This window comes from Labrus mixtus, chromosome 8 (genome assembly GCF_963584025.1).
Source record: "Labrus mixtus chromosome 8, fLabMix1.1, whole genome shotgun sequence".
Classification (NCBI taxonomy): Eukaryota; Metazoa; Chordata; class Actinopteri; order Labriformes; family Labridae; genus Labrus; species Labrus mixtus.
In genome coordinates, this window is record NC_083619.1 from 17988238 (window position 1) to 18103027 (window position 114790).

Genomic DNA, 114790 nt, shown 5'->3' on the forward strand with positions numbered 1-114790 from the left:
CAGTTCACTGTACTTTGCTAAACTGACTACTTAAATCCAAGGTGGACAGATGCTCCATCAGCCCAGTGTCATGAAGACCACTAGTAAGTTCAGAAATAATTGGATAACCAAGCATAAGCCTCAGTGTTCAGAAGACACAGTGCAGGTTACTGTAGCTGTAGTGGTTTGGTTTGCAGATCTCACTGCTCAGCCCTGTGCAGATATCTTACATCTAATTATCATCAGCATGTGGATGGGAGGTCCCCCCCTTCACTGCGCCAGCTGTCATATTTGGATAAGGTATCTGATGATTGATGTTTCCTATTTGAATACATAATAACTGTGTAGCCTTGCCTTCCACTTAAGTAAGTTAGAACAGTCTTCTCCCAGTAACAACACAGTGAAAGACAACTGTTAATACACCATATGGATACATTTTGTAGGCTGCTCCTTACCAATCATTTTATAATTGATCTCTTAATTATTAACTAGTGTATGGTCTGTCTGGCCTGTATTGGTCTGTATTGGAAAAATCCCATCAAAATCCAAAGGCAACCAAAGCATCTAAATATATTAGATTTTAAATTATATAAAACAGAGAAAGCAATAGAGAGTGTTCGGTATATTTGCTGAAAAATTTTAATACTATTAACAAGATGGGATCAATAAATTGGCCTGGCAAGCAATGGCACATTTGTAAAGCCACAATAATTTTTTTGTAATTATAATCACATGAACTATTATGCAATTAATAAGCTAGTAAGTACGTTCATTGACTCAAGAGCTGTACTAATAAACAAAACTACCAGAACTTGGGCTTTAACTGAGTAATTACATTTTATGTAACTTTACTGGACTACAATCAAAAGGGAATTATGTCTCTCCATTACACCGATCCTGATTGTTTTCAGATTTTGATTTAGTACACTCACAAAAATAACGAGCTCTCTACAGATTTTATAAATGTAATGTAAAATCTTAATATTAGCTCCAATTCAACCATCTAGAATGGTACATTTGTATTAATACATTAACACAATAATGTAAGAAATGCAATGCTATTCATTTGAATACTTTTGTTTTTTTTAAGTTCATCTTGCTTGTAATAATTATTTTTGGTGAAGTTGTTTTTTTTTGGTGCAGTAGTAAAACTCTTGAAGTAAATGATCTGAATACTTCCTTCACATACAGTTGCAAGAAAAAGTATGTGAACCCTTTGGAATTTCTTTGTTTTCTGCACAAGTTGGCCATAAAATGTGTTCTGCTCTTCATCTAAGTCTCAACAATAGACAAACACAGTCTGCTTAAACTAATACCACACAAACAATTGTATGTTTTCATGTTTTTATTGAACACAACATGTAAACATTCACAGTGCAAGGAGGAAAAAGTATGTGAACCCTTGGATTTAATAACTGGTTGACCCTCCTTTTGCAGCAACAACCTCAACCAAACTGTAGTTGCAGATCAGACCTGCACAACGGTCAGGAGGAGTTTTGGACCATTCCTCTTTACAAAACTTTTTCAGTTCAACAATATTCTTGGGATGTCTGGTGTGAATCACTCTCTTGAGGTCATGCCACAGCATGTCTATCGGGTTGAGGTCAGGACTCCGACTGGGCCACTCCAGAAGGCGTATTTTCTTCTGTTGAAGCCATTCTGTTGTTGATTTACTTCTGTGCTTTGGGTTCATTGTCCTGTTGCATCACCCATCTTCTGTTGAGCTTCAATTGGTGGACAGATGGCCTTAACTTTTCCTGCAAAATGTCTTGATAAACTTCGGAATTAATTTTTCCGTCGATGATAGCAATCTGTCCAGGCCCTGATGCAGCAAAGCAGCCCCAAACCATGATGCCCCCTCCACCATACTTCACATTTGGGATGAGGTTTTGACGTTGGTGTGCGGTGCCTTTTTTTTCTCCACACATAGTGTTGTGTGTTCCTTCCAAACAACTCAACTTTGGTTTCATCTGTCCACAGGATGTTTTGCCGGTAGTGCTGTGGAACATCCAGGTGCTCTTTTGCAAACTTCAAACATGCAGCAATGTTTTTTTAGACAGCAGTGGCTTTCTCCGTGGTGTCCTCCCATGAACTCCATTCTTGTTTAGCGTTTTACATATCGTAGATTCGCCAACAGAGATGTTAGCATGTGCCAGAGATTTGTGTAAGTCTTTAGCTGACACTCTAGGATTCTTCTTCACCTCATTGAGCATTCTGCGCTGTGCTCTTGCAGTCATCTTTACAGGACGGCCACTTCTAGGGAGAGTAGCAACAGTGCTGAACTTTCTCCATTTATAGACAACTTGTCTTACCGTGGACTGATGAACATCGAGGCTTCTAGAGATTCTCTTGTAACTCTTTCCAGCTTTATGCAAGTCAACAATTCTTAATCGTAGGTCTTCTGAGCGCTCTTCTGTGCAAGGCATGGTTCACATCAGGCAATGCTTCTTGAGAGTAGCAAACTCAAAACTGAAGTGTGTTTTTTATAGGGCAGGGCAGCTTTAACCAACACCTCCAATCTCGTCTCATTGATTGGACTCCAGGTTGGCTGACTCCTGACTCTCTTGGAGAAGTCAAGCCTAGTGTTTGTCTATTGCTGTGACTTAGATGAAGATCAGAACACATTTTATGGCCAATTTATGCAGAAAACTAGGAAATTCCAAAGGGTTCACATACTTTTTCTTGCAACTGTATGTTTGATCTGCAAGATGTCAAGCGTGACGTTGTGATGTAGTGACGTTTCTCTACACAAGAGGGCAGCATATCTCTGTTATATAATGTGAAACCTGTTCCACTTCTGTGTGCTGTCATGTTTGTGCCCTGACCGCAGTCAGAGCGACTTGATTTAATTTCTTGATTTAATTGTGGTCAGTTTTTCCTTTCGGTTCAGTGTTATATTGCATTTGGCTGCTGCAGGTCTGTTGTTTGTCTACTTTGTGAATTTTCCAAACAAGGCTTATTCTTGTAAACAAACTTTTTGTAACAAACATGTGAAAGTGCAGCAAGCCCTGTTAGAGCTGTGGTATGTCTGATGGTAAAAACAAGAAGTATTTTGTGAATTCATTGATAGCCAAGATTTTTTTCCTCTCCCATCAAAGAATAGTGCCACATGTTGTGTTTCAGAGAAAATGCATGCTATCCTTCCCTTGAAGAGATATTTTCATTATTGGATGTGACGCTCATCTGTTTTTACTCTTTTATCTCCTTATTTCTCTTTTCTTTGTATTTTCACCCCAACAAACAGCATGTCATGTTCTTCCCAGCTGACCAGCTGTTCTCCATATTGGCTTTCTTATGTTTGCCGCGAACAGGCCCGGCTGTGCTTCAAAGGGAATGATTTATGCGCTTACAAAAAATGAATGAAAAACCATAACTTTCCTGTTTTCTGATTTGGTCTGTTAAGAGCTCTAACTATAGACTGTGCTGCATAATTTCACACTCTCATCAAAAGATTAAACAACAAAAATAAGGATAATAATGCTTGTATCCCCCCCTGTAACCAAGACACACCATGTTCACTTGTTTACAAGACTAATCAGAGTAAAATATGTAGCAATTTCAATTTTAAGCCTTTATTTATCCAGGCTATTGAAATATTGTGTAAAGTGGCTGTATATCAGACACACCCTGCTGCACATTCACACAGGAGCTGCCGAGTACAACCACAGATTTCCTCTGTTGGCTACTGACCAACTCCACTCCAGTGGTTGGGGCTTGAGTGCTTTCCTCCACAGCACATCAACTGGATTTATAGGGAGTGGGGTGTGCGATATTTGCAGTTCTCCAGCTTCTGGTTGTCACTGGATCCCTAAATTTCCCTACTCTTGTACGGACTCAAACTAAAAACATTGCAATTGCCAGCAGGCTTTTATCATTTAAGGATAACTGAGACCTGAAGTGTAATAACTAGATTCATTCTGCTTAAAAATGATTTTTTTGTTGGTGTGGTAATGGAAATACTTGTGTTAAGAAATGTTCTGTTAAACATGATTTGTTGCACTTAATTGTTTAAAAAAGCCATCAACTGAACCATATGTGTTCAAATCAGAGTTATCTCAAGGATATGTGCTGTTAAATGGAGAAACAAAAGGTTACAGGTCATAAGCAGACAGAGATGATCTGGTTATCTCCTTCTTATCAGCCACCAGCTCCTATTAGGATGTTACCATGTGGTTCCAGGACATTACCCATTTCCTCCTCTGTATATCAAAGCCTCAAGGTCCACCTCCCTCCCGCAGCCTAATTCATTCCAGATGAGCACAATGGGACATTTGATTTAGTGTGCAAGACACATGTATACAGCTGTGTCAGCCTGCCTCAAACAGCTGGCGGAGAGCTGCAGTACAACTTTTAATCATGCATTTGTTTATGTAATTAAGCTTTAAAAAAACAGCACGGACGGCTGTGTTGCATTGTCCTCAGCTGTGGACCGATCAGATCTTTCAGCATGATGTAGGTCCTGTCTTTGTTGTAGATCACACTGCTAGCAAATACTCGTGGTTTTAATGATATGCAGGTGATACAAATCATGTGCAAACTGCACAAGGTCTTCCAAGTGTGTGTCAACACACATGACAGCTCTCCCACTGAATATATTCCAGTTCAATATGTACTTTGGATCAGGGACAAGAGGCTCAAATAACATGTTGCAAAAGCCTAAAGACTGATTTTGTTACCAAGATATAGTGAGATTTTGTACTTTTTAACAGTGTTTAAACATTAAGCTAGGAACAGAAAATGAGGGACTAAAAGTAGGCAGAACATGCCTTATCTTCACTTCCTGTGTGTGCTTTGTAGTATTGGTGCTTGTACATGAAGCTCAGTGCCCTTTTGCAGCTCCGAGCAGGGTAAGCTCCAGGCATCAAGAGGTATCACATATATACAGAAAGTCTGTCTGGGAATGTTGATCTAAAAACCATGAGGGCTTGTCTTTATTCAGTCTCTATTCATTGAACCAGGTCTCCTTTGTGGCCTCATGCAAGGGGAATAACCACACTTTTTTTTTTTTTTTGTCCTTTTGGCAGGCTTAGTGGTGCACTACAACGTAAACGCCTGTAATTTCACAAGCACAAGATAATGTATTCTTCCTAACAGAGGATGGTCTCAAAGTGCTAAGACAGTTGCAAAGGCAGCTAATTTGGGATATATGCACACAATATCCCTTTGAAGTTGTGTTTTAGTGTTGGTGCTCTGAAAATCTCCCTGTTAGAAAACAGCACATAGCTGCTTTCTGTTTTACACTGTGTCCATTGCTGAAGGGAAGGTAATGTTGCGTTTGATTAAGAGGAGGATTAATTCATTAACAAAGCAGGGCATGCATGAGGAAGTTTAAAGTATTGCAAGGAAAGTGGTCCAGGTCACCTTGGCAGCGTCACACTCGTGTATTCCTTTTTCAAAGAATGCCTCTGTAGATTTTTCTCCACTTTTTACTCGCAGATAAGGTGATTCATGCTTACTCTGCCAGGGGTGAAAATATTGACCAGACAGAGAGCAACACAGTCAGTGTCTTTTTTTTTTTTTTCAACTGCAGTGTTTCAGAGATGGCAGAGATTATGGAAGGATAACACTGCACAACATGGCCGCCCCAAACCAGATCAAAGCAAAGACAATCAAAGCCAGAGTGAAAGCTACAGCAGTAAGCTCTTTTAAATGTCTGCCTCCCGCCTGTCCGCCCCAACCCGAGCTAGAGAGTGTTACCCTCAACTCAACTGTTTCCATCCCAAGTCTTTCCACTTCTGGGACCGACATAAGCCCCCTTGTGCATGGACACTGGACAGTGAGTCGGCCGGACATAAATCCTTCAAAGCAATGCAAACAGAGCAGTCAATGACCTATGATAATATTAAACCTGAGCCGGCGTGCTGTAAAGCCTATATAATGCCAGCGCTGATAAGACATGACACTGGTCATAATCATTTACGGTTCTGGTTCAGGCTATAGAAGATCATCATGACAAACGACATGTCATGACGCATGTATGGTTTTTACATGAAAGGGTGGAACCACAGGGGCGCTCACACTACACGGTCATATCAGACTTGCAGTTTTGACCCACTTTCTCACGAAGGTTGAAACGCAGCCTGTGGAAACAAGTGACACCTCACCGTACATCTGAGAAGTCAAGCCTCCTTGACTTTTCGACCCTTCCGACCCTCTGACCCCTTTAACATGCACCCATATGTTTTTAGATTGATGAATGCATTTTTTCTACCTCCCAGACAGCCGCTCGTTTCAGTTCATTGCAGTATGGTATGAAAATCAACATCAGAGAGGTGCTTGAAAAGGGTAATCCATCATAACGGACATTTAGTCATCATTATTCTAACTGGAGGTTATGTTGATGGTTGCATGGTGATGCACATGAAAGGCTTGGATCGTTTTTAAAAAGTGTTTTTTTGAGTGCTGATAGGATAATCCAACATCTGGTAAACTGCAAATACACAAAGCTTAATCCATATTTTCATCAAGTGACAGGAATTAAAACAACTATTAACAGAGAATATTAAATCTTTAGAGGATCTAACTCTCAAAAGATTTAATTTCATTATGTTGGTTCTCCTGAAAACAAATGTGTTGATTGGTTGAGTCTTAATGCTCCAATCAACCCCTCTTAATGAACTAATAGGACTTGCATAACCACAGACAAAATAACTGCACCATTACCAGATTTTATTAAAAAGTGCTGAAATCAGTGCTGGAGGAGAAATTGAGCAGATTTTAGCATATTTTTTTTCAAAGCACAGCTTGAGGATGATGGACTATTGAACCCCTGCTCAACAGGTTATGCCCATGTTGCTCTTTGTCTACTCTTTCCTGTTAGCAAAAAATCAATAAAATACACTATTTCAGCTGGATTGGTTTTGGAGTCCAAAATTTGTGCTCTAGTGGTCATAAATCACTCCATGAGGCTTTTACACTTTAACGGTGAGCGAAGTTTTCACTTCCTTTATTGACACACTTCTAACAGAGTCTTTTTATTAGTAGGCAAGCATAATATTGCTACTCTGAGGAAACATTGATCCCTTAAAAATGCCTTGATGCCTATGACTTGGATAAAACATACTGCACTTTTTATTTGAAAAAAAATAATAACAAATATTATTTAAACATAACAGTAAGTTGCACTCAAATCTGTCAAAGTCATTTTCGTATGTCTGAATTCCTTTCACTAAAAAGGTGCAGGTCCACAAGTTTTACAATCAGAACTACCTGTCAGCAGCACTCAAATGCACCACCTTGAATACTTCTTCAAGGCAATCAATAGTTTCATTTGTATTGTCATGTTTGGTTAGTGTTAACTCAATGATTCATAAATCTATTAACTATGAACTATATTGATTATCTTTCTGAGGCAGGTGTCCAACTCCTGTAAGTTAATTTTAAAGCTGAACTGACATTAAACAGAGGCTAACCATAAGGCTAGAGATACACATCAATATAAAATGCTGCTGTGGGAAATGTTGAGCAGAAACAGAGAAAATACACAATTTCAAGTAATTGGGCAATGTGGCAAAAACATAGGTACAGGTCTGTGGAGATATCCAAAGCCTCTGCCTGTGACTCTGCCGCCTCTCATATACTTGATTTCGCCTCAGGGACAGAGGTGATGGCTTGACAGCAGCACCTCCCGGGGACAGGTTTACTTGAGGGAGTATGGATCAAATGTTTCACCTGGACCTGCAGCAGGAAGGGGACAAACCAGCATCAATTAAGAGCAGCAATGATTACGACTGAGATCAAACACCCGACCTGGCACTGCTTGTCAATTCCACAGACAGCAGCTTTCAGAGTGCCTGTAAAGTGTGTGTGAGAGCAGGAACGAGCAGGCTGAAGGGGGGAAACTCTCATTCTGATGATGTTTCATCAATCTGTTTGAAGTTCTTTTTTTGTCCTTTTTTTTTTTCCCTTCTTGGCTGCACTCTTGCTTGGTTTGCAAAAGCCTTTCAGTCTTGGTGACTCATAGGCATGTTTTGATGCCCTGACTATCCCTGAACCAGGATAAAAGTTAGCTGACAGCTCTTTATGGTGTTACTAGAAGTTTTTATGGTATAAATGTACAATGAAATTAAACAAAGCTGCAGGTTAAGTGGTTTGTTGGCTGGTTTGTGAAGAAATGTCCAGAGATAGGTCACATTGAAAATGACCATATGGATGTCTTTTTCTTGTGAAGCTCTTTGACTTTAACTATGTTTTATCTCAGACGTGCATGGTCCTGTCAGCCATTTGCTGTTAGTTTTAGCAGTGCCTTTGTATCGTTTTTATTATTAGTCGCATCAAAACAGTTTCTGTGTTTATGACAGCTCAGTTTATAACTTCTTGAACAGTTCCGTTTTCCCACTCCGTAAGAAGCCTTTTTGGCATCAGCACAGCAGACTGTGGTGGTGTGTTTCAAGCAAATAAAACAACTTCTGCATCTGCTCTAAATATTTAGCCACTGCAAACCTGCAGTTCATGCACCGTCTCAGATTTAATACCACATGACTGTGTCTGGACTTAAACTCCTTTCACGTTAATACAATTTTAAATTTTTGCCTTGGACTTTGGAGACACGTTTGGCCTTAGGTATCAGTGTTCAGCAGGGGAATGGGGTTGTTAAATTACTTCAAATAAGAGCAGAGAAATCTCACACATACTGCTTAAAACATTGACGATTCAAGGTGTTCTTCCTGATCTTTTAGTATTCATCTTGACTCCAACTTTCCTTTTATAAAGCTGGAATGTTTGAATGGTAATTTTCACTCATCTCAGTTTTTTTCTCTTTTTAAAACCTCCCATGATAGCTCTGCTTCCTATGTTCTTCATCGCTCAGCTCGGCCTGCTACGGCTGCAATTAAGAGCAAGAAAGATCAGACCTGAAAGGCTCATAAAGCATGGCTGTATTCAGAATTCAGCTGTATTCAGAGTGCCAGCGGCCAGCTCTGTTACGGACTTAATTCATATTCCCTTTGTTCATCCCCAATCACACAGAGGACTTGAGGCAGGTGAAGGACTGGTAGGCCTAGTGGCAATATAACAGGTATTAAAGAGACCATTGCCAGTGCCACCATGTGTTAACTGGAGGCTTCAAAGAGCCAACAATTTGCTATGAAATTAAACCAGGGATCAGTCTGGCCCACATGATACCGAATCTCCAGCACTGCAATATGAAGGGTTATGATGCAGACATTAAGCAAACCCACAACAGAGACCCCTGAACAACATTATTTTCTTGAAGATATCAGCCCACTGTGGAAATCATGTGAGAGACTTATGTTCCCTTGTACTGTGTATAAATCATGATGTGTTTCCTGAGCATGTGGTGCCGACTGGAGTGTGCTACATCATCTGTTTTGCTTCTTCTTCTTTTTTTTTCTTCTTTTTTTTGGGGAGGGGAGGGGGGGGGGGGGGATGTTGCAACTCTATTTCTGTAAACATGGCAGAAATTATGCCTCCTAACCTCACAAATAAACTGATTTTGTTTGTGAAGCCTGTTTGGTATTCCAGTCATTCCCAGCTGAGCCATCTGGTGGCGGTCTTTGCTCTCTCCCTGTGGAACATTACTCTTAGTGATCTTGTTGTCCTATCACTTGCTACCTCATTAAAATGAGTGATGATAATAAATCCCACAGGCCACGTGCAATGAAATCATATTGATCTGCAGGCACACATGCATATATGCATACTCATCAATCGACAAACAAGCCCCCGAAGAGACAGAAAAAACACTGGTTAAATATATTTCATTTCACATTCTTTTTCTCGGCCCGACGCCTTTGTGGGTGCTCAGTACACTGCAGACACATATCGAAGGTTTTCAGAACAAGGAATGTTTAATCAGCCAAGGTCACTGTGTGCATCCACTGTTGTTGAAGGGGCTTGTGGGAGAACGGAGGGAACATCTCTCATCTGTATTCTCTTCACATGGCTTGGGTTAGGATCATGCAGATATGGGATTTTTCTCCCAGAATTAAAACACAGATGTCATGCTAACAGACACACATCCACCAAAACACAGCTAAACATTATTTATGGCTCTAGAGTCAGCGTATCCTAATGCCACACAAGCAGCAATCACTCAGTTGGAACAATGCAAAAAAAAATAGTCCTCAATTTGAACTCTTTGGCGATAATCCATTCCCACCCAGCCAGAATTTATCTGCCTCTCCACTTCTGCTCACACACACTTCAAACATTAAATTGTTTCACTGAGAGCCACCAAAAAGTGCTGTTCACTTGATTTTAATCTCACAGAGGCCTCTGTTATTTCTGGATGATAGCATGACTGTCAAAAGCATTGCGTGAAGAGACCCTTGCTTTTAATGAATCCTTCTCATTTACGCTCGGAATACTAACTCTATAATGTTGAATGCACAGAGAACACACAGTCTATTGCATCTGAATATTTCATGTGGTGTTATATTTGAAAAGTGTGAATCTTAAATGTAGTTGATCAATAATTTCATAGTGAGGTGAAAATTTAAATCCAGCATTTACATTCTATATGCAATATCAACCTTTTCACGATATAGAACTACACACACACACACACATGCAGAGATAAGATGACAGGTTGAATATCAGAGGCTTCCCTCACACAGAGACTTTTTAATGCATTTCTACTTCATTTAATGTAGTTATGATGAATTCATGTTTGCAGAGCATCACTGTTTCTGCAGATAAATTTGACAGTGTGACATGTTCATACATTTTGTTGTGTGGCGGAAATCCCAGTTCCATCCTGAAGTGGCAATTGACTACAGATACAAAGCTGCTGAGAGCCTTTCTGCTGTTTTACATACAGAACAGAGGCTTTGATGTCCCCCAATGAATTGTGCTGCAATAACTGTGTCTCCACAGAGGAAATAACATCGACACATCGCAGGTACAAGCCAATATTACAAATGTGTTTCATGCAGTATTTGATTATGCTAATTTACCAAACAAATATGGACAAGGAATGAACAGAGACCAAAGAGACGTTTTATATGTACGTTCTATATCCATTCAGCTCATAGAAGCAACAATATAATCCTCGTTTTTTTTGCTTTTACAAAGAAAACAAATATCTTGACTATTTAAAAGCAAATACCCCCAACTTCTTTTAAAACTGATGGGAGAGCACACAGCCTTACAAACGCAGTTGAATACTAGGGTATAATGTTTTAAGACTGGCTGGCAAAGTCGTAAGATACAGAAAGATTATCCCCTTGATGTAATTTAATCACTTTATCTTTAAATGATAAGAACCTTCATAATAATTACAAAATGCAGATACTGTATTGTACCCTTGGTTAACTATCACAGATGGCAGAGAAAAAAACACTTCACATGACTTAAAACAAATGTGTAATTTAGCTTTCTTTCAATTCAAACTACGTTGTTGAACAAATTAGACTGTATGGTTCTGAAGTACAGATCATATTTCTCTTTAATTTTAGAACATGTAAGTGTTTTTCATCAATTTATGGTCGCCTAAATAAACAACAGCTCTTCTTTGGCTATGCAGCAAGACCTTAGCTGTTATTCTTTCTCTGTAATCACTCCCCTTTGTTACGAGATCCTATATTAATGCAGAATAACTAACTGAATCATCAAGTTCTTTTAAATTGGATATCTTTATATTACAAGCAAGGGAAACGTAGTCGTTTTGTGTTTTGAGGTTCTGAAACGTTTTGGGTGAGCAAAGTGAAGAAAATCATTTAATGATCTGTTCATTTCTCTGTTCACTGCAATTACACAAAATGAGCCTCTTGGGCTAAAAAAAATGATGCCAAAGCTCACCTGTTTAAAAATATATTAAGGCTTTAAGTTGTGCATATTTAGGGGTGTACTCCCTTTGAGTGACAGGTGGGTGCTGCTCGCTGTCTGCACATAAGCTAATTCAGTCACTAAACTTGACATCTTGGCTCTATTTGTGAATTTTTGAGAACTTTTCATTCAAATAGCGAACAAAGTAGCAGGCTTACTTTGCAGTTAATTGGACTAACAGATGGTGCAAGAAGACTCCAGCTTTTTTTCAGTGGGTGGATTCTATGGAATTAACACGTTATCACTATTAAGCAGGTTTTTTTGGTGACTCACCTTACCTGGCTTGTTGGGTTGTCAAGTGTTTGTCATACATAGATTTATTCATGGACTTTCCAAAAAAAATACCATCAAAGATAGAATGTTATTCTCTTGGATAAACCTTAGGCTATTTAACTATTTAGCTAGCTAAAGAAATTTGCCTTGATCATATTGACAACAGCAGAACAGTTTGTAACTAGCCTACATTAGCTAGGAAAAAAGAGAAGACACTAAAAGCTCCAGTTGCACCTCAATCATTTAACAAATAGTGAACAAATGTTTTAAACAAATGATTCAGTAGACTAAAAAGAACAGTTTTAAGCTAGGTATTGCTAGCTTATCAGTTAGCTCTCACTTTGCTTTAGTTTTTCTCTGTCGCTATTTCATGGCTGGATTCTGAAATAACATGTTTGAATGCTTGATTATTTTCATTGAAAGGACCAATATGTAAGCTATCTACTGAATTAAATCATAAAATTACCTAACTATCTCATCAGACATTAAGGAAACATGAAATGTTCAAGTGCTGGCTTCTCTGACAACATTGGAGCAGCCAGTTTTGATTTGGTCAGGAATGGTCTGTATTTGTTTTGACCAGAGAGGGTGGGCAGTTTTAATGACCTCACACGGCTGTTTTAGACGCACATCGGTTTGCCAGATATGAGACTAGTTATCACGGCAAACCAACAGGTGTTGCAGTGATGGGAGCAGGCAAATTAACTGGTTCAGATAGAACGGATTCTACCCGACCTAAAAAGCCTCTGCATTTTTCTAATAAGCTCCTTTGTAAGACTAGGATAAATATTGGAGATGCTATTGAAAAATGGAGAGCGGTTAGAACGCAGAAACTTTTCAAGACCGATGCAGAGCTGGTTAAACACTGAAGCTTCAGTGTCCATGACATGGCAACTTGGGTGCACATCGGCTCTAGGGAGGAGGGAGCGGGGAGAGACTGCTCTGTGTTTGTTTTGAATTTGGACTGCAGTTAAAACAATTGTCCTTTTAAAATATTGTGAAACAATGTCAGAAAGTCAATTTCAGGGCAGAACTAAATTTTGACCAATATACACATGAAGCACATTATCTTTGTAGCGCAGTATCCTGTAGAGTTAAATGCTAGCCGGGGAGATGAGGGTCTTTATCATTTTTTTGGCATGTCCTGACATTCCTTGGCAAAACACACCGTTCATGGTTACCTGTGAGTAAAACCTTTTTGTGCCTCTCACATATCATTCCTCGTCCTGTCATTATAATTCCACACAAAGGAAAAGCAGTCTGAGCCTGTGCCAGCCACCTATACTTAGAGCGGAAGACATTAAACGGAGACATACCTGAAGTGACACAAACTTGGCAGGGCCCAAATAGTTTCCAGATAGTTAATTAACCTTAGTGACTGGTACAGCAGTCATGCGTGGCTGGTCAGTCCCAACCTGTGCCGGGATAAATACAACCAGTCATGTTGACATGTCACAGTCTATACATTTCATGTGTGTACTGCCAGCCTTATACTTTGTTTAGAGCTGAGCTCACAGGGTATTTTTATCAAGGAGGGGAAAAGGCTGCATAGCTTTCTGAACATAATTAAAGTAGTTTAAAAAGTGTTGTTTATGTAGCCTGATGGTACACACTTTCTATTTTTTTAAATATATATTCATAATAAAGTCATATATTTCTTTAAAGCGTAAACTTGTTTTTTCACCTTCTTTTGTCATATTTGGCGGAGAATGATTTTTCTCCCTCCAACTATCTCACTTAATTAACTATGTATCTCAACTATCTAACTTAACTATCATACCAAAATAAGTGTTAAAAGTTAATATTTAGGTTTTTTGTGTACAATTAACAGTGACAAAACCAATTCTGTTATTTCCATTTTGAGTGTATATCTGAACCTCTATCTTCAAAACAGGGCTAACAGGTAAATGGTGTAATCGGTAAGAAAACTGGATTTGAAAGAAAAATAAATTTTTCAATATTATTCAATATTAATGTAATAGAAAAGCAAATCCTCAAAATGTTGTCTGGTTCCAGGTCCTCATATGTGATCATTCAGGTTCTCCTTAACAACCAGGAACTGAATTTAATTTAATTAAACACATTTAAATTTCACTTGATACATTTCACTTAATTAAAGTATTTTTATGCGCTTTAGAACCGTTTAAGTGCAGATAGTAGGCAAAAGCCATCCTGACGTTCGAAGAATTGTTGCAGCAGTGTGCTGCATGAAGTCCAGATGTCACTCTGCTGTGATTTTATGGGGAGAAAATGTCAAGCTAAGAGGTGGCAGACCAAAGTAACCATTAAGTCTACAGTGTGACATAAAAATTCATGTGAAATACTCTCCTGGTTTTTGAACATGTTTCTCACAACCAACGCACACATTTCAACAAGATCTTTAAAAGCATATGTCTCCAAATCAAAACGTCTCCATGAGTGGAGTGAGAATGAAACATCTGGTGGGTAACACCTCACAGCTCCCGCTGAAAGAGATTGCATGTGTCAGAAATATGGATATAAAGTTGGTGGAGTGAACCCCAAACTGAAATGAGTGTATGATGACACTTGCATGGCTGCAATTGCCCAAATGAATAGAAAACAGGTGGAATTGGTATGCAGTCACCAGAGACATTCAATTTTACTAGTGTTCATTTTTTACAGGCTGTCTTTCAACCATCGTCTTGTGAGAAGAATCCTTCTCTTTTAGCATGCCTACGAAGAATTCATACACGCTTTCTTAGCCGCAGAGCCTCCATGTAGCTTCTCCCAGTTACAGTTTCTCATGCCAGGCTCATCCTCTTAGTTCAATCACTGAGGAATGAGATCTTTCTGCCTCTACCTGGAACAAAGCCAGTTATATCAGTGCAAGTTCAGCACACAACTCTACTCAATTCCTTTAAATAGAGGCCGAAAGACTTTTGATCCAGACAAACGAAATGACAGCAATATTTGGTAGCAATTTGTTGGGCAGACCCAGTCAGTTTGAGAAGTTATATTAGCATGATATTGATGCCAAAAACAATCATGGCTGACACCTTGGATATTCCAACTTCTTTCCTATATAAGCTCTATGAACGTCATACCCCCACAGCCATTGACTGACGTGTCCCTGTCAAAATGAGCCCTGATATTTTGCATTAACAGAGCCGAGGTGATTTAAGAAACCCTAACAGAAGAAGACATGCGGTTTGTATTCTCATGGCTGTCTCAGCTTAAATGTCTCCAGATTTTTCATGGAAGGGATTGTAGGGGGTTGATTTGCTGACGTTATTTACATGGAGGAGGTTTTTTAGCCTCCCAGTATGCCAGAACATCAGGATTTTGGAATTTTTTGGCAGTGACCTACATCTGGATTTCTGCACCAGAGGGTGCCCCACCCCCTGTCAGCCTCTCACAGAGCCGCAAGCCTGACTATTCTCCCTTTTTCTGAGTCACACTGCAAGCCACACCGCTGTGAATGCAACCCTTGGATGTTCGCTGTCACACCTATCAGAGCACAGTCCGGTTAAGCCCTAAATCAACACTTCCTCACTGTGTCTCTGTTACAAATGTGAGGCGAAGAGGAAAGAGACAGAAAGCGGCGTCCTTTGGGCCTTATTCTTTATGCTGCATGTGGAACAGAATGTGGAGCACCCAATCTGGTTTTCATCCTTGGTGCCCCACCCTGGCTGAAATACAATGGATTGAGAGAGGGCCTGCGACTTCTAACTCACTCTGCAGATTCTATGCTCTGCCGCCAGTCTGGTCAATCTGCAGCCCAGAAAATTCCCTTGATGTGTCGGCCAAAGCAGCTTTGAATCCAATCATAAGGCCATAGGTTTCCTTGTAATAGTTCATCCATGTTCTTTCACTTAGACACAGGGGAATTGCGTTTATGGTCAGCAATGTGGAAAAAGATTGATTTTAACCTTGAATCTCTGCTCCCAAAGATGTATTGTAAGACACATAGTTTGGAAAACCTTCTCAATAGTTAATCAGTGAACTCCTGGGCATTCCGAGGCTGGAAAATAGTTAAAATCTAATTTTTCCCTCCAGTTGTTGAAAGTTTATCGTAACCTTAACTTACAGTCAAATATACCAATTGGCATACCGCCCAGGGTGTGTAATCAAATCTAAATTTGTCTTTGTTACTTCTGGTCTGTTATTGAGGCACAGTTTTCCATAATAGATCCAGAATGGACGCTTTAATTAAAGAAAGCTGTGACGGGTGAGTGAATGACTATGTCAGTCTTTGAAAGCCCAGTTGTTCATCAGTCAAACTTTAAACCGCTGTTCTGCAGACTGAAGTGTCACCACAGTGGGTTTTGAATGATTTTCTTGTTGTAGCCACCGTACAAACAAAGGCACCCCTGTAGATTTATGTCTCATCCCTCTCTCTCATATTGGACTCTGAGGGCTTTAAGGCTGTAATTAAATTCCAATCCCCACTCTCACTTCTCCACCGACTGTCCCCGTCTCTGTGGGAGGCTGAGAAGCCGGGTTTTACCGCCTGTTGTGGTTTGTTTGAAAGATCCAGAGTTCTCTGGAAACCCAAGCCCATTACGTTAGAATTCACACATGTGGTGCAGCGAGAGACAAAGAAAAAGGCCTTTGCTCATGCACAGAGGCAAGTCTGGTGGGACATCCGGTCTGGCCAATCAGTTGAGACATGTGTGCGTGTTTCACCCACGTCGCCATCTCTGCCTGTGAACTGCAAGATTTGAGTATTCTCACGTCAGAGCCAGTGATTGCCATTCCAACACGCTGCTATTTCATGCATATGATACAGCTTGTGGGGCGTTCAGATGCCCATACCAATAACTCCATCTCTGTACCTATCAAAGCTTTTCCTTACCAGACGGCCACCCACTGCCAAAGCACAGATTGCTTGCATCGGGCCATAGCAGGGCCAGCAAACTGGAATCAGCTGCAGCAGCAGGCTGTCAGTTGGGACTCCTGACAGCGATATGAGGGGCTAGACTGAGCGAGTCCAGTCCGGAGGGGACCAGCGGGAGAGGAAGGATGAGTTCTGCACCACTGATCCAGAGTGACAGTGATGGACAGGTTCAGAGAGGAGAGCTGATGGCCAAGGTTTTTCTCCTGTCTGGACAGTGTTTGAAAAGATGGACATGACGGTCGCAAGGCTTCAAAGTCCAGCAGGGCATTTGTGCCAGAGTCTGAGTGTGTATGCGTGTTTGTGTGTGTGAGTGCAAGCGTGTTGATGTGGGCGTGCATGCATGTCAAACGGTCAAGCAGAGCAATAAATGTGAAGAGTGACACTGAAATCTGAGATAAAAAACTTGTTTTGCTCATTTTAAGTTCAGTTTAAGACAGAGTGATGTGTTAAATACACAACATGCAATGTACCAGAAGTGAAGTTCTGCATTTCTATTCATCAAATATTTGGGGGTCAATTGATTATTTATTTTAGCATATACAATGTCATAAAATTATTAAAACTTACGATCAAAAAGAAGCAAATTCAACACTAACATTGTCAGTTAGTCCTTATTATAAAAAATGTTAAGTTTGGTTAATTGAAGACAGAAAAGCAGCAAATTGTCAAAAATTAAAATCAGCAATAAATTTTTTTATTTTTTTTTGCATTATAGCTTAAAAAACACTCAATAAGTGAATGAATGAATTGTAAAGAAGTAACACATTTTTTTGTTTTGAAAAAATGTAAGAAAAAATATGTTTACCAATAAAATCAGTTATTATATAAACCAAATGAGATAAATATTTTTTTCTGGCTCGGCCTAATCGTGAACTGCAATTACTTTACAAAAACCAATAACAGAAAGACTCGCTTGTACTTTATAGTTTTGGGAATCAGCTCTCTCTTGTTAAACTTGAATTATTTGTCACAAACATGTTTCTCTGCCGCTCATGCTTCATAGAAAGTCAGGGTTCCCTCTGACAAGTAATTACGTCAAGAGCAAACGTTCCCAAAGGCGGCAATTAATGCTGAACTCATAACACACAATGACGCCCCAAGGCCCAGGATCTAATATGAAAGCTGGCGCCCCTTGTTGTGCAGTTTACCCAGTTGTCTGCTTTGATGACTCACATTCTTACACAGTTTTTCTTATTAAGTTGCGTGCATCTGTGTGTGCATACACATCTTTCTCTGTGTCTTGTATTCTAGTCTAATTTCCTAGAGGCAAATTATACATGCTATCATATCCAAGGACAGTATTAGAACAAATTTTTCCCCAAGAGGAGAGATTTTTTTTAGACACATACATTATCCAATGGTAAGACTTCCAGATGGAGTCAGGCTGTATATCCTCTTGATGTTGAAATGAATCTTTTTTGACTATGACTTCACCTACAAGATTTGCTGTTCCTCTAGGAAATATATGCCCAGTACATCCAGGACAGATTCCTCTTTCCCCCCTCTGGAAATAAGCTATAACACAAACCCTGTCCTCCTCATTTCTCCTGGATGCCTTCAAGGTCTCCACTATATCTCACACTCCCTATGTCCGAATTTGAACTATGTTTATCACAATTCAACTGTAGTCAGGAGATTCTGTCAAAATCAATACTCAATAGGGTTCAGTCAGAAAAATGAAAGTGAAATGACCATCGTGTTCTGGCCCGTGTGGAAGATTGACGTGCAGCATTTGGAGTCTTCAGTATGAGGGACTGCTTCCCTTTTTTTAGCGTGAGGTTGTCAGAGGCAGCTCCGGGTTTAAGCTTCAGGGCTTTGTGAGGTTGTTAAAATGTTCCTGTTCACTTTTCCAGCTGCAGCCTTTTAACGGTGCATTAAACGATGGCTTCTCCCCCCCCCCCCCCCCCCTGAAAAGTCACTAGGGAAAACAAGAAATGCTGTTTGAAAATCAAGGGAGGGTCAAGAACAATCCTTATGCACTATTAAATCTTTTTTTTTGGATGATGTTGAGATGTGTAAAGAGGAAATCCAGATGCATTGTTTAGGATATATTAGATAGGAAACGATTATCGGCTTAGGATATTTTAGGTATAAATTTATGTGCAGTACTTTATCGATCATAACATCTCCTATTAAATATATAAAACGTCACATCTCGTGTTTTATAGTATTGCAACTGTGTCTCACTGAATTCATTATCTGTGTATACACAAGCCTTAAAGGTGCAAAAAGGAGGAGTCATAGTTTATAACAAAAACCTTCAAACACTTTATTTATTTTCTATTAATCATGTTTATGCATTTAACACAGAGTGATAATTATTGCTACATTTCATGCTAAATAGAACGTCTAAAAGTTTAAGTGCAAAGTGTTGTCTAGTTATATTTAATCTATCATGTTTTTTTTTCTTCTTAGCAAAACTGCCATATTTTCATTTTGAACTTTACAAACAAAAACTTCAAATAATAAAAACAAATAGTTAGCAGACATGTTTTGAAAATAGTGGATTTACAGGATTGATTGTCTGTAGTTTAGCCAAAGCTGTTGTTTGAGTCTGTATTTTAGTTAGCATACACCAGTGCTAAATGTTAATGTCAGCATGTTAATATATGCCAATTTAAATTAAACAAATTGTTATTCATTTACAGAATTCATCAATATAAGCATGACAAAATGTGCCAATAAATACTACATGTTAAGTTAAACTGAAAATGTTAGCATGCTAACATGAGCTGATGAACACTCACCTCAAGTACAGTTAAGAGCATTTCTTAAATCCAGCTAGTTTAAACAATATTACAATATTTTCTCATAAACCCTCCCAACAAGTTAGGAGCTGATATTAGTTTTACAGATGTAGCCTATCAAAGCAAATTAAATGTAACTAAATGAAATGTAACTAAAACTACAGGTGGCAGCAATTCATTAAAAAAACTATCAAGTCCTATCAACTCAAGCAATGCTAGCAGCAAAACTCTGCTATTTAATGTATACATTTCTTACTACACCACATATCATGTAATTATCTTCGTTTTCATTTGTATAAACCAAAGAGAACTACTGCTGCATAAACCGTGTAGTACTCTTTATATTCTCCACAAGGTTGCATTCAGCCAGGGTCACAGTAGAGCGTTCACATTCTCAGCACTCTTAATGCAGTGTTGAGTCAAGACCCTTTCTCAGTGTAGAAAAATCAAAGTGATAAGTAGACTAACAGAGGGCACACAGCTCAGGCCCTTAGTGCAGTCAGGAATTCTCCTTTATATATTTACTGGAAAGACCTCCCAAGCCCTATTGTTCTTTGTTGAAGCCAGAGGTGTGAGTTCACCAAATGTACGTCCTCATGAGGTTAGAGAAAATTTTGATCTGATTAAGCCCCCCATGCCTCGTGTTGCGCTTGTTTATTATGTCACTTGTCTGTTTATTTTTACTTATTATTGTGGTGCATTACTTTCAATTTTAAAAGCTTGTACATGACAAAATAAATATTGTACTTATAAATAAATATTGTACTTAACTTTTGGCAGGTTGGCACCCGACCCGCACCCCCCTAATGTCTGAAAGAAGATTTCGCCCCTGGCTGGGTCCAGGCGGGCAGGAACAAGTGTTTGACTCTGCTCTCCTCAGACTGAAAATGTAAGATGTATGGAGGTGCGGGGTGAAAACTTGGAAATTCCTCTGACTGCCTCGAGATTTCCTCGGTCTGATCTCTCAGAACAGAGAACACAAAGCTGCAGCTCAAGATATCATGGATTCACTACTGTTGCTTTGTGAATGCTTTTTCTTTGCACAAATGGAACGAGAAGAAAGGGAATTTCTTCTGAACAACACAGAGGAAATTTCCCTTGTGTTTATTATTTATTTTGTATTAAATCTTTAAAATGTTCAAATCTTTTCTTTCCAGGAAGTCTAGCAAATCTGAGCTGATTTTTCACCAGCACTCTGACTCACATTCATACAGTCGCTCACAATTGGAAAAAAATCTTTTGAGCAGTTGGAGGAAACACAGTCCAGCTGTGAACCTCATGTCTGTGAGCCTCTGAGAGAGCAGCGTCGGGTCCCCAGAAAGTTAGATGTGACACTCCCATTAGCAGTCTGTTTATTTAGTTTTCTTTTACAAGGCTTTACATAGTCAAATTTCTCTGTTCAAGACTTTAAGTAACATTAACAAAATTGCTTTTGTGAGGGGAAAAAAATACTGGCACTCGTTCTAGTATAGGGTGATATCATATGCTTAATTACCCCAAAATACACCCTGGTTGTAACATCGTGAGAAGGTAATTAGCTTGGTAATTAGCTGCTTGAGACGCTAGCATTTATGTCACTTCTGGCATAAAACTGGAAACACAAACAACTTGTATTAATGGAGTTTCTCAATGCCTTTATAACCGCTTCTTGCTGAGGATGAAAAAGAGGCTAACCATGAACAAACGAAAAATTCATAAAAATCAACAAAGCTAAGGCCAAACAGCAAATTAGCTAACTAACAGCATTTCACATCTTCATCAAGAAGGTTGGGTTCTTTTTAATCCCTCCATACTGATGTGAAAAAATATCAAACAGAATAGACGTGACTGTAGCCTACAAATTTAACTACAAGCATAGCTAGGGAGGACAATTTATATCAAAACTATTTTCTGATATTTTGGAAATTGTTTTACTGCCCAACAACGATCAATTAACAAAATGGCAGAAAAAAGGTATATTTGGCTGGCAAAAGTAGCCTACATTTACATTTCTGTCCATCATTTCATTCCTATGAACTAATGGATTGTTACCAGCCTGTATACCTTCATGCTTACCCAGACTCTGCTTCTGCAATCATTGCATATGAGCAAAGTCTTCTTCAAGCTAAAGCTAGCAAGCTGGTGCTCAAACATATAGAGAAAGATTGTTGGATGAAGTTAGCGTTGACCAAGATAGACTCCTTTTCGGAGCTCTCCTTCACCAGTTAAGAAGCAGTTCACTTCATCCAAACTTCATCTGCATTTAAGCTAGCTAGCAGGGTCTGGTGCATTAGCATTCTGTTGGTACTGCTCTTTTTAGCGTACCCTGTTTAGTAAGTTAAATGCTAAAGTAAGTTTCAAATGTTTTTTTAATGACTGAAGTTAAGTCAATATCTTAACTCTTTTTGTGACTGTATCTAATGTATCAGATAACAGACCATAGGCTATTTATCATCTAGAGGAGTTGTAATTTCTGTAAAAACACTAACATAAAGCCTACTGCTTTTAAACTTTTATGACAGAAATGTAATTGCTGCTCTCACTTTTTGGATATTCTACACTTGTGTTTTCTGCTGATGATTTGAAAAGATGTCTTTCCCATGGCAGTCAGAAGATGTTGAATCAGCTGTGGAGCCTCTTTAAAAGTGTGATGAATCTTTCCAGACCGATGAAGTAAAACAATTTTTTACACAGTTATGAATATTTAGAAAGTTATAAAGTATTTTTTAAACATTGTTTACAGAGAAAGACTTTTCCTAAACAAATGTCATGATGAAACATTTTGGGGATTTTGTTGCAGCTCTTCGTTTGTTTCCGTGTGTTTGTGGGTGTCTTAGAGCTTGTGTGTCTGTCTCAATTCTTAAAACAAATATTATGAAGAAACTTGAAACTTTGTTGATTTAGTACTGTAGTAAAGGTCATTTAGTGACTACAGAAAAGTAATAATAAAACATGTCACCATGTGTACAATCTCATTTCATCACAGCCCAACGTTTTCAAAAGCTGAACCTTTATTCAACTTTCTTTTCATGAACACATCACTTTGATTTTCAAAACCAACGGCCCCAAAAAACATTGCTTTGAGAATCTTTTGAATGCAACCTCAAGCATGACATTGATTATGTTAGCTTCATAATTATCTCCACATGCGACTGTACCACTGTATTTCACAGTGCGATGAGGCTCTGTACATCCTGGGTGAGTGATTATAACAACTGTAAGTAAATTAGCTGTGAATAAAGGCCTTTTAAATACAGCATCAGTCAAAGACACCCTGCAGTTTAATGCTGTAAATGTTCTCAGCCATCCAACAGTGAAGTTGTGGCAACAGAAAAAAGTACACACAGCCACAGAGCGAGTCTGAAAATGACTTACGGGTCACTCCTCCAAAAAAAAAAGCTATTATCGTTCATTTTCACAGTTGCACGTTGAATATGAAGCAGTGCCTCTATTTTGTGTGTTGTCTCTTTTTCTGTTCATATATAATTTTGGCACTAAATAGGAAATGCAACAGAGGTCAAATGTGTTTCGAGTGGTTCAGTTTAAATGTAAATAATGGCTATAAAGTTTCAGAACTGATACAATAAAAGTCAGCAAGAATACTAATTAGCACTCTGGAAAACCACAAAACAAAACACAAATGAAGTATTGTATTGCAACATTTATTTATGTGCTGCACATGTTTGAGCAGGAAAAATAGATCTTCCTCTTGTTTTATTCAAGGTTTTTCTGTCAGAGCTAATTTTATCTGACGCTACTTTATATCTGATTTGACATATGAAAACTCACATCATTTTGAAATGGTACATACAGTGAAAACGGTTATATTCGACGCCAAAGTGTTTTTTGTGTGTCTTTTTTTACATGTGAAGCCGTGCCAGAGAGAATTGACTTGAACTGTTTCACTTTTTTTTTTCCTTCCAGTCTTGCATCTTGAAAATTGCAACTATTACATTTAGTCCCAAATGGCCAAAAATCTGTGGGACCAATCGCTTAAAGTTGGGAAAAAATTCCTCTCTTGAGCTTTTGCTAATACCAGTCATATGTTATGTTTGCGCCCCGGAGGAATGCATCGCTATTATTTTAACAGAGACAGCCCAACAAAAACACAGGCCCCTGTTGAGTGTTTACTGTATAATGGGCGTGACAGTATACCTTAGCCCAATTCCGAGGTCTCTGCTGGTGTTTCCTATGAGGTATGACACTTTTACAACAGCCGGGCTCGGACTCGGATTGTTTTTGACATTTTTTTGACTGCTACTGCTCTCCATCCGTCTCACAATCTCTCTCCCTTTTTTCTCCCACTTTCTCCTCTGTGGTTTCTCTGACGCTCCGTCTCAAACACTCGCTTTTTTCTCTCTTTCATTTCCTCACACGCACACAGGCCAGACATTTTATCACGCTTTTCTTAGCCGGACTCAAAGAGCATATTTTAAGCCTAGAGTCTTAATCTCTCATAATGGGATCCTTTGTGGAAGTCAAGCAGGAAACCCATAATTCTCTTTGAACAGCTCTTTTTTAAGATTGGTGATAGTTGTGGTGATATCCCAACAAGCCGTAAAACAACAATCTATGAATGCTATTAAGTTAAAATGATACATTTTGCAGTACATTTCAATTGCAATGATTACATTGCATGCAAAAAAGCACAAAAGCTAATTTTAACAGTACAGCCAGATTTTTTTAAGCCAACATTTTGTGGTTTACATTATAGTCCGTGGAGCTTTGTCTTCACACACACACACACACAGACACACACATTGTAACACAGTAACACAGTCTAGAAATGCTACATTTCTAGAGTTGCTTGCAGAGACTAGGACGCGTATATTCTGGCTTGTTTTTATACTGTTTTTGCATTTAGGAATTCTCTGTCTTCACTGGAACTTTAAATGCACATGGGGACGCTGAGTCAGCCAAGGCGATGCAGTGTTGTTCGGTGGGACAGTGGCAGCAGAGCCCGAGCGATTTCAGATGTTCTTTATCTTCCTGTTGCAGTGAAATGTAGAGGGAATGTAAGCTGTACATTTACAGAGGCCCTGAGGAAATATAATACTCCTTCTGCATTGTGGCTGCTCTAATGTAATTATGCATAGTTCCTGCACAAGCTTAAGAAAAGATTTCTATCCAAGAATATAAGAACAGTTGTTTGCAAGAACACCTTTTAATTTCAGTAATAATCATGTTAGAATATGAGATGAACAAAATACTCATTTAATGTTTGAGATAAGCGGAGGATCATTCATGAGTAAAACCATGTATATGTCAGTGTACACACATTTACAAGTATATATATATATATATATATATATACATATATATACATTATATATATGCTATATGGAGCCTGGACACACTCACCACATTTTTGCCGAAGCTCTGTGATCTGATTTTGAATTTAGCATCTTGTTTGATGTCTTTTTGATGATGGACATGAAATAATGTCCAAATCACCAGAGGCTGGAACATCAAACAGATTCAAATGAAAACACGGTAATGTCTTCTCAGACCGAGCCTTATTGCGCCTTCATTTGCCACTGCCCCATGGAAGCCGGGCTTCTAAAAGATGAGTCGATAAATGAAGCACTTTCATCTCCCACAAACTTCGACAATTTTTTCTTTTTTTTTTATTGGCAACACAAACACTGCATAGCTAATAATATGCTGCATCCCAACACAATCAGATAAGATCTGAGGGTCATGTTGAGGACTGGCTGAGAAGTCAAAGGTGGAGAGATTACCTTTGAAGAGGATGAATGACCAGAAATCATCACAGGAGGATGAGGGGAGCACGAGATATGCTGCTCATCGTATCAAGAACTAACCCCATTATTCTACGAATGTATTTTACAATTTCAGAATCCAGTATTTTACAATTTCAGAATCCAATGTTCTTTAAGATAATAGGGTGAGAGAGCTAATACAGAGCACAGGTGACTTAGTGATAATGAACCAATATATATGCATCATGCATAAAGTGATCCTTATGCTGGGCAAAAAAGAGCTCAGCACATTCATTCATCACTGTTTGGTATGTTATGAAACTGCAGATGAGGAGACTTCCTTTCCTCGTAGTGACATCACACGAGGCCTGAGGGCTTTGACTCATGATGTGAGGCAGCTTCTTTAGTGTTTATAATAAAGACGCTTTCTCAGACGACGCTGGCCAAGGCGTGAGCAGGTCATCAACTTTTGCATGTCATTTTGAATTCATAACGTGCGAAGAAGCCAAGTGTGTGTTAAATTCACACACCCGTTCTGGAGTCTCTCTGGGCTTCTGGACTGCTCTGTGTAAACTGAGAGGCTGATGTTCAAACAACAAGGCAGACAGCCATGGTGGACTCACAGCTTTGCTTTGGCCTCCGTGTCAGTCTCCTGACAGCAAACTGGCACCCAGCTACAGCTAATAAAGTGCACCACCCACCCACATCATGTACTTTATTGTACGTGTATGTGTGTGTGTGTGTGTGTGTGTGTGTGTGTGTGTGTGTGGTCAGCTGGAAAGCAGCAGGAAGTTCCTGGAAAGCTACGGATGAAAGACATATTGAATGCTAAATCTGCTAAATCCATGATGTGTTAAATCTCCAATCTTTCTCCTCCTTGGATGACGGGGTACGTTTCAACACATGTAATGATTTAGACAGACACAGATTATTAATAATTATTGAACATCTTGTCAGACTTGCATAATGACTTTCACGGTGTATTCATACAGTTACTGTCATAGCTTAAAGCAGGTGATATTCTATACTTCCATCAAAATGAATGAACAGAACAACCCAATCATACAATGATCTTACAAAGAAGTGAAGGGAAAGCCGGAAAGAAAATAGCAAGTGTGTGTTGTCAACTTTTTTGCCATTTTCAAATACTGTTAAGTTTCTCTCAGACTCTTTGACAATCAGATAATTCATTTCTTGTTGCTTTCATACAAAATTCCTCACGTATGAAAATAGTTTAGAGAATAATTCTCCTTTGCTTTTCTATTGATTCATGTTATTCACAGATGTGTCCATGAAAATATTCTGTCTTGTTATATAACCTATATTAGAGACAATTGTCATTAACTTCCAAGAAAAATATATTTTAAAAATGTGCATAAATTGCATAATTATTACAATTTAAAACATTTTTTGTAATATCTACATTCAGTATATCTTCAGGGTAATTTTTCACAAAGTGTCAAAGTCTACATTTGTGTTTCCTCTGCTGAAACAGCCCCGGGGTTGAAGCTTAGATAAGCCTGTAAGCATAAATATCATAGAGAATAACTCAACTGTCACATAGAAGAGATGGAACTATAGACTGAGTGCATTGTATTTTTGCGGTAGTGATGAAGTAGTGAATGTAGTTTAAAATCACATTTAATATGTTTGAATGAGCACACTGAAGGGTTGGACATGATAGAACTATAAAACATATCATACTGTTTCTGGTAACACACGACCAACGTTGCATCTCGTTGTAAGCTGGAGCGAGGACCGTTTCTCTGTTGATTATAATGTAAACCCTTCAGAGATCTAGAGATCACCGTCATTACAGTACCTCCAATAATTATGCGTACAGTATGTAGTGCAAACTTAAAGCAACACCAGCTGCAGACAACATAGTCCCTTACATTTCCACCTCTGGATAGCATACTGCAGCTGGTTTGATAATGGCACTTTCAAACTAGTTGTTTTTGTTTTCTCAAAATAATCTCATCCCTCCGCTCCTGACATAGTGGTTCATTGTTCCAGACGACTAAAAAATTGTTGCTTTCCCTGTGGAATAAGCTGAACAGAGCCACACATTTATTTTAAGTCAATTCCACAGACATCATCCTGCTGCTGTTAATCCTCACTAGCACACTAAATGTGTGTAATCTGCAGTTGAAAATAGTCCCCCCCCCAAAAAAAAAACATGATTTGTTCCCGTCTGAGACACTCTGAACATTTGCTAAAAGAACACCAGGGCTTTGCTGTTTAAGTAAATGATTCTGTTTTTTAAGCCTGACTTTATTGATAAGATCCATGTCTTCATCAGCAAGGAAGAGTTTTGAATCTAATGTACCAGGCAGGCTTTTGACAATCAGGACTAAAAATAACACCGTCGTTACTTTCAGTCTTCTAATGAGAATTTTAGACGGTAGTGAAAATTGTTTAATAACCTCCAGCCTTATCATACTTTCTTCAGAGTTTATGCACAAAATGAAAAAGCAGCCAGACATCTGCGAACAAGAAAAAAATTCACATTTATTTGATATCAAACAGGAGTTGAATTAAATATCAGCTGATGATGGGCTCTTACAAAAGAAATCAAATGAACCTAATCAGTGTTGCAACAACTTGTTCACACTTTTCCAACCATGTTCTTTTTTTTTTTTTTTTCTCTGAATAGTCCAGTTAATAAATTAATTAGTGTCAAAGGATGAAACAAGTCGGCAAAGACTGTCCTATCGCGTTGACACGAACATAAGTCTTTAAAACCTGACAATTTCTTTCAAGTAAAATAAATTACACAAGTTTCCAATTCACTCCAAATCTGTGCATGGCCTGGTGTTAACAAAGACTACTGGCGAGAAAACTCATCATTCATGAAAGCAAAAAGCACTTCACAAGCAGAGACGTGAGCATGATTTCATATGGTTGTAATCTCTCAAACTTTTTTTTTTTTTTATATTCAAACATACTACAAGAGTCAAGTGTGAGAAGGAAAAAGCACATTTCCACCGTTTGATTGAACTTATCTGAAGATTGGTTTTACCATTGAAAGGGCATTACTACAGAGTGGATGCCTTCTCCGTTTTTTTTTTCTGCCTTTTTTTGTCAACTTTTTACACTAAGGTACAGCAAAATATATTTTCTTTAGCTGTAACTGGTACAACAGTTAAATGTGCAACAGAGAAAATATAAGGCCTGAGTCTGAATTAGTGGTTTCTTAACTTTACAGTCCTTTCTGTGTAGTGGAGCCACACTAGTTCTAGTTACTTCATGACTAAAAAGACCCTGGTCCTGCAAAGACTCCCATGAGTATGTCAGGAGTTTCATAGTTCTTTGCTTTGCAAGTTTTTTGTTTTTTTTATCCCTTATTCTTCAACAGCACAGAACAACAGCCAGACTCTTCTCTGACACAGCCGCCTGTGTGTTATCCTCTGCACCTCTTGAGTCCAACAGCAGAGCGTTCACAGTCCACATTTGTCCGGCCTCGGATTGGACGTGTTATGTGTGTTAATGAGATCTGTGTGCAAAAAAAAGTCAGTTCTTAATTTCTTTTCCCACTCAACAACATTTCACTTCCCCTCCCAACAGGAAGGGCATGTGGAGTGCAAGGCAAGACTGGTCCGCTCTCTGGACCTCAACCCGAAAGCGCCCATCTATTAAACCCTGTGCAAAACAAAAACTGGCGCTCAGAGGCTGGTTATGAGCTGCATCTGTCCATCGCTGGGCGCCTCTCCCTCCTGTGCACACTCTTCATTATTGGGCGGTATGATGCACCCTTCGCTGGTGCCTCGGTTTATGTGGTAATAGGACATGGGCTGGGGGGTGTCACCCAGCTCGGGCATGCTTTTATGATACGCATCCTCACTCTCACTTCGAGGTGAGGGGGAGAGCTCCTCCTCCTCCTCCTCAGGGGGGTACGAGGAAGCTGAGGGTGAGGGGGAGTCTCTTAGATTTGGCATGCTGGTGTACAGGGAGTCTCTGTTATTGTTGGGTGAGTTTGAGCCCGTGTCCTCCATGGCAGTTACAGTCTCAGAGCCATGGCCGCCCTGCCCCTCCAGACGCCGGGGGGCCTTCTGGGCACTGTAGAGCAGGGAGTGAGTCCTCTGAGGCAGGAGGGGGGCTTCAAGCGCCTCCTTGTGATGGGGATGCAGGAGCAGCTCCAGGGTTACGTGGCCTCCTCGTCCACTTCCTCTCTGGGGGGATGAGGCCTCGGTGTGATCGGCCACAATGGCGTCATCCTCACTGCCGCTCCCGCCCCCACCTCGGTCCACTGTCACTCTGGTCTGGGGAGGCGGGGCTCTCTCCCGCTCCCTCTGGGCGTCACGACCTTTAGGGGCCCCGCGGGGCCTCAAGTTGTTGTGGACAATCTCAGATATGATCATCTTCTCAAAGGCAGCGTCGTCCAGGTTGAGGCCCCCCAGGTCAGCTGGGGCCCTGACGCCCACAGCCTCATAGTCGTCGTCTCGCAGAGAGTAGCTGTTGTTGAAGTTGCCGTTGAGGGGGAGGGTGTCCATGGCGCTGATGTCCCTGCTGTTGCTCAGAGAGTGCTGTCCTGCAAGGAAAGGCAGAAAGAGTCGATGAGCTGTAATCTTTTGCATTCTCTTCAAACAAAACAGAGCCCACTACACCATCAACACACAACTGATACTGCTCAGGACACTGCACCCTCGTGCTCTTTGATCTCCAGGTTAATTTCAATTTTATGCAAATACAAGAAACTTTCAAATTCAAAGGAGAACCCAATTAGCTCCCCATCATGTCCATTCTCATCAGGGCTGAATATCATTAAAGCCAATCTAAGATATTATCCTGAACAATATTGGAGAAATGAGAACAAAAGATGACTTCAAACTGAAAAACTACAGCACAGCAACACGCTATATAAAGTAGCTGATGACCAGGTAACAACACAGCAGCACACAGGAAGCAGCAGGATAGGATAAGCATCCAAAAAATAAAAACAAGCTGATGAGGAAGTGGTATGACATTAACAACGGATTGAAAAAAAAACAAAAAACAAACAAAAAAAACATTCCACCTGTTAAAAGAAGGCAAGACAAAAGAGTAATGTTGAACACAGATGGCCGGCCCCCTCTCAGCACCGGGGCCCCACAAGCACAGCAACAACCCCCACACACTACAACACAGAGGCACGGTGCAATGACTCACTTTGCCACCACTCACATCAAGTGTGTCTGCTCAGGCTATCTGGCCTAAGAACAGCTGATGTGCAAAAAAAGTAAAACAGATGCTTTTTTTCAATTGCAGCAGAAACAATAAAATCACTGAAATAAGACAAAAGTGGAAGCTTGTAACATCCAGCCCGGATTCAGTCCATCCTAATCGGATCATGTCCTTGTAATTAACTATAATTGATCTAGTGTGATGCTTTTCTCAAATTGTTGTTGCAGGTTTAAAGGAGAGTGACAGTGAAGTGATGAGTAATACTTTGAGAGAGCTAAAGGACAAACCAAGGACAACTGAATCCTGGACTCAGCAGGTGAAAGGGTTCAGCAGCAAGCAAAGTCTGTTCTCAAATAGTCTTCAGTAAAAAGAAGGAACATTATTTTTCTTTGAGTGACTTTTAGAAGTGTACATCTATCACTTTTATGTGAAGAAAATGCACACACTCCCTCACACACACACATACACAGACACAACAGCCAAGCACTCTAATTTTGTGCAGCCCTGTGACTAAGCTCGAGTAGAATGATGAAAGTGAAGGGGGCTTGTTTGATTTGATATGAGGATTTTATTTACTGGGTACACCAGGAGCCTGCAAGTGAAAGGCTTGACATTTTGTCGGGTGAGAATGTCGTCACAGGCAGTCATTGCGCACAGAATTATATATATATAAAAAAATAACGGGGAAATTGTAGTATTAGCTTTCAAATGAGCGTGTCAGAAAGTGGATGATAGCAACTGAGAAAAAAAAGTCTAAAAACAACATCAAAGACTTTCTCCCCAAAAAAAAAAAAAAAAAGTGAACAGAGCGCAGAGAGCAAAAGGGCAAAATACGGGAAGGGAGGGGGGAGATTATTATACTTTCCTCTGAATAGACTCTACTTCCAAATTTGCATTTGTTTATGCACAGGCAGTGATTTTCATTGCAGACAGGTATTGTCTACTGGGAGCAGGGGAAATGATGTGAACAGAATTCAACTGGACACGGCGACAGCTGCACTCTGGGAACTGTTCCAGCAGAGATTCATCCAAGATGTTCTCTGTACAGATTTTTTACTGCATCAGAACATCTGCAGAGCATTACTTAGTATTAATACACTCACAATAGAGGACACGCTCATCCTCTTCCAGGAGCTAAATGTAATGACTATAGCAGGAGAATTTTTTTTTTTTTGTGCAAGAGCTCATGTTAAACTTCACAGTCTCTCCGTGCAGATTTCTACTGGGTCGGGGATCTTCACACCCCTTTTTGACATTTGTGTGTCATACTGTTGCCTGCCATACACAGACAAGTTTCCATTTGTTAAATCTGTGAGATTTTGTCACTTCTTCCAGATCTGCTTTTTGCTACTGTTGTTTGAAAATGGGTTAGTACAGCGGCTCGCCTCGGGGAGAGAAGAAGTCTTCTGCAGGTAAAGGAAGATGTTTATGTCGTCGTTAAAATGATCTGCTAATTAAAGCTATCTCCACTTTTAAATCTGTCTCCAGTGCTCCGCTGTTAAAATGCAATTATCACGCGGGATTAAGCAGGTAAACATTTTAGGGCAAATAATGCACAAGCTCTATGTACACACACACACACTGACTGAGCTCACAAAACAGAAGAATTATATTCACAAAATGTCTTGTTTTTCTGACAGTGTTTGGTCCCCAGCTTCATTACCACTGGATGTAAGCATTAAACAAGACAGTGATGACTGCATAGGGTCAAAGCTATATGTTACTTCAAATCCTCTCCTCACCCATTTTGGCCATACTGCTGTTTTTCTATATTCTCTTTTATCATCAAATGCCTGTGAATATCTGAGAGCTATGACTCTGTCCGCATTGCGTCATGAGCTTCTGTTTTTTTCCCCCGCCTTTGATTGGGTTTCTTTTGCTCTGCCAGAGAGGGAACTAGGTCACCATAAACACTGAAATGTTTTAAATCAAACTTGCGTCTAATTTAAAGTAAGAAAGTACCGAAAATGTAAAGAAATCATCCAGGGATAGAGGTTAACAACATAAATGATCAACCAGCATGTGAAGCCCTTTGAACATAGAAGAATTCCCAGATGACATGCTCGGAAGATGAGATAAGGTAGCACTGACAACTCTGAGTTTAGCTCTGTCTGTGTTTACAAAGGAGAAACCCTGCACAGATAGTTACTAAAAATACAAAGAAGGTGTGAAGAACAAACTGTTAATCTACATTAATTATTCTCAACATGTTTGCATGCATGCAGTGTGCCTCAAGTCTTCTCATGTTGTTAATAAATCTGCCACACTTAAAGGAGAGAGTAAAATGAGAGGGTTAATATCACACTCGTATCTCTTCTGTTTGTTTAATATGAAGCTACAGCTCGGCGCTGGTAGTAAGCTTAGATTTGCTCAAAGACTGGAGAAATCCGCCTACAAGCGACTCCACATTTTTCTCATCTTTTTTAATGCAAACACAAACTGAAGTGTTAGAAAAAAGAATGCAGATTTACACGGGGTTATTTGCCGGACTTTTTCTCGGTTATGACCTGTAACTTTTTAGATCACAGTTTGTTGCCTAGCAACTACTCAGAGCTATGAAAGTAACCCTAAAAAACCTCTTATATAAAGACAAAATCATTCAAATAATAATAATACTAATAATAAAATAATGTGGAGTCTAGTCTTGGTATTAACGTGAAAATAATCAGGTGCTTTTTAAAAATAGGGATAGAAACAAAATTAGAAACAAAATTTCTTGTCATGAAGACAATAATATTTGTTGTCTCATATGACTCAAAAGCATGCTGATTAATACATAGGCTGTATAGCAACATCTTCATTACATCATAGTTGTGCTATATCAAAAAAATATACCAGAAAGACATTTTTACTAGTAAGTGAGTTTGCAGGCAACTGAAGCAGCAGTTGCTAAGCTAGTTGTTTTAGCTAGCTTGAACAAAAACCAAAGCCTGTTGTTTTAAGTGCTTGTTTTTCATTCAATTTCAATGAATTTTTTAGGATATATTGTTAAATAAAAGTGAGCTGTTTTTTTATTTTATTTTTTGTTATATGTAAGCTTTAAAGGTTGTTGAAGGCAGATTTAGTGACTGAGAGAGCTAGCATGAATCAAGGCTAAGGCTTCCAGGCTAATTATTAAAGCTAGCTGCTTCCATTTAAACCACAGCAGGTTCATATTCTTGTTTGTTGTGGCCCATAGACTAGCGGTTAGTTTGTGTCCTGTGGCTTAATATAAGTCCTCAAGAGCAGGTGGCCAGAATTCAAATCTGACCTGTGGTTCCTTTCCCACACGTCGTTTCAATCTCTCTCTCTCTCTCCTCGGTTTCTGACTCTATCCCCTGTCCTATATCATAAATACATTTCAAGTCATGTCCTGTGGAAAAAATTAGCTTTAGAGGTGTTTGACTCAGGCTGCCAGAGTCGTTTTTTTAAGCTATAGCTGTTACCCGTTTGCTTTCTATAAAACCAAAGGCTGTTGTTTTCATCAAAAAATGTTTTGGGAGGAATTCACTACATGTCAAGATACTTAGTAGGCATTATTGGTACTGAGCTTTTAAATTTTGTTCCCGTTTTGTCAGGCTAGCTGTTAGTTTCTACTTATTTTCGGTTGTTGTGCTAAGCTAAACTATGTGGATAATTTGCTACCTAGGCTAAAATAACAGAAGGACACAAGAGTGATATCTCATTTTTCTCTCCACAGAAGTGTGTTTTACAAATCTATGTAAAAACAAACAAACACAAATCTATATAAAAATAAAAGTGGAGGGTGGATGTGCACCTGGGGAGTGAAAGGCCGGTGGAGAGGGGGTGTTGCACACCACAGTTTCTGCCAGCAGGTTGTTATAGGGGTTAGTGTCGTGGGTTCGGAGGAGAGGGTTAGTTAGGAGGTAGTTGCCAGTCATCCCTGAAATAACAGGAAGAGAAAGAGAGAGAGACAAAAGAGAAAGAGAGGGGGGGGGGGAAATCAGGAGGGAAAAAACAGTTGAGGAAAAAGAGCTCGAGGTTCTGAAGTTCATGGTCTGCGGTGGTACGCTGGGTCGCTGTCGACATAAACAAACCCTGACATCCGCTGTACAAAATCTGACACCGCAAAAGATTTATGACCTGCAATCCGTCTGCCTTCTATTATGGAGCAGCCATAGAAACGACAGTCAAAGCCAGACATTATCCAAACAGTCGGCTGATGTTACTGACAAACAATATTATCACGACAAGTGTTGACCAAAGCATAGCAACACAATCAACGTCCAGTGTTTACGTAAAAAAAATCAACTAAACAAACTCATCCAGTCGAGACACAAGACGAAACATGCCTAAGTGGCCTGCCATGAATAATACAGTATCCTCATCGCCAACATGCTTGTGTAAATCCTCAAGAATGTAATAAGTATCTTCAGTTGTTTTGGATGGATCGTGGAGGAACTCTGTGCTGGCATGTGTGTCTTTTAAAATAATCTAAACTAATTCAGAACTACAGCTTAAATCTGCGCTGGCACATTCTGGAGACACAGCTTCCAGATGCCGGGATCCCACCCAAAAACCTGCTCTGACCTCAGCCTGACTTTGCTCATCTCCCCTCACCCTCCAAACTTCATCCTGATGATCACTCCGGGGTGAAGATGAGTTAGGTGGATGTTGCACAGGCAGCCTCTCCTGTCAGGGTTGTTTAAATTTGAACTCAAGTCCTCATCAGTATCACTAAAATATCCCAAACACTATTTTCTGTCTTCATTTCTTCCTCTCACATGGACCTAGTGAAGCAGGAAAGTGCTGAAATAACACTTCACAGGCTGCTGTTTTTGTTTTGATACAAACACTAAGAGAAATGCAACATTAAATCAGGCCTCCCTCTTTTCCCGAGCTGGACCCATTGAAGTGTTTATCGTGAATTCAGAGCTCCATCACAAAGAGAATGGCGTATGTGTCTCGTCTGGTAGCGGTGGAAGAAGAAGAAGAAGAAGGAGGAAAAGCTTGCTCACCCTGGTTTAGTGTGGAGGTGCTGTTTATGTCTCCGGAGATGAAGGAGGACTCCGACTGCTTCCTCACAGTGTCGTTCCACATCCTCCTGATGCGGCTCTGGGTAGAGAGCAAAGCAGCCATTGATCAGGACTCAACGTGATACCACTGTCTTTAAAGGCTTCTGGCCTTCAGGATCGAGTGGCTACAAAAGTTTGTGATATGAAGCTGCATTTTTTATAAACGATTCAGTGCACCCACAGCTTGACGACACGATCATGCTATGTGAAGCAGGAATTATTGATCCCATTGATGCAGAAAATGGATACTCCAAGAGTCTTACAACCTGTAATGTGAGACATGAGCTTCTTTTTTTTCTTGGCAGTATGCTGGCAGATTCTCAGAAGTGCTCTTAAGATAGATCTCACAGTCAGAGAGTCATCTGTCAGATACCATCTTTTTTTCCCCTCTTTATCCGATTTATTTTTTTTACTCGCTAACCTTTTTCTAATAGACTCTCCTCTGACCATGAGAACAGATCTATTTATGATGACTCTCAGTGAGCTACATTGCACTGTGACATCTTCTAAAGTATCTTCAATTTATGAGAAAAAATCACAACGTTTCACTTGCTCTGATCCTTTGTCAGGTGTCAAGCACACAGGTTCAGAGGGACAGAAATGTTGTGATTTTTTTCTAATAAATATGTGATGCTTAGAGAAAGTAGTATGTCAGTCTTTTCAATGTGACAGTTTGTCCAACGCACCTACTTCATGAGATAGTTGGATGTGCGGTGACCTCCTTAAGACATTTTCTCAAGTAAAAATCAAGTACTGCGCTCAAAATGCCTATTTCATTCATTTAGTTAAAGGAACATTGAGGCTCCACTTGACAGTGTTACATTTAAAGTCAAAGGTTAGAGATTACAAAAAACCTTTACCAAAGGACATGTATGTTCCTGAAAAATGTCTTAAACAAATAATGAGTAAGCTCTTCCTCAATACGTTCTCTCTTCCTCCGCCTCTCCTGGCTTTAACATGAAGTTTGTCCATGATGAATTCAATCTTTATTTCACAAATAAATACTTTAATTTCTTTAAAAAAAAAAAACACTCAATAAGCAATAAATCTTCTCTGCAATACTACTGTTACGCAAAAATATTTAAAGCAGAAGTAAATAGGGGACAATTAACAGTTGGGGAATAATACACACTTGGTGCTCAACTTTGTATGTTCTCCACCAAGATGGTGTGTGTGTGATCGACTTTTGGGAAAAAATACAGTTCCCACGCTTATCACAATGAGTACATGCCAACCGGTGCAACAGTGGTGCTCATTTATGGGTTTTGAAAAATATTGCAGCTCTATTGTGTTGAATTCTGAGTATATCAGATTTTGGTTTCAAAAACAAAACAACTTGTCAGTAAAATCAAGTCATGTTGGTTTTGCTTTTTTAATGATATTTTTTTTACATTTAAAATAAAGACTGTCAGACTTGCACTGAAAAGATGTACATAAGTGAATACAAAAATTATCTATTGTTAAAAATCAACATAACATAAAACAGAATCCACTGACTTTTCACACAGAGTTCTTTAAATCCTGTACCTGGATATAACTGGTACCTGGTGGTCTACACATACCTGTGTTGCAGATGAGTAGCGAGCCGTAGATCGAGACGTGGCCGTCTTTGCTGAAATGTGCGGGCCCTCGGGCGGCAGCGCGCCGCAGCACTGAGACTGGCGGAAACATTTGCTGTACTCTTTGCGGACCTGCAGACGAACAAGAGATCAGGACAGAGTGAGCACAGATGGCAGCACAATCCCTCGATACAGAGATCCATCTATCAATCCATCTTTTAGCTCTACCCCGGAGCTGGAGCCAATCACAGCTGTCATCTGGAGAGAGGCGGGGTACAACCTGGACACATCTCCAGGGCCGACACATGGAGACAGTCAATCATTAATGCCCACAATCACACTGACGGGCAATTTGGAGTCACCAATTAACCTGCATATCTTTGGATTGTAGGAGACTGCCCCACCTTGCCGCTCGCCCCATGAAAGATGCTTGTCTCAAATCTTTATCAAATGCCATCCAGGTGACAGCAGTTAACATGCAGAATATAGAGGAGGGGGGATATACCAAACACAATGTTGAACTACTGGTGAAGCTCTTTGATATGGGTGTATCTAGGTGAGAATGTCTTAAATTTCAAAAAAAGCCTCAGGCTAAATCACAGTGTCATGATATAAATATTTTTAGATTGATATCTATGGTACAAGGATTGCCTTTATTTAGAAAGAAAAGTTTTATATTTGCCATGTGTGACAGTAAGGCAGAAACTAATGATCATTATCGATAGACCTGCAGAATATTTTCTCATTTTTTGTCTTTTAAAAAGTCCTGAGCCAAAGGGAAAATGTTTTATAAGAAAATGTGACAACAACAACAATCTAAAACTCCAAAGCTACAATTTACTCAAATATAAGGTACAATAAAACTACAATGTAGCATTACTGGTTGTTAAGTCTGCATGAAAAATGGGATTAAAGTGTGGCTGTTCGGCACTGGTGGAGAGTAAAAAGATGTTCTTGTAGAAGAATTGCTCAGGATGCAGAAATGTGTGCAAAATAACATGTTGGATTTATTAACCAAAAATGCACAAAAGAGCAAAAAAAAACAAAAAAAAAACAGTCCCAGATAAATAAATTAAAAGCAACTAGACTGAATAAACTGAAAGAACAAACACAGCCTCACAGCAAGCTGCAACAAACAACAGTTCCCCCCCCCCCAGACTTTGGCTCAGTCTACTTTTATTCCTCTCTTGGCTCCGCCCTAATTGTAGCAAACCATTACAGGAGTAAAGGGAAGCCAAAGAACAAAACACCCCCTGAAACAACAGTAAATCATTTAACAGCATCTTATCATGAAAATATTTCAAACTACCAATGATGAAACATGAAACCTGTTTTATTCGGCTTTTTAGGTCAAACAAAAACCACTACTCAAACTGAAGGCTCTGCTCTGTGTCTGGTTAGGCACAAGTGGACTCCTTCAGCCTAATGACTCTGCTGGCTGCAGTAAGTGTAGGGAACATGGGGGCAGGTGAAAAGGTATGGAGGAACCTTTCCACAAACAACTTATCCTATGAGAGATTTTCACAAATGTACTGGTTTGAAGTTGTACTGGTAATACTGGTTTTAAGACGATTTGAAATCATTAAGGAAATACTCGCTAACTTACTTTCTCAATGAACAAAATTTGAACCTATTGTTTCAGCTCAATCACATAGTAGATTTTTCGGTCCATTTTTACAAAGGATTGGATCATTTTTATTCAGGTCTGTTAATTTGAAGCTGAAGCATAGGGGAGACCGGGCCTTGTTGTAGCCCCGAAACTGTGGAACAAGTTGCCCCCCTAGGTTAGGCTGGCAGCCACGTTTTGTCTAAAAGCTCATCTGTATGCTTTGGTGTTCCTAGACCCAGTATCAGAGTTTGTTTGTTTCTACGGTTTTATTCTTTTTTGTTTATTTAATTTAGCTTTGTCTATTGTTAGTTTTTCTTTTCTCTTTGTATGCTTGTTATTTATTTGATGTAAAGCACTTTGGTTAATTCTGTTGTTTTTAAATGTGCTCTATAAATAAAGTTGGATCGGATTGGAATTTGTCAGAAAATAGAAACAGCCACTTGATGAATCTATTAAAACAGATACAAAATGAGAATCCTCACACTGAAGAAGCTGGAAGGAGCAATTGTGTTGCATATTTCTACCTTCATGACTCACTTTGTTGATTCATTCCATTTTCCAGATTTAAATTCTTGTGTTTATTTGACAAATCAATAGCACAAGCAGTGTTCAAAGGCGATGTTACCTTTTTCTGGAGGAGGCAATGGAAGATGAAGATGAACATCCCCTGCAGTGTGTTGAAGATGGTGAAGAGGTATGCCATCACAATGGACGATTCATTGAGGAAGAACAAGCCGAAGGACCACGTGAGCCCCAACAAACAAAGCAGAGCGAACGCTCCCATCACCCACGACCTGCAGAGGAGAAAGAAGACATAAGTAACCTTGTGAAAACGGAACAACTCAAAGAGATTTCATCACCATTGATAGTCTGCAGTTTCTCCTGGGCGGCAGCTTGTTGAAAAATAAAAACCAGAATGTGCTTCTTTCCTTTTGCACTGGCGGCTTTAAATACATATATACTGATTCAAAGTTATGTCCAGAAAATAAAAAGTTATTTGGTTTTCCCTTTGGGTTTTTAGCTAAATAGACTGCAAATACAGCTTTTATTTCCATGGCAGCTTCCTGGAAAGCTTGGAGGAAATAAGATAACTTCACAGTCACTTTCAATGATGCTGGCTGTTATTGATACACAAGAGAGAAGTGAGCCACCCTGAGAGAGAGAGCGAGAGACAGACAAGAGAGAGAGAGATACAGCGAGCGTGGAGAGGAGAGAAGGGACGACTACATGTCATCAACAAAAGATCCACTAAGGCATAGCTGCTGAGAGTGAGAGCTGATTGGACTAACTGAACAGTTTTTGTTGCTTTTTATACAAAAACAGCATTTCTTGCATAAAAATGAACCAATTATTTCTCTTGATTACAGTTTCCCCCGTTTGACAGAGAAACTAAATACATGGCAGATTTAGGTAGACCCTTATGAAGGACAGTTAATGAGTTTCTTTCTTTGCAGCTTTCTATGCAAAAATGTTTGCATTTTTTTTTTGGACTAAAATCAGAGTGTCTGCTGAAAAATCCAGCACCCACATACATATGTTGGCCTGCCCTTCAAACATATTGTTAAACAAGCATTGAGGCACACAAGCGTGCAGGGGAATCATCTTTAAATCGAGAATATTCAGCCCACTGGAAGCGGAAATACTGGGTGGCGGTCCCTGTTTTTGTTTTTACCAATCTCTGAATCTGGGAGAATGTGGGCAAATCCGTTTTTCAGAGGAAGCGTGTAAACTACGCAAAGGTCAAAAATGCAGTTATGAAGGAATAAAAAAGGCAATATAATGCAGGACAGTGCAAATACTGAAATCATAAGATGAACTAATGCACTACGGCACCTATACGGGCAGAAATAATATCGGAAAGGGAAAAATATTGGTCCTGTTTTAGAGAAGAGAAAGTCAAATAAACGTGTTGGCAAAATGCAGCTTTTCAAATTTCAAGAGGGAGGAAATAGAAATAATGGGGCTTATTCATTTTCTTTTCACATATAAGTGAAATTCATCCACACGCACAACTCACCTCAACACACACACACACACACACACACACACACACACACACACACACACACACACACACACACACACACACACACACACACACACACACACACACACTCGTTCTCAGAGTAGGCAGGCAGCGTAGTGCAGCCACACAATCTCCCAGAGTGACATGCTCACCTGATCCCCCCCAGCCGGGACGAGTCGGGTTTCATGGAGGTGGAGTGCTTCACCATCTTGAACATGGTCACCACCAGGAAGATGACATTGACCTGTCAAAACAGACGCAGGTCAAGGTGAACACACTGCACTTTCCTGTAATATCTGACGCTCACAGTGGTAGAAGAGGTATTCCGATCCTTTGCTGGAGAAAAGTACTAATACAAGTCAGATTGACTACTAAAGAAATGTAAAGAATAATAGTAACAGAATTTAAAAAAATGCAAGTTGTAACAGGAAACTTTAAAGTGTAAGGAGTCAATGTAGGAAAAAAGGCCATGGGAGTGTTTTCTTACATTTTGTTATAATGAAATCATTGTTTTTCTTTGATCGATATGAGAGCAACATGTTTTACTTTTGAACTCGGATGAGGTCGAGGTCATTTTAAATATTTATACAGGACTGTCACTGAAGGAAGCATACTTTTCTTGTTTTGTAGAATTCAGAAAGTAAAAATGAAAATCACAATAAACCATTACTCAAAGTAAAACTCTCAATAAGGTTTGTTAGTCACTGAAATAGTTCACCCCCCCCCCACCCCAATTTAATAAATAATAACTGATAAAGTAAATAAAACGAAATTAAGCAAATTCTTACATTTGATAAGCCCATAGATGTTTTAGCATGAAAAGGGACTAATTATCAAAACAGCTGTGGATTCATTTTCATTGAATCATGTGTAATCGTTTCTGCTCTGATTATGTATCACGCTCGGTAGTTCATTCAGTAAAAAGGATCATGTTTTGTTCATTCTTGATGTGTTTGAATGCAAAAATCTTCTGTTGTGAGCTGTCAAATAACCTTAGCAGCTTCATTTAAAACATATATATATATATATTTCCCTCTAAGCTGTATATTAGTAGAATTAAATGGTGGCTTGAAAATAAAACATTATAAAGTACATGTTACTCTAGATGCTACCATCTGTAGTTCTGTTACACTCTGGCTTGAAATATTGCTTCTCCTACGCTGGTTTGACTGTACAGTGAGAGCCAACACCAGCGTACCTTTACCAGGACGAACAAGAAGCCTCAGTGTGGATCATAAAGTACACTGACTTCCACAGATAAAAAAACACAGTGAGAGGTTGATGCTACGCTCTACTTCACACAGCTTTGGCCTTCAACATAAAAGCTGCACAGAAAACGTTTCTCCTCCCTCTCGTGTTTGACATTACAGTAAATCCCAGAGTGCCAATCCTCATCATCAGTATCACAACGTATATCTGATTGAGTCCAAACAGATCTGATGGACTGCGGACAAAAGCTCCACGAGAGTAGAGAGAGAGGAAAGAACGGAGCTGAGTGCCATATTTTTGAAACATTTTTTTTTTTTTAAGTGAAGCCAGGAAAAACATTTAAGTGATTCAAGCCATACATCCAGAACTGTTTCCATTTTCTCAGGCTGTGTCTCTGTAAGCACTGCAGGGCCTTGTGGCCACCGAGGGAGAGGGAGGAGATGTGCTTCAATTTGGCAAGAAACCACATGAAACCCTCTGAAATGCATTATTGTAAATAATCAATGAAAAACATTTGGAGTTTAATGTTATTAAAAACTTATATCCTTTATCTGCTCTGAGCCTGCGTGACCAATTAATTGCACATAAAGGAAAGAATGACTTGAAAAAAGGCTTGGCAAGAACACAAAGCATAATCATCCCTGTATACTGTTCTCTGACACTTCATTCACAAAATAAGCAGCAAGATCATCATTATTATCCCATATATGGACGCACTCTAAAACTAGAAAAAAAAGGGGGTTCATGAAATGGAAACAACAAGAATGTGAGTGGAAAAACAGATGGACACCAACAAAGAAAAAGATGGAGGAGAGAAAAAAAAAAAGGAGTGGCTAAGAAGACAGAAAGAGGCTTTCAGATCACAGCTTAGAGTAATGCTGAGTTTTGTCTCTCAGCCACTGGGGCCGATTTTACGTCCGCCTGAGTCGAGTGGCTGGAGATGCATTTAACACAGCCGCGAGAGATGACACAGATCCGATGAGACGGACACACACACACACACATACAGACGGACAGACTGACAGACAGACAGCCAGCGAGGCACTCTGCAGAAAGCTGAAGCAAACTACCTATGCCCCCCCCCCACTCCTCAGCCTGGTCTCCAAGGGACCAAGCTCTACAATATGCAGGTCTCTAACTCCTCTACCAAACACAGTGCTAAAAAAAAATCAGCCATGCCGACACAGCACTTTCTGTTTTTTTTTCTTTCCTTTCTTTCCTTTTTTACTTGTATTTACAGCCTAAAGACAGATTTACATGTGTGTTAAGCATATGAGCCTGTATGGATACACTGTGTGTTTGTTTTGGGCCGGCTGCATGCATTCCTGCCTGCATGCATTCTGTGTGCAAGTGTGTGTGTCTTTGTGTACTTTGAACAACCAAGAGCAGCACATGAAATATTAAAAGGTGAAGATGGAGATGTCCGTGTGCTGGGATTGGCTGGGGACGTGTCATGATCCTCAGCAGGGCTATGAGCTGTGGTAATGGTTGTCTGGCCCACCCACTCATTACTTCCATGTTCACCCCGCCAGCATCACCCTTGTTTTCCCACTGAGCAAATGACCTTCATGCCTGAGACGATTTCTACTCCTGATAGCGGGAGGGGAGGGGAAGGGGGGGGTGGAGTATTCTCTAGATGTACGGCGAAGAACCAAACAGCTTTAAGTCGTTGCCGCTCACCAATTCTGATTTCAGAGGATTTCATAGCTGAGTGGACACTGATGTCCTTGTGTCAGCCATAATGGGACCACTTTCCTTTCATGCAAATTGATCTGAGAAAGCAGAGCTCGATGAGGCTGCCAGTACACAACGAAAGAAAATCTATAACTTGTTTCCAAAGCTGTTCTTTGAAGGAAAAGAAGAAGTTACAACACGCTTGCAGAAAAAAAAGAATTAAAACTTACCACGATTATGAAGGTTACAGGTCCGATGAAGCTCCAGATAAAATGGTTATCAACTCTCAGCCAGCATCTACAGGGAGAAGAAAGGTGATGTGAGGTTCATTAAATCACCCCATTGCCAAAACAGAGTTTGTGTCTCATCGATCAGGGCTGAGCAGAACCGGGTTTGGATGAGAGGCGAGAGAAACAGAGGAGAGACTGCTCCGACCACAGAGAAGAAAACCGACCTTGGGGGAGTGTTGGCCTCGAGCCATGAGAAGCTGCTGTCTCAAAGGCAGTGGTTATTGGACTCATGACTTCAGAGTCTGCAAATGTCTACAAATGTGGGATGTCTGACTGCGTACCTAAGACTCGGAGTGGTAAACAGTGTATTGAAGAAGTCAAAATGAATTGTACTTTGCTCTGTGTTTATCACAAGGAAACAGAAATGAAGTGAAGACTGCAGTGACAAAATGAAGTTTACTTAAATCCCATATATTAGAGGACTGCAGTCTTTACAAATCATAAAGCTTGCTGCTTGGATGAAGACCAGCAGCAGCCGAAGAAGCGCATAAACTTCTAACTGACAAGAGCGGCAATTACCCACATGCAAAGAATAAAAAGCCAGCAGGCCGGTGCAGCTATCCAGCACATTCATTAGTGTTGCAGCTTTATTCACAGTCTCTTCTTTTAGCAGTGACAGGGTGTAAATTTGCCTGGGGTTAGAGGTTGACTACACTTTGTGATATCACTATCATTAGTGCCGTACATGCAACTGTGTGTGTGTGTGTGTGTGTGTGTGTGTGTGTGTGTGTGTGTCTTGACAAAAGAAGAAAGGATGACTAATGCGCTCACTAAAGAAGACGAATCCCTGCTACACTCACGCTCGATGTGTGCCGTAGCTCCTGTAGTCAATGGCTGCTGAGATTCCCACCACCACAGCGGGGATGAGGTACCCCGAGATGTAGTAGTACTTCCTGCGCGAGAACTCGCTCTCGAACACCTCCACCAGCATCAGGTACAGCTGCACACCCTCCAGACACATCCAGGCGAACGCAGCCAGGAAGCAGAAGTGGAGGAGACCGGCGATGATGGAGCACACCAGCTGACAGGGAGACACATGTAGAGAGGTTACACACAGATGTAGACAAGTAGTTGGAGGAGGATTCAGGGGAAGCTGAATGGGACTTTCCCTTGCTACTCAAAGAAACACTTCTACTTGTTCAAAATATTTGAAGGTTTTGTTTCGAGTGTTTTTACCGCTGACTTTAGCACGGCTTAACTAGATTACAATGTTGTCAGGATCAATAGCATCTCTGCTGAAAGCTGCTCCAATTACATTTTCAGATTGGATCAAATGACTTCATTTCAGAATGAGAATCAGATTTATTGGTCAGGTATGCTTACACACACAAGGAATTAAACTTCGGTGGACTGTGCTCTCTTACGTACAGGTACAACATTAAATATCAACAATAAACATAATAAGCAAAGAAAATATTTAATATAAGACTAAATATGAAACAGTGCAGTGGTGAATAGTGCAAAAGATGCTGAAGTAACATGATAATAAAGAATAAAAAAAATGCAGTTATGTGACAGATGGGTCAATTAACATGAGGAAGTTTTTTTTTTTACAGTATTTACATCAATAAGTGTGCGTAGGTTTATCATAGATTTAGTGTCCAAAGAGATTGTAAAGAGATTTTAAGACTCTTTTAGCTCAATGTGCCCGGGTAGGCGACTTACTAAACAGTGCTTACAATAAAATATTGATCTGCTTCAATGCTAAATACTCCTTTTTTTTACAAGCTAAGTTAAGAACACCTCGAGAGCGGAGAGAAATAGCTTACAATATTATTCACACAAAAACACTCCAATAAGCTTTTCTCATTGTGCTTTAGTGGAAGAGTAGTAAAATGACATAAATAAAAACACACTTTCTGGCATATTGTTGGATCATCGCTCTCGTTCTTTATTTTTAGTGAAGCTTTATTCCTTTAGAGAATCTTGCAAAATGTCCATGGTTAGTAATTGCGTAGTTGTACTTCTTCAGAAAATCATGCTTGGTATATTCTATTTGATAAAATTGAGCAGACATCGAGAGAAAATATCTCTCTGAGATTGAATATCTCCCTGTGTAGTAGATGTAGAACAGATGGTAATTGATGTATTGTGAATTTCTTCCTAACTGTAAGGACACTTGACAAAGTGTTAAAGGCGTTTAAAAGCAAGGGAGCCCATGCATCAGTAGTTGGTCAGTTAAAACACGCTGCTGGGTCATTTGCTCGCTACCTTTGGTTCGGTCATGTTGATGCCCACGAGGTAGACAAGCTCCCCGATGAAGAGGTTGAGGCAGAGGTTTTTGTGGATGGTGTTGCGGTCACTCTGCAGACCTCTGAAGAAGCAGAAGGTGAAGAGGCTGATGGCGAGGCAGACGAGAGACACAGCGATACCCATCCGTGTGATGACGGTGAGAAGGAGCTCGTGGACGCCGCCCTCCCCCTGCGGAGAAACAGACATAGCACGGACTGACCTTTAACTCCACCCTTTTTTTTTTTATAATGACTGGTGGCATTTAAGCACATAATGGTTGAAGCTATATTTGTTGAAGTGCAAGAGCTGACCTGTGGGAAACCTTGATGTACCGTATATGTGGATGTTAAAATGAAAATGGGAAAAGGGCTCCAGCTCTTCAGGGATAAATTCACAGTTCTTCGTTAAGCCTCTTTTGGTGAACAATATTCACCCGCCAACACGAGCATTAAGAGAGGATCGGTTTGCATAAATCACAACTGGCTATGCTCACACATTCCCTACCATTTATGATGTATTGTGGGTGAAAGTCATTCCACCCATGAGGCAGTGTTTCCCATGGAGGTACTGTTTTGTCAAAAGTAAGCCTATGCAAATAATCAGCCTAAAAAATAATGTTTGTTTTTTGTCTTTAAGAGGTTATTTTAGGATACAAACCAGGTACGGTCATACAATACCTGGGTCAGTTGAAGCAGGTTTGATAGGAGGAAACACATATCGAAGGGGAAGCTAAATGTAGCATTTATTCATGGGTAAAGGACTTTTAGATTTACTTAGGGGTAGTATAATTGAGCCTGAGGGACTATATTTTCGCCTAAATGTCCCATACTCCAGGGGTAGTGCCCTCTTAAAGTACAGGGACTTTGGGTTAGACCTTGCAGTACCAAACATTTGTGATTGGTCTGGTACTCTCAACTGGAAGAACGGCAACGCAGCAAGTATTTTGACCGACTAGATGTGTTGCTTAAACATTTAGAACACTCTGAGGTAGTAGCTGCCATCACTTTCATGATCACACACACCATGAGGTACAGCATTGCACTGAATAAAAAAGAGAAACATTGATTCACTGAAGGACATTTAGTAGTAACCGAAACAGAATTACGCAGCTGCGACAAACTTAATCAAAAATGGCATGGCCTCTATCAACTTTTCTGAAAGAGACGCGTTTACTCACATTCTCACATGGCAGCAGACTAATCTGCCAAATCTTCAAAGTTCTTAAGACCCCACTGATGACGCAGAGAACAATGTGCAGGAGGAACCTTTGAGATGAAAACAAGAGCCACTGGGACTAAAATACCCTGATACTTTCTATGGCAATGCAGTTTAGGCCACAACAGCAATCCGTCTTTACATAGTTATACATTAGGATGCGCTGCTAAGGATCTTGTAAAACAGTACAAGAACTTCAGATCCTAAGACAAGCTAAAATGAAAAATACTGAAAAAGGATGGCGTTTTTAATCAAGCAGCAACTGGCTGAGAACTTTACCAAAGCTAAGAAATGTTTTTTTAAAGTCATTTTCTGAAGCCTTTGGATGACATCATCCACAGCTCTTGTTCTGTACCAAAAATCTATTCTGAATTTATCTGAAGCTAATGTGAGGTTATTATGAAACGTGTATCTTTCAAAAGGACAGACTTTCCCTTAAATCAAATCCCTGTTTGTGTCACTACAAGTCAGGCTGCAATTGAAGGAAACTAACAAAGCGATGGGGAAATAGTCCTAAAAAGACTGCAACTCTGGAAGAGATACACTTGACCTGACTTCAAAGAAGCATCAGATAAACTTAAATGATCATTATTGCATTAGAAAAGGGCAGGATTGTGTTCCTTCACATTTATCAAAAGCACATTAGAAATTGTTGATGGCCAGTGTGTAAGACATATAATTGAAAGGATATATGCTTCAAACCTGAGGATTTAGAGCTCTCAAATTGAACATGCTTTGATCACATTATGGGGCCCACACTGCAGAAATTGACAGCAAAAATAAAAATGCCACAACCACTTGATATGATGTCCACATGTGAGTTCTGTTTCTGAGGTCAAATCACACTGCTCCTTTTTTTTTTTTTGAAAATCCAAAGTGAGCGTGCCTCAATCAAATGTGAAAATAGCAGACTTGACCATACAAAAGTATCACTCAAGGACATGGCGGTCTAAAAGTGAGGCAATTCCTCCAGTGATATTTGTAATTTTATTGCGGGCAGGAGTTGCAGTTGAGGTGACGTGGGGGGAATTGGTGTGAGGCTAAGCCCAGCCTCGGGGCTCTGTTTTCAAGCTGTGGTTAAGGTTGAGGTTAAGACAGATGACAGGGGACAGAGTTCACGAGTGGGGACGTATTATTAAGCGAACCACAAACTTATCCTCCACATTTATTACTGGCTAGGCCCTTGCTCCACATGCTATTTTTCATGTAATAGAATTGTAATTGCATTTCGCGACCAAATGGATCCTTCACCACTTCAAGAGGGTTGGAAGCATAAGTTAAAGCAGAGGTTGTACTGTTTCCCATGATTGTCAGAGACATATGCATGGAGGAATATTAGACACGGACCACAGGTAAAATATAATTACTTCTTATAATGGTACGGCACTTCCTCTCCTGATCCACTATCTCGCTCTTTTAAAGTGACAGCCCGCTTCCTTTTTCCACCTCTCCCACAACTCCACCCCCACCCCCGCCTTTTTACCTTCCCCTCCAGCAATAATCTAATTATCTCCACTGAAATGCCGTTCTTGTTCATGCCGTGAGTGCACAAATCTGTCAGCGAGACGGAAGAACAACTAACTGAGACAGAAATGTAGCTCGTGACAACCACTTACCACGTTTCCCCGGTGAGCCATGAGGATGGCGAAGTTGGTCAAGTGACTGCAGGAGCAAGTGGTGTGGCTCTTGTTGGTGTCAAGCAGTTTGCAGCCCTGAGTGGACCAGTATCCCAGCATGCTTCGCTCTGAGTAATTCCAGAAGGAACAGTTGGGATTGTAGTAGTGCTCCTTCTGCAAAAGAAAAAGGAAGAAATAAAAAAACACAGAGAGAAAGGATGATGAAACATAAATGAACAAGTGCTGCAATATGTATGATTGTACACCAACGCACGTTTTATTTTTCATATGTCTCACTGTTTAACAGCGATGTACGTGATGTGTGGACTGGATGTGTTTGTGTGTGCTTGTTTTACTTATAAGACATTGGGCTACTAAAACAAATCTTTAAATGTAATGTTTTCTTTTGAAGAAAGGGGATTAAGGTGCCCTTAAAAGAAAATAATCTCATATGTTTGGATGACAGAATGCCAAGCAAAAGGCTCAACACTGACGCTTCTCTAACTCTATGAACTGAAACTGTTTTTCTATAACAAAATAGCATCAAAGTGCTGTAAAAGGCCATGCAGCTGCACCAGTACAGTAAAAGCCAGGCTCCACAGTGTGGTCCAGGAGTTGTCTCTGGGGGGGGGTCTTACATCCAGGTGCTCCAGTGTGAAGATCACGGGGTCTGCGACAAACACGCGGCTGGACTCCTTGGTTATCGAGGCTGACAGGATGTGGGAGTTCACGGTGAGGGAGAGGTTACGTTTGTTAAGGTCCCCCATTCCCCTCAGCGTGGCATTCTCAGTGCTGAGGAACTGACCCAGGTGTTTGTACAGCACAAACACCAGCTTTGCAACACCTGCGGCCAGAAATAATAAGATCATCAGACATACAGAGAGAGCAAAAACCAGCAAAGCACACATTAGCTTTACTGTGAGAAGAGACATATATACTGGATACAAGTTGTTGTCTGAATGGTCCCAACCTTAAAGGAATAGTCTAATGTTCATTTCTTTCAAATGTTTATTCCGAATCAAAGAGACGGTTTTAAAAAACACCTAATACATACCCTCCTGTTTGTACGCAAACTACAAAGCTTGAGCAAGCAGGTAATTAACTTAGTTTTGGCAAGAAGCTTCTGTGTTATTCGGTAAAGGTTGAAGATGTCATGGATGCTTCCGGCCTTAATGCTAAGCTAAGCTAAGCTAATCACCCCACGCAATTAACTGTATAGTTAAAATTTCAGATATGAGAGCAGAAGTTCTTCTCATCTTAGTCGTGATAAGAAAGCAGAACGCTGCTCTACTACTTCAAAAATATCTGATCTTAATTTCCCTTGTAATTATTATATGGAACAAACTACCATGCATATCCAGAGTGAGATTTTACATCACATGAAGACTGCTGACACACAACCCCATACAGGTCAAGAAAATGTCCGGCTTAAAAGGGTTTAGAAGATGTCTGAAGGTATTTTTGTTCGTACCATTCTTACTGTTGACTTTGACTGTGTTAGAAGAAAGCTGAAGAGTCGCTCCTCCTTTGCTCGTCTGAGGAAACCTGAAGTCTTGCACCTGACCGTCTGTGCTCAACACGTACACATCCAGCACTGAGGAGGAGGTGGGGGGTGAGGAGGGGAAATAAATGAATGGATTACCAACAGGAAGCATGTTTAGAAACAAAGCATGATGCTGAATAGAGCTCTACCAAGCAGTGAGTGTGTACAGATTCAAGGTTCATCGTAGCGGTGACAGGCTCCTATCTTATTGGCAGTGAGAGCATTGAGTGTCATTTGCTTGGTTGGCATTGTCAAACCATCCCAGGCAAGAGCAAAAGACAAAATAACAACAAGGGCAACGATAGAGGATGAGCAAACGCAGGCACACAGCCTACTGCAGCATGAATGTCAAATATTCATAGGATCAAAAATATCATTGAGCTTTTTACTTTTACTTTTTCTCTCCCCTGTGGGTTCAGATAACTCCGGGCTCGACGAGCAAATCTCTGAAAATCCTCCAAATTCCTGCAGCCCCTCTCTCTCTCTGGTATGCCAGCTGCCGGGTGGTGCTCCCTTTGATGTGTGAAATTACTGAGGGGTCAGGAGGACACACGTATCAGCGCACTCCCTCCCATCAGAAATGGCCTCACTTCCTCAGATAGATGGCTTCTGACAGACGGAGATGAGGAATTGTTCTCTTGTTGCTCTCCCGCTCTGTCTAGTTTTTTAGCTCTCTCGTTCTCGTCGCTCTCCCTCCCTCACCCCTCCTCTCCTCCCCGTCTTGCCCTTGATGCTCGCCTGGAGGTGCCATTCAGGCTTCGGCAAACTGATAATTAGGAGCAACAATCATTTTCACATTTTTCAACTCTTCGAAGGGAGGTCAGGTAAGCTTTTCTCTCTGTGTGTTCAGTCGTGTGTCCGTGTTTATGTTTACTGCGATATAAGTGCTGTTGCACCGATAAGTGAGAGCTAGAGAAACTGGCTGAATGGCAGTGATTAAGAAGCCAATATATAGCATATTACACACTGTATTAATCAGTGCTTTTGGAACATCAGCTCAGCTAACTACCACTTAATGGGAAAGGCTTGGAGAGAACAGATAGAGTGCTGTATGAATAGAACAAAGCCATTCAATTGGTTTTCTTTGTTTCCCCCCCAGAGGTCTGGACAGTTCATCTTACATCACATACTCAATGAGGTGACTTTACTATGCACGGAAAAGATTAAAAATCAGCCAAGTATAAGACAAAAGGGGTGAGATGGAGACCATAACCATAGCAACAACCAAAGAGCTATTGGGAGAAATATGACAGTTCACTGCACAAGGGGGACTTCAATGAATGAGATCATGGGGCTAATAAACTGCCTGTGAGGACACATATTTCTTCAGTCAAATCTTTTGCAGTGACGTCAACAGTGGGTGGCCATATTTAAAATGAGTTTCTCCTTGAGAAATAGCTGTCCATGCACACAAAAAAAAATCATCATCAATTTGATCACTCACTTTGAAGCACTTGTACTGATGTACAGCCCCAAAAAATAAAAATAACCATCAGTACCATAAATTGTGACTGACAGATATGCATGTGGTTTGTATCTGTTTTATAGTTACTGGAGAGGAACTTACTTATATTCTCTGCAGGCACTTTGACGATCGCTGGCTCGATCAGGTTTTCGGCAAGGACAAACGCGCCCTCCTCCAGGGTATCCAGTAGCATTGTGGCGGCGTGGCTTTGTTCTGTGGAATTCATGTCTTTCCAGGATTTCAGAGCTTCCGGCCTCAGGAGGTTGTCAACAGTGTCCACAATCGCCTATATCCATGGAGACAAGTGAAATGTCAGCTGGCTGTTTTTCTCCTATCATAACTTCAGTTTAAAAAAACAACAAGAGGGGACTGGGCAGCATATGATACAAAAAAAATACAAAAAATATATAATACAACAAAAAGAACAGGGGCATGCATGGCCAACAGTGACAGCAGAATATGAATAAAAAAGTATAGGGATCATTTTGACTCGAGACACAGGGAAGTAAAAGGGTAAATAAAATAAACATGACGATAAAAAATGCAGTACGCACAGTATGATTAATATTCTGTGCGGGTAAAATAGACCTAATCTAAGGAAGCCTTTTTGGACCAATTTCTTTATTGAATAATGTAAAAATGCTTGAGGGGGAAAAATAAACCAAATGTTTTTCCCTTCATGGGATGAAGCCGTCTACAAAGCTGCATTCTCAATTCCTGGTTTAAGGCAGCTTTTTTAAACAAAAAAACAATTATCGTGAACAATACTCTTATTTCCCGCACAGAATCTCGACCCCTATGGCCTTGAATGCTAGACTCAAGGAGGAACGGGGGGCTTTACCATGAAATCCATGTCCAGAGTGGGAATCTAAATCCAGATTGGGGGAAGTTTCTGCTTGTTTTCAATAGAAATCCTTTAATTTCCTGCTTTCTGATAAGCAGTAAGTAAGCAAAACATTCCACAAAACCCACACACGTATCATATGTTGATAAAACAAGAGTTTCCTTTGACCCCGGTAGGGTGAGTTCATGACTCCTGCGTGACACAATCAACAACCAACATCGCTTGCAATCTGAAATCACAGCTAGAGCTGACAGTCTGTTCAAAGATCCAATAATCTAGAACAAGCACTGGTGTAATAATTCAGAGTGACAATTTAACCAAAGGTGCCATTAACCACAGCAAGACCCACCACAATAACGGTAATTAACCACAACAAGCCCTTGCTCACTGTACCAATTAGTCACAGCTGTGATTATCCAAAACACTAATTGACCACGGACAGGATTATCCGTTTGCCTGGAATAACGAAAAAGGGGATAAAATCAAAGTCTGCACCAATATATGATTAACCGCAACATTTAACCACTGAGCTCACATTAACCACAGCAATGATGACTATATCCAGACACAGGGCTCTCAGCGTGTCTTCATATCGCAGGCTAGAGCACAGAAATCAATCTCTGTGGCCCTGACCTTGCAGGCTACTAGAAGCTTGCGAGCTGTGACTATGATGGGAGCTATAAGTGTGTGTGTGTGTGTGTGTGTGTGTGTGTGAGCAGGAGAGACAGTAGTGGCTATTTCAGGGTCGGAGCCATTACAACCAGACAGACACTAAATGGTCTCTCCCCCCCTGCAGAGCCATCCTCAAAGGACTTCAAAAAGGGGGGGGGGGGGGGGGGGGGAAAGAAGCGTTGGCTGTCTCTAATTTGTCTAGCATAGGAAGGATCTGTGTTCTGATTAAATCCCTTTTAATTCTCGTCTGGGTAGAGGTCATTTTCCCCAATCACAAGAGTGCAACCAGAGGAGGCCCCCTCCCCGTGGAATGATAAACAACTCACATGGTGTGAGGGGAAAAAGGCCAGCGAACACTCGACTTTTTAAGAGAAACAGCAGAGGATTAGCGATGACACAAACACAAGCAAATAGCTTTCAGTTGTAATTTCTATAGAACCCTCAGTGTTTTGAGCTAAATGCTAACGTCAGCTCACACTTGTAATGCTTACATGTTGATATGAAGGAGGTGTAATGTTTACCATGTTCAACTTCAATACAGCTTTGATACAGTTTGAAAACAAACAAAAAAGAATTAATTTGTAGCCCGCTAATCAGACCTTTGTACGTCTTTCAGCTTGAGGAAGGAGGTTGGATGCTACATTAGCTGCTAGCATGACATACCAATACTACTCCAAAACTGATCTTTTTCGCAACGGTGTTGCATTGTGGGTAAAATAGACACTTGGTTTTCACAAGAAAGACGTATGTGGGGAATAAAAAGACAATATCTGTGGTTCTGCTGCATTGATTTTAATCCTTTTTAAAAACTGTCCACTGTGGATAAAACAATGTTATCGGAGTGAAAGTCTAAACAGAGATGGAGGAGGCAGAGACAGAGCACTATTTTCAAACCACAGATGTCGGCCTCATGGTAAAACAAGAAAGTTTTGGGATAAACAAAGTCATTAGGATTCATCCTCTGGGCACCATGCATGCCTATATAAATGTCATGGCAATCCATCCAACATAATTCAGTCTAAACCCTAGTGGTATACAGACAGAGCGGCTTATATTGACTCTATGACAATGTCATCCATAGTACCATGCCACTAGCATGGCTAAAATGACATTTCTAAATCTTCTTTCTCTCTCTGTAATACAAAAACTGAAGTAAAACCAATCCAAAGTTGTAGGGAGCCAACAAGAACTACAAAATCAGATCATTTGTATTATGCCATCCAAGGCGTTTCGTCCCGAGTGTTTACACCATGCCCTTGTCTTTCAGCAGAAACCCAAAAACAAACTCAGAGGAAAAACAAAATGTCTGGGGAAAGACAGAAAAATCCGAATAGAACACAAACATATTAATGTGCTGAGAAATTAATCTCACAGACAAAACACAACTGAGATGTGAAAGGAGATTTTTTTTTTCTGCAGGGACAAAGGAGACTAGAAATTGTACAATGTAAGCAAGTGAAAATTGAGCACGCTGCCACTTTGATCACACTTCTGGCTGACAGGGAGGTGCAATTACGACCGTGGGAAGGCAATTATTCACACAACGTATGAAAAACCGACAAGAGAGACAGAGAGAGAGAGAGAGAGAGAGAGAGAGAGAGAGAAAGAGAAAAGAGTGGGGGAGGAAGAGGAGGAGGAGAGAGCGAAAAATGAAAGATGTACAAGTGATAGCACACCGAGGAGGGGAAAACAGGACAAAGACAGAGTGATATTGACGTTGGCATCTTTAGATGGACAGAATGACAGCAGAAAAGACAGGCGAGCCGGATGAGGAAGCAGCTATATCTTGTACAAGCGGGTCACCAGGCACACATACTGTAACGAGACAGCCAAGGACATGGAGACAGACAGCGCTGCATGCCGCTGGTCAGGCATCAGGGATGGGGGGGGGGGGGGGGGGGGGTAAAAAAAGCAACATGAAAAGCCTACAGTAGTAGTTATACCTTCATATACGCCCTGCAAGTCTTCTCTCTTTTTTGAAGCTTTTCAACACAACAAGAAGATCAAGCACAAAGACAGATCATAAGAAAAGAGGAAGCATTTAATCATGCCACTTACCATAAATTACAGAATTAGTGCAAAGAAGAAAAGGCACAGGTCTATAAAACACGACGACAGAGCAACAGCTCTAAATGGTTTTCAGGGGAGCGTTTTTGGAATGCTTAATATGAATATGGATCACTTAATAGTGAGGGGAAGAGATGAAAAATGCACAGCAGTGAGGAGGAGAAAATGCTGAGACTAGACTCCGATGCTCCCCATTAGTGATGCTTTAAAATACTCTGAGAAGATAAACAATGTGGAATGGGGTCATTTGTATTTCATGCTATGGAGATAATGTAGCACTAGCTCTTGTTATAAAAAACCTTCCTCGTGTGTGTTGGCATTAAATAAGTCGCCTTGTCTTCCTAATTGAGTCAAACCGGAGAAAATCACATCCTGTAGCTCTCACACAGAATTGGAAAACAATGAGACAAAATGTTCTTTGCATTCAGATTATAACCTCCACATCATAATTTATTACAAACACGGACAACATAATTTGCTTGTTTATTTGTTGGGAAGGGTGTCATAAAAGTAAAGGACAACACCAGTGATTTTCATGCTTGCTGTTTTGTATTACAGTTTCATGTATTATTCCCTCTTATTGCAACCAACTGTTCCATAATGAACCCAGGGGAATAGGAAAAACCTGATTTCCTGCTTTGAAAAAAGATGATAATTTCTTGTCTTAAGTGTTTTGGCGACTTGGATTCAAATCACCTTTTTACAAGTACAGAAGAACAAAGAAAACAGAAGAAACATCAAGGAAATGTTTCATTTTTCATCTTGTAAGGTCGGAGGTCAGGGGAAAAAAATCTTACATTCATTTTTATAGTAAGCAGGTTACTACAGAGTATGCGTAGACATAACCTAGTCTTTGTTTGACTTTTTTTCTACAAGTGACAAGTCTACATTCTTTTTGTCAGGGATTGTATTTTTGATCCCAAAAAATAGTCATGCAAAATGTTCAAGTCAAATTGAACGACACATACATTCAGCGAAAAATACAATTTTGACAGAAATAAATGCAGACTTTATGTTCACTAGTGTGGGCTGTGCTAACACAAGCAATTCCTCTTATAAATCTTAATATCATAGAGAAATTAAGTCATTAACCCTCACGGCATGGTTTAAATATGTGTAAGCTGATATGATTTCTAGTTAAGACAGTATAACTTGCTGCAACTCCCCCCAGTTATGTCCCTTAACTTCAGTTATTGTGTCGTGTAATCAGCTAATCGCATTTTGTTGTTGTGATGTTCAAGTTTCTGTATCAGCATTTACGCTGCAGAGAGAAACTTGTTCGCACTTATCTTTAAATGTTTGATAGTAATATATCTCTGTGAACATTGGGGCACAAACAACGGGCGTCATTTTGGTGGAAATCACCTTGTTTACGGAGCAACTGCTGTGTGCAAAGTCTGAATAACAATGTAATTTTTCAAACTGCCACTCATCTCTCCGTGGGCCTGCCAGCAGCAGAGAGATGTAGGCACATTTTAGGCCTACTTTTCTTTTTTTTTTGCACAGTGCTAGCAGGAGCTCTAGGGGAGCGCAGCTTCACACTTGTCAGCAATGAGGAGTTATTCTTTGTGTTGGTAGGGGGCTCATGGCCATTAGCTTCTTTAAGGTAGAACTGCCAGGTAAGCCTGTGTGTTTCCAAAGCCGGTAATTACCAGGGAGCCGAAGAGGAATGAGCTTCCCCTCAGGGCGAGACCTGCCTCCCTAGCCCCCTCACCTGACACTGTGTGTGTCCATGAATGTGGGTGTGTGTGGATATAAGCGGGGGAATGTATGTGAAGGGGTTGTGTTTTGGTAGGTGTACTGCTGAAGAATGTTCCGAGTCCTGCCTGCACAGACTCTGGACAAAAGGGTAAAAAAAAAGTTAAAGCCAGACAGGAATGTCCACAGTACCTTGTTGAAGCTGCGTCCAGCTGAGTCCTTCTCGCTGGGCCGGAGTTCCTGCAGCTGAGCATCCAGGATGTCCACGAGCTGCTCCATCAGGCGCACGGAGGAGCTCACGTCTCCGGCAAACACCGGGCCCTGTGTGTGCCGTGCCAGTTCATTGGCCAAATTAGCAGCGTTCTCGCCGCTTCGGATCTAAAAACAGCAACAGGGAAATCACAGTTGTTTTTCGGTGAAGCGTCAGTGAAGCAGACCTTGAGATGGTTCTGTGACGTGAGGCTGAAAGAATGCATGACATATACACCTCAGAGAAACAATCTATGGCAACAGTGCTTGTTCAGAAGGGGAAAAAAGTAACTGTGTAAACACAAAGATATATCAGTATTACTGCGCAGGCTTTTTTCATTCATGTACGAGAAAAAGGAATAAACAGTGTAATCTGCAGTATTGATTAAGTGTTCAACTTTTGGCCCAATTTGTTGCCCCATTTTAAACTACATGCTAATTTTAATAATATAGTAACCTTAATGGTGTAGTGCTTTGGCACCTCATAAACAAGAAATCAATGTACTTTTCCATTATGTACTAAGAGGAAATGAGGCAATACACAGAGACATAAATCCAAAATGGGACAATGAAATTCCACTGCCAATTAAATTCCCAAAGAAATAGCTACAGCAGCTAATGTCTTATCATAGAGACCCTAATTAGTAGTGGCAGAGTGGGAAAAACATTCCTACTATGCAGCCTCCAAGGTGTAATTCAGAGTCAGAGATACCAGAAATTTCTGTCAGCCGCGATATCTCACACTGTGTTAAAAGAACTACAGGAGTGTCAACTAACGGCTGGAATAAAGGCTGCAGAACCACTATGGTAGGCAATTACCTCTAATTAAAATTCAATACCAATGCAAATAGAATCAGTACAGACTATATTTACTTTTTGTATCTGTTTTTACTCGTCAATGGGTAAATATGTAAATGTAGAACAGCTATCTGAAGTTTATTTTTCTCCTGTGTTGAACATTCCTCCCTTGGAAGAAAATTGGTGATTTCCCTTTCTGCAAACAAAGCCTGGAAATGTATTTTTCTGGCAAATTTCAGAGATGACTCACCACAAATGTTTTGCATCTGTGAGTAGCGTCTATATGTTCTCTGTGCGTTGCATTTTAAGGGGGAAAAAAAGTGTCAGCCATGCACTCAAGCACAGAGCTGATTAACACGAAATACTGTCTTCAGTGTTATTCTTAGATTTTTCTGTAAGCTGATTATAACAGCAGTCTCAGATGAAATTAGGACAGAGTTCGTCATAAAGTCATGTCACCATTTCCCTAACCCTCCCCCCCCCCTCCCCGCCCCCACACACTTCAAACACCCAGAAACCCTGACTTGAACTTGCTGGGGAAAGTATATTTTTCAGGTCAGAAGAAAGAGGCAGCTTCATCCTTAGAATATAAGATGCAGTGCGTTTTGTGTTGCATTATGGTCGGTCGAGGCTACTCAAAGTGAAACTGTGTGTGTGTGTGTCTGCATTTGATTTCAACCTGCATGGATGTTGAACATCAAAGCAGACGAGCCTGTGGTGAAAGAAGCTCTGGCTCTTTTGATTCTCAGTGACTGACTGCAGAACTTGGCATTTACTCCTGATGTTTTGTGATGCTTGATAGCTCATTTCTTTCTGCTGCAACACAACATTTTAGCTCCAAATCTGTCAGTATTTTCCTGATGCATAACCTCTGACCAGCTGGTGCAAGAAAAATAAACCAAGCAAGCAAAAAGGGTTAAGAGTTGCCACTGAACACTCGACTTTCACCTTGTAATATATTTGTTCGCTGCTGTTTTTTGTGAATGACACATCCCCCTGTTTTACCTTTTGTGCCACTTGAGTCACCCAGTGGGAGGTGCAGTTGCTGAGGTCCGGGCCTTTGGAGCACCAGGTCCCTGCCACAGTGCAGAGGAAGGAGGCGATGCCTGCAGAAACCACAGAACAAACACAACAGTTGGAGAGAAGCCAAAACTTTGCTCCGAGTACAGTTCCTCCTGCTGATCCCTCATTCATGCAGACTCTCTGGTGCAGGAAACTTTAGCTGTTAGGCAGGAACAGCCATTTCCAAAATAATTTGAAAGCCTGCAAGCTGCAAGTTGAACAAAGATAAACTGTTCGGGGGGAAACACTATCAGGTTTCTGCATAGCTCTGACAAAACAGTTTGTTTTTTGCCTGTAAACATTTCAGAATGGTAAACAGTTATATAATATCATATACTCGACGATGCATGTCTAAATGAAACGCAGGATTATTCCTAATGAATGCCTCGCAACTGACAACAGCGACAACACAGACTAATTCCCTTTCACCCCCTCAGTCAAAACGTTGTCTCTTTTTTGCTTTCATCCTCCAATAGCCCTGCTTCATATTTTGACAGATCTGTCAGTCTCTGTGACGAGGTGCTAAGGTAACTTGTGAGAGATTCCTGCGTGAGAATCACTGTCAACTGAACTGGTGTAACGACCAATCAGCACATAGTTCCCTCAACTGATGACTTGTTACAGTAATGATCACCCTGAAACAACTGTGAAAGCAGGGTTTGAAAGTAATGAAGACAGTCAGCAGACATTGAACTTTTGTAGAGCTTTCATTGTTGTAACTTTCTTAATACTGTCTTTGATCTTCATTTGTTTCAGATCTTTTATAGAGAGGGGAAACGGCATGAACAATTACGTTTTTTTTTTACAATATAAATGATGACTCCATGTTTAAAAGGAGTCTTATTACTTATTTTTGGGAAATCAATCATGCTAGATTATAGTTTCAAATTTGACATGCCCCCCTGGCTAAAATGTCACACATTGTTACATCGTGCCAAAGATGGAAATAGCATTAACCCCTCAGGCGTACATATAGTAACAGGGGCAATTTTATATTTTTTAAGTAACTTTTGAAGATTCAGTTCTTTAAATGCTGAAAGTCTGATTCTAAAAGGTTGGAAAAGGTTGATTGAAAAGTTTCAAGTTTAGTAGTAGATAATCATTTATGTGTTTATATGTATGTTCATGTTTTGCAAACTCAGATCACGCTATGATGTTAGAAAACCTGAAGTGAAACACAGAGCCTACTCCAAGCTATAATCACACAGCTGCCGTGAGAAGAACAATCACCAAGTGTTTTAATATGACTTAATTATCACATAAGTGCACAATATAGATCTAAATATATAACTCCTGTGTCTTCCATTAATTGTTTTTCTCATAAGTGGAGTGTTCAAGACATCCTTTATCAGCTGCAGTCCTGACAGTATATGGAGTATGTGCCTTTTAAAAACCAAAACATGAAAACATAACTGAAAGGGAAGTACGCTTATCTTGATATCTTGTGAGAAAAAAAAAGAAAAAAAGAAAAAAAGGTGTCAGTGCTTTGTTTGAGAACTGCAACGCATCAGGCTGTTGATATATTTTCTCTATTTTTTTCTGCTCTATAAAATTCTGCTCTCTCACTCCTCCCAACCAATCAAATTAAGAGATCTCATTGGTCAGTGGCCGGAGTTTCACACAGGTTAAACTCCTATCAAAAAAACATAACCTGCTCAAGCTTAAGTTACCATGGCGATCTAGCCAGGAAAAGAAGTGAACCCCTTTGAAGTACTTAAATCCCACAGTTAACCCTGAAGTTACCTCGATAACTGAACATCCTGCTTTGTACTACAGGCCCCGGGTCTGGTGTCAAAAGATTTCCTAACAGAAAGTCAAATGTTGACTTGTCAGATCTCAGGGCAGTTTTAAACTTTGCCTCTGTCCATTTTAAAGGAGCCTGGACCCAGAGAAGATGGCTACATTTCTGGATCTGGTTTTCATGTGGTTTCCTCTTTGCATGGTAGAGTTTCAGCTAGCAGTTTAGAATGCAGGAATGAACTGTGTTCACAGACAATGGGGTTTTGGAAGTGTTCCTGAGCCCATGCAGTGATGTCCAATACAGAATCATGTTTGTTTTTAACACAGGGCTGTCTGAGGGCCTGAAGAGCGCGGAAACTCAATACTGTTTTATGTATTTTGATTTCTGTCTCTTACATACAGAGAGTTCTTCAGATACTGTACTGTAGACCACAAAATCCTCAGATCCTTTGCAATGTTATGTTATGCAATGTTATCGAAAGTGTTGCACTATTGCCGTACAGTCTTTCACAGAGTGGTGAACCCCTCCCCATCTTTACTCTAGAAAGACTCAGACCGCCTGGGATGTCTTTTTATAGGCAATCTTAATGTTTCAGCAGGTGTTTTCAGGTCCAGTGTGTCTTTTCTTGCCATTGTCACAACTTCTTTGTTGACGGCATCAAATGGCATATCATTTTCTCCAAACAATGACATTTCTCAGCCTCAAAATTTGATATGTTGCCTTTTCCATTAAATATGTGGTTTCAATTACAAAATTATAAAATTCTGTTTTAATTGACGCAACATCCCAAATTTAAGGAAACTAGGTTGTAAATTTAAATCTGAAACCCTTTATCAATACCATGTAAGTTTAAAGAAAATAATAGTGAACATCAAGTGTGGTGAGCTTACCTCTGGTCCCCTTGGGGCAGGGCCTCTCCACAGTGTTCCCCGTGTGGGTCTGGGGCCAGTCGATGGCTCTCCTCCTGGTCGCTTCACAGAAGCGTCTGGGTGTAGGAGGCATCTCGGGGACGGTGGGCTCTGCTGTACTTAAGCCGCGGTTGTCCTCAAAGGGGTCCCTCCCATCTCTCGGGTCTGCTCCTGCAGCAGTCGTTTCACCCTTCAAAGTGGACACGGCAGTGGTGGTGATGACAGAGGAGGTCTTGGGTACGAACGATGAGACGGAGAAATCTTCAATGGTTGGCACTAGAAAAAAAACAGTGAGGTTGTTAGCGCCTGAGTCATAAACATCCTTGCTTTGAACTCCCATCCTTTTCCAGCAGTGGGGAAAGGAAAGTGTCTGCAAGACTCCTGTGTCTTGTTGGTATTGACGGAGAGACTGCTGCCCATAATTCTTTGAAAACAAAAATCCCTGTCTTGCTATCGGTCGTAACTCCACCTATTTTCTGCTCCTCCACTAAACAAAAACAGAGGGGAACCTGACAACGCATCTTTCTGTTGCTATATTTAGTTTACTTAAGCCCCATAAATAAGACAAGCAGGGGTGGTGGGGCATCGTTTGACATATCTGTGATTTCTTCCCAAACACAGTCAGTACCTTGGGCTGATTAAATGTCAACAATGAAGACAAAGCCTGTCTGCATTTGATTTTTTTTCCCCCTGCCTACTTCGTCTCCCTCTTTTTGATAAAGCTGCTGAGCGGAAGGAGAACTGCACTGCTCCGAGCAAAAACCATACATCAGCAATAATGCGATTCCTCTGTATTCAATCCACGCCTACCCTGAAAAGCAAATCTGTGTGTGGATGCCCACGTGCACGTGTGCAAGTGCGCTTGTGCCTGCTCAACTGCTCAGGTGTGTTTCTGTTTGAGACCAGAGCGTGCACACAGATGAATATTTGCTGCAAAGAGCCTGGAGATAACAAGGAAATGAGAGAAGAAATAGGAAATCTATACATTTTATACAGTATGAATTGCCATTGTGGCTAAAGAAGAAAAAAGGACTGTGTGTATGTGCGTGTGTCTTCACGGATGCACAACTCCTACCGCATGAATGATCATACATTTTTACTCACAACCACCTGATTGTATTTGGAGATAAAAGCAGCTTCCCACAGTGAGGTCTGCTGTTGTGAAAGGTGCTACATTATTGTGTTAAGGTTCCCTGGGTGCTTCTAGGAAAATGCAATATCATGCTATCTCACACACCATCATCAGACACATATCTCCATTTCTTGAGAGGGAATGGTGACAAAGTCCTCATATTTCACTTTCGCACTGATCAGCCAGTCAGGAGAGAGCTTTACCTTTTCATTCCAGTGAAATATCTGACTTTATTACAGAGCTGATATATCTAGTGATGCGGTCAGAATCCCACAGCGGAGGGGGTGGGGGTTCCTGTGATGCTCAGCGTATCAATAATATAAAACTCAGACCATCCAACAGTGAGGCTGAATAGTGACATTTTACTTAGTGACCTTTTCCACAGGCAGGCGCCCCAGCTAATTACTTTACACTCTTTCAGTCATTGTGTGTCTGTCACACACACATTCACAGGTCGCGCAGGCCAGCAGGGCTGCAGGAGTAACAGCTGATGCGTGTGGTTTGCACCCACAGCTAAATTTACTCAATGGTAAAGATAACAAAAAATGGGAAATATGACCCAGAATGGTGGAGAACACACCTGTTATGGACCTAAATAAAGGGAAATGTCTTCTAACATTTCTTATTACAGAAAGGAATTGCTGATCCTCTTTTAATGTTTTGCAAGATATATCAAGTATATATATATATATATATATATATATATATATATATGAGAACCCTGAGGTGAATTTTAGCAAAAGCAAAACCAACTTAAAAAAAAAAAAACTATAAGAATGACACTCTTAATATTTTTTATGAAAGCCTGTGAAGTTTTTTATTGACTCAGGTAAAGTGTGATGATTCATATTCTGACTTGGCTGATTCAATATTCACACATAATGTAATAGTAGGGCAAGTGTAATTGGGTTTTTTGAGATTAAACCTCTCCATACCTGAGCAAACGTCTGCTTTCCCACAGGCTTATATAATCTCTAATATACATCCGCCTGTTACAGCATGCAGCCATCATCTGATTACCACGAGACTGTATCACTCCAGCATTTCTTGTGAATTGGTGAAATGCAAATACTTGTGATTATCATGTATAATCATTTGTGATTAACTCCATGTAGAGTTACTACAAACAATTGGGAATCTCTACAAGGGCCCTTTAAAATACAAATTTTTACAAGTTTTTAAATGTAATAATAAGGTCATAAAAAGTAAATCTGAGAACATCAATGTAGGTTCTGAGGCATTGTACACCCATATTACCCTAATATCTAATCGTTTAAGATGAGAAAAGATACATTTAAAATTCACCAATGAAGGTAAAATGTTGATGGATTTTTCTAGCAAGAGAACAGATACCATCTTTGTGGGTGTTTTCAGTTAGTAAATGTTGATTAATCAAAGTGTGATTGTGAAGATCATCAAACAACAACATATCTATTTAGCACTACATCACGCAGTTTGCTTGTCAGCCATCAGTGCTTTTTTTTTATTACTTATTTTGATGTCTCTGCACCAGCCGCGCAGCTATTTTCCTTTGATTATGGGGAGCAAATTCCCGTCCAGAGCTGTGTCCTCTGATAGCACTCAACCAAGAGAGGGCTGCACCAATTAGCTCGCATTTCTCTCGAGAGGCAATGAAGTCACTCTTTATGGGCAATCTGACACCAAAGGCATACCGTTGCCATATGCTGAATAATACCTCTTGTAAATAATGGACTAGTCTGAGATTGAACACTTGAAACATAGCTGTCACCACAGTCGGAACAGACTGCGTAAATTAAAACAGAGCTAAAAAAAGAAGGAAAACCATTACACACGATCATCCATCAAGTTAGCAGAGATGAAGCAGAATTAGTTTATCACGTTACGGCCCCCCAGAGTCATTTATGTTTCTGGAAAGAAGATGAAAAAAATATTAAACCGTAATCAGATGATCAGAGGACTCCATATTCTGTTTGTCATTGCTTTTGCAGCTTTCACCACTGCACTTAGAAGCATGTTTATCTCAAATTACACTACAACAGCCAAAGGATTTCAAGCTTCTGATCTACCTTTCCATACAAACGCCACCATGAATGGATCATAAGCCGACTAATACCTGCTATTAAGGAAGAGCAATGACAACTTGCCGCTAAATCAAGCTGTTATAAGTGGTTTCATTTTTTAAGATGAATCACTTACAAGGCTAATCATCCCAGCACAATATCAAATAGACACATACAGTTGAAAGGAAATATGGAAAAGGCAGGAAAAATGAACCCTGTTAAATGCTTCAAAATGAATCAGTGTGCTCCAGTTCCCTATTTTTTTTTTTTAGGAAACATCTCACACAGCTGCATCCTGCTGGAAAACTCGGTTTCAATTAGCAGTGACTCTTTCCAAAATGAAATGGTAAATGAGAACATGAGCAAACACAAGCAGAAGAAATTAATATATTATTAATATACTAAAGGAGGAAAGTAAGTCAACATCCTTTTAGCATAGCTTAGCATTAGATTGGAATCAGATGGAAACAGCAGGCTAGCTCACTGACTGCTGTATCAAGTTAGTTTAAATTCAACAAAGCGTCACAGTAAAATGCTGTATATTATTGAAAATGAAAACATGTTTATTATTTGTTTCCCAGAATGCATTGTTACTAGTACAGTTGAAATGGAAAACAGTATGTTTCCTTATTCCTTCAGGCCATATTTTTGGACTAGCAACAGCTAGCTTAGCATTAGTCCTGTTTACTGCACACAATGAGGTTGTTGGCTTCACACACCCTCCAATACAAAGCCAGTTGATTCTTGAACAACAGATTACCAGATACAGCGTTCCTTTTTTTTTTTAGAAATTCATCTCAAGCACAATAAATGCAAATAGGACAACAGGAGCAAAAAATAATATAATCTCAATCTTTTAATTTTAGGAAAAAACAGCGCACTATCTTTGTCCTGACTGTCAAAGTAAATTCATGTGATTAACGGATTTACCTTTTTTAAATTTCTTTAACTATATATTACTGAAAAAGTATCTACTTCACAATAACTATATTGTCTCCCAGTCTTGACTGTTTGTGCTAAGCTAGGCTAACTGACTAATAGTGGTAGCCATATTTTATTTAAATTTGAGTCAGGGCTGAAACGTGGTCTGCGGTTAACACGAGCTAAATAGATTTTGATGCCTGTTGTACATCATAAAATACATTCATGCCTAAAGCTTTTACATGTCTTTACAGAGGCAGTTATTAAAGATGACAAGAGAAGTTACGAGGGACATACATCATTATGCCGAACACTGAAAAGTTGGATGGTGGTGAAGTTGGTGGTGTATTTCTTTTATAACCTAATGTTAAAATTGTACTTCTGGCAATTGCATTATACACTTGAAAAATCAGTTAAGAGATGTTATTTTGTGAGGAGTATTATGCTTACAAAACATGTAAGACTTGGGTGATGCTAGCATAGACAGTCAACCTTTTTTTTACAGACATGAGGTTGGTTTTGAAATGTTATCTCAATCCCCTCCTTAGAAATCCAATAAATGTATTTCCTGGAATGTATAACTTCAACTTAAGCAATGTTTCCATGCTAATGATGCCCAATAATACACTGAGTAAGACAAGGTGTGAACTTGTGAGTGTGAGAGGGGCGGGTCTTCATCTCTGTGTCCTTTTTGTTGTGCATTCAAGCTTGACTCAATAACAAGCCTGTCTCGGAGGGTACGAACTGTGTAGGAGCTACAGTTGGTCTTTTTGCCTCTTTACCTAGAGCCAGTGCAGGTAATTAATGACAGAGCGATGAATCCCACATGACATGAATTTTACATTAGGCTGTTTATATGCACTCATGCCGTTCTGCTTCATTCAAGCTTACATGATGGGAGCACACAGCTTGGTGTGTAAAGGTAAAGGGCCACAAGACAAATCATGTTTAATCCTATCCGAGGCTGTGAAGAACATGTCATTATTTCAACTAAATGAAAGGAAACTCAAGCTGTCGGGAAATTGTTCTGGGGCTCACTGCTTTATTGTCACTTGTTCTGTGAAGGGCAGTGGACAGAAAAAGCTCTGCCGGACATTTCCTGTGTCCATGTGGGGTAATTTATGAACCCTGAAGCAGGGCATTGTGGAGCAGCAGACATAGTGTAGTCAAAACTAGACCGTCTGAGTCAGCTCACAATACAGACACAGGCAGACAGGATGATATAGGTTCAGACAAAAATACACTGAGAGCAGAAGCGCTCTCGTCGTCTGTGTCTATAATATGCGTTTTTTTTTTCCTGCTATAATTCTGCCCGTGTTGATCCGCGGCAAGACGCAGAACAATTAGAGCTCTTGCAAATCTCCTGACTCCTTCACTTTAGCCTCTATTTCTGTTGCTTCAAAGGGTGGAACACAGGCTTAGCGCATGATACATCTAAAAATGTCCTCCGTCTTTAAGGCTCACCTGGAGGCGCCTTTCAGGGATTTAAAAAGCAAACTAAAGTGCACTGAGGTGCAGAGCTGGGTTTAGCCACAAAATGGCTGAGTGAAAAAAAATAAAAGCAGCTTCGAGATGATATATAACCATCATGTAGCATACGGAATAGAATATAGTCGGTTTCCTTGACATTTCAATCCAACCCAGAGCCCACTTGTGCTCACTGCTAGCAGATTACGCCGAGCGGCAAAGCCTTTCGGACAAAGCCATTTGTTTTATGCCCCTCGTCTTTAAGGCATCATTAGATCAATGCAACCTCAAAGACAAATTAATTTTCTCCTTTCTCTCCCTGCTAAGTCTGAAATGCTCTTGGCAATTACGGGCTCCTCTGATTAGTTTTTTGAATTCACTGGACTTAAATCAGTTAATTCCTTTGCACATCACAGAGAATGCATTACAGTTGTCCCTCTTCGTTTTGTTACAATGGGCACTTAGGTGTGCTTTTTATTGGCATGCACCTCCTTGAGGGAGACCTCTGAGGGGGCTGGACTCTCTAAGTATTGATCACTGCTGTTTTGTGATCACAATGAATTAGCTGAACACAGACATTTTCTTTAAATGCGTGTGAATTGTTTGGAACAATAACTTGAACGATCAATACTGGGGGAATGATCACAGCTAATCACTTCAACCGGGGCCTGACTTAAGAAACCTGCGATGTCGCAACACATCTACACAAAAGTTAAGGAAATACCGGCAAGTTGCTAACGTCAATTATTGCCTGCTTTGATCACTTTGTTCAAACTCCCTTAATATAAACCCCTTAATCCTGCCAGCACTTCAGCACCTTCCTGGGATGAGCTTCACAGCCCAAGGTTGACGCGTCTGACAGAAAAGGACGCAGACGCTCATTGTGTTACACGAGTTCTACAAAGCAGAGAAAATACACTGCGTTTGGTGGTGGAGTTAACTTCACTCTGTGGTCGATGAATCTTAATGGGCACAATTAATTTCCTTTACGCCTCAAGTGCCCCTCAGTTTCAGAGAGAGAGACATTATTTCAGGACCATTAGATTACCCTGCAGAATAGGTTGTTTAATTCAACGCCATATCATGGGCAGCAATAAATCCTAATAGCTACACAGTAAAGAAGTTAAAGGTGTAGATCCCGAAAAAAACCTAATAAACAAGAACCAATTATTTTCGAGTGCCATTCTCGGAGCCCAACGTGCGGCTGCTGGCTCTGGAATCTCGAGATGCCTCTCGAGCGCACACTATTTCGGAATGTTCGCATAAAACACACTTAATGATCCAAAGTGACAAGTTCTGCTGTGAGGATGCATTTCTGATTGGATCCCAATATGGGTACGTGGAATAATGAGGGAAATCAACAACTATGTTCTGTCCGGGGTTCCTTGATTATATGCAATGTTCCTGCAGCAAGTAGCAACACTAAGCCTATGTGGCATTTATGTTTACCGAGGCATTACAGTAGCTGAGAAGAGAACATTAAACCCTTCATTGAAAATGCTCTGTGAAGGCCACTTTCCTCCTCTCCCTCAGCCTCTTTCGACACAAGGAGGGTAATTATGATAATTCAGCTGTTAATTACATTTACATACATCGGGACGTGAACAGTCGAGCAGGCGGTTTGCATGCATGGAGAACTCATTAAAGTTGGAGTATTTTTTCATATCCCTTCTAACATAGTCCTAATTGAGGCTTTGGTTGTTCAGCAAAACAGACAAACTCCTAGCACCCCCCCCCGCCCCCACCCAAACACACACACACACACACTCACACTCTGACTAACACACACACACACACACACCTCACCCTTGGGTGTTGAGTTATCATGCAAGGCAGATTCCAGGAGAACGGCAGGAAAACAAACAGACACGTTGACAAGAGGCCAGAGTTCAGGAGCACACAGCCGCCATTGAGACATCAGCGTTGAGCTCCCTTTAACAGCTCAGGTCAAGAATCAGATTTCCCCCCTGGCAAACCCCCTCCCCGAATATCCAGAAGTTAAAAATCATAACCTAATCCAGACCAGCGCTCGAGGGCAACCCGAGTCTCTAATATGACATGAAGTAAGGTCAAGCTCCTTATTTCCCCCGCTTCTAACAGGAGACTTACCGAGGATCTATGGTGGCACGGCAGCTGAAGTCAGGTAATTAAGCCCATCATCAGTATAATGGAAGGTCCCTGCCTGATGACACATATGTCACCTCTCTACACTTCACAGATTAATTTAAGCCCCCTAACAGCCTGACAAGATCCTTCACTGTAATTGATCTTTTCTAGCAGCTATTCCACTACTCTGATTCGCCATGTGGCACATAACTCACACACACTTCAGCCCGGTGGCTTGAGAAATATTATGCCACAATAGAGAGGCGATTATCTCCTGATCTGAAGAGAAAAATGAAAAATAATAAAAGCTTCTGTGAAGTTGATGAGGTAGCCATGGCAACCCAACTTGGAATCCTGGCGCAGGGAGGCGATGGGTAACCATTGTCATCCTGTGCACAATACTTCTCATACACATTCACAGATATAAGAAATATATATAAATTATCATAATGGTTTCAGATGCGGCCTTAGATTCAATAATTTGATAGGGTCCAGGCTTCAGCTGGAGTGAGTGCCTCAGCTCGCCTCATGGCAATAAAGAAACAGGATTTTTAAAGCAGCACAGTCCCAACGGGGGCTATCCCTCATTCCAAGGTGAATCTGTAATTTGTGTCTGCAAATGAGCCCTCTCCCCAAGACTAACCCCTTTTTTCTCTTATCGCACCTGAACTGCATCCAAAATGAAAAAGGTAGCCATCTGTGACCCGCCACGCTTCCGCCAAACAATACATGAATTACACAATGATAATGAGGTGCAGCAGCTCTCACCTTCAGCGGGATCCGGTGGGCCGAAGTCCAGGTCATATCGCAGGATGTAAAAGTTATTCCACACGTAAAGCTGGTTGTCCCTGGGGTTGTAATCCACAGCGGTGATGTACTGGTACTGGTTGGGGAAGAGGATGTCTGTGTACTCGCCCTGGCTCAGCTTGGTGTTGTAGATGTAATCAATTTGGCTCCTGCTGGCCTCGCTCTCATTCTCCTCGTAGGTCGATCGCACCACATGCAGCACGCCGCACACCATAAAGGCGTTGGAGGCAGAGCGCTTGTCGTACGCCGTCTCCCATGTGGCCTCGAAGCGGAGAGTGTACGGGTTGAGCTGGCTCACCACAATGCGCCCATTGTTCTGCTCTGTGGCGTATATCACCCATAAGCCCCTTTCGTCCACCGCCAGGTCGATGTCCGTCTTGCCCCCCCAGCGGTAAGGTGAGGTGTCGTGATAGTTGGCATTATTAACAATCGCCTCGCCGCTTTTGATGCGAGTGCGCAGGTCAAACTTCACAATGTTTCGCGTGCGTTCTTTGTTGAAGAAGATGGCACCATCGTAAGCGACGAAGCCCGTCCCGTCAACACGGTGCGGCAGCTTATAGGTGGTCGTCTGGCGGCCGTTTTTGAAGTCTTCCAGCGAGGCGTACTCAATGAGAGTGTCAGTGCGGTATGGCGTCCAGGGCATGAAGAAGACTTTGTCACCTGCCTGCAGCGGGTCTTTGCACCACGACCCCGCTTGCTGCTCTGCCTCAAACAGGAAAGTGGCTGCTCCTACACCCTTCAGAGTCCCGGGACAAATGAAAACTAGTGACAGAGAAGGGAGTGAAAGAAGATACATTAACCGTAAATATTCTGAACACAAGTGACTCATTTGACACGCTTCATTCTTGCTGCTGTACAACTCAAGAGCAGGACAAAAAAAGATCAGGGACTGTGAATTTGGAGGTGTTTTTTTTAAACTAGAGCTTTTGTACTATTGCTTGTGAAAAGGGAAAAGGAGAGTAAATGAATGTGTCAAATGGATTATTCAGAATGAAAAATGTGAGAGGACTTTCATCTCAAGGGTCTGCTGCTACATCCTAACAGGGACAAAACAAACCAAAATGTGAAAGAAAAAAGGTAGAAAACCTGCAAATGAAAGACGGGGGGGGGGGGGGAATGGAGGAAGAAGAGGTCACATCTTCTTTTTGATTCTTTTTTTTTTTTTTTTTATATATACCAGCCTGTCTTTGACGTCAAATGCCACATGAACAGGTGGGTATACTGACACACACTGCACATGCATACCGAGCTCGTAAAACCAAAATGAAAGGGAACAGACTTCACATCTTGAGATAAGAGTGAACAACAGGTCGTCAATGATGGTGGCGGCAGCAAAGCAGAGGTAAAATGAAAGTGGAGGTTGGAGGATTTGATCGAAACAACAGTGGTAAAGGGGTTTTATACTACTTCTGTGGCGAAAGACAAAAGTAACCACTGATGGATGAGGGAGGTAGGCCATGGCAAGGTTCCCATTTGAACGCTTCAAATTAATTGGTTTCGGATTAAAAGGGACACACTGAATTCTTGTTTTCCTTTCAAACTTCTTCTTTTTTTTTTTGTTCAGTCGGTGCCAATCTCACTCAGCCATCACTGCTATTTTACATCACGTGCAGCAAAGTTGGGCCAAGCAAACTAAGACTGTGCCAAATAAGAATATACTGTTTAGATATTACTCAAGGGTTAACACAGTGCTAGGCAAGAGTCCCTGGAACAAATCAACACCCAACAGTTGGTGTTTTCTTTCACATTGGGAGAAAAAAAAAAAATCTACATTCGATGATCGAGGATGTCATTTGCAATTCTGTTTTGGAAATTCATTTGGACTCCATGGGTGCAAACAATCCTCCTATGGGGGTTTAGCATTTGACAGGAGAGGCAATCAGGAGGGGGGGGGGGGGGGGGAGGAGGTGGAGGAGGAGACGTGAGGGGAGCTCTACTCAACACCACAGAAACAAGGAGCCAGAAGGGGGGAAGGGGGAGGACCAGACCACTCATTTACCTTTTTGCTCCACTTCTATTTCAGGCATTGGAAAAGAAAGCAAAAAAAGAGTGCAAAAGGGAGAGAAAGGTTATCATGAGTCAACTACCAGGTACAAAGAGAAGAATTAGTCGGAGGATATGACCATGAGATGAACCGCTGAGCTGCTTTGGAAAGAAGAGCGAGGGGGAAAAACAGAGTGTTTGTTAGTGAAATGGCCTCTCATCCTAGGATATAAAAACAGACGAGTTATGGCTGGAGACGAGCTATGTGCCATGCTTTCCAGGACATTAAACTTTTCATTTCTACCTTGTTTAACTGCCAACAAAATAATGCACCGGCCACTGTGAAATCTGAATAAATCCCTCGAAAAAATGCTTCTCCTAAGTGGCAGAAGAAATCAAAACCTCCTGCTCATATTTAGATGGATAACATTCTTAGAGAAACAGCACATGAGTTATTTTTGGCATGTATTGGCGGAGGGTGGAATTTGTTGAAACTTTATAAACACAAATCAAATCTCCATCCCAAACTTGCTCGCCCACACACGAAAAACATGACACGGTGCTAATGTTACAGACCAAACTCTTAAATGAGCCAAGGAGAGCAACAGCACATGGAATGACTGATGAACAGTCGGCCTAATATGGAGTTTCTGTCGAGGACTGTCCAAGCTGCTTTCACTTGGGTGTTGGGGGAGACGCTGGAGACAATACGTGAAAGATTGGGGTTTTAAAAAATGAGAGTAAAGAGGTTAGTCAAGGGGCAGAGGAGGGGGGGGGGAGCAGGAGGTGAAAAGGAGGTCTGTTTGAAAGGAGAAAAAAAAGAGGTGAATATTTCTGAAAGTGTTTACAATTCATCAATTTAAATACTAAGTAGTTTCACAGGCTGGGATAAAGCCTTAAGGTGCTCTTATAAACGTCTCTGAGACATCCTTTTAAGGTGGATTACCTCAAATCAGACAGAGTTTAAAAAAAACTGGGTTTAAAAAATCCACTACACTACTACAGTCAATGAAATCATTTTCACATAGAACTACTAAAACAGATCCATGATAAAATTCACCTAAGACAGTATGGGACTTGTATCATTGTATCCCTGTTTTAATCCAGCATGTGTCCACATGACATAAGTGAAGGTCATTTGCTTTTTATCCCACTGCAGTAACACACACAATATCCACAGTCTGATATTACAGGTGTTTAATGGGTCAGTTGAACCAAATTGTAAGAACATATATTTTCTCAGTTACCCCCAAATGGAGTTCAATCATGCAGATAGTTTTGGTTTAATTGCCCAGGTTTGGAAATGTTCCCGGAGATGCCGTCCATTGCATAAATACAAGCGAGCGAGATGAATGGAAATCTGTCTGTGTGAGCACAACTGTGAAAAATAACTTTAACAAGGACTTTTTCTTGGTAAAACGCCCGAACAATCAAAACAGTAAGTAAAAGCTGCAGATGCTGTTACTGATATTATTTTTTTTACTGTTGATATTTGTTTAAGAAATTTTCATTTTGTGAACAACACAAACATCAAAATAAAAATTCCATTCACTGGAGGCAGAATTCCTTCACCATCTGTGATCAGGTAAGGAAAAATTATATCAAAATTCAAATGTGCTTATCTACATGAATCCTCATTTATCCCTTTTCTAATAGAATCAAGCCCTTTCAGACAGCCAATTCAAGCCGTGATAGATATATATATATATATATATATATATATATATATATATGTATACACATATATGTGAGCCCTTGTGACGTTTTGCCTTCAATCTAAATGTCGTGTAGACGTAATGGGGGAAGAAGTGATCTTTCCTTTGTACTGTAGTCGGAGGCAGTAAATGAGGAGGCGTTACAGTGGCGAGACAATATCAGCAGGGGAGCACAGTGCTGTGTGTGTGTGTGTGTGTGTGTGTGTGTGTGTGTGTCCAGGTGACTGTGTGTTTGTATGAATCTCCCTTTGGGCCGTGCTTCTGCAACGCCGGAACCAAATGTGAATTCAAAGACTGGGACAAGAATATTATGTTGTCACTGAAGAATCAATCTGAATGTACAAAGACGTGATGACAGCTGAGCTTAGTTAAGGCACCTTCGAAAAAGGAGCCTGAAAAGGGCTTAAGATTGGTTTTCAACATTTTTAGCTAACTTGGTTTACTTGTAGTTATGTTTAACTACAACAATGAAATGAATCAAAACCAGTTGAATACTTTCACTCATTTTCCAAGAAAATAAAAAAAAGTTTGCAACAGCTTCTTAAATGTAAATATTTACTGCTTTTTAACATAATTATAATACTTCATGAAGAGTCTTTAAATGCTTTCAATGGGGCACATGTGAAGACAGCTTTTGCGTGAGGACTGTTGGTTGGACAAGAGAAGGAATTTGAAGATCTCAACTCGAGCTCTGAAAAATTACGATGAGCAGTTTTTACAACTCTTTGACATTTATTAGATATTTTGTTTAAATATGAAATGAAGTTTTGTTACAGCCCAAGAACGTACTTTTACACCTTTTTCATATATGGCACTTGGCCTTAAAACGAGAAATCCTGTCACATAACTAGGACATTGATAGGCTTAGCATATTGACAAAATGTGAATACTATTTGGTCTGTTGAATGACAAAAGCAGCTGGACTACTCATGGTCATCGGGAGGGGGGATTTACAGTGTGATATATTTTTTCCCCTCACATGCAACCTACGGATGAGTGCCGCCACTGGCTTGACAGAAAAGACCTCAGAAGTTTAACATTACAGAATTGTCTTGAATTCACATGTCCAATAAGAGATTCATCGGCCACTGAGCGTAACACTTACTGGTATTTGTCCAACTTAGAACAAGATGTAAAGCGAAGGCAGCTATCAAATCCTTACCCTAAAGACGGCTTTCTAAAAGTAAAACTATCTGCATGACTGTACTACACTGGAAGTAATCGAGAAGATTTATTTATTTTTTTTCCGTAATTTTGGTGAACTGACCCTTTAAATGCCTGCCAAAACTTAATGCTTCTACTTAGTAGATCATCATTAACGCTAATCTCCTTCTTAGTACTTCCAGTTTCCAGCTGAAGCATCGTTTGTATCATCTGAAAACAAACAGGGTTACGGCACATCTGTCTATTCTACAGACACTTTTAAAAACACATTACAGTGGATGGGTGTGAGATTTAGATGGCGATACTTACTATAGGGAACACACTCATACTGGACCTCTAAGTACTTGTAGGTGCCAGGGCATGGATCGGGAAAGACATCAGAGCCAGTGACAACCACACACTGCGTACGGTTGTTGCACCTAGAAAAAAGAGATTGACCAGAGATTTCATCATGACTACCCACAGCAAGAGTACTCGGCAAAGACAACATTAATAACACAGAGGAGGAAGAGTGAGCTTTACAGCTACAGCTAGAAATTGACGAAATCCCAGCCTGGACTGTCACATGTGCATTTTAATTTAAACCTTTGGCAAACAAGAGGGAGGAATTAGAGCATTAAGGAAGAGTTAAATGAATGTGACAATGAACAACAGTGAGAGAGAGAGAGAGCTGCTAAAGGCATGTTAAGAATTAGGGATGGCATTTCCTTTAACAGCGTCTTCATACTGCTATTGAGAGGGAAGACATTCATTAAAACATACACGACAGGTGGCTGTGACATGCAGTGGACTGGAATGGTGGCCTCTGGTGAAACTGATCCGCTCCTCTGCATGTGCGCAACAAACACGACGTGAATGTGCGTTTTTTTTTTCTCCTATCAGCGGCTCTATGCCTTCCAGTATGAAATAGCGTCCCTCAGCGAATTAGCAGCCTGATGTGTGAATTGCAAAGATAGCTTGCTGTTTGCAAAAATGTTTTTGGGGAGCTAAAAAAAAAGTTCAAGTAAAGTGGGAGAAGGGAAGAAACGGACAGCAAAGCAGAGGACGGCGTCTGTGTAAATACTGTGTAGGGTGAAATTGGCTCCACTTCAATCAAGCTCTCTTGAGGTTGAGGGATTGAGAATAATGTCAGCAGTAACAGAGGCAAACAAGAGAAGATTGGCACCAAAATAGGACGTTCAACAATTTGCAAGCCTTAGATAAATATTTCAGAAGGTCAACGGCAGTCATGCAAGTCGGACATACATTTCAACATCGGACTTGACTTTCAGAAAAGCATTAGTAATTAAAGAGGCTCTCTGTAGCTGCAAAATGGGATCGTGCTGCCCAACAAGCACACAAAACCTTGACTCTGTAGCATTCAATACACAGGGTGTTAAAGCAATGAATGAAGAGGCAAATGCATGTACATTTACTAAAAAGGGACTTTACCTTTCAAGCTGCACTCAAAATCCCCCATAATAAAAAACCCTTCCTTTCAAACTAATGGCTTATTTAACATCATATATGAATAAAGAAAAAAGGTGGAAAGTCCATTATGAAAGGTAACGAGAAGCATACGCATTATCAGTGGTGGCTTCAACATCAGTGATGATAAGGTGCTAGCTGCACTTTAGAGATGTGTGGTGAGTGTGGTGTCTGTGCAGAAAGAGCTGCTGTGATGGAGAAGGGTCAGTGAACCAGCTAACAGCAGATTCACTTCAATCACACACTGTTTACACTTGATGAGTCTGACTGACACTTCTTACAAACTAGAGGAAGGTACAAGTCTTTAACTCTGTGCTCATTGACAGCCTTTCAAACCCACTGCATGCAAGTGACAGCTCGAGTTAAAGTGAAGGTCGATAAACTTAAGAAAGTTCAGGCAGGCTCAGTGATCATAACGCATTGTTTTATCTTAAAATGTGTATAGAACTATTTGCTCTGCTTCCAGCAGCTACATTAAAAGGCTGCTTACTAATTGATGCATCACTAGTTATAGATTGAAATACTATAACAAGATTGAAATACTTATAATAATATATATATATAATATATAATATACTCTTTGTAAGAAGCTATAACCGTTTACAATTTTACTTGAGTATTTTCACTGAGGTGGAACTTGAAATAAATGTTTTTAGGTGTAATACATTTGTTTTCATTTTAAATTGTTTTGCTTCAATCACGGTTATTTTTGGTTAGTATAACAAGCTCTGAATACAACACTAACATGATATCACCATTTTAATTCGGCATTGATTGTAATTCTATTTTTGATTCTCCTGCTCCTTTGGAAAAGGCCGGTGCTGTTGCTAAGCATTTAACACTCTTCTGTTAGTGTCTTCTTAAAGTGCCGCTGAACTCACTGCATGTGATCTCGAACGTACTGAGCACAATTCTCTGGTAGCAATGTGTTTGAATTCTGCTCACTTTATCCGAAAGAGCTGCTCCTCTGACCAAGCGAAAGATTGGATCTGTTAGTTTGAACAGGTCAAAGAATATATTGCCATTGAAAAAAAATAAAATAATAATACATTTCAGAAAGAGCAATAAGTAAAAACGTCGTTTATTTTGTATGTGCACATGTAGAAACCAGAGAGGTGGAGAGAACAGAGCAAAGAGAGAGAGAGAGGTCAGACATACCGTCCATTTACGCTACATCTCTGAAGAAATGATCCCCTGAATATTAAAAAGCCCCAGTAACCTAAGATTCCATCAGTTCCTTCATACATTTTTCATTCAGACCCTTTTTTTGGTCGACAACCAAACATTTCTGCATGACAAAACACTTGAAAAAAAGGAAGCCGTTTTGATTCCTGTCTTGTTGTTTTTGTTGTGAACAACAGGGCTACTGATGAATACTCTTTGTCACAATTTTCTTACCAACAAAACTGCCACTCTGCGCTGCAGACTTCCCACTGTTTCTATCTCCTCAATCTTTGTTTATCTATCTGCCTTGCTATTGCCTCTTGTTAATGTCCCTGTTATTGGAAGTGCACGTTGTGTCTTGATGTGAAGCAGTTCCTACTTTCTTAACTTTGCTGCAGACTGAAGGAGGAACGATCAGAGCCTCCCAAAGCTTTGTGACTGCTTTAACATCCCTGGTTAGCACATCAGCCTTAATTACGGTCAGGAGCCCATTTCCTCTGATCTGATTCATTAGAATTATTCTGGTTAAGGGCTTGTGGTGCAGAGAGTCTTCTCAAAGCTTTTCGCTCGCACGCTGCCTCCAGGGAATCTCGGATGGAGATAAGTTTGAAGTGCGGCTCCAGCGAGTGAGGGTCTGACTTGTCAACAGATGTGGCGCATGATGTAGCAAGTTGCAGTCGAACCAAAGGGCATGGGTACTGTCAGCGGCTGTGTTACTGTATGAGTGTGCAGGGAGTTGGCTGTAAATTTAGACAGACGGAGTAAGACGGGAGGACTGATCTATTCCTGAGATATTCTTGAGTGCTGCGTCTCAAGAGAGTAAATAAAGAAGCAGTTAAGCGAGGGGGGGAAAACCCAGAGGTGTAAAAATCGTGGGCGATGGTGTTCATAATCTAGCTAAAGGGGGGCCGGGTTAGGACAGCACTGTGCATTAGAAGATGAACTGTGCTGGTTACTATTTATGAATAGTTCATCCAGTGCCCTTTAAAAATACACACACCTCTAGGGGTAGGCAGCAGTCATGCTGAAGTGTTGCTGTGCTGTCGTTTGACAGCAGAGCAGCCTCCTGTGAGAGAGGGGAACCAGGATAAAAGGCAAGATGACGGGCATTGCTCACTACCTGAGGCAAAGCCACTTCAAAACAGTACAAGTGTTTGAACAAAAGCAAGCCCACTGTTCCAGATAGGAAATTAAGAGGGTGTTCATGTGACTCGCAGTCTCTCGGAGCTACGCTGATTATGACTCAAAAACAGCAGCAACAACGCGCAGCTGGTGTGAAGAGCTCTGCCGCACGGATGTCAATTCCTGCCTGTCACGAATTAATCTGCGCCCCAGTTTCCTGAATTTTCAAAATGCCACATTCATAATGCAGTCAATGATGGGATAAGAAAGAAAGAAATAAAAAGGTGTGAAATGTTGATTAATTGTCCAGGTTGTAGGTTGCTACACAAACAGGAAGAGCACTTAATCTTTTATGTGCAGGAAGGTTAGCTCTATGGGGGGAAAAAAAAGAGGCCCATATTTTCCTTCCCCAGCTCCTGGTCATGTTTGTGAAATAAGATCCCTCCTTTCCCCGGAGTTTTTACCTTTGTGATATAATCTTGTAGGCATCGGGGAGGTAGCAGTTGACGTTCTCCATCTGGAATGGGTCAGCGTCACAGATCTTGTCGTCTGTGCGGCCGTAGTTGGCCGTCTCGATCATAATGACATCACTCCCCGGGCAGCGGAGATCAATTGCATATCCCTCGCATGAGAGCTCTCTCCTGACCAGCCCGAAAGGCAAGGCTGCCCGGCTGAACCCTGCGACACAAAGACAGAGAAGACACTTCAGACAAATAATAGATTTAATGGGAGCAAAGGATGGTTGCTTCAATACAATAGGACCACACATTTTGCGGTGAAACTCCACTGGTGCAAAATAAATAGGCAACAGCAGTCGAATGTTTACCGCAGTTTTAAACAGACGGGCTGTTACACGCACGCGATACAGGAATGGGGGGAAACGAAACAATTCATCTCTCCATCGCTCTGTGGTCTTGGATGTTGGCTAAGGCTTCTAATCTAAGTCATTGGAGACCAATGGTAACCTCATAAATTCTTGAGCAAACACAAAAGGCTACAGAGCATCAAGAAGGCCTCCACCTAGAGAGAGACGGTCCACCTCTGAGCCAAACCTGCCTGGACTGAGAGTAGTTTGTTTTACAGTCATACAGAGCCCCCTCGTTTGTTTCTTTTGCTTTACTTGCACTGTAAAGCCAGATAGAGAAAAAGGCAGAATCCCGGCAGAATGGAGTGTAATATAATCCATTTTACAGTGTCGGCGATCGAAGAGTCTGGAGTCCACACAGGAGGAAAAATCTATACATGGAGCGGAGCAGATGGGAGCGCAGCCAAATAGCTCTACTTTTGGGGAAAATTAACTGTTTCACCCAAATCTGCCCCCTCCTCTCTTTTCAGCAAATTGCAATGACATAGGTTACGCCTTTGCATTTCCTTCCTCTATTCAACAAAATGTCATGTGTGAAAATTGTGTGGAACAGTACAGATATGGAGATTTGCGACGAGAGAAAAAAGCCATAAAAACAAAATAAAGAGAGAAAAATCCGTTATCTGAGGATAGAAAGATCCAAAGTGGGGGGAAAAAAAACGTATCTGCCTGCAATTCTGAGAAAACAATTAGGCAAAATCCAAGGAGCACATGCAAATGTGTTCCATTTAAGAAGTGCAAGCTGAGCGCTGCATGAACTGTCAATAATCGCCGTTGTTTTCAGCAATAGTGGGTCCCTGAGGGGGCAGCTACCATTTGTATTTTCTGCACCGCTCTGGTCTAATTAGCCCTCTTTGCAGCCTGTTACCTTTTTCCCCCGCTCCCATTGGCTCACGAGCATTGTCATGTACTAACTCTTACCACCCCGGGTTCACATTGCCCCCTCACTCTAATTATCCGCACACGTTTGACAGTCAGGGCCTGATGCAATTAGCATTGTTTGAACTGCTCGGAGTTGAAGTGATTCCGGCTTGAAATTCCAACCCCGAAAGAGAGAAAAAAAAAAAAAAACCCCGACCCACATGTCTGCTAGTCATTGCAGCCTGCTGCGTCTGGCTCACTCATAATGATATTCTATGTCACTCGGCACATGTCACACTAGCAAACAGAAAAAGAAAACACACGCAGACATCTGTGAAACGTACACTGTTAAAAGTATAATGTTCAGTTCATGGGGTATTAGGAGGAACCTCTGCAGGCACTAGCAGTGGTAGCAGTGTAACAAAATATGAAACTAATGGTATAAATTCGCTGGCATTCGGCCACTAGACATTTCATTATAATACCATGATCTATCTAATGGCCAGTAGATTCTGCTTAGCTGGACTGTTTATCACCTCATTAGGGGACGTCAGTGTAGCTGAACCATAAGTGGAGGGCTGTGGGGTCACTCCATCCATTCCAATAACCACTACAATTATCCGAGCCTTTCAGAAATCCTGTCCAGAATGGTGGATGATAAAACCCAGAGTGAAGTCGCCGGCTTTACGGCGGAGACTAATGGCCATCCCGCCTGCCATTGCTCATGGAAGGAGTGACGGGTTTATCACGTCAGCTACAGAGAGCAGAGAGGGAGAGAGAATGCGTTTCAAGGGCTTTTTTAAAAAATTCTGAGCGGAGACACCATCTTTGGACTAAAACAGACCCTTGCAGACTTACGCCACACGCCATCTCCAGCCTCCTTTTCCCTGGCTGTCTGCTGGCGACTCTGCCCATCTATCACAGCACTATGGCATGAAGGCATGCTGCTGTCAACACGGGCCTCGCGATTGATTAGGCCTGGGCCTTGCCGGCCTCCTTCCTCCTCGCTCGCCCATATAGATCTCTCTGGTCATAGGCTAACAGTACATCAATTAGGGGGAGTATCAAGACTGTACTGGCGGGCTTATGAACAAATGGCTTGTTCACCAAACTGCGGCTAGTCTCTGTCTCATTAATGACTGTCTTGTCAACTTGTAATAGGGCATATAATGACAAATCTATCTAACACTTTAAAGCATAAAGGAATTTTTTTTTTTTGCTCTGTAGGAGGGGAGTTGAATTCAAGAGAAAATATTTTTAGTTGCTTTAACTGAATGTTGCTTAAGATCTTTGGATTTAAGCACAGCTAAGAAAGAAAAAACCCTGTGACAACAAAGCTCCCTGGCTGTAGGTATTCGTCTCTGTTGATTTTTCTCGGTTTAAACAAGTTTTGCAAGATTTTGGAAAGAGAGGAGGTTTGTTTGTGTGCACAAATGTCAGTGTCTTAGGGAGGTATGAAAAGCTTTTCATCTCACGTTCTGTGCTTTGTTTGACTGCTCAACTTGCAGAAGTTGAAGACTGCGACAGAAGGGCACCAGCTGCAGGGAAAACGGTGTCAAGAAGACTGCAGGAAGAAATCCATAACACAATCCCTGAGTGTGGGCAAAAGAAAGAAAAGAGAACCGGCTACTCTCTTGTTGTCTGTACCTCAGAGTAACATTAAATTACACAATTAGTGATGGAATTGAATAATGCTTTATATAGAACTTGTAGTCAAATTGCCATGGTAACCACTTCGACTTTGCTATAATTGGCTGTGATCCCTTTCGCTGGCCTTGTTGACACGCAGCCTGCTTATCAAGCATTCTGGTCAGTGAGTGACTGTGAGGAAAGTAGCTTTTCAGATTCCTCCCCCTGACCTGCCTGCTAAGCCGTCTATTGAGCTCCACAGAGCAAAGCATGGGCAGAGACCGCTCCTCAATATGTTGTATTCTGGGAGTTTTTTTTCTTCTTCTTCTCCAGTTGACAGCCTATAATTCACTGGCGACAATCCCCCCCCCCCCCCCCCCCACCTCATATAATACATATTTTGTTTTCTATCAACACCCTTGAAATTGGAAGTGGCACTGTGGCTCCGATGGGTGCGTCTGAAACCATCCGCAGAGTTTTGCTAACTGGCTTTTAAAATCCCTGGAGATGAAACTAAAAGATAATGGAGGTTTGGCGGCTGCTAGTGCCAGATCAAAACACAAGTGTTGAGGTTTATCTTTCCTGCTCTGTTTGTTGGCTCTTAAGAGCACAGTTGAGAGCAACCTTTAACCCTAAAAGCTCCTCTGCGTCAGGACATCAGACGGTGGGAGAAAGAACTGGGGGAGTGTTTGATCAGTCAGGGGAAAAAAAAAACGAAAAAAGTGGGCCATTTTTGGGGGTAGACAGAGTGGCGATGGCTGGCACAGACAGAGAGCAAAGGCGTCGGTTGACGCTTGTCATACTACATTAAGGTTCCTTTGATTGGCCTTTGTGGTCCTGGAAACGGCAAACAGCTGCATGCAAATGGCCCTGTTTCCCCGAGGCTGGCCCCCATTGTTCTGGGCTTGGATTTGACGGGGACGCTTTCTCTGCTGCATAAAGGAGAGTGTAGCCTTTAGTCAAATAAGAGTGCCCCCACCGTGGACACAGCAGGAGTACTTCAAGATTGTTTGTCTTTTTAGGTTGTTTCATTCCTGATATTGCTGGTAGCCAACATCTTTGGAAGAATGAGCAGATCTTAGAGTCAAGCTTTTCCTCCAAACAGCAGGGGATGCCTCTGTAATCCAATATCCGGAGTGACAGAGTGGTCATACAGCATGTTTTGCTCTGGTGGACTAAAGATTTTCAATGGAAAATCATAAACTAGGACAAAAACATATTTGAATTGTTAATTTGAGGGTACAAAGAACCATCAATAGTTTGCCTCCCTTTTTCCTGCTTCATTGTTCTTTACTGCAGTATTTCTAATCTGTTCAGGAGAACATTTTGAGCTCTGGCCAAGGAATGAAATTAGCCCAGAAACAAAAAAAAAAAATGCAAGAGACCACTGGGGGTAAGCCTTTTATGCATTCAATAAAACAGAAGCACCCTTCACTGTCCATGCACATGCCTCTGAAGCCACAAACTAAATACTTCAGCAAACTCAATCCGCTTACACAGCACGAGGACAGCTTTTTAAATTTTCCATTTTCACGTGCCTCAATTTGTCAGGCATCTAGTGTTATTGCCAAAAAGGTGCGACACAAGTTCACAAATTCTTCACATGGCCGCCCATCAGAAGTGAGAGACACATGGGAGCAAGACGGGTGATGAGAAAGGAGATTTGGGATTTGCAAAATAACACCTGCTTTTTCAAATACAGACCAACACCCCGAAAACGCCACACCACCCGACTACGGCTCGTATTTCATTTCAACTGTCGAAATGCGGTGAAACACTGAAGATCTAGTTGGACATATGGCACCGTTTCCCATGACACTTTAGTCCCCGCTCGAGTCCACTTTGCTGGGAATTGTTTCTGAAGACAATGTCAGACAAGACCACAAACCCTGGGGCTACACCCGCATTTCCCAGACAACTGCTATCAGACACTCTTGATTCCGATATTTGTATTCTGAAATAGAAACTGGCAATAAAGAACGGGGTCCATTTGTGGTTTCACAAAGCGCTCTAAGTCATATCTCTTTTCCCTTTCTCGTGATACATGAATTCCGTGTTGCCACCTCAAATTCCAAAGCAACCATTTGTATTCATGGCTATGGTCTTTCCTTTAATGCCTCCCATGAATTTCTCCTTGACTTAGAAAAAAAAAATCAGTCGGAAGGAGGAGAGAATCACACGCTCCGTGTCGATGCATGTCTCGTTGAAGGGGTTTAGGAGTAAGGATTTGTCATATTGCTGTGGCTAAGCGTGACAGACCCTGCTGCTGCTGCTTAACTCCTCAGGTGGGTCCATTGAGAGACCGCTAGATCCCATCACTCCAGATGCAGGCGTGCAATCTTTTTTTCCCCCTTTAGGCAGACTGTTAAGGGAAATCCCTTTTTTGTTCAAACTTGGGTCTAAAAAATGTGGCCATTCCTCAACTGGGTTTATCTCAACACAAAAAAAAAACATCAATGAAAACATCAGGGGGGAAAAAATAGGAAAATGGCTAAATAAACTTCAGGTTTACAAATCACTTGACTCATCTCACCATTCATCATATATCAAAAAACACAATTTGCCTCCTTGTTGAGCTACATGATGAAATTGATACAACCCTTATGTTTGTACTGTAGCTAAAGATGAAGCTAGCAGCTAGTTAGCTTTAGCAGAGATGCTAGTTAGCCTACCACTAGGGGGGGAAGAGCTAACGTATAGCTCCGTCCAAAGGTATCAATATCTACCGTTCATAGTTTTAGTGTATCTCATCAATAACAACAGTTTATCTCACTTATGTAATCTTTCACTGAGGTGTTAAAAAAAAGCCCAAAAAGACCCCAAGGTGGGTCGCCAGCCACCAAGAGGGGGGTCGCAAGATGCCTTCCATAAAAAATTAAAAGTGCATAAATATATCTTTTTACCATTTTTGTAAATATACAAAAAGTAGTCCAATGTCATATAAGACAGTATCATTAAGTGAAATGACATTTTTAATTATTTTAGGCTGTTGTGTTATTTTGTGTTACTAGTTTTTGGATAGGTTTATTAGTGTGTGCGTGGCTGTCGCTACGTTATATACCTAACTAACCACCTTAAAGAACAGTGGGGGGGTCCCCAGTTTCTGTCACCCTTATTTTGGGGGTCACGACCTGAAAAGTTTGGGAACCCCTGTACTAGACTATTTCCTGGACTGTTGATGTCAATGTGAGGCAGCAGGGCAACAAACAACAGTTTAATAAATGCCAGCATCTTACCAATAAATAGCGCTGACGTTTTGTGATTTCCTTTGCCCTCTGTTATAAATTCAAAAGAACAGGTAAATTGCTAATTTGCTAAACCAAACAGTTATCTTGAATGACTGGCTGGGAAGCTAGACGTCTAAAACCCGTAGCTACTCTGTTTAGCTGGACTGAAGGACAAGCATGTCAAATTATAACCATTTAGAAAATTGATTTAATTTGAAGCTGCGTAAACCCCCCAAAATATGTTGTGACCGAGGTAAGATTTAATGAAACTTTTCAAAAGAGTTTGTGAGTGCAAACTACAGATTACCACGAGGTAAAGCAGCCACTGTTGTGAGAATAAGACAGATGTTTAGAAATTCAAGATTTTCCTGTAAACATTTAGAGAATTATCAAACAACCCTTACACAAAATATTTGAAATGCAAAAACTGTCCTATTTAGATGTTTTGCATTCACAGTGAGGAATTATACAGCGCACAGAAAATGTTTAAGTTTGAGGTGAGACTGACGCACAGCTGACACGGTGGATTATTTTGCTTCAACAGAACAGCCGGCTCAGCTGCAGAAGGCTGCAGAAGACTGCAGATGAAGAATTTCTCCCAAGGGAACGAGTACTTAGGAAAAAAAAGCCAGAAAGTAGAGGTTATAAAGGCTGTGTCTTAATTTGGCTGCGAGAAACAAGGTTTTCTCCTCTGTCGATTGGTGGGATGATCCTTGACCCTGTGGGTGTACATCAAAAGAAAACCAGCAAGAAAAGAGGGAAGCATCATTACATTACTAATACATGTAATCCCTTTAATGCAAAGAGGGTCACTGCTTGATATAGGTCACATACAGAAGTGACAAGAATAATTCAGTTGAAGACACATTACCAGATTTAATGTGTTATTTTTGTTTGGTCCATGGACACATGACTCGGATTAAAGCAGGGTATAATTCGACACCTTGTACAGTCCGCCGAGGAAACAACCTTTTCATGAAGATACAAATAACTGTCACAGAGGCTAAACAAGTGAATGAAAAAAGAAAGGCTTCACTTGGAAGATGAATTATTCCGTTAAGCTCTCAGGAGAGCGCCATTTGACAGAATTAGTTCACTGCATGTTCAATATCCAACATATTGTTGCATCTCTTTTTGCAGGGGAGTTGATGAAACAAGCAGAAAGAGGTGAGTTAAAGAAGCTCTCCCAAGTGCAGCAGAGGTATAGTTTCACAGGGTTTGATCTACTCTGAGTGATGCTTAACTCCTCTCAAAGCCCATATTTTACCACTGCACTTAAACCCCGGCTGGATTTTCCGCTCAAGAAAAAGTCTCAGAATAAGTCAGGTGCCCTCCTCAGGGTGGGATGGAAGTCGGGGGGAAAACAGAGGGTGAAGCAGGAAAGAGGAGAAGGATGTGGCGTTGTGTCCATCACATGTTAGCGTCTCTGTTCTTGTTTGCTGGGGTAGAGTCTCCAAATTTCACCCTCTTAATCAACCCTTCCTTTTCTACAGACAGGAGCCCAGGAGGCTTACTCAGTACGTCACATAGACAGGGTGTCAGGAGAAGCTGAAACTGGAACACGGATTACATGAATAATGAGCCGGAGCCTACAAGGATGACTAGGAACCGAGATCAGGGACCTGAGACGATAATGAACAGACGATTCTGATAGGAGAGGCAGGCTTTATCTTTTAGCTGAGGCTGCAGTAGCCCTAAACACAGCGGTGCTATCACTGGCTTTGGGCATGAGTCCGTTTTGGTTTCTTCTGTGCCTCTAAACAAAACCACTTGTGCTGAAGTGGAGGGAGCTTAGTTATGCAGATGAGGTGGTGCAGAGTAACTTTGGTACTCGTTTTGGCATGAAATTAAGTTTTTATGTTTCATCATGACCCAAGACATTTTTGTGGCTTTGGTTGGTGCACAAACAAAAATGAGAAAAAAAACCTTTCATGCATGTATTGCTTTTCTTCTTTCATTTTGACATATGTTTCTCATTGAGTGTACATTTTTAATGTAATTAAAAGCAGACTGTGCTGATTTAGATTAATGGATAATTTTTTTTTTTATCGGATATGTCTTCAGGACAGAGAATATGCTCTGCCTAACAACATTTGTCCTGCTCTAGCCTTTTTTTCCCCCCACATTGCATACACTGCATCAGGACTCCAAAAAGAATATTTAAAAATGTATTGTGGGAATCATTTTAGCTCACACTCCATGTTTGGACTTCAGAAAATAGAGTGGATAAATTCAAACTGGATAGTGTCTTGAATTCTATACAAACTACAATATGCTTGGCAAGCATCACAACAAACAAGCCTATACTTGTTAGAATACTTTCTGCCTTATGTTGGATAATACACCTAAATACATGTAAGTTTCTGTTACATGCGTAGATATTTTGGGGGGAAATCATGCTAACTAAAGTTCTGGCCACAGTACTGTACTTTAAGGGTACGGGCCGATTTGCATCAGTACGAACGAGGACCATTTCATGTTGAATAAATCTGTATCAAATTTTAGAATCCACGAGTGCATCAGGTACAGAGAGAGAGAGAGAGAGAGAGAGAGAGAGAGAGAGAGAAAGACTGAGGCAGTCCTGCAGCTTGTTCAAGTCACAGTGCTTTGGCTTTCTGCGTGAGACACAGGACCACATTCTCACGCTATGCCCTGGTGACAGACAGTGACAGGCTGGAGATTGTTGGGATAAGTTTGGGTTGGACGAAGGGGGGAGGGGGGGGGGGGGGGTGTGTGACTGGGGAGGGAGTATGTTTTGTGTGGTATGTTGATGATTCTAAATAAATGATAATGTTTGCTAAATAAATAAAGTCAAGGTTAAGACTTCACATATTTGCCTTTTTAAAAAGTACTGCTGGATACCTGTGCTGAACCCCAGGTATCATCATGAGTATATATGAACCAATCCCAAGTTTAAAAAGCAGAAACTGATTATAGAATGAGGCTTGTTGTCTTTTTACAACAAAGGCCTTAAACTATGAGCTCTTCTTCATTGACTCTTTCTTTAGAAAGGTATGCTGAATGATGATGACGATGATGCTAGTGAGCTTGGCTGTCTCCTTGAAGCATGTGATCCTTGCTTTGCAGGTCAAAGAGGCCCGTCAAGTCTCCCATGCATACAAACGTATTGCTAGCCCACTGCGTATGCATGCTACACATGGGAATGAACATAGCTAAGTGCAACAGGGAAAACCTTTGTTGGGTATTATACAGCTCTGTTTGAAATCTCTCGGAGATTTACCAGGAAAGTCAGCAACAAAAAAAAACACACACATTCAGACGCATTCCCTGCCAATAACCCCCCACTATCTTGGGAACACTGTCCACTTTGATTGGCTTGAGCGCAATGACCTTGCCCCCCCCCCCCCCCCCCCATTCCCATCCACCAGCATTCCGGTCAATGCAAGCAGAAAGCAGGAGCACTGATAAGAAACTCACAGATGGGGAGATCTTGATGACAGACAGTTTCCTGCCCCTCATCTTGGATGGGGCCATTGTGCCTTGAGAACTCAATGGGAATATTCGCTACAAGAGTGGGTCAACACCGATAGCGTACAGCAAACAAAAACGTCCTTTGTGCTTTGCTGTCTGACTTTTTCGTGCTGCGTTCTTATTCAATTTCCTGCGCGCCAGGAGAGGGCTTTCCTTATCATAGACTGTTTATACCTGCAAATCGGCTGGTGGCCTTTTGTTTGCAGGTGACCCACCCTGAGGTGACATTTAATTCCTGGACAAAAAAAAAAAAAACGTGTGGTCATGCTCTATGGCACAGCCTCTCAGCCTGAGGAGATTACTAATACAGTGAACGCAACAGAGCTGCATTCATGGCCTGTCGTGAGAGCTGGCAGACAGAGACAGTGAGAGAGATCCAACACACATTAATACACTGATTTAAATCATACTTGACCCCAAGCCATGCAAAAGGAAGGGAAATGGGCAAGAAACCATCAGTAAGCGAATCAAAGTGGAACCAGTTTTGTTCATATTTACACATGAATCCCTCTCTGTATTTCCTTCTTCTGAAGTCTAAGAACAAACACAGCAAAATCTGTGAGCACACTACAACACACACACTCGGGTCAAAGACAGCACATTTACAGAATCCATCATAATTTCTTATATTGATTGAAGCAAATCTATTCCCTACTGTCACCCATTTACTTTTAACACAGGCATTTCCTGTGAAAATCATAACCAAAATGAGAAACATGAGCTGTAATGGCATTTCTGAGACAAATGCACCATTCTGTGACACTTTTCACACCTAGAAACTATAATTGTAGCCTCACACTTTTGTTCTTTTTCTAACTGCTAGCGGCTTTTTGTTCAAATGGCCTTTCTGTTGTCTTATGAACACGCTGTGTTTTCAAAAAAAAAAAAAAAAAAGCTCTCTTTTACAAATTAATATTTAAAATGTATGTTTCTTAAGAACAGCTAGATCGCCTGTGATGAGAAAAGAAAACGTACTGCCGCAGGTATTTCATCAGAGCAACAACCTGCTTTGATTACCTTAGCACAATGTCCCTTTGGTGTTAAATGTTACATGCTTGCTTTTGTTTTTGCACCTTTGTTTAGCTCGCAGGCTTTTTGTTCATCTGAGATTACTAATGATATGCCTGCCAGCTATTAGAGGTATTGGGGGAACTCTGAACTCCAATAATACTCAGACAGGTTCTTGTTGCCACGGTAAAGACTTTTGACTCTGTTCCAGACCTGATTTATGTTGTTGGCAAACACTTCCACACACACACACACACACACAAAAACAAACTCAAAGAAAGGTAAAACTTCACAGCTTACTATAGTGTAGACTGGACTTTATTCAAAACCCGCCTGCTTCCTTTCAAGATTAGGTGAATTACTGTGTTATGACAGCTGAACCCTCCTGTTATGCAGTGACTAACACCGAGCAAATCCAAAAGTTTAGATTTTGAAGCAAACTGCTTTGTAGTTGTATGCCAGACTCATCTATTATTTGAATTAGGCAGCCCGGAGAAAAAAAAGAAAACAAGTGTGGACAGCAATTAAGAAAGGGAAAGAGTGAGCTAGGCATCTGGTCCAATGTTTATACAACTTGTTACCATAAGGGGTGTGAATTGAGCAGCTCCAAAATGCAGCGAGCAAAGTGTGATTTAAGACTTGCTTAACAAATGAAATCAAACTGTCGGAGAACTGCAGCTCCTTGCCCTATGAATTAACGTCTTTTCATCAGCTGGCCGTATAACAGGAACTTTTTACAATCACGTCTAAACACACAGTAAAGCACAGGCGTCTCTCCTAAAGGGAAAAGAGGTTTGCTCTCACATTCCCAGACTGGACGGTAACATTTCTTGCTGCTGTTTGCTTCATTCAAAATGCTCTCAGGAAATCACTGTTGCAATAAATCTAGGATGACCCTATCAGGGGTGATATTGCATTTCATTTCCTCTGAGTGAAATACTGATCCTGGAGACACATGTGACTTGTTCATTTTCGATTTTCATATTCTCTTATGGTTTCCAAACTTTCCAGGTCCCCAGTTATTATTAAAACAGCATATTGTTACGCAATGTTATGCAGAAATATATCTGGTGTGCTGTGTGCAGAAACTGTGTTTTTTTTTTGTTGCAAAATAATGACAAAACTGTTTTAGAGATAAAGAAAAAACAATACGTTTATTCGTCTCTGTATGGCTTCTTATCTACAGGAAAGTCCATTAAATCCTCACGGTGAACCCCTGATTTATTCCTTGAAATACTTCCAGTTTGGCAGCGTTTCCATGCAAGACAGAAATATCAGATTTTTTTTCTCTTCCTGTGTGCTTGTTCTCACCACACAGATTGACCAGTCATCTGTGAATCTCCCATGGTTTGGCTGATAATTCATGATCGCCCCGCCACGGACCCGCAGCATTCAATATGAATTATAAAATGGCAAGCCAAGCATATCAATGGATGACAGACTGGATGTGTATGGCCCGGGGCCAGAGAGGAGTTAAGAGCACAATGGCTTCCCCCATTCAGTCGACCCCAGAACTGGAAATACCAGTGTGGCACGAGGGAGGGTCTTCCATCAGCACAATGTATGGCACTGCTTGAGTCAAATGTTGTGCGGAGACGTATTGTTAACCTTTACGACCTTTAAGGGAGAAACACAAGTATGCCTGTATGTTCAACTGGGAAATATTTCCCAATAAAAAAAAAAATCCCCCATAGAGAGAAATGTTCAGTGTGTGTTCACCAGAGCAAGTCCAGACTTCCAGAAAAAAATAGCAGAAAGACAAAAAAATAAATTTCAACAATCTCATTTCCACAAATCTGTCATGAGTGATTCTCATGCCTTCTGACTTGATTGCTAAGAAATCTGCATGTTATTATCTCGCATTATGCCCATGCTGGAGCTCTAGGACCTAACCAAATAACTGCCTCTTTACTCTGATCCCCTCGCTGTCGCTGCAGATATCACACTGCTATCAAACACAAACCTCTTGATCTTTTACATTTCTCCTTTGTGCAGTATTCAGATAGAAAGGCCGAGGTTCCTGCCCCTCCTTTTAGCATTTAAGCACAACAGCCAACGTAGAGTGTTTACACTGCGACTGCACAACATAATCCCTCCCTAAATCTGTCTTTCTTCACTTTAAAGAGTCAGATAACAGCTCTCATTCACTCACAGCAGGTATGTGCATGTGCACTTGCTCCACCTTTGTGGCTGCCTCCTTTGAATCTGGTCGTCCTCTATATGTGCAGACTGGGCGGTCTGAAACATCTAAAACTAATCTGATACCTGCATGACCTAGTTTTTCTCAAGCACGAGTGTTACTTTATAGATCTGTTATATAAAGATACAAGGATGAACCCAAAACTTGGAAATCATTATTTTAATGGCGATAGTGATGTCAGCAAACAATTGCATTTTTACACATCTGGCGGTTACAGAGGAACGTTATCATTCATTTAGAGTTTCTGGCTAAAGTAACCAGCTATTACAAGTCATACTGTATATTCATGTTATTTTAGCTCCGTTTTGGGTCTCCACCAACTTCTTTAAAAATATTCTGCTTAACCACCAATGCTCTGCTGTTTTCATTCAGCTGGTTGCTAACTTCTTATGGTTTCCCTCATTGTGATCTGTTGCATCCTATAAGTGTGATGTTAGAGTGCTGAGATTGAGCCGAACAGTATAGAGTCACATGCTAGGCTGAATTTCAAAGTAAAGCTCTTTGAAGCTGAGAGGATGCCTGTGGATTCAGGAGGTAATTATCTGTAGGCGCTGTAGTGTCTTCATGTGAGTGTCAGAATGTCATTTGATACACTTTTATTGAAAAAAAAAAAAAATACTAGTGTTCATTCATTCAAACAGGGTGAGAAAGTCAATACCAGGAGAGAGAGAAATCACTTTCTTTTCAGCTGTGTCAATGAGCATTTCAAAGCACGAGGAATGTTTTGGATGAAAACGATAACCTGATTATACTTTCTCCTGGTGAGGGACAGGAGGTAATTATGAAGTGGAGTTTTTTTTGTAGCTGAACTCTGATGGAAACGTAGATCATGAGCACTGGGATGCCGGCCCTCAGGGCTGGACAGGCTGAAGGTGAGGAGTGGCATGTGGATAGAATCAGATATTGTTTTCAGTGGGAGCCACACACACACACACACACACACACACACACACACACACACACACACACACACACACACACACACACACACACACACTCACTCACTCCTTTATTGATGGATGGGCAAATATGCATTCTTAGGGCCTGAGAGCACTCACATCCAGTGAAACCCAAAACCTGAACTTTCTGCATACCAAAGCAGTATTCCTCTTTAAGAAATTCAACAGGACCATTCAACTCGATTCCAAAGTGGGGCCAAATCACAGGGGCTATTCTTTGAATGCTGCAATAAGACACTTCCATATTATCAAAAAATGCTACTCTACAAAAAGAAGAATGCATCGCTGCTTAGCAAAGCCTGCTCTTTATCAATCTGCACATCTGAAAAATAGAGAGGAATATATCATAGAACAAACCAGAAAGAGAGAAACCAGAGAAAAAGTAAAGTGCAAATTGAAGAGGAAGCCCCCCAAAATAATGTGCTTCAACGTCTATCTGTTATCAATTCTTGGCACACAAGAGTATGATTTTGGGTTGCTTTCTTCCCGATACAATAGGACTGAAAGGAGGGAAAAAGTAATGATGATCATTACGCAGACATACCAGCATCATTGGTTTTGATGAGTATGTAAAAGACAGGAGTGTTTTGTGACAATACTTTACAGCCAAATGTACTAATCAAAAGTGGGGGAAAGAGTCCAAAGAAGAGCCTAAAAAAGAGCCTTGGGATGTCATTGCAGACAATTAAAAACACTGACACATTCTTTCTGAAAGTTTTTTGGTGTCCTGTCTGCACAGAAAGATCTGACTAAGGCGCTAATAAAAATGTAATCTATTCTCCGCGGCTTTGTAGCACACCCAGACAATCTGTTAAGAAGCTCATTGTGCTGAGAAGATGCAGCTGTGAACCTTTAGGGAAAGGTCTCTGACACGTCTTTCTGTGTTTTTATTGAAGGCAAGAAAAGTGTCAGCGAACGAGTCCCTGGGTTTGCCAGAAATATTCAATGTGTCCGTACAAAGTGTCTGAAACACCTTTTTAAAAAAACTCCAAGGATGAAACCACTGAAGAGGAACTATAAGCCCTCTCTGAAGAATGTTTACTGATAAAGTCAACACATTTATAAGCTGAATAGTAAGTGGCTTCTTGAAAGGTTGACCAGAATCACATTAGCACTCCTCTCAGCCACGTAACTCCATGGTAACTCACCTTCTGAGCAGTGAAAGAAAAGGAGGAGCAGGAGGCAGCGAAACACAGGACACCTCCACAGAGCAGAGGCCATTGTGCGCTGTATGCAAACGATCCAGGAGCCTGGTAGCTAATTATAGTGGTTCAGTGTGTTGCAGTGGGAGATCAGGGAGCTGGGGCGATGTCAACGATCAGTGGTCCTCGAAGAAACATCATCAGTCATCTTTTCATCTGGAAGGAAGAGAGGAAAGAGCATAAAAATGGCGGAGTAACAAACCTTGATACCAGGGTGCAGTTTGATGTGTGATTCTTCTATTTGGGTTGTACAGAGATTTGTCAGCAATATCAGTACCAAACTTGCCCTGATACGGCTTCAATAGATAGTTTTTTTTCCTAGTCAAAGAACCAATCTGATATCTTCATGTATTAGCCGAGGATACATATCAATGATATATGTGATGGCTGCTCAATAAACTACAGTTTGAGAGCAAAAAAGACAAACTTGTGTTTGGTAAATTATTCTGTGAACACTAATAAAACGACCAACCAGTGTTTTCCCATTACATATTTCAAGGCTGTTTTTGTTTTTTATTTGACGTTTAAGATGATTCAAACAGACAGAAAATTCAAGGTTAACATATTTTTATGTTAAAAATCAACGTATGTCCAAAGCCAGGAGGTCCAGCGTTAGCTTTTCTTGTTTCTGGGTGCGTTGCTTTTTCGTGTGAAATTAGGAGTCCAACAGTTCTCCGAGCTGGTCATGCAATTATACAACAATAATAGCAATCGTCGCTTAAAATTGTTAAACTTGGTTAATTGTTTTAGATATCAGAATTCATATCAGGTAGTAAAAAGTTATATATTTGCACATCTCCTATTTGATGGGTTAACAATTCAATGAAAAAATGATTGCATTAACAAGCAAAACCTCCGTTAAACTGAATTTACAAAATCCTCATTAAGAATCCATGTTGACAGAAAAATGAAAACTGTTCTGAAATGTTTTTGAGGGCAGCAAGCATGAACAGAAAGCAGGTATCACTCCCGCTGCAGTGATTCACCACCCGGCAGAGTGTTACAACAAAATGTTTACACTAACTCATTCTCCCACTCTTCCCTCTTCTGCCTTCCCCATTTACTCCCGGATCCCTGCGGGAGCGACAGCTTGTCGCTACGGCAACACGTTCACATAGGACGCCATTAGAGATACAGCTGCTTTTGTGTGTTACTTTTGTTTCCTTCCTTATCAAGGAAGACACTTCTTTGTCTGCAAAAAAGCAGCAAAAGGTTAGAGCCTGAGACAGACGAACACACCAGACAGATAAGCTGCTTACCAAAATCAAACACCAAGGAGGGATGTGTTGTGTCATATGTGAAATGCCACACACACACAAACAATCACAACCACACAGAAAGACTTAACATTATGCATGCCTGCACAAATACATAGCTGAGGACATGCACACTCACTGCTGACGTGGACACACATTCACTCACTCATGAGCACACACGTCACACATATTGAAGGCTATCTTGTTTATTTCCATCTAGCATCCTTCCAATCCAGCATCTCTCCAGTGGCCACACACACACACACACACACACACACACACACACACACATCAGCATCAACATCAATAACAGGAATGGCTACTTGGTAGCCGTCGCTATGAAAGTGAGAGCTTCCTGCGTCTGAATTCTGTTCCTCCAGAGTCACCTGTCAAACACCCTGATTATTTTATAATGAAGCTAAATTTGAGCTGCAGAGCAGTCAGCTCTGATCGCTCTCTTGGCTTGCTAATGCGGTCAGATATTTTTGGCAACAAAAAAAAACCCCACAAAGCAAGGGGAGCTTTGACATTAGCATACTGTGTGATATTATAACTATTGGATTCATTCTATACATGAGAAATGCTTGGTCTGGGGATAATAACTGGATAAAAAAAAACAACTGCATCTGCACGGAGCCTGAAGCAGTCTGAGAGAGTTTATTTTCATTTGAGGTCACCCTGGCCGAGCCAAGGAAACACACATTCAGCTAACTTGTAATTTATCAGTTAAACTTGGGTGGTTTTTATAGAAATTGTGGTTTTATTGTCTCCCAGTTGTTTATCTGCCAGTGGCGCCGAACCAGATCAGATAAGGTAAAATAGGAGGGAAGGAGCTCTCCTGCGCGGGAAGTCTCGCACCATGCCTACTGAGGCTGCTCACGCTCTCAAGTCTTTAAAAGTACTGCCACCAGTTCAATATCGGGCAGAACACCAGATCTCCAGAGACACACACGACCTCTTCCTCAGCCATTTATCTTCTGCAAATATGAGGCCTGGGGCCATGGGGTAACCATAATGGTGGCTGACAGGAGGAGATTGGAAACTGTTTGGGGGATATCCCCCTGCCCTACTGGCCCGCTGAGCCACTCCGCCACTCCAGACACCAGGGGGCGAGAGCCTGCCAGGCCTTGCGGATGCAGGCTTGCCCTCGCCACCCCGGGGTTCTTTCTCATGATCAGCCGTCGCCCCGCTGGGCAACATGTCCCCCTTTCTCCTTTAAGCCTGTGGACAACACAGAAGTGCTCATCTTCCTAAAAAACACTGTTTTGTTTGGTGGGATTTCTGCACTGAATCGGCCCGGACTTGAGATAAAAGGATTAGGCGATTACCATTAAGATGCTTTACACAAGTTCTGACAGACGTATCATAATTTCACATCAGGGGACTGAGAGAGAGAGGGGGAGTGGGTGATGGTCGTGGGGGGCTAAGATGTTCTCAAGCAGAAAATGATTTTAAGAGTTAAGCGAGGCATCGTTAACCCCACAGAGATGGTGCTGAGGAATTATCCACACAAAACCCCCCACTGCTCTGAAGCCCTGGAATTGAGGTTACTTGTTTCTTGGCCAGCGATTTAAGCATAATGATCATCTTGTTCCACTGAGAGATATATATGTACACAGTTATGACTAACTGTCACCACCTACACTACATTCTATGAGCTCAAACATATAATACACACCAGAAGACCACTTACTAAATAAAAGTTATTCATTTTCATCTGCGCCTTCGGCTCCTCTTCGTAGAAAAATACTGCTATACAAATTCCCCATGGGTTTCTCTCTCTATTAACAGTATATCTTTCTGGAAACCAGACAAAAAAAAATGAAGAATGATATACAAACATTCACGACATCTGTTTTTCTTTCGTCTCCTATACATACACAGTGGAAACCCGAGGAGAGAAATCTATCATCAGTTAAGATAATGGAGAAAATCACAGTGCACAGCCAATTTTTCACATCAGCATGATAGAAATAATAAGCAAGCATTTAAAAGAGGACGGCGAGCAATTAAAAAATAATTAAAACAAATGGAGAGAAGGAGACGGCCCACATGTCTTCACATGGAATACATGGCTGTGTGCAACAGCCGGCCGAGTGAATGTGAGTCTCCTTTGACAAAGCTTGTGTCTGCCTCACTCAAGCTGGAGAGGCGTCCAGTGAAAGAGGGAGCGAGGGGAAGGGGGGAGTTACTGAGTTTCTAAGCCGGGAGGGACTAAATGGATGGGAGAGGGAGAGCAGAGGAGGAGAAGAATGGAAGGGGGAGAAAGGAAGGGGCGGTGGGGTCACAGAGGAGGATTGACAGCCTGTGAGTACGGCCTGACCTCGTGGGTTCGCCTCCAAGTTTTCTCCACCGGCTTAGAGAAGACAAAAATAAAGCCCAGGAATGTTAATTTATTTTCAATTGTCAACGGCGAGAGTAGAGATAAAGAGCGCATACATACATATCAAGTAAGAGTGGAACAAAACTAATGCGCAAGTCCAAGTGTAAGCTGAAAACCTACAAGTGAAATAGAGATGTGGCTCTGTTGAGCTGGATCTCGCCTGCACAATGATTCTTCTTCCACTCTTTGAGTAAGGACTAATTTGGAGAACTTTTTTGCCCCGCCCCCTTGCCCTACATTCTGCAGAAAAAAAAGACACACCAAAGAGGGGAATTTCAAACATCACAAAATGGTTGATGGGCTAGAAGTGAGAGACGGGAACCACAGGAACTGAGAAAACACTTTTTTTTTTTTCAGTCATCAGTGCACCCTGATGTTCCCAAGGAACTCTTTTGTCATGACAGTCCTGTCAGGGCTTCGCTCGCAGCCCCTGCAGGGACATGATGTCATTTCCTTGGCTCCACCAGAGATGTAGAGAACCTGCCATCAACTGCCAGAAACCGAGACGGGCCGACACCGAGCTCAGTCTGCAGAGAGTCTTCTCAACTCAGAGCTGATAAGATATATGACTAAGATAAACAGGTTGTAAACAGCAGTTTGCAGCTTAACACACTGGCTTCTGACCTAAGGCTAAAATGATTGATTGACAGATTGAATCACTCTTTAAATGAATGATGACAAATACTGTATTTTCAGCCAAAGAAATCAGTCCTTCCAGCTTCTCAATGTAAATTTAGCAGATCTTTCAGTTTTGTGACAATCAGCAGAATATTTTGGGTTTGATGAAAAAGCAAATAGTTTGAAAACGTTTGGATTCAGCTCTGAATTATGGGCACAATTCTTAAGACATTTTAAAAGAAATCTCATGACTGAATAAAACTTACTTAGCTGTTAGGCTAGTTTGAATTTTCATGAGTAATATTTAACCCTTTCATAAAAGTAGAGCTGAATTGATAATTGCAAGAACACATTCAAAAATGTCTCTCAGTCTAGACTAAAATTGCAAACATTTTTGGGTTATCTTGTTTTAATGTTAGGACAAAATGTATCTATTTTTTCTTTTTCTTTTTGGCTTTTTGGCTTTATTGGATAGGACAGTGAAGAGAGAAAGAAACCAGAGAGAAAGAGTAGTAGAAAAGAGCCACAGGGCGGACTCAAACCCAGGCCGTCCGTCCATGGGGTGTGACCTAACCGCTTCGAGACAGTTTCTTGAAAAAAAGAGAGAAACTTTTGTAACTTCTGAGTTTCCTTCAGCCACTTAGTGCTACAAACTCCATCATCATTACAGCTCCATTCTGTGCCTTGAAATCTTTTCTTTGCCACCACGTGTTGTTATGTTTGTTAATGCATCAAAGAACGTCTTTCATCTTCTGTTAGTGATGTCATGTTTTTTTTGTTTTTTTTTTACTTTTCTCAGGTATAAACGGCTCAAGATTAAAAGAGGACATCTAAAAAAAAAAAAAAAATCTTCAAAATCTTCAGTGCACTAAAATCCTGAGCAGAAAGCCCCCTGAGAGGTGCAATGCTTCACTATTTCATTGAAAGCACACAACAGTTGGTGTGTTGAACAGCTCCTGGCCAAATGATTGAGGCAGCAGATAAGATAGAGTGCCAGCGGGCAGATGGACAGAGTGAAACAGAGAGGGGCGAGCAAGGGAGCTTAGTAAAGTGAAGAGAACAAAGACGACCCAGACTGAAGAACCAGGTTAGTGTCAAGCTAGGCGAGGAGAGGCTGAGGTGTACTCTTCAAAAAGAGCTGTGTGGAGGAGCAGACACTTCCAAAAAGGCTCAAAGTGGATTTTTCTCTCGTGGTTTGCAGCAGAAATGGTTGAATGTTCGTCTCTACTTTCCTTCTGGCCTTGACTTACTTAAAATGCCTGCTTCAAATGTTTGACGGTGGTACACATTTTGACATCCTCTGTCTTACTGGAAAGGTTACTCCGGATTATCAAGCACAAATGCAACTCCAAATATGAAAATGTGTGGCGTAAAAAAAAGAGAAATGAGCCAAAATGTGCTTCATTCTCTGATGTGTGTGACATTCTTGCAGGGCACGGTGTTGAAATGAAGAGGCTGACCTCGGAGCAGTTGGTTAAGCAGCGGGGTCACCGGGAGAGGAGCACGGATCGGCTCAATGCTGACACGGAAGAGAGAGGTTTCTCCTTCAATCAGTCTTTTCATAAATGTACTGACAGCCTCACTTCTCTCCTCCTCCACACATCATTCCAGCACTCCCCTGCCTGCTCTTTATCCACACAAACACACCCACGCACACACTGCTCACCTCCAGCTCACTGCGGCATTAAAACACTTTTGTTTTTTACGACAGACACCATGATTGGCTTGGCATCATAACCCCCCCAACGCCAACCCCCCCCCCACACACACACACACACACAGACACACACACACAACAAATCCATTCATTCAATCACAGGCATTTGCAGCAGGTGATGTGTTTGTGTTCACACCTTCTGGGGGAAAACACAGCGTCACAATGTTACTTTTTTTTTTTTTTTTTTACACACTATAGCCCCATTCAGACTGGATTAGTATTACCGCTAAAGTAACTGTTAATACAGAACATCTGTGGTATTAATGATCAACATGCAGGCGCACAGATTTCTGTGTAATCTGTCTCCACGATTACAGAAATTCCATTCATGTGCTGCCATCGCGCCACAAATGTATCATAATAATCAAACACAGTTTCCGCAGCTGACAGCAACTTCTTTAAACAACGACCAAAAAGGAAGAAACGTCGCATCTGGAGCCGAGTGATCTCACATTGGGAGAATAAAAGGCTGAAATGTGTGCAGAGGAAATGACACACTATTTTGAAAACCTCTCCAGGTTGTCCTTTCAGAGAGGACTAGTGGAGGTTTTTTTTTTTTTTTTATATATATATATAAGAGGTTTATGTTTCCCGGGGTGCAGGAGGTCCCAGATTTTAGACTGACCACTAATGGGCAACATTCAGATGGGGGTTAAAAAATATACAGACACGCTCCATTTTCAATTACATTTGATCCTCCTCCTCCCCCCTGTAAAACTAATCCCATCCAAATGGGGTTTATGACAAAGTGGTACAATGACAAAGGGACATGTTTGTTGCCCAAAGCGAAGAGGAGTTTGTTTTTACTAAAAAATATATGCAAATTGAGCAGACTCCATTACTGCTGGAGGGAAGAAAAGTGAAACTAATTTTGAATTGTATGTGGAGGAGTGGGGGAAATGAAGTCAGAGGTGCATTAGATTTCTTAACTGTTTATATTTAGGTCTGACAATTTATAGTTTCAATGAAAGGTTCATTTCATTATCACAACAATCTGCAACAATTTTAAGACTATAACTATAAGAGCCTGAACATAAATATACTTTAGATTCTTTTTGCAGACAAGCAGATGAGTTTTAGTTTAGTAGCCAGCCTTGAGTCATACCTGTACTCCTCCTTTATAGGCTCAGCACGTCCACCAATCGGATCGCAGGCAAATTGGGTGCTAACTCATTGACTTATAGAAGCATCCTGCATCTATTCAACTTATCCTGCACGGGGTGGGGGTGGAGAGGGGTGAGGGGATGAACTTCTGGTAATGTGGTGACAGAATTACACCACATACCACAGTTTACCAGTTCCTTAAATCCCAAATCACACAAAGTGCAACTTGTGCAGAAGAGTAATAAAGAAATGTATTTCTGATGATTTCACTTTGGCACTTTTAATTGGCTAATTGTATGTGTGTCTTTTATTTCCTATGTAACAAATGTGTCAATTGTGTGTGTGTGTGTGTGTGTGTGTGTGTGTGTGTTTTATTTGTACTTGCCTCATACTTGTGCTAATTCCGGCATATTAACATAACATAAATGCGTATTGCTGATATAGTGATGTGCAATGTCCTAATTCAATAAATAAATAAAACTACTGGCAATGATGTTCAAGATCTCACATCTAAAAAGTTATAAGCAGAGCATTACTTCCTGTTTTTTTTTTTATTTAGAGTGAACACAAACAAACATTATAAAGCTGTTCCCATTTAAGTAAGCTGTGCTTAAACTCAAATAGCTCCCCGAAGAAAATAACTCCGCTCGTAGAACAAGCCTCTCCACTCCCTCCTCGTCTCTAAAAGAGTTTATCAGAAGAACATTAACTGTGAACCTGACATTTTACGTCACTCAAACAAGCTGCTACGTCTCTCCCGGCACCCTGATTTACACTTCATGCCCACTGCATCTTCCTATTGATTGTAAGCTATTTAAAGTTATATGACTTCTTTCAGCTGGAAACAATTTAATGCAGCGCCTGTTTGCCACAATGACAACTCCACGGCTGGCTTCACATGCACTGATACGTGCATCCTTCCTCTCAGGTTTCATCACCTTTTCTTTGAAGGCCATTTCATGTAATGTTGAAAGTTTTTGCCCAACTTAAAACATGTTTTTTTTGTCTCTAATCCGGTCTGCTTTGCATTACCTCTGAATGCTCAGCACATGGGCTACATTCTAACTGAGGACGGGTTGTGTGGTCTCTTTTCACTCGAGTGTCTTCAGTGATTCACACACACTCTTACTTGCCCTAACTCCGGCGTGCAGGGTGCGCTCAGAAGCACAGTGACAACCCTGAATAAGTGTTACATTTGTAGGAGAAATCAATAAGAAAGAATTTGTGGTCATTTGTGAAAAGTAAAAAAAAGAAATGCCCTCATCATGTAATAAACTGCAGACATTTCAGTAACTTGGTGTGTTTCCTGATATGATGTGGAAAATGATAACAAAAAGACAAAAAATGTAATTTAATAAGGCAGAATTAACAAGTCCCTTAATTAATTAATAAGTCAACAAATATTAATGAAGTTGCAACTACTTAGGTATAAATATAAAGGCATCCTTTGTTTTAGTCAACTTCAAATCTTTGTCAGCTGAACATTTTCTGGATTTTGGGGTGAAATATTATTTTTTTCAGGAGATTAAATTTGATTTGGGGTAATTGTTATGTTCATTTGTAACAGTTTACTGACTGGTTTAACAGGAGAATAGATACAAATTCACAGCTAATGGAAATGACGGCAGGCTGCAGCCTTTCTTCCATAGATATTTGGTCAAAAAATGATGTTTTGATGTATCACATTAAGCAGAAAGCTCTCATTAGAAACTCAATCATTTATTTCATTTGTTTTTAAGTAGCCGTTGTTTTTAAGTATTACTCAAACATCGTAATATTTTAAAGCAACATGACAGGGTGACACAATACAGATCACTGATGTCAAGTTAGATTTAGATTTTTTTTGTTAGATTTTGAAATGGCCATAGTGAGGTCATTTCAAATCATATTAATATGCCAATGATTTTTTTTTTTTAACAAGTAATCCTACCAAGTGGTAAGTACAGCCTTTAAATTGTAATTTCATTTCAAAAGGAAGTCTACTCCATACTTTGCTCCGCAGGGTTTCCCTACATGTTAACCATTTTTAGATCTGGTGACGGAGGAATTTGATTTAATTCATGAAACCGCTGCAGAACATGTTACAGCTATGGTAGTCCTGTAAAATTGCCTCGTATACTATATGGCCATTACACAACCGTGTGGAGTAATCGACAGCCCTAATGAGTCCCAAGAGACGGCTGCCAATGCTATTATGGACCCACCACCATGTTTTACAGTCTTTTGGCTCCTTTCTTTTCTCAAGGTAAACTCACAAAAAGTAGGAGAGGGTGTAGGAAATGTTTCACATCGCCTTGTTGTTTTCAGTTTTGAATTTATATTCCACATGTTTGTTTCTTGGATTTGGATTTAAGTGTTTTCTGAAGGGTGTTCCCATAATAAATGCTGTTTTTGTAAAGGCAATAATGAAGCTGGGGATGGTTTGTCTGTGTACTATGGGTTTAATCTAATATACAGAGCTGTTTTGATGCTGAAGTTTAATTGTGATGAGAAGCTTTATCATAAATGTATCCATACTTTCAGATTTAATACTCTGGCCCTGAACTCACCAAACTGAGCGCCCCTCAAATTTCTATCAGAAAGAGGTTGAAGTGACCATATCACCAACTCTAATGTAATCACAATAACATGAGCAGTCCTGCTGTGAACATGTTTGTCCTCCCTGATGGAGTAATAACTAACCCTAGCCCACTACATAGAGGTTGACACGAAAGCTTTTGAAATTAAGATCATTTTTTGGGCATATAGTTGAAGCAGCTAATATCTGTGTGCGCTCTGATTGAGGAATATGGAACATTAAAAAAATAACATTACTTTCACAAAAACACAACATGTTCTGGTTTCAGTGCTTTGGTTCAGTGATAATGGAGAAAAAAAAAAACGCCTGAAGGTCCTCAAGGGTATGCTTTGGACTCAGGGCTGACTTTGTGCTTTACAATTTAATCATTTGTTAAAATATGAATGAAAATGATCTGTAATCATGACTGAAAACATGTTTGTACTGGCTTGTGTGAATGAGATGGCTCTTTTTTGTTGCAAGCAGATAATTATGAATTACAGCCCTTCAGAAAAAAATATTTTGGATGGATGCAGTTTTCCTCCAAAGCTGAAAACATGTCGAGATGATATCTTTTAGCCATGTTGTTCAGCTCTACTGTTGGCTGTACTGAGCTGGAAATGAGCCAGCACACACTTAATATGCATACACGCGCTTTAGGCCTGGGCGTGTTTCGTGCTTGTTTTCCATTCAAAGTCGTTTTTTTTTTTCTCAGAAATGTTTTGTTTTTTTTATTTGTCCTCCTACTCTGTCTTCTTCCTTTAGAAACAAGACACAGGCATCATCAATCTGTAGCATTTCCACTGGGAAATGGGAACTGGTTGGACTTGTTTTTCATGTTTCCTTGTACATAATTACTTTCTGTTCTCTTCCTGTCGTTGCTGTGACACTCGCAGGGTCATTATTCAAGATTCAAATACTCCTGATACAGCTATAAACCACTTAATTCTGATTTTTTTTTTTTTTTTAAAGATGGATCTCTTCAGGATTACTCTGGGTAATAAAAAGCCTCCTCTTTGACAGATGAAAGAAGAGCTTGTCATGGATGAAACCTAAGCTTTAAAATGTCAGAACGGACAAAAACACAACATAATTACACAACAAAGCTGCTAAACAACTAGATACGTTTCTAGACATTTAGGTCCAATCTTGGAATGCACATTTGACCAGACTTAAGGTCTTAAATGCCCCAAATCTGTTATTTTGGACACAAGACACTTTTCACTTTGCCAAATGTTGTTTTTGAGGCTAAAACCCTTCAACATCCCTTAGTCCATGTTGAACTGGAACCCGAAGTGTTGCTCAAAGGACAACACGGTTGAGTTCTAGCATGCCCAATGATACGCTCTCGCAGTATTTCCAAGAGTTGGTTCTGCTCGCTCCTTTGTGATGCAAACTGGAGGGCCATACAAGTGCAGAGAGAATGTCTTGGAACAATGATGAACGTGCATGCTGTAAGAACAGGACAACTGTTAGGGCGTACAGGTCGGATGTGCATTCAGCACTTAAAAAGAGATTTGACTGAATGCATCTATGTGGATACATTCAGGCAATTACTCTGCAGCTATTCCACTGCTTGTCATCCAGGGTCAGAGAAGCTGCTGAAACTCCATTTCACTGTTCAAAACACCATTGACTATTGGTTATGTGTTTTTTTTTAATTTTTTTTGTTGTTGTTAAAGAAATGTGCAGAATTGTGTTTATGTAACCTTGGACCAAGGATATCAAAATATAAAGAACAAGTATAAAAAAAGTCCATTAAAAAAAAAAGGTCCATTTTAAGATTATGTACAAAAACGAACAGTTGATCAAAACCACATAAAGTGAGATTTCTCACTGCTTAACTTGGCTCCTCTGAGACCGCAACAAAGAATAATTGAATTATTAAATCATCTGTTTAGAATATTAAACTTCAGAAAAGAATTCAAACACTTGACCCAAGTTCCCTGTGAAAACTTAGTTATGCTCCTTTTTTCAAACAGTCATAAACAAAGGCTTTCAGTAAACAATGATCCACCTCAGACAAATCCATGAGTTATGGCCTCTGTCCACCTACGTTTTTTTTTTTTTGTTCTGCCGGCGCCCACAACCTAGATTTCAGAGCGCTTCTCAGCGGCGCTTACTGTTGGAAGGTTATGGAAGTTGGCTCCCAGCACTACCACTTTCCCTGAAGTTGACCATAAGGTGTTCTTGGCTTAGAAATTTTTTTTAAAAATCGCTCTGTATGCCGATGTTTAAAGACATTTCAAAGAAACATTATGCAAATAATATGTGCAAAGGAATGATGTCCTGGCATTAGCGGCTTCAGATCGGGAAATTTGACCCCTGAAAAGACGAGACATGTTAGTTTCTACTCCGCCCTTGTTGTTGACTAAGTTTCTATCTGAAGTCCCGCTCCTTTTTGGTTTTGATTGGCTGGTGAGAGAGAAGTGACATACTGTACATGCATGGGTGTGTTGCCAATGTTGAACTATTTTTTTTGACTGAGAGTGCCGTGTGTGTGTGTGTGCAGTGACAAAAAACAGCTGACACAGAAATTGTTTGCACTAAGAACCCTGGATACAGGAACCTCAAGGTTAGGATGACATCACAATAACTTGTATTCTGATCAGGCTTTTCTCTTCCTTATCTACTAATCATTTCATTTCTACAGGCTGCAATTTCTCTTTTTCTTCCACCGGACAGCTTTTCATCACATCTGAGCTCGCTGTGTTAACCAAAGTACCTCACTTGAAACATTTGTCCATACTAAATAAAAGCAGCAGAGCCAAAGTTCTGTGTGTGCATGTGTGTGCATGTGTGTGTTTTTCCATATAAACCAACAAATAAAAGCAACAAACACACAGCCACCATACCATCCTCAGTGCTTCAAAAACAAAGACAAGCTTCTGTAGATTCAATTCTTTTCTCTGCTGCCAAGATTCCCTTGTGCTGTGGCTTAGCACAACGCTATTGTAAAGGATGCATGCTTCTTTTATTTTATTTTCCAGCTCCCTTCAGCCTCCGTTGTTTTGTTTTTTTTCTCCTTCTCCCCTCTCCTCCAGTACATCATTCCTGTGGGTGTTTGTGCCGTGTCCCATAGTTACAGGATAAGAGTCCCAGCCGCTCACAGAGTTAAAAGCCTGCCCTGTCCCACTCGTACGAACAAGACCATCAATAATTCACCCTCATCGGGAAGCATTATCTAACAGCCTTATAAAAATTTGAAGATTTTAGGTGACAACATGGAGGCATGAAGAAAGCGCCCCCCTCCCCCTCTCCCCCCCCTGTCAGAGGACAACTCGAGGTGGCGAAAATCTGTTTAAAGTGCAGGCGTGTGAGACCTGTCTGCACCGTCTGTCCTGTGAGGCTGATTTAACCATTACACACACAAAAAGACAGAGGGCTCTTTGAGTTAAGGCAGAGTCAACGAGAAAGACACATATCCCCCCTATGTATGTGTGTGTGTGTGTGTGTGTGTGTGTGTGTGTGTGTGTGTGTGTGTGTGTGTGTGTGTGTGTGTGTGTGTGTGTGTGTGTGAGAGAGAGGGAGGGAGAAAGGAGTGCAGCTCAGAGGTGGAAGCATTCGCTCGGCTGTATTAACGCCCAGGCTCATTCTCATTGACGGTGAAATCCCTCTAAGCCTGGATCAATTACATCCAGCTCTGCTGTAATTAAAATGTCCTAACAAAGGTCTTCGGAGCACGCCGAAGAAACCTGGCCATTGAAAATAAGCTCTATCCAAATTATAGCACCATCTCCAAGAAAACAGTTCAGGATTGCATTCAGGCTTTCTCTGGTGACGTAAATAAATAAAAAAGTGTCCACACACGGCTGCTGTCTCCCCCCCCCTCAATAAGGTCAAGATCTGATTTAGGATAATGAAGCTCACATGAAACACAATCATGCTGCTATATTTCTCGATAACGCAACCACAGGAGAAAAATGGTGCTTGTTTTTATAGCCCTAGAAACTAAGAAAGCTAAGCTTTAAAGTACATGTGATGCTCTGCTGGGGAACGACACAACGCTTATGAGTCTCCTAATTAAAACTCAGCAGTGGAGTGATTAGCAATCACAACTTCACTCTTCAAATATCGAGATCTGATTTGCTTGGATGATCAACAACGAGCCTCCTTCGCTCCCTGTCTTTAAGGGGGCTTTTGAAATGGAGGAAATCAGCACAAGAAAGGGCGCAGCTGAAATTTTAAGGCCTTATCTTGCTTTTCTTTTTCTCTCTCTCTCTCTCTCTCTCTCTTTGGCAGGAAGTCGTTTACGTCGCATCACTTTCAATTTTTTTTAATGTTGACTGCCAGCGATCATAAAACGGATTACATGCTGCTGTTGAAGTGTTTTTGGTTTCACATGATAATTCATCATAGTGTGAAACCCGGCTATAAAACGTGAGGAACATTACTTATGGCAGCCACCAAAATCAAACTTGAAAGCTGCTCCCTCGCCGCAGCCGAGGAGGGACTCTTCCACAGACAACAGGAGGGAGCAAGATGGCTGCCTGCGCTGACACATTGTGAGAGCAACGCCTTGCTGTTCTAGGTAATAGATTCTGTTTGCTGTGTGACTCCCACCGTTTCTCATCGCCTGTGACAACACCTGCCAATCAAAGCCCGGGGAACATTCAAGGGCTTTGACAATATCTCGTCAACCTTGAAAACCACATTGGCCTCATCGCGAGACGTCGAGTGACAACGCTTAAGCATCAAGTAACCTTCAGACTAAAGTTGATGGCGTGCCTCTTTCTTTTTTTTTCTCTTTTAAAATAGGAGAAAAGCTCTCCGAACATTTGCACTGAGGTATTGTCACTGTACGCAAAGGCACAACAAATGGCAGCAGATCAGTAGGAGGTGAGAAGGAAGTGTTGAACCACACAAGAGCATGTTCTGTAGAAGAATGCTACAAACGCTTCAGGAAATCTGTCCGAAAACAGTGTATTCATTTAATCTAGCCTTTTGATTTCCCCGAACAACTGATTCAACAGGAAACAAATGTGCCCGTGCCGTCCATGTGAAAGCATTTAATAGAAGAATTCTTGCTGTCTTTCACATGGGAAGACCTCGCAGATTACTCATACGGAAAATAAAACATAGGCTTTGGTTGATACCTGTGATATTGTCTTCCGTTTCCATGCAAAATACCAAATAACAATGTTACACCACATCAGTCGAGTGATTTACATTTTTATGTGATTTCTGAATACCATGGAGGGGGACAGGAGGAGGTTTTTCTGCAGGGAGGCAAGGCCTGAACCTCCGTTTTTCTGGGATAATTATATGATGCTATTTAGGAATCTGAGCGAAGAAGAGAAGAGCATTTCCTCAGTCGAAGACAGATGACCTGTCAGATGCACCTAATGCCAAGACAAAGCCTTCAGCCTTTAATCCACACACTTCCTGTGACCTATACTATGACAGAACCAAATAAAGCACACTATCTTTGAATCCCCCCCCCCCCCCCCCCCGAGACGGAGCAGCGTCCTCGTATGCTAATGCCAGCCCAGTGTCGGAGAAGAAGCTCCGAGGGCGGCCCAGACAACTCACAGGTCAGTGCTAATCTTCTGATATATGGTGCCTAAAGACCCGGGACACATCCATCACCCGCCGCCGACGGCTACCCAACCGGGACGGATCCGCACACACTGAAGGGGTTAACACCCCCCCCCCCCCCCCCCCCCCCCCACAAAGAGACCTCTGATGATCCATCACTCAGGAAAGCAGCTACTCTTCTAAGCCATGCGTCCTTTAACAACACCGAGGGGGGAGCTGTTTTGTTTTTTTTCCCCTTATAGCAATGAGTGCGAGCAGAGCCAGCGTGACTGCTGGAGCCTCTGTTGATCATTAAACATCCATTTTAAAGCAGTGGGGGAAAGTTAACTGTCATTTTAAACACAGGAGGTGGCATCATGGGAGAGGGATTTCTCCCCCTCTCTCATGTATTTTGTCAGTGACATGGAGCAAGAGACCATATATCCATCCATCGTGTTAACTACCCAAACGCGTAATCATTCCTTCCAGTCATCTGTCTCTATTTTTTTTTTAAAAGGCGAGCCGCAAAAAGAAGCTGCAACGGGCTAATGCAGCCGCATGAGAAACTCACCCTGAAGCACTTCGTTAAGGGAAGAAAATGCCCTCTTCTACTCGTGTGTTTTTCTTCTTCATCCTCTGGCTCCAGCTCGAGACTCTGAACCATTTTGTAGCCACACTAACCCAGGAAGAAATCCATGTTATAGAGGTGCCAATTTCTCCACCGACAGAGCAGAATGCATGTACCTCTCCTCCTCTTCAGCTGCTTTTTAATAATTCCAACAACCAGGCTCGGCACAGTGCAGAGCCCACTCAACACTAACTTTTTCTCAACTCGACAAACTTACTACACAGGCTACATCGCCCCTGCCCTCTCTCCTCCTACACATATACAATGCAGGGAGGGAGCACTGTTCTCTGGAGTTTTTCTGTCTTTCTCTGAAGTCATAGAAGGAAACATAGGAAATCACTAACAGAAGAAGAAGAAGAAGAAGAAGAAGAAGAAGAAGAAGGGTGAAGTCAGTACAACAAGGGAAGAAGAAGTAGATCAATCAGCAGAGAGGGTGCTGAACATCATAAATTGATTATATGTAACTGACGTAAAGGGTATTTCTCCTTCATTGCAATCAAATCTGTCTTATCCACCATTATTCATCCATCCCTCTCCCTCTCTCCCCCCCCCCCTCCCCCACCCTCCATCCTGCTCTCTTTCTGTCCATTTGTTTGTTCAACATTTCACAGCGAGCGTGTGAGAGGAATTGAACAAGACAGCTGTCAAACCCCGAGCGCCGTGAGTGAAGATGGCAGGTGAAGTCTTCGCCATCCTGCTTTCATGGGTTCAAAATGCTCACCCCTTTTCAGCTTCTTTTTTTTTTTTTTAAATGTTGAAATGAAAAGAAAAGGACGCGGAAGGAGAAGCAAGCTCTCCTGTGCTGAAAATGTTCTAGTGTTATTACCCAGGAGCACGATGACCATGAAGAGGCCACAGACCCCCACTGTGCCCCCCAACAGGCTTATACATTCCCTGCATCTGGGTAAAATATCTCACATGCTGCACTTTATTGTATTATTAACTGACATTGAGCCTCCTTTCAAAGTAAAAGCATGCACAAGGACAATAATAGCATGTTTCTCAAAACGAGTGTCTTTATGTTCGCCTGTATTCAAGTTGTCGACAATTGCAGAGAACTTTATTCCATGTAACACAAGGCAAAGCAGAAACCTTTAAAATAAACAGCACCATTGCCGCATTCTTCCTGTGACAAACAACAGCTGCACAGAATGAGAAATAAATATTATCCCTGCGACAGAGAAAACACTCAGACACAGAAAGGTATAGTCTGAGTCCCTCACAAAACGTGGCGATTCTGCGCCTTTTGCATCTGCACTCAACATTTATTTAGCAAGAGAGAACTCGGAATTCAATTGGCAGGATTCTAAGTGTACACAGCTGTGGACAAAATATGAGTCAAAATAAGTAAGCTGATTTTAAATGGAGTTTAAAAAAAAAAGTGTGTTTTTTTTTCTTGTAATTTCTGCTTAAAAATGAAATAAAGAATTGTGTTGACGTTTGAGAAACACAGAAGGAAAATATTTCAGCGCACAAATTCCTCCTAACAAGACCACGTCTCTGAACTGCGTCCAGCATGTCCACTAAATATGTGGCTTTTGGTGTGAGATTATGGCCAACAAATGATCCCAAAATCCACACTGAATCTGTTTTCCAACACTAACACTTGCTCCTCACAAACACACAAAACCAACTGCAAATGTCCAGCGAAACCTCCTCCACCAGCTACAGAGGCAGCAGCAGCAGCAGCAGCACTCCATCAGAACAAAACTGCTCAGAGGAAGGGGGCTGGTAGCTCAAGTTCTCCCTATTGAAATGCAGACACTTTGATATGGAAATTGGCAGTTACAAAAACCCGCTAGAATTCACACCAGCTCTGCATTGAAGCCATTTGCGCAATGTGAGATGAGATGGCACTTCCTCCCCAAGACAACACACAGACAAATGGACCCAACCGGCACGTCTGGGGCGGGTGAGAGAGAAAGAGACGGGGGATGAAGGTAGAGAGAGAGAGAGAGAGAGAGGGGTGGAGAGCAGGAGGGAGAGGAGGGTGGAGAAAGAGGCAACAGAACATTTGCCCCCCCCCCGCCCCCCCTCCCTTCATCTTTTTGAATTCCTACAATCCAACGCCCAAGCTTTGTTTCAAGAAATCCCAAGAAATTTGCCCGGGCTGATGTGCAAGATTTGAAAGTGCCGCATGTACATTTTAGCAGTAAACACTTCCCACTTGTTTGGGCCATTTCTGAAGAAATGACCTCTTCTTCTAACAACAATCAACTGTCGGCCATGTCAGTATCATACACCCATGGTCGACATCATCCCAGCCAGCAGGACTTTCCTCACTTCTTTTGTCCTCCAAAATGGCTGAAAAACTTCTCCCGGCCGCCGATTTTGTGTGGCGGCAAGTCAATTCCTCACGCTGTGCATATGGATTATATAATGTTGCGGCTCTCTTTTGTTCATAAAAAAAAAAAAAAAACGGACTCGAAAGATGCTTTGGTGTGCGTTTATCTTCTATATCAACTGTGATCAAGAAAGTCCCTCATCCATACTTCCCCGCATGAAAGCTGTTATATAAGTCTATATGCCTGGGTAGCTCTCTGTTCCCCCACTTGTCAGTATGGCTTATATAATGTTGCAGCACTGTCCTGATTTTTGCATTGGCAGTATGGATTGTAATGTAAATGTTATTTAAGTTTCAGCCTGTCACAAACGTGCCCTCCTGGGGTTTCTCTCTGAAGTCTATGCGGCCCTATCGCTCTAAAAGCTTCACGTGAGAATCAGATATGGCTCTCTCAGCCTGCAAAAACTTGCATGAGTGTGTGTGTGTGTGTGTGTTAAAGTGTGAGTGTGTGTGTGTGTGTGTGTGTCCCATCATCACACATGGCTGCCTCAGGTCTGTGAATTATACATGCTCTGTGAAATGATCTTATTTTATAGCCGCAAAATGGAGAAGTAAATGGAGACAGTATCTGACATCTAACTACTTAGCTCCTGGTGTCCTGGACTGGGTGGAGATGCGAGTGTGAGCTTGTGTCTTTTTCTCATTCACCATTCTCACACTGATTATCATCCCTCAACACGATTTAAATCTACTCATGTTTGCTTTTCCTGATGTTTTTCCATTTACAGCCAGGATTAACTCCGCTTACAGTTGATCCAAATAAAAAACAAAACCAAAAAAAAACTGAATTGTAGAAACTGAACGCACATCGAAAATGAGAGTTTCCACAAATGTAAGCATTTTACAAAACAATGCATCTTTGACTGGCTTTTAAAATTAAACTACACTCACTCAAATCCTCATTCACGTGATGTTAATAGCACAGAAACCTGATGAAAGATTTAAAAAAACTACAAGCTCCAAACACCACTAAACTATCTCAAATACTATCTAGTGTGTATTGATCGCTCATCTTTGCAGTTTTAAACTGCTGGAGGAGCTCGCATAGGCCCGTTTTCAGACACTCGCCTTATCACATCCAGGGAGTGTAAATAAATGGTATCGATCCAGAAAAGCATAACCCGGCATCTCCCATGAAAGACTCAAAACATCCGCTCTTTAAGGGGCTACTTACAGTGGGTACGCCGTGCCAAAATATGGATCCCGGCATGGAGTGAGAATTTCAGATCAACACCAGGAGCCCCCCTCCTCTCCGTTTTTCAGAAGAGGCCCCCAGAAACTAAGCAGCGGGTCACACAAAGACGGCTCGGGCTCGGCTGCATGCTCCACTTTCCTCACAGCGGGCGGATGGTGGTGGTGTTGTTTCCCATGGCAGGTATCTGTTCTTCTCCCAGCCAACGCGTCCAGGACCGGACGAATAGCTCCATGTCGAGGGGCTCTATTCAAAAGTAATAATCGTTACTTCTCCCCCCCCTCCTCCTCCTCCTTCTTCTCCTGCTCCTGAGCGTGCACCCAGGCTCTTTCCGACGGTTACACTGCATAAAAAAAAGGGAGCACTTCAAGGAGACGAGATGCGCCCCAGTCTCGCTACAAAATCAAACTCCGGGCACGTCTTTTCTCACTGACAACTCTGAGTGCGGGTTCTCCAGCGGCCCAGTCCAAAAGGTACAGCCCCTAAGAGGAAGGGTAGGACTTCTTAAGTCTGGGTTTCGGTACGCTCCCGGTTCTTTCCCCCCCCTTGCGTCTCCTCCAACACGCCGTGCAGACAGTCGGAGCTACAGCCGGACTGGAGGCAAACAAGGCGAGAAGAAACGGCGCACCGGTCCTCGCTCTGCAGCAGCTGGCTGTGGAGGGAGGAACACAAAACATGGAGCGGAGTCCTTTCAGCGCCTGGACCGGATCCTCGCGCTAATTATGACAGCCCACGTTACGGCTAATAATGAAACCTTTTCTAACGTGTGCGTTCACATTTCGTAGCAGAAACAAGTTCAGCAGCTGTATTTTCTGAAAGCGATTCTGAGGTCGGGGGGGGGGTTCCAGGTTGAGCAGCTTTTAATCAGGTTTGCCTGCAGCTTAATCAGGAGAGGAGTGTGGAAAAAGTACAAGGCCATTCATTACCCAAAACTTGTTAC

The 114790-nt window shown here is 41.1% G+C and overlaps 1 protein-coding gene across 13 annotated transcripts; it reads right to left on the minus strand.

Moving 5' to 3' along the window:
• Positions 1–27837: 27837 nt before the first annotated feature.
• Positions 27838–114490, minus strand: LOC132979219 (adhesion G protein-coupled receptor L2-like). Of its 13 annotated transcripts, none has more exons than XM_061044836.1 (24): positions 113833–114490; positions 94481–94690; positions 79556–79769; positions 75648–75757; positions 72476–72490; positions 70438–71238; positions 61984–62277; positions 59296–59396; positions 57436–57621; positions 55422–55460; positions 52065–52248; positions 50426–50548; positions 49593–49798; positions 48955–49128; positions 46103–46312; positions 44692–44912; positions 43832–43898; positions 40871–40962; positions 39318–39486; positions 37087–37215; positions 35468–35564; positions 34267–34392; positions 30510–30548; positions 29738–29877 (listed from the first exon to the last, which is right to left on the minus strand). In XM_061044836.1, exons 2-23 carry the CDS (start codon positions 94551–94553, stop codon positions 30511–30513), a joined length of 3669 nt encoding a protein of 1222 aa, XP_060900819.1. In that variant the 5' UTR covers positions 94554–94690; positions 113833–114490; the 3' UTR covers positions 29738–29877; position 30510. The 13 variants fall into 13 exon arrangements, with proteins under 13 accessions (XP_060900806.1, XP_060900807.1, XP_060900808.1 ...); XM_061044835.1 differs by having other exon boundaries at positions 30495–30548; XM_061044823.1 differs by lacking the exon at positions 30510–30548 and having other exon boundaries at positions 27838–29877; positions 113833–114485.
• Positions 114491–114790: the final 300 nt, after the last annotated feature.

Excerpts from the sequence above, each read along its gene's own strand:
- LOC132979219 (XM_061044823.1), bottom strand. The coding sequence starts at position 94,553 with ATGGCCTCTGCTCTGTGGAGGTGTCCTGTGTTTCGCTGCCTCCTGCTC. Across the intron at positions 57,622-59,295 it reads TGACTCAAGTGGCACAAAAG|ATCCGAAGCGGCGAGAACGC; the intron begins GTAAAACAGGGG and ends TGCTGTTTTTAG. Across the intron at positions 46,313-48,954 it reads TGGCTCACCGGGGAAACGTG|GGGGAGGGCGGCGTCCACGA; the intron begins GTAAGTGGTTGT and ends GTTTCTCCGCAG.